The 144179-nt window shown below is 32.4% G+C and overlaps 6 protein-coding genes across 9 annotated transcripts; 4 read left to right on the forward strand and 2 right to left on the reverse strand.

The window, feature by feature from the left end:
- The first annotated feature begins 582 nt into the window (after nt 1-582).
- Nucleotides 583-19979, forward strand: LOC140040533 (uncharacterized). The gene is made up of 4 exons (XM_072086541.1): nt 583-633; nt 17607-17789; nt 18507-19048; nt 19446-19979. Exons 2-4 carry the CDS (start codon nt 17615-17617, stop codon nt 19779-19781), a joined length of 1053 nt encoding a protein of 350 aa, XP_071942642.1. The 5' UTR covers nt 583-633; nt 17607-17614; the 3' UTR covers nt 19782-19979.
- Nucleotides 19980-24923: 4944 nt separating this feature from the next.
- Nucleotides 24924-67024, reverse strand: LOC140039308 (uncharacterized). Its single transcript, XM_072084912.1, has 17 exons — nt 61534-67024; nt 61155-61412; nt 60736-61026; nt 60430-60542; nt 59727-59880; nt 59111-59380; nt 58804-58922; nt 58315-58398; nt 57740-57796; nt 57281-57446; nt 55944-56054; nt 55476-55666; nt 53318-53446; nt 52165-52276; nt 36999-37095; nt 28158-28260; nt 24924-25717 (listed from the first exon to the last, which is right to left on the reverse strand). Exons 1-17 carry the CDS (start codon nt 67022-67024, stop codon nt 25679-25681), a joined length of 7785 nt encoding a protein of 2594 aa, XP_071941013.1. The 3' UTR covers nt 24924-25678.
- A 2744-nt stretch (nt 67025-69768) lies between these two features.
- On the reverse strand, nt 69769-77281 carry LOC140040534 (SIN3-HDAC complex-associated factor-like). Its single transcript, XM_072086542.1, has 6 exons — nt 77143-77281; nt 75925-76036; nt 74749-74894; nt 74357-74534; nt 73968-74139; nt 69769-73754 (listed from the first exon to the last, which is right to left on the reverse strand). Exons 2-6 carry the CDS (start codon nt 76010-76012, stop codon nt 73484-73486), a joined length of 855 nt encoding a protein of 284 aa, XP_071942643.1. The 5' UTR covers nt 76013-76036; nt 77143-77281; the 3' UTR covers nt 69769-73483.
- An 8538-nt stretch (nt 77282-85819) lies between these two features.
- Nucleotides 85820-105391, forward strand: LOC140040535 (serine/threonine-protein phosphatase 6 regulatory subunit 3-like). 3 transcript variants are annotated; one of them, XM_072086546.1, is made up of 22 exons: nt 85820-86156; nt 88219-88299; nt 89468-89547; nt 90089-90248; nt 92152-92403; nt 93086-93264; nt 93578-93691; nt 93993-94143; nt 94993-95145; nt 95626-95754; nt 96109-96292; nt 96600-96688; nt 98920-99009; nt 100140-100186; nt 101693-101750; nt 102038-102168; nt 102409-102690; nt 102942-103045; nt 103444-103534; nt 104104-104643; nt 104926-105015; nt 105252-105391. In XM_072086546.1, exons 2-22 carry the CDS (start codon nt 88240-88242, stop codon nt 105313-105315), a joined length of 3048 nt encoding a protein of 1015 aa, XP_071942647.1. In that variant the 5' UTR covers nt 85820-86156; nt 88219-88239; the 3' UTR covers nt 105316-105391. The 3 variants fall into 3 exon arrangements, with proteins under 3 accessions (XP_071942647.1, XP_071942644.1, XP_071942645.1); XM_072086543.1 differs by having other exon boundaries at nt 85821-86156; nt 100089-100186; XM_072086544.1 differs by having other exon boundaries at nt 85821-86156; nt 94017-94143; nt 100089-100186.
- Nucleotides 105392-108505: 3114 nt separating this feature from the next.
- LOC140040536 (heparan sulfate glucosamine 3-O-sulfotransferase 5-like) lies at nt 108506-116176 on the forward strand. The gene is made up of 2 exons (XM_072086547.1): nt 108506-108966; nt 113234-116176. The coding sequence occupies exon 2, from the start codon at nt 113335-113337 to the stop codon at nt 114472-114474; it is 1140 nt and encodes a 379-aa protein (XP_071942648.1). The 5' UTR covers nt 108506-108966; nt 113234-113334; the 3' UTR covers nt 114475-116176.
- Nucleotides 116177-116718: 542 nt separating this feature from the next.
- Nucleotides 116719-139205, forward strand: LOC140040537 (probable diacyglycerol O-acyltransferase tgs1). Of its 2 annotated transcripts, XM_072086549.1 has the most exons (6): nt 116719-116848; nt 119917-120080; nt 130436-130507; nt 132644-134289; nt 134583-134666; nt 134880-139205. In XM_072086549.1, exons 2-6 carry the CDS (start codon nt 120062-120064, stop codon nt 135102-135104), a joined length of 2046 nt encoding a protein of 681 aa, XP_071942650.1. In that variant the 5' UTR covers nt 116719-116848; nt 119917-120061; the 3' UTR covers nt 135105-139205. The 2 variants fall into 2 exon arrangements, with proteins under 2 accessions (XP_071942650.1, XP_071942649.1); XM_072086548.1 differs by lacking the exons at nt 116719-116848; nt 119917-120080 and adding an exon at nt 126061-126549.
- Nucleotides 139206-144179: the final 4974 nt, after the last annotated feature.

Here is a 144179-nt window from a genome sequence, read left to right on the forward strand (position 1 = left end):
ATGAACTTATTCACAAGTAACTGCATCTCACTACAAACCCCTAATCCGGAACACCCCTATTTAAGGGACACTCTGTTGGGTCCCGAAAGTGTCTCTGCAGTAATCACTTCGGTCTAATCCATGAAAGCTAATCCCCTTGCTAAACTCTTGTATATCCCGTAACCACGTGATATAAATAAGGCAATTATTTTCCTGATATCCATTTGTAAGGAGATAATTAGCCAATTGTTTGTTTCCTAAAATCCTCTTGCTAAACAAGATTACTACGTGTAAACAAGAGATTGCCCAATATCGATAGATTAAAATTCATGAAATAGCGTTGAGTTATGTAATTTTACAGTTTACAATGACTCATAGGTCCTCGTAATATTCCAATAGTTTTTAATATAATAATAATAGTTTTCAATCGAGTGTAATTTGTTTATAGATTATTAAACCCTTTAACAGCTTGTGTGATATGCCCGCGGGTCGGAGGATCATAATTAACCCACTGTGAGATATGAATTAAGTAGGCCTCCTAAACAAGCCGACAACCAGAGAAGGCCTGTCACTGCTAACTCGGTGTTGTTGCAACAGGACCTACCTCAGTCTGACGTGCCTAATGTTCGCTTTGCAATATAATCTGCGGTAAAAGTAAGTACCCACTAATTACGTAGTTAAGAGTTTTTTCAGTTATTTATCGAAACACTTATCCGCGTATCACTTAAGTAATTTTATTAAGTTAAGTTGTTGTTTTTACGTGGTAAACAGAAGTTTTGCTTCAATTTTCTTCTTTGTTCTTCATAGCCTACCTGGGGCACACAGAGCGTGAGATCTTCGTGTATTAACATGTGTAGGCAATGAGTTGACAGTGAGAGGTACTTAAAAATAGGTTCTTATTTCCGAAATCTAGTCTGTTTTTGTTTTCATATTCTCAATTAAAGTTAATTTGTAAATCAAATACTAGGGCCTATATAGGTCTATAGAGATTTTACAGAATACTGCAGTTAATTTTAATCAGAAACGTAGTTTATTTGTCGTATGATATTGCGTAGTAATTTAATATTATAATTACTCAAATTGTAGGTATCCCTACTAGTCACAGTATCCAAAAGATTGTTGAGCACGACGTCAGATTGACGGGGTAAAAGAATACATAACCGAATCTTTTACCGGTTGTACAGATTGGAACTATACAGTATGAATCATGTTTAAGAAAAACTATAATGTTCATAAGAGGCTGCTGTGTTGTGAACTTACAAATTAGATTGTGTGTGTTATTGTTTTACGTCGGTCGGACGAAATTGTATTCAATGTTCACGCCGACTTCTCTTCACGCGATGTCTGAATAACCAATTACGTCAACAATTGCTGTATTCATTCGCGCTTAATTTTTATCTACTGTTGTATAAATATTGTATTATTACATTTTTATTGATCCCAAGTGCTGTATAAACTAGAACCCCATGATGATTGATATTCATTAGTAAATGTGTGTTGTAATAACTCTGCTTTACTCAATATAAATACTACTTAATTCAGACAACTATTCTTAGAACTGAATCACCTTTGTGTCAAAAATGAATATCGTAAAAATAAAAACTCACTAAAACATTGTCGAAGGACAGTATGCAACTAAATTCAGGTAACTATTCTTAGAACTGAATTACCTTGTATCAAAATAAATATCGCAAAGTGTTACGAAAATAGTTTATTGACCGTAAATAAAACAAAACTGATAGACACGTCGTTGTTATATTCTTCTCTAACGAATGGCTTGAAGCTCTTTATATTCTATTTATAGAACATTTGTTTTTTTTTCTCTTTCGTTCGCCATTATACAATGAATGTCAAGGTATATAACTACTAGCCCACCTTCACCTTATACTTAAAAGACCGTTTTCAAATTTGTTTTAATTTAGAATTACAAGTATACCACCGTATTTGAGTTTTCTATTTTGTTTCGAAAAAAATGACCTTTAAAACCTTTCAATTAATATTACCGATACTGGGCGGACGGTTATAGGCCTATTTATTTGTATTTATTTTATGTTCAATCTTTCTACATAACCACAATAAGGTAAAAGGGGTACGGTATTATGAAAAGTTTTCCTCATTTTGTCGTAGGCGTTACAAACAATACTAAAATACGTATATAAATTCGTTTTCATATTGAACAGTCCGTATTGAGATATTTCAAATATGAGGCTATTAGTAGTATTACTACGTTACTCGGAATGGAACGGAAGTTGAAAATGAGAAATTATGATGTAATAGTAAAGGTCATGAATGGATTTAATATGATTCAACATAAAAAACTAACATTAATCGGGTAGAATTATGTTCATGTCAATGGCAATGATAAAAATGTAATATCAATCATGAGAATCTGATATTGAAAAAGACAAATCCAGATTGAAAAATATACAAAAAGACATCTAATAATGAAAGTATGCATAGGCTAAGTTGAAATAGTCCATAATTATTCCGAAATCTGTTTAAAACCATGTAAATGAAACGAGATTTGGATCGATTGTCAGTGTGAGAGTGTCAGTGTGAGAGTGTCAGTCAGTGTTTGATATAAAAATGATGTTAAATGAAACATAAGATCTACCTACTTATACTGTACACCCGTGTATTTTTAATACCAGCAAAAGTACAATCTGTCGCAAATAATGTTGATGCCTATCTTATTTTATGAAAAACATTAGGATGATGTCTTGTTTATCGATCGCCTGTAGCAATGACAAAACATTAATATCTGATCATAACTTCAATATAGTGTCGCTGCGTCCAATTTTATTTTAATTACCCAATAAAACATTCCATAATTTTTGGGTATCGCGATTGATATCATTCACAAAATATAATCTGTGATAACAGGACAATGCTTTAGGATACAAGTGATTTTTTAACGAATTTAATGATACTTGTATCGCACCGAACATTATGCCGTGAGTTGCAAGAAGACAGCGGGCGGCAGGACAAATACGTTCCATATGGATCAGTCTTATCAACATTGGGTATCGTATTCCAATTGAATTTTAAGAATATATTTAGCATTTATTAAAACAATAAGGTTTATTTTTGGCATATTATATTGATTCCTGTATAAAGGACTACCCGCAACGTCAACATGTTTCAAATTACTTACAATATCTATTTTTTGTTTCTATTCAAACCTTTTAAAAAGTAATGAGATGTTTATACCATAGTGTTAGTTTTACTACGTGTGTGGTTACAGGATGGACAAGGACCAACTTATGGTTGGATTCGTTAAGGATTTTAACATTGTTGGAAGTGTCCGTTTTAATTCACCACAAAGCCAAATGGTCAAATAATTATGAACAATTATTTAACAAGGAATTTTTATGGATTGAGAGCACAAAAAAAGATCTATAACTATAAACATATTCAATGTAATTATTTGAATTGAATTTATTTATATCAAAAATAATTAGGCCTAAATAATATAAACAATGCGGTTTCCGGGCTAATTAGGACTTAGTTCAGATAATGTTAATTTAGTACATTTTGAAAAAATGATTGTTAATTGTGTTATATTATACTATTATGAACCTAGCGTGGGTGGTTGTAACTGCCAGCTGAATTGATAGACTTGCCATTCTACTCACAGTCTGTATTGAATTTAATTTCCCTGTTGGACACATTTCAAAATCTTCCTAATTTTGTATGTACTTGATCATATTATTAATTCAATACAACTAAACATTTATTCTTTCAATTTCAATACAGAAAAAAAGATAAATATAGACATAATTGAAAGTTAGAACAGAAAAGCACAATACAAAATATCTACATATATTTATAAACCCAAAGGCAAATAACTGACAAAATGACGATGACGATATCAGTGGAGATACATAATAAAATAACCAAAGAGCTGCATCAAAACGATCAAGTAAAACAGGCAGAAAAAGAAGCAGAGCTTTCGCGCAACACCAGCCCTTCAAGTGAAAGTGTTCGGATTTTTTTGGGGGAAATTGAGAATACATGAAGCAGACAAGCGCTGCATGGGTGGACTAGATTAAAAGAAATAAAAACAAAGGAGGCACATATATACAGTCTCGGTTGGGGCGACTTTTTCTCATTCTCCCAGATTTCCTCATCTTTATCGTTTCAAAAATTAATTAAATCATTTTCAGTGTATCACCGGGCGGTTTGGAATTTATTTCTATGCCTGTTGTGTTTATATATATGTATATATATATAAACACATCAGGCAAAGAACATTAATTCTAAACCGCCCGGTGATATACTGAAATTTAATTAATTAATTTGAAACGATATATATAAATAAAATAACAGCAGAAAACTTGGTTATTTCATTGTTTTAATCACTACAAATTTGTTTTATATATATATATATATAAATATATTATTAGAACGATATTATTATTTTAGAAAATATTATCTCATTACGACAGTATTTACGCCAGTCGGCCAACTAGAAAAAGGCGATATGACGTTACTGTATTGAATACCGTGTCATTATCCAAATTAGAACTTGTTAGACTTCTGCAGACCGTCCTCATGGTCGCGTGTCAAGTTAATTAAAGGTCTGTTTGTGACGTATAATGCATTCTAAAGTCAAAAGGATTCTATCTTATTGCAACTACTCTCTTATTGTAAACGAGTGAAAACGTCACTCGTTGTGGGGAGTGAAACTGTTTTCACTCTAAAAGAGCGATTTTTCACTCCCCGAGAGTGGTTAAAATCGTCTAAAATAATACGAATAGCTGAAAGCAGTTCGCTCCTCGAGAGTGAAAAAAGAGTGACCGCGTGAACCAATCAGAGACGCGTATGCAATTTTGGCGCAATTTTTGTGCTTGATGGGGAGACATTTTGTTTTCACCACCATCGCGTGACATCGTCATCATGGAGGAGTTTCTTCAGAAATTTAGCATTAAAATGAGACAATTAAACTGATTGAAGGTAAGAATATTGAATAAGATGATTATTTACAATACTGATAATATAGAGACATATTATATTTGAGAGGCGAGGAAGAAACATCAGTAACAAATTTACTGTACACTTTGAAATAATAATCCTTCTAGCCTGAAGGCAGGGCGCGGTCGACCGGTCGCATCCTGTTACCCTTTACTCGCACGTACTCGTACGGAGACCGGTCCGGCTGCAGGAGGAGGAATAAACGCAAATAGCATGACAACTTAAGGCCGCACTAGAGCTAGGCCTAGGCCTAGTTAGAAATTGTCAAAATGCCTACTACTTATAATAGGCATAGGCCTAGCATAGGCTTGTCTATTCTCCTTATGTTATGATGATATTAATTATTTAATAATATTTATTTAATATTAATTAATAATTAATATTATTTGTTTTAGGGCCTAAATAAATTAATTGGCCACATTTTTTTATTGGCCTACTACTAGCCTGTACTACTAGCCTGGCTAAACCTAGCATAGGAAGGAAGGCCTAGCTAGCGATTTTAATTATTATATGCACGATCATGTTAGACCTTTAAATTAGTACTATTTTAAGTAAGTAGGTCTAGACCTAGGCCAAAAGTGATATGATAACAAAGCCTAGCCTTATAGATAGGCTAGGCTCTAGGCTAGATAGAGTAGTATAAGTATATATTTGTACCTCATTTAACAAATTTTATAATTATAATTAGTGTTTTCACACAAATGTTCATGCATGATTGCCAATGATGCTGCTCTGTTGCCATTGGCTGTAATGATAATATAGAAACCAACTGTACTGTAGTTGGAACTTTTAAATACAGTATTCATTGTTTCACTGAGAATGAAATAAAGTTTTAAACAACTATACTAGGCCTAGTTAAGTTAGACTACACAAATGAGTGTGTGGCAGAAGAAAAATGCTTACAAACTATTTTAGGTCTATATTAGTACTATAGTACAGTATAACACCTTTGATCTTTAAGAATGACAGGTTGGGTTATTTATAACTCACTTTGTAAAGACTAAAGAATTTAGAGATCATCTTAATTTACCACACTGTTGATATTACTACTAGTCTTTCTCTCTGCACCTCTTTAAGGTGATCCCTTAGCTAAGTGTGTACCATATTTGGTAGTGGTCTAAACTGATAAAATGATTATACTCTAGTATAAAGAAAAGATCAACTTGGTATAAATACCTTGAAAGCAGTTCTTATTTCCTTTTTGTCAAATACCGTATTAAATTGTTTTAATTTTGTTTTCTTAAATATAAATATTTTTTATTTAAGATTGAATGGATGAAGTATCACCCAGCTAACCGTGAAAATACTGTGCAGATAAGGACATATTTTAAGGAGACAGCCACCATGAGGTCAACGATCATTAAAACAAAAAATCCAACAATAACAAAAGTGCTTGAAATGTTTCCACGAATAAAGGACATGCCATGATTGGTAAGATATTTACAATGACAATTTAAGTGTATGTATACTGGACCTATGATTTAGTCCTTATCCGAGAAGACTTGTTCTTCCACCAGAACAATGAAGTGACTGAGCCTTGCCAATGTTATGGCTGTGGTTTGTGGCGCCCCTGCCTTACTGCTTGGCCCCTATACACCTCTCGATATTTGATATGTAACTTAGCACAATGAAATTATTCACATATTTCCACAGATAAATCTTGATTTTAAGATCACATATGGAGATGACATTTCAGATGGATTTTTATCTAGATGGAACGTTTTTCTTTTACTGTAAGTATGCTGGCGTGCACAGCCTAGGCGTAGTACACAGTATTACATTTTAAAAAGACGATTCTTTATCTAAATATTTACAATACCTATTCACAAGTCAAATGGCTTAAATTGAAAAGTTAGGTATATAAACTAAAAACATAGTACTGATATCTTGTATGTTTATTTACAGGTGACATATGTGCCATAAAGGTTTTAGCCCTGATGCTGCCATCTTCAAATGCACATTGTACAAAGAAAGGCAAAGGAAAATCAAAAGGAGCCAGTAGGGAAGAGTCACTTGACTACCTTATCCAACATCAACCAGTAAGTAACAAAATAGAAGGTCTTGTTTAAATAATTCTTGATTCACAAGCAGTAACAATAATTGAGTCATCTTTTGTGCCTAAATAAATTTGCTGTTAACAAGTTTTGTTTCATTCACACATACAGTACATTTGTCAAATGTCCTATTATTAATGTCCTATTATGTTTCATCAATTGCGTAGTTTCATTTTTATTTTATGTACCTGGTTTATCAATTATTGACATAAAGTACACAAAAATAAATGTACTTTTTATTCTCTTATTTTGATTAAACAAATAAGAACAACGATATTTCTTCTTATTTTTACAGATTGGCACCAGTGTAGACACGTTTTCCAAAAACAAGAGTGACAAGTTCACTCAACCATTTTTGTTAGCCCTTGGTCCTTCCACAAATCCGGAACAATATTTTCTTGTCTGTGACCATTGTGCTACCGAAGCTGGTTCGGCAGTAGTGTTAGCTTTTGATTTAGTTTTTAAGTCATTTTATACTTTTAATGTTTTTTTTCCTGGCTGCCTTTACTCTTTTTATAGGATCATATATTATTTATTTTTACATAAAATGTAGTCTGTGACCTTAAATTAGGTCGAAAAAACGTAGAGAATGCAACTTTAAATATTACAGCCATTTAACGCAAAGGTAAAATACGTACGTAATACATTTTTTAACTTTTGTTTTACTATTGCTTGTTTGGTGTTGTGTATAAAGTCAAAGATTGCCTTACATTTATTCCAAATTTGTATTAATCTTTGTATGCTTTAATTAAAAAATTGTCTTTCTTAATATACTTTTCTCTTGATTTTGGTTAATTTTTAAGCACTTAGTTGCCCAACATATTGTGCTATATTACATTGAACTTTATTATTAATTAATAAATGCTACTATTTTAGTGAAATTAAAGTTTTTTCTATTTCATTTATCCTGTGTGCGTAATCTGTCATCTACAGCAGTAGTAGTAACAATTTTGCACTATGATAACAAATTAATATTTGATTTTATAATCCATCTTTGGTCGTGTTATTGTTAGAGATATTTTATACATTGAACCAGCAGATTTAAAGTACTTTTTAAGATTTCACTACAGTACTGCATTTCAAAGAAGTAAAAATACTATAAAAGAGTGAGCTCCCACTCCTTTTAAAGAGTGACTATCACTCTTTATCAAAAGAGTGACAATATTATTTCACTCTTTTTCCACTCTTTTCCCACTCTTTCAAAGAGTGAATAGTTCCACTTATTTCAAAGAGTGGTTTTCACTCTTTGAAGAGTGGTCCTTAATACCACTCCTCAAAAGAGTGAAAATTCACTCGAAAAGAGTGGATTTTCACTCTTTTACATTAAGAGAGTATACGATTATTCATATTAAAACAGTAGACTTATATATACCAGTTTTGTTTGTAATTGAGTTTAATATAATTATTATATCGTCGGTGCACCGCGGTTATTCCGGTGTAATTAGGCTAGCCTATAATTGATTTATATATTGTTTATTAATGTATCAGAACCATAATCAATAACGATACATTTTGACGTTTTAAAATAAAATAGATTCGAAACATCAACGCAAAGAGTACTGATTTTTTTTCTCATTTATGGTTCACTGGATTCAAAATGTTGACTTAACATTTTGTGACATAATGACCTGAATAGAACAAAATTAGGTCATGTTTTCAATTCAATTACTAATTTTTTAATGTCTGAGTTTACCATTCGGTCAATATCTATATGGAATTACTAAATATTGTAGGTATTATAAACAATTTTAATTAATTAATTAATGTCTGAATAACAAATTAGAATAATAGGTTAGAATGTTGATTTTGTTACAAATTGTGTGCTGGTTGTGTTTTGATCAATCTTCAATTCGTATCTCAATTGTCCTGTTTTCCCGCGTAAAGCAGCGGTACAAGCACATTTGCAGAAAAATCAATTAATTTAAATGAAGTATAGGCCTACTTTAAGTGTTACATGAACTATTGTGTACATGTTTACATTTTCAGAAGATCATTGCTAATTGATTGACATCATGTGATTACAGTGTGTTCAGTAAAAATAGGATTAAGGCATCGCCTCCTCAAGCCAAGTCGATTAAAAAGAGACGGACAATTAGCCATCATTAAAACTACCACAAAAACAACTTTGTTATTTTGTTCTCACCTTTTCACGCTAAAAACAAGAACACAACACAAACCATAGTAAAGTACAGTTAGGCTTATTTGAGTGACGCTTTTCGGATCTTTTAAGACATTTTAAGTTTGATGTTCACGTAATATACCAAGGAGAACATTTTTAAAAGGTTTACGACCATTTGTGGTACTTCTAAAACCATGGATCTATAAATGAGATATAAAATAATAGTATTCAGTCTGAACATTAGAATGGGATCATGCGGTCAGTATTACAAAAATAGTTTTATTTGGTACTGTAGGGGTTAGTTCTATAATTATTCTACAAACACAGAAATTTAGGATTTAAGTTTATGTATCGTACCTTAATTGATTAATTTAAGGAAACACTAATAAACGGTGGGGAACTGAAACTCTCGCATATCAAGACATTCCTCGCACATCTTGTCGTCTGGAGAGCGCCCTCTGTTTAGATCTGAGCTATATGCCCAATTCCTTTTAACGTACAAATTTCAAAATTATTTTGCTTGTTTCTTCTGAATATTATAAAATTGTGAACTTAAACCTACAACTAGTGGACTTTCTATTAGCCTTTGGATCAGAATTTGACAGGTTAGAACGCCGGATGAAGTTGCGGTGTAATTACGCGACAAACAAATAAAAAATATACCACATAAAACGACTTTAGTGGTTGTATTTGGCAAGGGTTTTTACATATTTTGAATAATACTTTTTCGAATGAGAATACTTTCAGGTGTAATGATTTGGGGTGTACGTGTACATTTAAAGTGCCCAATACGGGTGGCCTCTTTGATCAAGTGACTTAAAACCTAAAACCTAAAACGGAAATAAAATCTATAAGCGGAATATAAAGACAGTTGTATCATACTTATAACAAAATAAATCTGTAGTCGACAAATAAATCAACAATCATTCTTTGTTGTCAGAAAAAGCTCCGTGATCTGAAACGACTTCTTTAATACCTGGAATCGATATTGTTCCGTAAATTCCGCAAATCAGTTTATACCTAGTGCAACGTACATGGCCTACACATTTGTGTTTCTATTTTATTTCCAAATTCTATTTTTTAAACAATGGAGGATTCGAACTCGTCATTCTCCAAAATAATGTCAGAATTAATATGCGCTAGTGTAAACTAAATTCTACACTGAGTACCAATTGAACCGAACTACGGAACTTGTTATTTATTATTTCTAATTAATTTGGCAAAAAAACCTGTTCTCAAATGTCATTGGAAGATACCCATTGCCACGCCCACCCCCTTGCTGACCAATATCTATTTTAATTGTTGAGACTCTCTCAATCTTTTCGAATTCTTCACAAATCAGATTTGACGTTTCAATGAATAGAGGTTAGTGTTAGTTTTCTCATTTTTAATAGTTTAGAAAAAGAAGTAGTACCAAACTGTGTTTTAAACTATGAAGCTTGCATACAGACCAACAATTTATTTTTAGTATAGTGATTTATATAATAGGTGAGAGCTTTAGGTTGTTATACTATATATTAAACAATTACCGTACAGTTTATACTGGATTATTTAATCCATGCTCACTACTTATATTTTCGGAGATGTTTTAATGAGTGGACCCGCACCCCCCGAGTGTCATTGCCCTTCGTGGTTTTATCTATAACACTGTATCATGAGTGTCCATATAAATACTCGATCCCATTTATATATTCAAAGGGTTTAAGTTTTAGTTTTTACTCACTGCTAAACTTCTATTTAAAATGGTTATGTTTGGACTCAGTGTTCACCGCTGAATCATTTGCCTAGTCATCCCTTGTCAAGAATATAAAGCCGTAAGACTCATTATACCGTATTGATCGATACTCAAACTGCAAACGTCGTGTACAGAGATCCTGAAATCATCTTATCAGGGAGTGAGATTATGATACATAATATCCAAATTAGTAAAAGCCAACATTAGACATCTTTTTAATTGTAATAATGTACCACATGAACATTATCAAAGAGGTAACGTTTAAAAAGTAACAAGAATTCGTGTTATATAAAGAGCCTTTTTTACACAATCTGTATCATGACTTGTTTACACGTTTTACAAAGTAGGGTCTACTTGTTTTTATGTAATAATGAAGGAATTCCATTGATTGGATAGATAATTGGCAATCGAAATTGACCATGTATTGTTCGTTTGTTCGTTTTATCTTCCACGGTATTTATATGGAACAATGGTATTTGTTCTGTTTTCGTATTTTGTAACTATCTATTTCTAATGCCATGGTTTAATTGGCATGTTGTCGCGTATGTCTTATAACACTTGACCATTACCCTTTTAATTTCGAAATATACACTGAATTTTGGTAACTGTTTCCCAATGAACAATAACAAATAACATTTAATTGAAGTCGATTTAGCATGTGATAGGCCTAATAGTTTTGGAAACAGGCATGTCAGCTTTGTGTTGTAAAAGTATCATGTTCTAAGAATTTCAAAACTGTATACTAATGTACTGAAAAGTTGAATTGATGTAGACTTTATCCTAACATTTACATCGACATTAATAACGATTTACATTACTTAACCTTAGTCTATGTCAGTGACAGCAATCGTTTGTGATTAAAAGTTTAAAATTCATACTACTTTCTTGGTCTAGACTGCACTTCTATAGAGTGATAGTGATGGATACATTTTAGATAAAAGAGGGGGAAACTTTCATATAGCCTATTGCTTCTAAAGTCTAAAAGACTACGGACGTGAAGCTTGGTCTAGGGTTCGACGGGGGTTCGATGTTACTGGTACTGTAGGCCCAGATGAACGTCAACAAAAAAAAGCTTTGACACAAATATGTTTTTATAATACGGATCTTATAAATATTATTATGGTTTTTTTTTTCATTTTAAAATTTAGAATTTGCATTCATAGATTGAATTTTGAAAATTTTCTTTTTGTAATTTAAATTCGGACACGCAAACGGCATTAATACGTAGACTAATATTGTATATTAAATCATGAATAACCCATGGATTATATAAACGTGATGCAAAGAATTAATTGATATAGTTGCTAATGACCCACTAATTACTAAGTCGTCCCCAGAAATATAAATGCTGCAGCAAGGATAGTGCCGATGGGAACGCCAGACATATTCATTAGAGTACTTGGACACAATTACGATGACCAACTCGCGTACGTACCTTGCCTAGAGGCGCTTCCTTGAACCACCAGGATAGCATGATGAGTTCAGAACACCCAAGATAAAAAGATTATGTTGTCAATAACAAATTCAAAGTCTGCAGCAGTATGACTTTAGCCTTTGAACTCATTGTCTTAGAAATACCAGGGATGCTGCTGTTTGTAAAGTAGGTGTGTAGGTGAGATGAAATTACCCCCAGGATATTTAGACTATTAGCTTTCATAACTTGAACTTGAATTGAATCATAAACCAAAATGGATAGCAGAAAAAGAGACGAATGTCTACAAACAGGTTCACTTTTAGGTTAAAGTGTAATATAGTTAATAAACCTCCTACCTATCTCTTCGGGCCCTTTAAGGCTGCACATTTTTAATTTAAATGGTTAATATATAAAATATTATTATAGGTGAAGTATAACGATACCATGTCTTTTTTTAACCGATTTACGGCAGCGTAATATACATTGTAATGGAAACAAAACATGCAATCGTCATCGATGTCTCCATTAATACAGTCACTTTCATCATTATCATTGTTCATCGTCATTGTCGTCATCATTCAATAGTATTGATATTAGGAATATAATTTGCTATGTTCTACATAATTTGATTTTCTCGAATTTAACTTTTAGATAAGTAAATGTTAAATGTTAATGTACCACTTTCATTGGGTTTCCCATCATATCTCGTAAACCAAACGCCTATCTGGCAATATTTGTCCGGTAATATTTCACACTTTAACAACTAATTGCAACCACAACAGGGCCATTCATAAGTTGAATTTAGGAGAACTGTTGAAACACTTGTTGGCCATTCGACAACATTGCACAAATCAATTGACATGGGACGTCTACTGAGTAACCAGTCAAAGGTGAACTGTTTCACATGTTTTAACACTTGAGACAACGCCTTCACGTGCTTACACAAATTACGTCTGTCATGTATAACATTATTATACCATTTTATATTTGTGTAAGTAAATCAAATATTTTCTTTGAATATAAAAGTGTAAATGGCCAACATAGTATAATTATTAATTCAATTTTCATTTTTGACGTCTGTCATCACAATCATTAACATAAAAATACATCATCGACAGCTTAGTTAAACCATGGAAGAACGATTTAAGTTAAGTTTAATATCATGATGTCTCGCCCAGCTCCTTGTCCGGGCCACCTCTACTACTATAACAACATTTAACTCTCAAAAGTATACTTTTTGTCAAAATAAGCCTTGTGAAGAATGTAACATTTGCAAGGGAAACGTAATAATATAATAACACATTGATATTAAGATAAACATCACTCTATTATTAGGGCTACATTAGTATACACGTAGATGAACTTTAAACTAAATATATATTTTAGTTTTGGAACGGTATGTAAGCGTAATGGTTTAATGTGTGCTCTGTGAATAGCAGGAAATGGGAGTTTAGAATGGTATTATTAAGGCAATGTGCTACTCACCAAGTTAACTTGCACATTACTCGAGGATTTCCTTAAACTGACATAAATTGGGAATAAAGAGTGATGATTCAAGTTTTAAATAAGTCATCGTACTGTTTCATTTTGAAAACAAAAAATTAAGATATACCTTAAATGGCGAACATGTAAAATTTAAGAAGAGATTACGCTTTAGTAGTAAGCACGTCAACAAAATACAAAACTGTTTATTGAACCTTATAGCCTTATACAGGCGTCATATGTGATACAATGAGACACTGTATTACCTAATCTATGATACTGTACGGTACCGAGAACCCGCTATGTTAGTACTGTTTGAATATCCAAAACTTAAAAATTAATATTATGCAATTTATAAATGATTGCGCACGAAAATTGCTGGAGTATACATTCCTCACTTTACGCTCCATTCTCAACAACATGCTGTAACAATTCAATCGGGGGAAAGCCAGTTTACCACCAATACTTGATAAATTAATTTGTGTCGGTTAGACGAAATGCCGATGAAATACCAACAGATCCCATGTGCCCTATTTAACCTGACTCTAAAATACATAACAAACATTGACTCAAAACGGAAAATATTTGTTTCCTGAATAATTAATTTTAATAATTACTGCCCTATTAGCTTTTGTAGTTCATTAATAAAGTCCTAACTAAAGCATAGTTTCCACATACAGCTGTATATTATTGTGGTTTAATAATAATGTAATGACTACATTAAATTGAGAAGTATTCCTTCAACCTTTATGTAATAGGTCCATGCATCTTAATAAACAATTAGATATTTGTAAGCGTTTGTTTTCGCTGTTTAAAGAATTTAAAGAGGAAAAAACTTTACTACCGCATTCGGTTCGTTCATTATTTTTTTTAAGAAAGAAAAAATGTTTAATGGCTTGCCCCTCTTTATCTGTCGCATGCATTAGGCCCTGTATATATATATTTTAAGTGTAGTTGGAGGAATATCTAGGGCGAAGATTGCTTCTCTACCGCGTTGAACTATTTCGATGAATTAATTGTTTTAATTGGTTTATTTCAAGCCCAGACTGGTTTAAATTAAACAGCTGTAGGCTACTAAGGAAATACACCAGTTAAGAACTTTTTAACTTCTGTTGAATAAAGAAAGATAAGGTTTTCTTATGCAGCTTTTTGTTATATTGTCTATACTAATGATTTTAAAAATGGGAAGTTCCAAATGGGCTTTACTTAAGAGTTTTTTCTCTATCGTTAAGCCTAAAATCAATAGTGAGTTACGGGTGAATTATTTTCGGAAACATAATACCACTCACCCGTACATTGCAAACTTTCAACATTTGGACAACATGTCTAGAGAGAAATTGTTTGGATAGATGCTTGATTAAAAAAGGTTTTAGCTATAATTATTACAATATTTAGGACTCTAATAACAAAGTTACAACTTAAAAATATATCTATAAGAAATAATGCAAAATTGGAATACCTTGCAAACTATGTAGACCCAATAAATATTCGTTTGATGCATTCAGACCTGGAATTCTAGGAAACTTTTATTACATTCATGTTCAACTACTACCTATATATTAATTGACACTATGACATTAAATTATTATCATTTGTGATGGTCGTAATACCAAGGTGTATCTTCTTATTGACTCCAATTTGTTATTCAACAGGTTTTTTGGCAATCTGACATTTGCGTTTGATTTCTAAGGTCTATAATCACAGTTTTTGCAGACCCTATCATTCGGTAGGTTATTGCACTGCAGACCTGCTACCTACGACTTATCGTATGCCCCCTATTCTTGATGAATGTTTCTACGAAATATGCGTATCTACTCAGGTACCGTACTGAGACCAAACGAATATATATAGAATCACTTTATGGGTGATCAACATATGGGAATAATATTATCACATAAGCCAACATGAGTTATACAAACACTTTTCTTAGAATTAGTTATTTGATACGGTAGAAACTATAAAATCATTTCATATTTTAATTATAACGAGATATATAACCCTGGTGCCTGTTTGAGTCATAATAAACAACCTGCATATGCTCAATTACCTACCCTAAAATTTTAAAAATAATTTTCCCTTTTAGCTATGAAATGTATTTAAACATTTTAAATTATTTCTCTTTTTCAGTCAAACCTATAATTAAAGTATAAAGTTATTGTGTGGTTTATCAAAGGTACAAACGGAATAGTGCATTATGATGGGTATGTGACCCATAACTGCTTAACCCAGCGAATATTTTCCATGGAGCTCATATTCCAAAAAAACAATTTCTTATCGTATCAAATATTATTATAATTAAACATTGTTGCAATTGCGACAGATGTGGGAGTCGCCGGTGAAAAGTGACCCAATTCCATTCGTTGGAAATTAATGATAATTAACGACATTGGTAAACGGCTGTAGATCAACCGGTGTATGTTATAAGTTACCTCTAAATTAGATCGAAACATCGAAAACCATACTTTGTGTTTACATTAAGATTAATATTTTTGTTAATTATAACAAATGCTATTTTTTCCAAACAACCTCTTTAACGGTACTTTTTAGGCCTGCTTTTTATATCGTGATTGTACTTCCATTTACATACCTCAGCCAAAATATAAACAAGCTGTTGTTAGATATGCGTATAATTAATTACATTAAAGTATAGGCCTATATAAATTAGATTCAATCGTTCAACGAAATAATAATTTCCTTTCTTTATTGAGTTGATAATTCGAGATAAAACCTTGAGGGAGACAAACAATTAACAATTGCTGTGCCGATAATATTAGTACGATAACAAGTATAATATCGCTCGGTAACACTCCATCCAACATGTACAGTTATGTACCGTGCTCTCCAGAAACACGTTTGGGAATTACAGATTTGTCCACTGTTATGTGATATAAAGACCACTAAATGAAAAATTTCCAAAATCAAAAGAGTGTTCAAAGTTTTTTTAAACAATTATTAATCGAAGGATACCGTAACCACTGTGCGTTTCCCATACAGTTGAGTTAATATAAATCATTAAAAAGTATTTGTTGTAGTAGCTAGAACAGTTAAAGGTTAGCTTCTATTCAATAAACTTTTCATATATTTTAATACATGTATCCATGATAAAAACAATGATAATTAATATTTAAAACAAGAGTGTATTGGCCTATTTCTTTAAATGTTCACTTTTGATTGTTATTTATAATAATTATCTATAACAATATTATATTGTTAAAGATTATTATAGTATCAATATTATAATTGTCTATATCACCGGTTTGATGTTATAAGTTAAAAAAAATGTATATATATACATATATTAATTATACATTTTCGAGAAAAAAAAAGAAGAATAGTATGCCTACATAGCCTCAAATATTAATGTTATGAACGCTTGCCATCACTTTTTAAAAAACAATATGACATACTGTACATTGAAACTGTTTGATTTATCTATGTGGAAGGTAAGACCTACTACGGCGGTGAGAAAGACGCGACATTTTATGCGGTGTATCTTTGAGGTTAATTATTTTATATAAAACATTCCTAATCGTTCAAAATCAAATTATGATACAATTCAATGGATTGAAAACAATTGGTACTTGACGAGAGAAAAATGCCTAAGAATTGTGTCACGTTAAAAAAAAAATGTCTTGAGAAATTTTCAGATACTCACGCGAGCCTCTGACCAATCAAATCACTCAGCCAATCACGTCCCTAAGCTGTGCATGCTTATTTGGTACTTCCCCTTTTGTTAGCTATATAAATGAAAAACTTGTATTTGAATTAATTATTTTGTAACAAGACTTATGTGGGCACACCGGTGAATGTTATTGCATTATTAGTGGTATTATTTATTTCGAATTACAGATATTAGCATGGGATTACTTACATACTTAGCTATTTTTGTGGTGCTGATTTGTGGAGTACACTTACGAAGTGTCGATTCTAGTCCAAAATATGCTCGTTACTGCGGACCAGATCTTGCAAGTGAACTACAGAGGAGATGTCGGTCGCAGGGCTACAACGGTCCACAACAAAACTCACCTTTGTGTAAGTAGACATATATTATACTTTAATATCATTTTTTACGTCTCAGAATGTTATATCGTTTCTTAACAAATGTATTGTCTGTAAATAACTGGGAAAACAGGTTGTGTTGTGTGTTAATCAGTAAAATGTATTCTAATTTTTGTACCAAACTAAACAATTACAGATGGCTTATTTCTTATTATGTCAATAAATTTCCACTCCTTTTTAAATATATATCGTTGGGTATTAGCCAAGACCTTTGGCACCGATATTACTAACTAGTACTAGACCTACTATTTATCTTACGTGCAGTTGTTTCTAAGGGTGGGTCGAGAGCTAAGGATTGTTTTTAACGTCGAAACAATTTTTAGAATTTATTATATCATATGTTAGAATTTTTATAAAGAAGGAAAAGGAGAAATAATACAACCTGGAGAAAATGTATTTGTCCTATAAACCCGTTATCACGTCGCGTACTCTTACATTAAAATATAGAAATTCAAACCTAGTTTCTATGGTATTATGCCTATAAGACATTCATACTATATTTCCAAGGGCATAGTTTTTAGTGATATCTCTTGCACTGGTTTACCTGACTAAAAGTTGCTACATTCATTTCTTGTTAACGATCCGTACCGAAGGATAAGTTTTTTCTTTTGTAGGTATTACCACCTTTTATTAATACCATTTCCATAATATTGTATGAGTGTATTTAATTTACTCTTTTCTTATCACCAGTATTTCAAGACAAAAAACCTCAAATTAGTGCGTCGATACGTTCAAAGGATAGAGACATTATAGAAGCATGCTGTCATTCTCGCTGTACCGAGGCTTTTCTTGACAGCTTCTGCTTATCTTCAAATCCCGAAGATGACATTACTGTAGAGAGCGAAACTATAGAAACAACTACTATTGTTGGTAGTAAAAAACAACTAAAAACTAAAAAACCTAAGACGACTCGAAAGTCAGGAAAGTCCGAGAAAAACAGGGACGATGAGAGCCAAACAGAAAATCCACGAAAGGATAGACAAAAAGAGAAGAACAAAAATAAAGACAAAAACAAAAAAAATAGAGAAGAAAGAAACAAATGTGATAAGAAGACATTGAAAGATAAAAATGGAAAACCGTGTGTAAGAAAATCAAAAGAAAGGAAGGAGAAAGAGAGAAGTAGAAAAACAAGGAAAAGGAATAAGAAAAATAAACCAACAAGAAGACCAAAGAGATGGGATTCTGAAACAACTACTCTCAGCGACTTTCTGTTGAGCCAGAAATTGTTACAGGTAATTAAATTATTTTATTCATCAAATCAAATTAATTGCAACTGTAAAATTAAAAGTGAACTTTTTAAACATCTCATAGTGTCGCTTTTCAAATGAAATGTACATTTAATAATTGCATATGAAAACAATTTTGTAGAACGTAATTTTAACAAAATTATATATAACACATAAAACGTAATTTGAATAAAAAATAACGATACATTTTAAACTATAAATCTAAAAGTTATGACAAATTTATGATAAATGGCTTCTTACCAAACCCTAATACACGTCCAAGGTAGCAATTAACACATTTACATGATATATTTCCAGTTAAGCTTGAGGACCAGAATAAATAACTTTTCATTAAAAAGTCAATGTTATGTTAAGTAAAAATTGTTTTTTTTTTATATTAAAGGAAATATACGATTCTGATATCGATGATCGAAGTATAGACGATATCACAACCCAATTTGACGCTTTACCAGAAGATGATTTAAGTTCATCCTTAAGTCAAGAAGAATCGAGTAGCAATGAGGTGATACAAGAGGCACAGAGAACCGAACAATTTAGACCGCCTTTTAAACCTGTACCAGCAGATACAAGTGAGGACGCGTATAATAATAATATGTATGTGAGTACAGGTAACACGAGAAATGAACAGCCGCCTTTAGACGACGATCCTGTAGAAAAATTAAAAGAGCTAAGACATATATTTGCAGAGCTTGAGGGTGATTCAACGAGCTCATCGTAAGCATAAGATATTACGTTGATTATTTATTAAACTCTATAATTTATCGACACCAAGTCGGTTCTCGAATATTTGTTTATTATATTCTTTTTATAACACAATTCATACGCGCATTCACATACATTATTAATTGTATATTTAAAAAAATGTGTATAGCAAATCTAGATTTCCTATGTGAAAGCTTCGTATGAACGTATATTATAAATACATACATTATGTAATTTTGTCTTATACCATGTTTATTTATTCATATGAATAATTTGTTTATAGTCATACATATTTTGACTGATAATATGTATATATAACTAAATGAATGTGTGTATATGTGGGTGTTGATTATATATTATGAACATATTCACGTATAATTTATAAGTCACCGAGGGTCGTCGCATTGAACGCTTTCATACTTTACTCGAAAATGTGACTCTCAAAATGTAAATGTATTTCGTGTAACTATAATAATAATAATTGTTTGTCTCTTAACTTAAACAATTCCTCTGATTGAGGAGAATGAGTGCAATATTTACAGTGGTCGTAGATTACCACTGGGGTGTCATAGATACCCGGCCAGGCCTGTACCCGGCTGTGTATTAACATGTTAGAGTGTTACCACTGGGGTGTCATAGATACCCGGCCAGGCCTGTACCCGGCTGTGTATTAACATGTTAGAGTGTTACCACTGGGGTGTCATAGATACCCGGCCAGGCATTTACCCGGCTGTGTATGAACATGTTAGAGTGTTAAATACAGTTTTTATAGTAATTATAATTTGGAATACTTAAAAAAACGGACCATTTTGTGAGACGGAATTTACTTTAAAAATTGTAAACGTCGTCTGTAACAGATGCTAAAAGTAATTATGTTTATTTTATCATTATAAAAATAATTGTGAAATTATATAGTGTACGTGTTAACTACATCTTTGACTGTTAAATCGTTCATTCCAGTCTTCGAGAAGATGGTAATTAATTATGTTAATTTATGATTTTAAGACATTGCTTTTAATATAATTATGTGTGATATTTACGATTTTCGAATAATTTTATACCGTTTAAACTTTTGTCTTTAATGACTTTATAAAATGTTTATCGTATAAGACGTATTAATAACCATACTAGTTCATCTATATTATTTTCTATTAAAAGCTATTAATGGACAAAATATTATTACAATATTTATGAAGAATTACAATTTTGTTTGGCTTAATTTATAATTTGATATTCTTAGTGAACGCGTGTGCCAAATGTTGTGTTTCTTATTGATAGTAATGTTGTGCTTAACACTGAATATCTTGTATGTATCTATTTTGCATGGTTAAAATGACACCCTTTCCTTTTTTACCCATTTACTATACAGTATATCACCATATCCTGTGACAACCATGCATTCCAACGCTAAGCCATATAAATGGACTAGTTTACAGTATTTTTTAAATTAAAAAAAAATTAATTACAAATTATTATTCAGCAATATAGAATAAAGTTATCTGTTAACAAATAACTGGTAATAATGTTTGTTGTTGTTTTCATGAGATTGACGTCTGTGAAATGAATCCTGCAGAGATTTTATATCCAACAATGGTGTGGACAGAAGTGGTATATCCGATAACCTCTTTTCATTTGTTGAGAGTAATTTATCACGTGTTCTTAGTACAGTAAACCATGGGGCAACTTCTCCATCGTTTTTTTTTATTTATCCTCATGATATCGTTATGAGAAAAATGGTTTTGCTATAAATCTCTATCTCAACAAGTGATAACATTGATGAATGCTTACACCCCGAAACATCAGTCATGTAAACATATTGTTGATACATAAATATAACTTGAAAGCAACATTATTAAACACTATATATCACATTTCTTCGAAACTTCAAAGCAGATGTGTTGTATGGTAGCCAATCACAGATGGACGATATTGAAATACAAATTCCACAAGTCTTTTGATATGTAAATATATTATTCAAAGTCAGCAACGTCTTGACAAAGATATGAACAAAATAACGTTTCACCGTGTCGTCATAACGGATTGTTTCTTTTCTCTTTGGTTTAAAAATGGTAAGTGTTCTTTGTACTGTATATCCCACCAGTAGATTATACAGTAGATTGGATTTATACCAAACCCCATAATAACCAACCACAGATAGGCCCATTACTACCCCTTAGTAATATTGGTTAGGCCTAAACACATTTCAGGCTACATATTCGTAGAACGTCAGACGTTGATTACTGATGAATTACGGTACTGTACTAAACGATGTCAATTATAGAACAGCTAGATTGATACTTGATTGATGTTAATGGGTCGGTTAAAGCTAAATAGCTTATTATGACCCTTCCTTTTCTTTCTTCTTATTCACTACTACAATTATTGTATAGACGTTTGGGGAGCCGGGCACGAACAATGCTTGTTTATAATACTGTAGGCCCTATATTGAAAATAAAACTGTAAGGACAATATTTGAGTTTGGATATTAAAGATGATGTGTTTATAAGTGTGAAAAAAGTAAATTTGCAATCAAGAGTCTTCGAATGATAATTAAGCAATGACTTGTTGAATTGATTTAGTCTTGGAGCTTTTACAACATTTACTTTTTTATTTTTATTTCTATTTCTTTATTTCAAGCCAACAGTGTAAAACCAATAACAGGTTGAAAATAAAATAACTAAACTATAAAATATAAGCCAATATAAATATGTACAAAAATGTAAATAAGATTATTTAAATAATTTCATTAATAATACATTTAAATTGAGAGAAATTACAGTTAAAGATATCTAAAGAATAATTTTTTAAAAGACATGAATTGTACAATGACGAGATCTACAGAAAATACAATTTTTACAAACATTGACACGAGAATATTTAACATGAAGAAAGGGTTTACTACGAAGATTACGAACAGAAACATTAAAATAAAACAACGAAACAAGATTACAATCAAACTTAGAAGTAAGACATTTATACAGGAAGTGCAAATCCTGTCTTGCTCTCCTAGATGTCGGGGAAACAATAGGAGGCAGGTTGGCTGCTGGGCCGACAAAGCGCAAGAACCTGTTATGGGTCCGATCTATTCTGGAGGCTTGGGAAGGTAGGCTATTGACAGCAATGACATTTGGTTTATTTACCTTCTCATCTCTCCAATGTGAGTATTGACGTACTTATTCCAACCAGATAATCATTAACATTACATTGTACATTACACTGCAATTATATCATGTACAAAATATACCTGAAAGATGGAAAATCGCCATTATGACAAGCTTATACAATGTAATCAATCAATCAATCAAATACATATATACTGTCTGTACAGTAAACACCTGTTGTCTAATGGTTAAAACCTGTTGTATATATGTCGTCCAGGGAGTTAATGAGTGAAGGGGGTAGCATTATTATTATTCTATCAGCAACGTCGCATTTTGTTTATCCTCCATTGAATGACCTCCACACCTCTCGAAACGCATCAGCTCCGGATTTATGAAGTACCCTTTCTTTAACATAGCCCAACCCTACTTAGCTTAATCTAGGGCAAGTATACAATAATATGAGACTGGTTTATTTGACAGGTGATATTTTTTATTTTTGTGTATGGCTTTAAACAAACAGAAGATATGTTATCCTTTTGTAAGGAGCTACAGAGATGTGAAGAACACAAAAATAACCTGGTGATATAATTTTATGCAAAAAAATAAGAAAAAAAAAGATTTGGAATATTTGGATATTGAGTTTACAGCATTTGTTAAAATCATTAATCGTGATACAGCAAATTAACATCTTGTATCAATTTGTGGTTCAACATACCGGTACATAGTATTAATATTGAAGACATAGTGCTCAATAATAAATTAAGTAGCAATTGTGTTTAGAAATAAAGATAACCACAATATTGTTGGATACAAATATATTGCCAAGTCATCAGATGAATTCCTGTTAAAAGTCCATCAAAATAACCAATTTTTATCTAATTTAACTTGTCAAACTTTCCAATTTTTGTTCCTTCAAAGGTGTAACTCATTTCAGGATTAACCACGTTTGTCTATTTTCTATGAACAACGAACAATCTTTACGGAAACTTCAGTCAGAAAGCCCAGCAATCCATTAAAGAACTTGAACTGGATAATTGGGTACAACCGCATATCGACATACATAAAACGGGATTTTACATTTTTAAAATATTTTTGAGAGAGGGATACGTCTAGACAATCTGCCATGCCTTTTGCTATAAAGCTATAGCAATAATATTAACGGTTCATTTACGAGTGTTATGCGTCGCGACAATATTATTATAGTTTTCTTGTAACTCTTTGATTGATGATGATAATAATAGGCCCTTCTTGTTTTTGTGGTTCCCATGTGTGTTGATGAGAAAAGGGCTAGGCATATTAAATGTGGAGGGAGAGCAAGCAAGTAGGCCCGTGCTATGGGAATGTTTTATCTATACCGTAGGTCCTACAGTAGCAGTAGTAAGAAAGCCGAACATTTAGAATATTGAAACAGTCAATAAATGAAATATTATAGGGATGAGAACTATACTATATACATATGATAGGCCTATTGATTCCATAAAGTATTAAACAATCACACGTGTGATCTGTTTCCATAATGTAAAATCGTTCTTACCCCAAACTGAAAAACATACATCTTAAAAGTCTCTGAAGAAGATTTATATTCTTATCAATTAAATCAGTTAACTTTTTTAGAAATATAAATTAGGCCTACACCAAAGCTCTCCTTGTTTGGAGATATTATGTAAACTATGCAAGGTTGAGGAAATTATGATTTTGTGCCGTAATTTATAATAATTCTTGCAAATTCACATATAGAACTGGCTATGTCTGTACAACAAATACTAAAATGTACAGATGCCTTTTTTTTCATTTTCTGTTAACACATTATTTTTTTTCTTCAGATATTTTCCAAATTTTGATTTATGCAGTGATCATGTTTCAAATCTGAACAAACTTACATAATTGCACATAAAATGTTTCTATTCTAATTGAGTCTGAATCTAATGGAAAATACAATCACAACAGATTATGATGTATCATTTATATATTATATATTTTGTACCTTAAACAATAAACGAGTTAAACACTACAAACTTTTGGTTTATTTTTAGAATATTAAATTAATTTATCACACGAATATCAAGATTTCCGTAATTAAAGTTAAAAGTTCTTTATTATTAATGTAATTTTTAAAAACTTCTGGTATGTAATTTCAAATCAATTAAAAGCAAACATTGAATATTAAATAACAGCCGATCAACGACCGGACATTAATTTAAAGAATCAAGTTAAAATACAGTACATATCCACTGTTAACATTTTACATACTAACCCTAATTTTGATACAATTACAGGTTTCTTGAATTTTTTCCTACGAAAATTAACCTGTCTAATAAAATCATCAAATATCTGGAAGTTAGCAAAGATGTTGGAAAGTGCTTATCACTGGTTTCCACACGAAATTTGTTCCAGAATATAACTGGTTTAACGATGATTCACCCTCTTGTAATTTTAGAAAACCAAAACAAGATCCCAAAACTAAGGTAAGAACAAGAAAAACATATTTTCTATATTAAAGTCTCAATTTGGCACTATCACACAGTCTCAATTTGGCACTATCAGAATGTACTGTGCGTGTACGGTTTTATTACCGGTACCGTATTCATACCTGTTTTAGTCAACAATCGTAAATTTGTTGTTATATATACAGTAACATAATTATATTGTAACACTTATATTTAACAATAATTGTATCATTAATTCTAGTATTATTAACTAATTCATGCATGGTTGAACTTTCATACAGATCTATTTAATTTTGAATAAGGGTGCATATCCATTTTATAAATCTTCAATACAGGTTGCTATCACACGCTTGACTGCGAATGTCCTAAACAAGGTGGTCACTGCCATCAAATGTTATGTAGTCCTAGAAAATAAACATAAGGATGAATACAAATGAAAGAAAAGAGTAGGTAAACGTTATAGTTTATGAACAGAAAAGTCGACAAAAGTATGTCACACCGGAGATAGGTGCCTAAACCAAAAACAGGTCATGTGTAATGAATAATAATGACATAGTACGTAAACCAATAACATTAAGTGTATTCAGTTGCACTCGCATGGTTTTTAAATACGTTAATGTGTGTTTTTTTTTAAAGATATCTACAAACTATAAATTTACAAAAACAAAATTTACAAAAACATATGCACGGTGATATTAATAGTAACGATAAAGGTCGAATGAAAAATAAACATTATTTTATCAGAATTAGCTTTAATGTACTGATTTATTCTAAAGATAGAACATACAGTAACTCATTAAATATAGCCAAACAAAAAATATGTGTCAACAAACGTAAATAATAAAGAAGAAAAAGGTTAAATGTTAATTCAATATATAAACCAATAATATTAAACTTTAGAGTTATAGCTTTTAATAATATACCTGAACTTGTTGAAACAGCAATTTAATTTACTTCTTTAAAGCCTAGGGCTGAATTACTGTAACCCTTCAGATAAATGACGTTTAGATAATATTTAACGAGCCAAAGTAGGCTATTTTTCTCTGATAAATTTGATGTACCCGTGGGATGAAATATTTTGAAACCTACAGTATTGATCCTAAACAGTATCTTGTCTGTTGAAAATGAGCGAGTAAATCATCAGTTTTTGACCAGATGTTGACCGCTTCTTCGATACTTTGTACAAATCCAATTAATAAGCAGAAGTAGAGTGAGTTTACAAACCCTTGTGAATTCTTTCCATGATTAATACAAACGACGGGCTCATAGCCCTACTTTTATTTTCTCTTCGTTTAATTTTATCTTCTGTATGGCATAACGTACTAAAACAAGAAGACCAGATGTAGACGCTAATAACATAATTAAAGAAATTAAATAATTTGCCTGTTGCTCATTCAAACATGAATTTGAATGAGTTTCTATGGATTTTTTTTTTAAATCATGTTGTTTAACTACATTATAGTTCCAAACGTGTGTTTTTAATTTGATACTGTAATTTCACTGTAATGTAAATAGCTTGATCTTTCGAGCATTGAATTACATCTAAAATTAATCTGAATCTGAATGTCATTTGACATGATGTTGTGAACTATCAATGTTACAAACATAAATATACATTTCTATTATGTTTTTTTTTGTGACAAATGAGCCTAAATTAAACCGTGGCAACCTTAATACATCAGGCTGAACCTGTTCAAATGTAAGTCGAGAATTATCAATTCACCGTAACAAGACAGTCAAAATATGCCTACCTCATCATACATCGACACAGTTTTTATATACCTCGTGTCAAAAAAAATGGCAATATTCAACCCAGTTAAGCCAACACAAGTCGACGGTAACTGCCATATCTAGCCCGCAACACGTTCCCAGGATACGCGGATTACTATTCGTTCTTTCTACATGATATTAACGCAAAAGATATGCGCAGCTCCCGTGTCTCTTGGGACGTGGTTTCTTTTCGCGTCACTCCTTTTCCCTTGTTTGCAGCCCCTTCCATGTTCAAACATTCGATTTGATGTTTACACGTTGATTCTATTTAATCCTCAATATGAAAGGAATACGTTTGTAGTTTGTGAGTGGATCACTTTGTGTACGCTGTGGGACGTGTAAGAAATTATTCAATAAATTTGGACACGGCTAGGCGTGTTTCTTGGCCTTAATAACATGTGTAGGGCAGTATCTAATATACTACTTTGCCTGCATATGAAATGATAACACGTCTGCGGTTTTTTTCTCTATTCATACAAAATTAATATTAAAATAAAAGTTATGAATTGTCCCATTTAAAGAGTGATTAATTAGTATTTAAAATAACGTTTTTAAAGAGGATACGTTTATTGGAAGAAATTATCTCTTTTTATCCAAACGTGCTACTGACCATTCATTATGACGTAATTGTATTTCAATGACGTCATTTAAGTCATGCACGTAATACTTTATTCATGTGTGCTATAGTGCATGCATGCTAGTATGGTTTGGATTGTGATTAAGCACATTTAATGACGTATAGTTGTTGATTTTACTCTATTTATAAATAATGTCTTGACATTCAATGGATTTCCAAAGTAATTATTCTTGAATAAAGATAGCCTCGATCAGTGCGTAGGCCTTTAACGTATTTGTATTGTAATGTTTTATCGTGCGCGAATCCAAGCGTGTCTGATATCGTGTGTTCGCGGATCCCGAGCGCTCATTCGTTGCCCGAGTACAGTCTCAATTAATTTAAAACGTATTGAAAACGTGATATGGCGTGATATAAGCATATAAAAAATACACATTGATAAAAATTGGCCATAGCAGAAGGAACTCAAATATATCGACATAATGAATTATAAATATTACCGAATCCGAGTCTGTTAAAAGTCTGTCTAACAATCTAAATATGGTCAAGAAAGTTGGTCTTCTCTCTAGTCTTTGTTCCCAGCATTTTAACATTACGTCATATCTGCAAACAAAACAAAAGTATACCATAAGCATGACAAAACTCAATAGGTACGAACAAATTACAACAAAATAATAATCTTGTTATAAAAATAGTGGATGCAGACTTCTCACGTAGGAGAATTGCGTAACAATATTATTTATATTATCTGATAATCATAAAAGTACCCATATTGTTTACTTGTTTGGATCAACAACAATGTCAAACTATAACTGTAGGAGATTACGGTTAGCGTAATTAAAATAGGTATATGGTTAGTTGAAACATTAGGCTGACATTTGGGGGTCATATTAATTTAGGTCCTCAATTTCCAAGATAGGAAATAGGAAAGTGGTCATGGGGCCGACATTCATTAAGAGCATGCAACATCGGTACTTTCTCTCCATTGCTCGTATGTGGGTATAGCATAGACGTAATATCAAAGGCAAGAGTTGAGAGAGATGGTAAACGAGTTACATTAGTTTGATCATAATATTTAGGCTTAATAAAGTAGAACTGACGCTATCCTAATTAAATAGAAAATTTGTTGAGAGGTGTTGGTTTTCAGGCAGTGCTCATGTGATGATTTAAAATGCGTGGGCTTGGCATATCTGCCTCTTAGACACAAATTGTTTTAATTGCATGAAACTAAAATTATAACATTTTAAGAGTAATATTAACACACTCACTTCAACCACTTGTGTTTCTGAAGCCAATAACACGAGTAATTTGATGGCGGCGGTGCTGTAGAAATGGGCTTTTAACATTTGTATAACTTGGGTCAATTTAGTTTTATATTAGTTAGTTTGTTCAAATAATAATAATAATGGATTTATAAAGCGCATAATGTTGTGAAACCTCAACATATTATTACCCCGCACATTTTTTTTATCAAACACGTAAAGTTGTGTCTTGACCTTCCTGGTACCCATTTGTACACCTGGGTGGAAAGGTACAGTAAATTATCTTGCCTAGGATACCAGCAATGTGCCTTGCGTTGGATTCGAACCCACCATCAGTAGTCCAACGCCCAACACACTACGCCCTAAATTGTGTTCTATCTCAGTGCCATGTAAACTGTAGGTCGATATATTCTGTCCTTAACGTACCATTGTATTTATGTTCAACAAATTTATTACATATACTATACAGTAGGCCTACTGGTCAAACATGTAAAATATCGTCTGGTAGTAACTAATTGCATAATGAAATTGTTTAGATTAAGATGATAGTGGAGCATCTCATTTCCGTTGGGGTGGCCTACTGCGCTTGCGCGCACTCACATTAACCTGGGGTTAATTTAACATGTATCTTTAATTTATTTCGACCCTATGGATCATAACTGTCTGTTTCTGTACGGTGTGATAGCATATTTAAGTGACAACTTTCGTTTCCAATTTATATAATTATATACAATGATTGGCCCAAGTCATCTTTTCCTGTATTGAATGTAATATGTTTTAACATACCGCTGAAGAAGTGCAGATTTCAATTATTTCATTTCAAATACGTCATTTGAAGTGTGTTTTAGCACTCTGAAGTGTGTTCCATTGAAAACTGTCTATAATAAGAAATCAAGGGATTTAGCACAAAATGTCAAGATGCGCCTGTGTCTTTACTGATAGTGATTATTGGCTTTCTCTATTAAAACATATTACCATTATTATATTTATTCGTACAGAATAATGAAGTAAATACTGAGGCCAATAATGTTTTTGTATATCCATAGAAACAGTACAGTGATGCTCCAGAAATTCATTGCTTCTATAGCCCAAAAATATTGATAATGCATTTTTTGACTAATTCAGATGCATTATCATTATATTTCATCCTTTGCGTAGAGAAACAAAAAATATTACTACTCAAGCAACACATTGATTACCAATAAAATTGTTAAGATTTATTGTAATAATAATATAGATATTTGTCTAGGAGAAAAAAAGTGAGTGTGTGTTGAATGTGAGTTAAAAGTAGGAAAAAAGGGACGAATATTAGTTAAAACAAGAGCCAAGAGATTATGAGCATTGAAGATTTGAAAAATCCTTTTATCCTCCCTCTTGAAATCATCACGAATGTGAAATTCTTAAATAATAAATGACTAATAAATTAAGAGAACACGCATTTAAGCCAATTTAAAATGTCGCAACTTATATTAAAGAGCACTGGAAAGTGTCTCACTAAATAACTGCGACATTAATACGTAAAATGCCTCATCTTTAGATTTAAAAACCTTAAACTACACACATTATTACGGATATTAGTTAAGGGCGACTTATCTTTCCGTTATGAGGCATTCATTTAAAAATCAAACCATTTAGTTTTTAATAAAGTGATATGACCTTGTCAGAAAATGTTAACATCTAGGTTTGATAATTAAAATATATATTACAGTAGCATAATCAATCCTAGTCAATAACCGATAATTTTCAATAATCAATCCTGGTCAATTATACTAAATCTCTCTATAATCATTCTTTGTCAATATTCAATTGTTTTCAATAATCAATTCTTAAGCTATCGTCGTCAATAATCAATTCTTGTTGATATTCAATTCCGGTCAATAATCGATTCTTTTGAATAAATTATCCTTGCCAATAATCGATCCTTGTCAATAATCAATTCTTGTCAATATTCAATCCTTGTTAATAAGTAAACAGTAGACATTGTGTGTTCTATTATCAATATACATACAGTAATTAGTAACACGTATGCTGTGCTGCTCCATAAATAGCAATCAGATTACGTGTCAATCTTGAATCTAAATGTGTGCATTGCATGATGTCTTATGAATGTCAAAAATAACAACTTTTTCATGAACGAACATTTAAATAAACTACTGTATATTAAAAAATCTGTTATTACCGCCTATTATTTTTTTGATTGATTCATTCATTATTGAATGTTGATGTGGACAAAAAACAAAATTATGAACAAAAAAAGATTATAATTATTGAATTAAAGAATCAGATAAAATGTATTTTTTAATTTGAAATGCGATAGAACCGAATACAGAACTTGGACCGTAATTTAAAGTATAATAACTAGGCCAATATTAACATGATTATACCCGAGTTGATACTCGGGTTGATATCCGGTCCAGACGTTTGTTACCGTATGTGTTTTTATTAAATTAAATTAAGATCATGTTTCTAATTTATATCAATATTAAATGTGCCTTATAATTCAAGACACAATATTTATCTATCTGCTAAAAAAACATAAAGTAAAAAGAAAAGTCATCCTCAATTTAATGCATGGAACATTAAAATGAGTTGAATAAATTAAAATATGTTTGCCATGATTAGAATCACTTACATATATGACTGTAAAGTTTACAGAAGTCATTCACTCTTATTGGTGTTTATCTTACCCTTAATAAAGTAAAGTGAACTCGAGGGACGAGTGAAGTTGATTACCCTAAATATAGTGTACTCGAGGGACGGGGTGAAGTATTATACTAGTGTGTTCTCGGCCGATTGGATGGTGACTGTTAAATCCTCTTGATTACACCGATTTCCCGTTGTAACTGTTTTCAATTCCTTCTGATTAACTGTATTAATTCGTAGTGACACCCTGGTCATGTTAGGGGGTTTCTGTCAATTGTTAGATAGATAAAATATTACAATAATGAATTAGGAATTTGAAGAATAGGAATGTAGACCTACTACGAGTAGTAGTAGAAAGTCAGACAATATAGTAAAGTAGGTCATGCAATAACTAAAAGTTATTATTGAACTTAATTATAAAAATCTTTATACTTTTAATGCGTTTCCACCCGCGTTTACTTCTTGCTTCGCGTTTAAACGATAATAATGTATACGACTTTTGAATGATGCACGCATTAGTTATTAATATTACTATATTAAATTTCTGTTCCAGATCATATCGCTTGACATTTCATAAATTTTAAAATGGTATTAGTGCATCTTATTGCTTTAATTAGTACACTGTATGTATATCAAATAGATATCTGATTGTCGATAATCATAAAGCTATCAAATCCAATACTCAATCGACACAATATCAACATTGAGAAATAACTTTCATTTTGAAGATGCATTGACTTTTTCTAGATAAAAAAATCTCTTATTTAAGTCTGCTTAGGCCTATTTACATGTAGTAGGGCTCCTCCTTTCAGACACGATAAAAAGGGGCAATATCGTGTTTTAACACAATAATCAAAAACACCTTATGATTAAGACGAAACTGTTTTGGGTCCCGAAGGTGGGATTATAATAATTGTACACAAGAAACCGTGATTTTAAAAACTTACAAACATAACTTCCACATTTATGTTTCATAAATTTTTTTAAATATCATATCATGATAAGAAGCCCTTTAAACGTATTGTAAATCAACAAGTGCAATTAATTTGCAAACGTTGTTAGCAATTGCTCACTTAATACGTTGAAAGGTACCGGTACAAGATCTTGCGGTAACCACCCAGGGTCCAGAATTACTTCGTTGATTTAAGGAGCCAGATGCCGATTTAAAGAAAAATACTGTAGGACCAGTGTTTTTAATCATCATGATTATAATATATATGTTTTATACATTTATTAAATGATATTGACAGAAGATTTTACAGTATTTTATGCAAGGTAATTAACGTGTGTTGTTTACCTACCGGACATAATTAGCATTGTTGCTGTACTTTGCGATGGAAATAAAAACGTTACCAACAAGTCATGTTCTTATGTCAATATTGTAATTACGCCAATATTGTAATTACGCCAATATTGTAATTACGCCAGACTATCATTAAACAATATACCAATTAATATTATTTGCGTTGTAACTAAAGTGTTTCTCGACTGTCTACTTTCCCTTTAAACGCTAACGAGGCAATTATCAGCTAAATTCGTAATCCGGGGTGGTACTTTTCTAATTATTTCAGTTTAAATAGAGGACGCACTGGCAATTAAAGGCATTTCGGATTAATTTAACTTCAAACCACCGGGTAGAAGGGTTATTTTCCTACCATAGTATATCTAATTTAGTCACAATTTATATTATTATTTCATAATACTACAGTCCTTGATCAGCTAATGAGTATTGAATGTTCTAATTGGTCGTGAGTGGGGAGGGGTGTCAGACAAGGATCCAAGTTGGTATATCATGCTCAATCTGCTGCAGTATTCAATCTGTAGGCCTACTGTGATATTGTAAGAAATAGAAAACAAGTTATACCGTACCCTACAACAATTACAGTTCATAATGTTGTATGACATAATGTAACATATACAACATCGACACAATGTCATTGGGCTATCAATTCACCATCAATTAGTGCGGAATACAGTAGTAGCGGAAATAACCAACAAGAGAATTGGAATTTAAAAAAATACGAGTGGGCGATCTGAAGTGATCGTTTGGGTTTATCTCTGTGCTTGTAATTTGGCTATTTGAAATAATATACCGTGATGTTAAAATATATATATATATATTAAATTAAATAATTTAATTCAACAATACAAACATGTATATAATGTTAGTTTTATATATTATATATAGACCTAATGCATAATGGTTGATTAACTCAAACACTTTCAAATCTTAAGACTACTGTTGGTGACAGAATTAAAGGAAATGTTATTTCCTATTAAGAAAATATCATCTGCGACTTCTATCAACTTTATCACCAGAAAACAGTAAATAACACTTAAACGATTCCAGCAAGTAGAATTTCATTAGTAGGTTCTTTGTTTTCATTAAGATTGTATACAAGAACAATGTACTTGTTTAAATTGTTTTTAATTTACTAACTCTACCATGTCCCGGTTTATGAGCCAAAGTAATGGAAAGGGGTTAAGTATTATTTCAAATGGAAGCAATTGATCTATCTCTTAAATTACAACTGTAAACACTTTTATTTTTTTAATTTCCCAATAAAGAAACAAACGCGAAAATAAGGTGACGCGAAAATAAAAGCGTTTAAAACAGATAAACTATCAATTATTTATCGTGGAAATTAATAGTCGCGAAATATTTAAATTTGAAATTAGAACGACGGTAAAGGAAAATAATTGAATAAAATGTTATACACTTTGTTTGGAGTCTAAACATTGAGATATCTTCTTCAATCGATTAAGTTTGTACAAAATATATCTGTCTATTTTTTTCTGTAATGAAAACAAGTTAGTGTACTGAATTAGGAGGGAAAGTAAATGTACTTAGCCGCGAATTTTTAATATCTAACATAAATGGTTCAACGTTTATTTATAAACGAACGATTGAGTTGACGTTTCGATTCGCATCAATGAACGTGATGACAAACCTACCCAATCTTAAAACACTTAATTAAGTAATTTAGTCTACGAGGAGTATTTAATAGATTGCATTAGACAACGCCTGAATTCAGAAACTTTGTACAATTTTCGACAGCAGGGTTATAAAAGAACGTTTACATTCTTAGAGCATGCTGCAGACATTCTCTGCCATGGGCCATCACATGGATGAGAACTGAGATTAAGATTTCTGATGATAGACGAGTGACCAGATGACCAATGGTCTTTTGGTGATTGCCACCACGAAATAAGCACTTTTTTAGTCTATTGAAAATGGACACACTATCTATAGGCCTAGGTATTTATGTGAAAATACGAAAAATTATGTGAAATGATGTTACAAACAAACATCCAATACAATTTTACTTAGACTATCTTTACTTTATAGTGTTGGTTATTGTCCTCCTGAAAAATTTATTTATAAACAAATGTTGTTGAATAGGCCATTTTATAGCTAAATAATATTTAATTGACCAAAGAATGAATTAAGAAAATATTTTATCTTTATTTCTGTATGTTTTGAGCGACAATAAATCATTATTGATTAATGATCATGGCATACGAGGAGTGAGTTACCAGAATTGAATTTCTAGAATGATCGATTACATCATTTTGAATCAGTTATTTCTACAATTAAATAGCTTAACTTTCTTTTGATGAACACGTGTTTCATTGATTCCTAATGATTACCGAATTTGTTTTGTGAATTTGCTTTCGTCATTCCTTATAAAGATCAAAGAGGTTAAACGGGGGTCAATTTAAGGTAACATACCTTTAATGGTGGGGAAACAGAATAATGAAATGGCCGCCAAGGTTAAGAGATGGTTTATTGATTTGGAAAAATGGGCCACCATCTAAATTAACATCTTTTTAAAGAGGTTGATTAAATACGTGAGTGTAATTTGATTAAATATACATTTTTCAATTAGTTTACTTTGATAGAAATCTAATGAAATCATGATTTCAATATAAATAGTTGAGTAGGTCATACGGTTGTATTTACCACTAAATAAGGTATAATACTATTATACACTTGTTGGTTCCATTTCAACGTACTATAGGCCTACTATACCGAACTTACACTTGGCATCATTCATTCAAAATTATTATACACATATTTAAATTTACACAGACACAATGTATTATTACTGTATGGTATTATTGTTAATCAATGTCAGAGCAATTGAAGCTTCCCTGTTTAACTCGGTGTTTCTCCAAGTTAAATTGAGTGAATTAGCATGGGTTAATATTAACGATTCAATGTCTGTATTGTGAGCATATTTCAAATTTCCTGGGCGTTTTGTTCGTTACTTTAAAGTTCAATAGCTTGAATTAAATATTTCCTGGCATAGGAATCATTTAGTTCGATTAATTCTGTCGAGAAATTAGCTCATAGTTTACTCAAGAGGATTCAAAGTAATAACTATGTTTGGACAAATAATAGGCCTACAAAAGTTTGAAAGAAGTAGCAGGATACGTAGACATTAGGGAGCACGTAAGACAAAATTCGACAACTTGTTTTCTGATCTTTTTGCCTTGTAAGCAGTTTATCTTGAATTATATTTAACTTGATGTGACATTACAAGAATTGAAAAATAGAAAAATATTTCGTATTGCGCTTGAGAAATCATAAATATTTATTTCGATGGCGTTTATGTGACCTGATTTGGGCCTATGCTCTTTATTTCGGATACTTTACAAAATTTACTCGAAAACTGTTTATTTTTAGCTTTAAAAGAATTGAATAGATAGGCCTCTTTAAGCTATATCGACACGCCTACCCCTTACTATTATGATAGCTGGGACTGTGCACTGCAACGAGGAACTTCTTCATTAACAGTATAATCCCCATAACATATACACTTTAGTAGAACACCTGACTGATTGTAGTCTTCATTATAGAATTTAATATTCATTAATATTAAAACCGCTTTACCATATTAACGCCTACGATTTTGTTATATGACCGTGTGGGATTGTTTAATAAAACATACAATCGCAATGTGAATAATTGTCTTTCTCTATAAAGCACGTTTTTATTTTATAGACTCGGCTACTGCATGCTTTTAGTCATGTTAATTTCGTTCTTTTTACAAATACCACGCGTCATGGGAACATCAAATGCGTTTCCAAAATAATAATAAAAAGACAATGAATTAGTAAAGTTACAATATTGTTTAGTACATTAAACCCCACACAGTTAGGAGAATGGATGTCATTTTAAAAAGTGAGTTAAGAGTAATGATAATGATACCTTAACCAGCACATAAAACTCAACACAGAAAGTAGGAATATCCCATTTTCCCCCCTGACTGCACAGTTATTTCCCCAGGACAAGCCCCTCTCGGACGGCATCATGTTTGGAGCTGGGAATAACTGCAGTAACTGCAGCTTTTCCTGTCTGTTAGCTATCTGTACAACCCTTTCTCCCCTGACTGACATGACACCGTACGAGAAACGTCTGGGCAAACTTACAGTTCTCTGCTACAGGTTTGAGGCCTCTTCATTCTGTATCCTTTCTGTAAAAAGTTTAACAAGTCGTTTGCCTTCTTTCCGGCATATGGATTCTCACCTAATAAAAAATAAAGAACAATACATTAATCAATTAGTACTTACTTCAGAAAATTAATGGTCCATTAAATGGAATTCATCGACCCGAGATTACATTTAAACATTTTCGTTCTAATTTATATCAACACCATTCATTGATGGTTTGTTTGCTATTTTCATGGTTTTGCTTTTAATGAGTTCGACCATTATGTCCATTGTAGGACCACATGTTTCCTCAAAACACATTTCTTCCATAAATTGCAATTTCACCACATTTGGCTGAAACACAAAATATTTACAAACTAGTGTACTTTTTCATTTGGTATCATCATTTCAATTTTAAGAAAGTAGGTCTAATGTTGCGGGTTAGCTTAATGTATTCAAAGATAAAAATAGGTATTTTACTATTTTTAAACTTGAATTTGGAAAGTCGGTGTCTCATATGAAGCAATCAAAACTTTGATCAGAAAATAATTTATTAATATTAATTTATATACATTTATTATACCGAATACATCAATACTTGACAAATAAAAGGGTTTTCATTTAAAAATGTGGGTGTCGTATTATTGACTTGCACTTTCAGAGCTTTCATTGGAAAATACTACATCATTAAAAGTTGAATTAAAAGAACATAAAAAGATCAATCAACCTAGTAATAAAATAACCTAAATACCATGTATCGTATGTCGATCAACTTGCAGTCAATAAAATCTAAATTATGTGCGGATTTTAGGTTTATCGTTGGTGGCTATAGAAATAGTCGTAACCCGTAGTTAACCCGATTGTTGTTCTCTCCACCCAACCTTATCGCACCCCCACGGTTGCCTAATTCGATAGGATAAGCTATTATATGTCGAATAGTAACGGTAAGCCTATTAAACTTGACAGTATTTAATGAGAAATAACGAGAGAATAGATCAAATTTTAGTATTATACGATCATCAATTAACATATTAGTTTGCGGGAAATATTCTTAATTGATATATCTTTGCCCGTCGTTTTACCGCAACCGTTTACGTCTTGTAGTTAGCTACTGACTTTATAGACATTTCTTTACACATAAGCTCTATAGGCCTATATCTAAATAACATGACAAGAATAAGGACCCAATTGGAAAATAATCCTATAGGCCTATAAAGGATTAATTGGGTCATCCTGAACTTTTGGTTTTTTTCTTGTTTTGGTAATTTCTTTTTTTGTTGTTGTTACATGTAATGTTATATTCGAAATAAAAACAGCAACATTAACCAATTCGTCATAGCAGGCTCTAAGAAGCGGTACTTAAACTTGCCCCAATGTATGTAGGCCTATATATTTTTGTAGTTTATATTATGCCTATCTTTATTGATAGGCTTACATGTAATTATACCTATAAAGAATACACGCAATCATGATACTGGCCACTTTATATGGGTAGGTGTGGCTGGGCATGTACAGTACCCGTTAAAAAGGATAGAAATATCGCGCCGCTACCTGGATAAAACAGGACCATTACACCAACGTCATTATTCAAGTATTGGTGTGGAACAGGCGTGCACTTGGGCGCGGTACTAGTACCCCGACATTTACACGTAACACTCGTCAGACTTAACTTCCGGTATAGTCATGTTGTTATCAGTCAACGAACTGTAACGTGACAAAACACACATGGAACACATAACACACGCTCGCCAACACAAGTCCAGTTTACACGATTATAAAAAATGTCCAAAACACTCAACTTTTCTTCAATCAGCATGAAACCTAGAAACAGATGATATAAATTCGCGATTGGATATCAGATAAAGAGAACGGCTATTCGTTATAAATAATTAAAACAATCTAGGATATTGTCAATTAATGTTTTGTCCACACAAAAAGATGAGCAACACGATAACTCCTAACAGACGATGTACCAACGATTGGCGCGAACTTTATGTGTACTTTTAACAAACATACGCAGGTTTATTTAATGAAAGTTGACTGCTTGTGATATTTTTATCAATAAGTAAAGAACTTGGAACGAAATTTACGCGGTTACGTCTATACATCTGGTATTTATTTCATAATCTGGCATCGATACAAATAAGTTTACAATTCATTGATCAACTTTTCATATTTCCATTTTCTTTTCTTATTTTACTAATTATACCAAGAAAAGTCTTGTCCAGACCTTGAAGATACATTGTCTTGTTTGACTTGATGATAGAGATTTTTAATCGCGTGCATCACGACTCTACAGCTTACTATGTCGGTCGGTTGGTCGGATGGTCTGTCTGTCGGTGGATCGGTCGATAAACACTAACTCAAATTTGAGCACGCGACTGCAGCCATGTGTATGGCCTTGTTACCAAACAAATAGAATAAGAAAACACATTTTTTTGACAATAACAATAGGCCTATTAGACAGGTTCCATTTCTCAAAAAACGGCCTAGAAAACGAATCAAGAAGCATTTTTGGGTAGAAGCTGGGATCCACTTGATTTAGGATATTTCGACCTCGCTGATTACGAATATGGCGGATCCCAAGCGAAATTCGGCCATCTAAGCCCTTAATTTGCATAATTAAAAATGGCGGCCATTTTTTATAATTACCCTATATCTCGAGAACCACTAGTCACAGATAATTAATTTTGGTGTCAAAATGTTTTAAATATATGTTTTTATATTCACTTTAATGACACATTTTTTCAAAAAATTGATGCAAGTCGTATTTCTGACATTTTGACCTTTGACCTTGATTTATCGTATCTCAGTAACAAATAATCGGAGAGACACGAAATATGGCTCAAATTGTTCAGAAACTATACATTCATATTTATTATAATGAAATGTTTTTACAAAAAATGACCGTTTCTACAACTATTGACCTTTGAACTATTAGTCAAATATAATAATATAATAATAATATAACTTTTAAAATTGTGGTCTTATGCATTTTTTTTTCTTTTTAAATTGTTTAAAACATGTGTGTTTCTATCCAGTCTAATGGAATATTTTGTACAAGAATGGCCGATAGTATATTTATTGACCTTTTAACTACAGCATAGGCCTACTGTATACTAAATATAATATAATTGCATAACTGAAATTATTTGTACACAATAATAATTAGTAGAATTATAAAATTCACTGCCATCAAATATGATGTGTTATGATTTATATAGATTTAAAAAGGAATTTGAATACGCAAGTTACATTTTTTTGAAATTTGAAATTAGAAATTACCTGCCATCAATATGATGGAGTGTGCTTATAGATTTTCTAAAATGTGAACATGTCAGCTACATTTGGAAATTACCTGCCATCAATATGATGGATTATGATTATAGATTTAAAAAAGAATTTTTGAACATGTAAGCTACATTAGAAAATTACCTGCCATCAATATGATGGATTATGATTATAGATTTAAAAAAGAATTTGAACACGTCAGCTACATTTGGAAATTTGGAAATTACCTGCCATCAATATGATGGATTATGATTGTATAGTACCTGCCATCAATATGATGGATTATGATTATAGAATTAAAAAAGAATTTGAACACGTCAGCTACATTTGGAAATTGGGAAATTACCTGCCATCAATATGATGGATTATGATTATAGATTTTAAAAAGAATTTGAACACGTAAGCTACATTTGAAAATTACCTGCCATCAATATGATGGATTATGATTGTATAGATTTAAAAAAGAATTTGAACACGTCAGCTACATTTGGAAATTTGGAAATTATCTGCCATCAATATGATGGATTATGATTGTATAGTACCTGCCATCAATATGATGGATTATGATTGTATAGTACCTGCCATCAATATGATGGATTATGATTATAGATTTAAAAAAGAATTTGAACACGTAAGCTACATTTGGAAATTACTTGCGATCAATATGATGGATTATGATTGTATAGATTTAAAAGAAAATGTGAACACGTACGTAAGCTACATTTGGAATGAACATGTTAAGGGCATCAGTTAAGATCATTCATGCAAAGGTTTCCGTCATCTTTAGCGTTGTTACAGCGGCATAAAGCTGTACATGGTAGTTTTGACTTCTTGCACCTACATCTATTGGTTATGCATCCTGTCTTGCATCCACAATAAATCATCTCTAACGAAGCAGTAGGAATAGCTTCATTTTTCAGAAGCACTGGTTGAAGTTTACCATTAGATAGCTCCCAACCAAAATATGTTGGTGATGGCAAATGCTGGATTGGCGATACAGCTTTTTTCCATACGAGTGCTTGGAAGTGTGCTCTTTTTATATGTTGGTGCACTGCATCGCTTGTTGGAGGTAATGTCCCTTTTTTTTAAAGCCTAACTTTATTGGTACTTTTAACTTGACCAACACCGTAAACGTAGCAAATGAATCTTTCCGATTTCATAATAACTTGGTCACTGATAGGTTTTCTCCCAGGTCTTTAATTAGTTCATACCTTTTATTAATACTTCCCATGCCGATGCCTTTGAGTGACCACTTAGATATGAGCAGTGAAGAGTTAAATTACTGTATGTATGTATGTATTAATGTAATTTAACTCTTCCCTGGATATGAGTAGTATCGCATCCACTAATAGTGTGGAATGGAATCAGTGCTTTTGCAGAACCCTCGGGCAAGGCTTGAAAAATGTCTTTTATAGATACTTTCTTTTTTTGGATGTCCCTGTCATCATCCATTTGGATACCATGCTTTGGTAGTGAGACACTAGAATCACTAGTACGTCTGTATCCCTAGAAGCAACTACAACTGTGTCGTATCGGACATTGGCAGCATGACAAGTCTCGTGTCCGATTCTTCATGGTCTGACCAGAGACAACGTATTCGTGTAGAATTTTGATGATTTAACAACTTCTTTCATAAATCCACCAGCTGTGACAATTTCTTTGTCTATAGGAGCTTGACGAATCAACTCCTCTGATAGAAATCGTGTCAGATCTGCATTATTATCTTGTAATGCCAACAAGTTTGAACAGCAATTTGGCAGCGGTATTTCACCACTTTCTATAATTCGACGAATTGGTCTCTGTGTTTTGGTTCATCTTTGTCTGGTGGTGTCCTTTATCGACAGTTTTAAGTTAGGCATGCCATGTTAAAAAAAAAACAAAACCAGAGGCATTACCTCCCAACAAGCGATGCAGTGCACCAGCATATAAAAAGAGCACACTTCCAAGCACTCGTATTGAAAAAAGCTGTATCGCCAATCCAGCATTTGCCATCACCAACATATTTTGGTTGGGAGCTATCTAATGGTAAACTTCAACCAGTGCTTCTGAAAAATGAAGCTATTCCTACTGCTTCGTTAGAGATGATTTATTTTGGATGCAAGACACGATGCATAACCATATAGATGTAGGTGCAAAAAGTCAAAACTACCATGTAGGCTACAGCTTTAATATGCTACTGTAACAACGCTAAAGATGACGGAAACCTTTGCATGAATGATCAAAACTGATGCCCTTTACATGTTCATTCCAAATGTAGCTTACGTGTTCACTTTTCTTTCAAACCTATACAATCATAATCCATCATATTGATGGCAGGTAATTTCCAAATTTCCAAATGTAGCTGACGTGTTCAAATTCTTTTTTAATTCTATAATCATAATCCATCATATTGATGGCAGGTACTATACAATCATAATCCATCATATTGATGGCAGGTAATTTCCAAATTTCCAAATGTAGCTGACGTGTTCAAATCCTTTTTTAAATCTATAATCATAATCCATCATATTGATGGCAGGTAATTTTCAAATGTAGCTTATGTGTTCAAATTCTTTTTTAAATCTATAATCATAATCCATCATATTGATGGCAGGTAATTTCCAAATGTAGCTGACATGTTCACATTTAAAAAAATCTATAATCATACTCCATCATATTGATGGCAGGTAATTTCAAATTTCAACAAATGTAACTTGCGTGTTCAATTTTTTTTTAAATCTATATAAATCATAACACATCATATTTGATGGCAGTGAATTTTATCATTTTACTAATTATTATTGAGTATAAATAATTTCATAGTTATGCAATTATATTATATTAGTATATATATATATATAGTATACAGTAGGCCTATGCTGTAGTTTAAAGGTCAATAACCATACTATCGGCCATTCTTGTACAAAATGTGCCATTAGACTGGATAGAAACACACATGTTTTAAACAATTTAAAAAGAAAAAAAAATTCATAAGACCACAATTTTCAAAGTTATATTATTATTATATTATTATATTTGACTAATAGTTCAAAGGTCAATAATTGTAGAATCGGCCATTTTTTGTAAAAACATTTCATTATAATAAATAAGAATGTATAGTTTCTGAACAATTTGAGCCCTATTTCGTGTCTCTCCGATTATTGGTTACTGAGATACGATAAATCAAGGTCAAAGGTCAAAATGTCAGAAATAAGACTTGCATCCATTTTTTGAGAAAATGTGTCATTAAAGTGAATATAAAAACATATATTTAAACATTTTGACACCAAAATTAATTATCTGTGACTAGTGGTTCTCGAGATATAGGGTAATTATAAAAAATGGCCGCCATTTTTAATTATACAAATTAAGGGCTTAGATGGCCGTATTTCGCTTGGGATCCGCCATATTCGTAATCAGCGAGGTCGAAATATCCTAAATCAAGTGGATCCCAGCTTCTACCCAAAAATGCTTCTTACATCATATTTCAGAGGAAATAGAACTTGTCTATATACTTATGATGTTCTTTGACATGAGTAATATTGTTATTTTTTGAGAGAGACAGTGTATAGAAATGTAAAACATTGTAATATTTGTAGTATAAAGTTTACTGAAGGACAGAGTAAATCATTCGAAATTGTTTAACAAATATATTATCAACACCCGAAATGATTGATGCATTTGTTTTCATTTTGAATAACTCTCAGACGCTAATATGGCGCTTTTAAAACATTTTAAATATTCTAATTGAACATATTCTAAAATTCTTAAAATACAATGCTTTTGTCGGCCTATCACCAGTTGAACCTTTGTTTAACTATCTGATTTATTTGTCGATGCATTGGTGGATATTATATATTTTTATGAAGATTTTTGTCACAATTTTAATTTATTTTATTTATTTAAACCTAAACTTTAACCATGTAATTATAATTGTTTTAAAAAAACTATACAATTTGTACAAGAATGTTTAAATTATAATATTATTAACATTTGTATAATATATTTGATTTAAATATAGGCCTACTTTAGAATTTTTTAAATGTTTAAATAGTTGTCACGCCGGTGTTGCCCAGTTCACCTTCAGATTACATGGACGTGTTTAGCCACGTTTATTTACCCCCGTTTATTTACCCCATTTCCCTTACTACGCAGTATTTAAATTGTCACGCCGGTGTTGCCCAGTTCACCTTCAGATTACATGAACGTGTTTAGCCACGTTTATTTAATCTATTTCCTATACTACGCAGTATTTAAATTGTTCTTGTTCTATATTGAATAAAACATTGATTGATTTTTTTTCTTTGCAAATCCCAATTTTTATTATTATAAAAATTGATTCAAATTGTTTCCTAAAAAGTATTTATTTGATATGGTCTCGTAGTAATTCATCAAGAATATTTTCTTGACAAGATTTCAAACTTTGCTCAATGTTTTGTTCCATAAAATTAGATAATTGCATTTTTGTATTTGTAGTCATTAATTAGAAATTAACTGTTACGAAATATTTTAATATAATAAATATTTTAATATAATAAATAACCAAGAAACAATGTGGAATCAAATCAAACAAATACTTTGAACAATGCTTGAAGTTTGCTACTCAAAATACAATTTTTTAGATTAAGAATGACTGAACACACTTTAAATGGTCCACGAAGATGGAATAAACTTGATGACAGTTTAAAACCGCTAAATCAATATTTTTCTTTAGAAAAAATTAAAAGGTTTTAATTATAAATTACTATTAACACTTAGGCCTATTCGTACTTTAAAATAAGTTGTAAGCATTTTTTTCTCAAAACTGTTTGTTGTTTTGTTGTTGTTATCTTTGGGATTCTGAAGTAAATGTGACAAGAAACTTGTTTCTTTTAATACCGTACAGGATAATAATGGTCCTTAAAATGTCTTAATTATATCATATGTATTGTTATTTTCTATTATTGAAATTAATAAATATTCTTGCAATATAAACATCACACGATATTCCTGAAAATTCCACTCTGCTATTCACACGTATGAAATATAATCTTAGTGATTAATTCATTTTACTTAAGTGTTTGCTTTGATTGATTGATTGATTATAAAAAAGATCTTAACCAATTATTTACTGGATATCATTCAATCATATTCAGGAAATTATTCCACTTTAATAGCCAAGTGCTAATTGCCTCATAGGCCTACACATTTTCTACAACTTTTGAATAATTGCAATTCTTTTAGTTCGCTAATTATTTTCTCATTATTCAATGATTTTATAAATATTGGAATATCGTTTTACTTTTTTAACCTTTAGTACAAATTCTGATGAAATTCAATGCAAAAGTTCGCGCCTTTGTTTTTACTTATTCATTTTTTGAAATAACAGAGGTTTTTTTTATATTAAAGCAGCTCATTGGTCCATCATTTTTTTAGGCACGGCGTAGCAACTCATGATTGAATAGAGTTTTTGGTAGAAATCTATATATATAATTTATTATATATACTTGTTGAATTATTTTTTTCTGGTGGAACTAGCCTTAGAGCCCTTTGGACTTATTTATGTTTCTCCAGCATAAGTGCATTCTACGTAGAAAAAAAACCTGTCATATTATTTCACTATGATGTATCTTATGAAAATAAAATTGAATTGAATTGAATAGTGTTTTTGGTAGAAAAAACTTGGAATTTATTTAATTTAGCTGCTTAAACACCAACTTTGAATTGAACCGGGTTAGCACAAAGATTGTGCTTTCAAATTAGGCCTAAATTCAAATATTTTGTATTGCATAGTCGTACGGTAGTTTATTGCCCAAGAAGAACAAAAAATAATCAGAAACTCTACTAAACTTACTTAACTTAATAAGTTGCAAATATAAACCAGTGACCTGTATGTTAAAGATTACAGACCATGTATAAACAACACAGCGTGACCTTACATGGTCCCACGCTTGGGAGAAGAACACACATTTTCACAAGTGGACCAGAAAAACGAGTTAAAGTCGTCTAGGCCAGGACCACCCCTGATATACCAACGGGAAAATCTATACCTTAGAAAAGTGCACATGGGTTAATGTGCCGCATTAAAATGGATACATTTAACAATAGAACTTACAGACTCAAAGTGCCGACAGTGTTTCTGGGTTTTTTGGGGGCAAATCAAAATGTGACCTTATTTCGAAACCATCTTTACTGACAAGTTCTCCTGTATATTATTAATATAATAATACATTAAACGACTTTAAGTATTGAATAAGGAATTAGGTTTCATTTACTAAAATGTGTTGGTAGGCAAGGTGGTTGTTGCTGTTATTTTCGTTGACTTCATAGCCTCTTCAATAACTACAACTCGACCTCAACCTACGCCTACATTTTTAAACGTACTACCTGATCATATGCAGCAGACATTACGAAAGAAAATACGAATACATGACTTGAACCATTTGCTCTCTTGCGTACGCAGCGGATAAGCAACAAACATATGCGTGAAACATCTGTTGATGCAGGCCATCGTATGGACACTGTGCGCCATTTGTGTGTCCTCAACAACTGACTCATGTGAACTCATGTGAAAATAAAGTTGATTAACGTTGACACGACATTCCATTACAGTTAGAACTTTTACTTTTACGGCATGGACAGTGGAAGCACAAAATATTTACATATAAATATGAAATGTCGTTAATGAGTTATATTTTATTTTTCTCAATTACATTATTATAACTCTCGTCTAATACGCAGGCGTATATTTGTATTTAAAACACTGACGAGAAAGACAGTATTAAACAAAATATATTTTTGAATTAAACGTAGGTCTACTAGGTAGTTTACAGACAATGATAAACGGGGGTGTGACCCACTGTTGAGTGATTGCATTACAAGAATATTCTGCTTGGTTATAATTAAAATCAAATATGTTTTCAAACGTCATTAGCCTACGGCACGCTACCAAACTTTAATAAAAGTTTATGATTTTTTAGTGCAGTGTCTACCAGTTTATAGTAATATTTATTATTTAGAAAAATATTCACATTTAGTCACTACAAATAATACCATAACCAACATAAACTGTTTTCAATTATATGCAACAACCGGGTATAAATAGAGGTCACATTTAACTATATGAATTTGTGACCTTATTACAATTCGAACTTTTATGACATTTTGCTCTAAAAATAGTACATTTTTTCTTTTAAATGTTTATCGATTCATCAGAACAACGGGAAACATTTATAGAACTGTTTATTTCAAACTTCATTCATTTAATTATTAGGTCACGTTCGCGTTTTTTTTTAATGTAAGAAAATGTTGATAATTCAATATTAATTTACAAAATATAGGCTAATTTGTAATTACTTTATTTGAAATTATATGTCTTGATGTGTAAGATGATTGTGATAAAAAACATTGCATGTGACAGGGTAGCGTACTTCTACATCATGGGTTAAGTAATTCCCTAATGACTTAACCGTTGGGGCTCAAAATATGTAATATCCGTACGAAGAACATAAAACGTTTTTATTTGTTTGATATTGATTATAAAATTCCAATGATTTATACAAAAACATGTCCATATCTGATGTGTGTTTAAATTACCCATAACATTAAGCCGTGAATACTTTGGCTTACAAATAATGAAAAATAACCGATAATATTCAGTATTTTTCCACTCATAATAATAACCAATATACAAACCAGACCAATTATACATTTTGGAGACGGCAAGTATTTAGGCCTACTTATATTTGAACTACTGATCAACCATTTAAATTGGAAGATAGCCAAAAAGCAACAAACTTCACGATTCAATTCATTTTATTAAATTTATAATTGACTTTAACTGTTTTACGTAGGGTAAAAATCTATCCAATTTGAAATGAAATAATTAGGGCTCAGTTATGTATATGTTATAATTTTATCTGATAAATACTACCTTTTACCTAATAATAATAAATGTAAATAATGAAAATATATATTTTGGTAGTGAATTATACGAAATAATGGTTACATTAAAATTTAGATGTCACTATTAAAATAGTTGTATACCGTATAACCGTGATTATAAAAACCAAAAAAGTTATTCGTTTCTGAGGGCGCACTCGATTTAGGCCAACATGAATAATACTGTTGACAGAAACGGCAATTTGAGTCATGATAATGTGTTTGCAACAATTGCATATTGTTGTCTTTTTTTCCAGATACAAACTAAATAGGCCTACATAAACCAAACACATTTTGATTTGTAAACGTAAGTGATTAGGCATACAATAATGCAACAAAAAACTGTGAAAACTTAGCGGATAGTTTTCCAAACAAAGACTTATGGATTGAACATGCTAAGTCATTGTAATACTTAAAAGAAACTGTTGAAGGGGCAGAGCAGCAACATCTAGGGCCGGCCTTTACTAATTTGACAGGATTTTCGTTCGACACGAACGGGACAGATTGTTGGATACGTCAACTTTTGTTTTGCAATAACAACATTATTCAGACAAGGTTTTTTTTTAACATCGTTGTGATTTGTCTGCGGTGGCGTAAATTAACAGCTTTTGTTTTATTCAGAATCACTTGTAAAGCATGGCTCACATTATACAGTAGTCTTTATTATTTATCAAATTGAAATATATCAATTCATAAAATGTCACTAGCACGCAGATAGAAAGATGACTCTCTCAACGATTCTTTGAAATACCGTACATCGGAGACTAATGTTATAGGTCTATTATAGTGTGCCGGTTAAAATTGTGTTAAAATTTATTTGTAAGACAGTTAATATAAATATTTAGAAGTAGATAGGCCTAATATCCATTTTACTAGAAAACCGGCTCAGCTCTAATAAAAATGTGCACACTGGGTCCAGTAGGCCTACTCAATTTGAGAACCTCACTTGGGTGGACATTAAATGTGATGTTCGTTGACACATGAGGGTGTGGCCATTATTACATAATGATCATTTTGAAACAAACAAAACAAAATTTACTGCGGACATTTTTAAGTGGCATTTTGAGATTAATGGGAATCCCATAAGAGTCACAAATGTTGAATAATATAACGTGACTGCACTTGCAATAAACCTATTTTTATATGAAACAATAGCTATTTAGAATACACAACAAATTCTGGATAAAAAATGTGTGTCCCCTGAATTGGGGTTGTTTTTATAATATTAACACGTTATATTAATAATTATATTGACACTTGGTCTGTTTCCATTTAATAGCATGGTCCTGAATATGGGTGTTCAAAATAAAAGGTTCTACTGAAATACTAGGCCGAAATCGTGCTGAATTTCCTTTTTTGCATTTGTCATGAGCTCTCTAACGCGTTTTCGTACCCCTTGTTCCCATTTATACACCTGCTCATGAACATGTCACGTGATAATGCGTTAAAATTACGTTTTATTAACCAGCTATGGTTTCATATTTACATTTTACACCGGGGGTTCAGAACGATTCGTGAATACAATGCGAATGTAAATCTGTCGATACCAGGTAGAAAGTCTGAAACGGGGACACGATAAAACCGTAAAGGTTTTCAAAACAATCATTATGTCATTAAAGCAGTAGTGAATGATTTACAACCGTAACCATAAATAACGTCTTTCCTTAAAAAAAAAAAAACAACCGGAATGTATGTACAGGAATGTTGTGCAAACTGGGACACCTCCGGAAACCCCAGAACGTGAATCAGTGTTCGGAAGTGGTCAGGGGTGTCCTGGGAACCATAAATACTCGCGTTAAAAGAAGTACCTGTGATCCTATTGTCAAAGATTGCGGTCATGCGACTTAGATTGCCATGCTTCAGTGATCTGACAATTAGAATTTAATTACGGTAAACGTCGTGGAATGACAGTTGACAGTTTTTTTTTTTTAAAGTATAACACCAATTATGCGAAACAAAATATAAATAGGACTCAACTACCTTACAAGTCAATAGGCCTTGTGTTGGTGTGTCTTTTAAAAAAAATATAGGTATATAGTTGAAATTCGCGTACTTGTCTGCCAATATAATGAAAGTATGATAAAATATTATAAGGTAGATAACGTCGGGTCAATAAAATCAAGAAAATGCCTAATTTACTGTGGAAAGGCCGCAAAATATACTCATACATTTCTCAATATATTTTTTGGGTGAAAGTGTGAACGAAATTTCCACAAAAAAAATCAATTGACACATTTCCCTTTTTCAATTATTAGGCCACCCAGCACTTTCTGAACCGGTATCGGGTATTCGCGGTGTTTTTTTTTTATCGACACAACACCGACAATCACCCATTGGAGACGGGTACCTGTCAAAGGTTTAGGCCGTGGTATGACCTGATACGAAAGTGGGAGGAAAATACAGTGGTTACTGTATCCTACAAGTATTTTGAGAACGGAATGCCCAAAATAAGTACAAGCAGCCGCCAAGAGGACGACACAAGACAAACAAATCAGTAGATAAATGTTCATCTACAAGTGCAATGATCTTTGTAGGCCCTATGCCTACCTATTCATTTTGCTGATGGCGATTCCGCCAGCACTTTATTCCCACCTCAAGAATTTTGTTGTTTTGTTCGAATGCTAGAAGTCAAGGATGTTCAGTGAAACCGGCTCAGTCATTTGATATTTCTAATATCAACATAAAGCAATACACAAAATATGTTATTAATAGAATATAGGTGTGTAGTTGATGTTGGTTAGCTTATTGCCGAAAACTCAAATATGACAAGGTCGTAAATTAACTTATTCCTACTATATTTACTTTTACGAATCTTTGGACGTCGACTAAAAATATGTTACCACATTATAAAACGCAACCAATGCACATAGTCCATTGAGGGTAATACAAAAAAATGTAAGCAGCAGTTGCAATGATATAATAGACCCTATATCAATAACGTAACGTCTTGAATAGACCGTGTATATAATGTTAATGATTCTGTACTTTACGAGGTAGGTAATGATTGGTGTTATATTAATTGTTTAAATAAAATAGTGAGGATATTAATATTATTAACACAGATGACACAGATGATGTGATAATTCATCGAATGGGAAATTCAGACGAAATGTTTGAGGTGCGTCCTATGAACAGTCGCCTTTCCTTGTGTGACTTCAAAAGGCCCGTTCCAACTCCTGATTTATTGTGCATCGACCATACAATTGTATCAATTTTCACAAAACCGACAACAGAGAATATCCTAGATCATTTTTCGCTTAGGCCTAGTCTAAGCTTACATAACTTTTGGGGTGTATAATTAATGAAATGTTGTCCGGAAGTCAGTCAAACCGTATGAAGCAAGTTGGATAATGAACAAGTGAAAAACAAACCATGCCAATCTGTCCGCCCTAGTCTTTTGCTAAAATGAAACTGTTTTAATTAAAAACATAGACATTATTTAAACCATTAAGTGCCGGAGAAACACATTACTGTGGTGGTGTCCACGGCCCGTCCGTCGACTTAGTCATGACGTCATTAGTATGTCTACTAGTAAGAAATCATATTGTGATATTGAGTGTGAACAAAATACATTCAACATTAACACAAAATGAAAGTGCTGCAATAGGGCATCATGAATGACGTCAATATTATGCTTTTTTTACAGCGCTTCGAAAAATTAAAACGACTGTTTTGTTCATTAACAATAATATCTTTTACTTGCCTATTCTTATTATAATAGGCTTAATTTAACTTGAGAAAAACGAACTTTTACTTACTTCACAAAACGTCATTTCTCAAAAAAGTATTAACTTTTACCAACAGGTAATTGATTAACGTTATGATAGAAATATTGTTTGTGCAGTATAAACTTGAATTTGACCGGATGTTAATGAAATTGTGTTTTGTTGTAAAGAACGTTTCATAAGAAATTCAAAGTTCACTTGAGAAAGAAAGCTTTTATTGTAAGGAAAATGTGTTTTTGTATTTTACTTACCTCGAGTAGCAATTTCCCACAGTAAAACACCAAAAGACCAGACGTCACTTTTAGACGTGTATAAACCTTCGAATAAAGATTCGTACGCCATCCACCGAATTGGCAGTCGGGCCTAAAAAAAATAACATTATATAATAATATTAAAATATATTGATAATATTGATTAATGCCATTACGTCTATTGGTTTTACTTATATATACACTTTAGGCCCACGGAGTATGACACATATTGAGTGAGTTACCACTGTAGGATCCAGGATATAATATATTTAGCAACGGCACGTATGGTGTGCTACTTGCTTAAAGTCAAATTAAAATCCTATTAACATATCAGACTAAAGATGGCCAGCCAATACTACAGTATATTGTTATTGTACTTTCTTTTTTTTTTCTTATATTGTCAATTGTTGAAGGCGATTTCGTTTAAACAACAGTCAACATGGATTTGACAGCAGCCACCATGTCTCAATTCGGATACGCTCAGTTCCGGTTTATGAAATATTATATGAACTATAAGAGAATACATTGTAATGAAAATAATAATGGTCATTTATCTATGGTTAGTTCACTCAATAACGAACAGTTGTATTGCTTTCTAAATTTAGAATTTTATTTTTATTCATAGCTTGATGGTTTTATCTCTTTATATCGATTTTGTCAAAGCAAAAGGAGGATCTCAATTCTTATTCTCATTTTATTGAATAAAAATCAAACATCAGCCCACTACAGTCGATTTTCAAGGAATAATATATATGTATATATATATATATATATATATAAATGAATGTTTGGTTCAATGTAACCGTCTAGAAAGTGCTCAATACGGTAAAGTAGAGCTAAAATATACGTTAAGTCTGGAAAAGAAGTAAAAACTACAGTTTGGTCTCTACAGGCTTGTTTCGTGAGTCGTGCAACTCACTCATCAGGAGACTATAATGAGAAGAATCAATTACAACGCTGCTTATAAGCACCTTTACTTGTATGTATATATATATATACACACACAAGAGGCAAAGAACATTAATGTATATATATATATATATATATATATATATATATATATATATATATATATATTGGAATAGACTGAACCAAAAATCGTCATAGGTTTTAATAGTAGAGTATTTCTTTAATTAACACTAATGAGCCTCACCCTTTTCTCTGACTTGACGTATGTATCTGTAAACTCACACGTCTGGCGAGAAAGACCAAAATCTGAAATCTTACAGACATGGTTTTCGTCTACTAGTATATTCCTTGCTGCCAAATCCCTATGGATGATCTGTAGAGGGAAAAAAGAAAATAAGAGGTAACAAACGCGACAAATCCCACTGGAAGATGGATGCCAATCAGGGAAACAGTTTTTTCCTTCCACATCGATCATCGTTTTATTACAGATGTCATAATTTTAATCTGTCAAAACGAAATGTGTTTCGCATATCCTCACATCATTCATAATTACAATTATTGGAATTTAAAATACATTTGTTTTTAAACGACTGCCGTATTTATAACATACCGCATAATAGTACGCTGTAACACGTGACCTATAACAATTGCAAGTGTACTTTTTTAATACTTTTCATAGAACGTTTCTATATTAACACTATGTATTCAAAATATCCCTATAACAAGGAATTACCGTATATGATACAATTGCACGGAAAGTTCACACTTTGGCTAGATATAGGTCTAACCAGAAATACAATGTTTAAGAAAAATTAAAATGACCTCTAAAGCCTCAACTACATTCCGACTGTGGTTCCGTGGTTTGTCATTATGAATCGTATAAATTAAAAATAGTCAATGTTGTTACCGCCATTATACCATCAATACGTCATGATACTTTGAAATTAGCAAACTAAAAATAGTAGTTTTAATAGTGAAATTACTAAAAGGATATGATATATAAATTCTTCTTGAATATTTGGTAAAAATCCAGAATTGAGCCATGAAATTTAGAAACATAACTCGAACCATGTTAATGAATCACACTACCATTGGCAACATATAGTACGTCCATTGATATGACATACAGTTGTCAAAACTGGAGTGTTACCAAGTGGAATTGCTGAGCGTGAACGAACTCCACTCATTTTTTTTATAATTTAAATAAAATGATAATAAGTTACATAGGCCTAATATCAGTAAGTAAGTATAGGCATGCATTTTCCATGTATTTTAATGCATGAGACATTTGCCAAGCATGTTTTAGACTCTCTATGGAAAATACTATAGAAGAGCTACAGATAAAAAGAAACCAATTACATAATAATTTAATAAATAGTAATTTCAGTGAATCGTCAATAGCAATTTTGTGTTTTAACAATAATGTATGACAGATAGTGAGGATTGTCCACCTTAAGGAACGTATTCTTAATCACCACCTGTTTACTTACGCAAATTAATCAGACGACACATAAAGCAGACAAGATATGGATAGGTAGTGTCCGAAGACAGGTGTGACTTCATTTTCGTTTATATTTCATTTTCAACATTCAAATTATCAATTTCATTTATATAAATTAAATAATGTTAATGTGGAAACTGCAGATGTTTTTATTATTCATTTTTTAAATATTAGAAGCAAAACATTATCAAAGTAATGTAAGGTTAGAAAGCCAAATATACCCTAGAGCGACGGATGTCAATGTTTTACCTGTGTGAGTGCATTTATAGAAAATAATTTTAGCATCGTGTTATCGATTGAATATTTGCAGAATATTCCTTTCATAAACATTATAAAAAGTATAGTTTGTTCGATTATTAGCGAGGATATGGTTGATAATCTATTTGTATTTTTTATGGTAGATGATAATAAACCCAACATCACTTTTAAATCCAAAAACTTGTACAAGTTCTTTTACTGTACGTTACTAACTTTTGTGAATTAACTAATCAAAATTAGATTATTATTCGTAAGTTGCAAAGCTACACTGACTGTCAGCTTAGTTAAAGAGATTCAATAAAGGACTGTATTACATGCACTTTTGTCTAGTTAAACAAACTATAACATTCTATTTTCATTATGTTTGGAATGTATAATTTGTTACTTAACTAATTCTGATGTGTCACGTCACGTTTTGCGACAATCATGCAACACACAAAAAACCCACGGAAATTGGCAAGAACTCACCCTGAATGGAAAACGACACCAAGTGGAAGTAGAGAATCTCTTGGGAACAAAATGTAAATGAAATGGGAAGATGAATTTGAGAATGAACTCTCGGGTTATAATGATCGGTTTCCACTCTTAAAATTGTTCCTCTCATTTTACGTGATGAGTTTTCATGTAATTATGGAAAACTTACATTTAGTGATGAAATATAGATCATTCCCTTGACAACTTGTAGGGCCATTCGGATAAGGTCTGAGGTTGATAAAATAGAAGTATTCTTTTTAATATTACAGTAATCACCCTCTTCCATTAATACACGGCTTGTCCTCAAGTATGACAGTAATGAACCGTAGTTGGCGTACTCCAAGATTATAACTTCTCCACCTAACAAACATTACAAATATTTAAATTTTCATAATTTTACAAATTATATTTTGTTTGACACTTTGATGCACACGGATAAATATCTATACGCGACGTCAATAAAATGTTACTGGCAAAACCAGTTAATGGGCCGAGTTTAATAAACACTGTAAAATAAAATTATACACAAACATAGTTCTGAAATAATTAGGTAGGCAGTAGTTGTTTTATCAGGCAATGTCTTTTATCATAGATTCATTGTACTATATTGATAATTAAAAAAAAAAATGTCGCATACCAATGCGCGTACATGCCCCAAGAAGACGGATCACATTGGGATGAGGGGGCATCTTCTTCATCAAAGAGAGTTCATTTCTAAAGTCTTGCTTATCAACTTCACTAGCACCCTCTGAAAAGAAAGACAGTCTATCAGACGCGACAAGGATAAATTAACTAAAAACGAGGTCGTTATACGCATTCTCTGCCCGTGACCTAATGTCTTGCCGCTGGTAATGTTTCGCTACATCACTACGTCTATGAACTCTTGAATGTTCACATTAATTAGGGCCAACGTTATACCTACACTGTATCATTATGTTTTGACTACAACCTCGTCCCCTGAGGACACGGTCAATACCTAGCCACCCGAAAACGGGAGGTCGGTCACCGAACAAATTTAGAATACTGTACATATAACTGAACATCCTCGGGCAAACAAAACCTCCACCGGCAAACAAACAAAAACTTGTAATTATATTTATTTTAAACACTGCCTGACCGATAATTAAATGTTTAAAATATGTGACCTTTAAAAGAAATCAGGATACAATGTATCAGTTCATATCGTACGCATCTTTTAACGACCTGTTTGGTTTTATTATTCTCTCTCCACATGAGCACTAATTATTATTTGTCTTGTTATTGTTGGGTTATTCATGGATATTTGTTTTCTCTCACGAGTTAAATATACCAATTGAATAGTATCACTAATAACAGAGAAATTCGGATGAGAATTGTTCATAGAATGTCATTTACATACTGCCAGTTGGACCCGATCAAATTTATAGACAAATTAAATATCTTAATCAACTGCTGTTCCATATTGTTACAATTCAATACAGATTTCTTAATATTAAACTTCAGTATTTTAATATTATGGAAATATATAGGACAGTATAGACACTTTTTTACGGGAATAGCAGGAGATAAATAAAGAAATTTAAACGACTCCGCCCCTTGACATCCTCATAGAGGGTAAAATCAAAAGGCGTTTCCCCTTTTTTATCTGAAAACAAGGAGAGGGCGCTATATTTGTAAATACTGATGGTATTAAATGAAGTTTTCGCGCTGCTCCTTTAGGCAGTTATATTCAAGAGAACGGAAGCATTAGAAAACAGTTATCATGCAGTACGGCAGCTTATAGTTTACTGCGGCTGAAAAAAATGAGAAAACTCGGACTGGGCATGCGCACAACCCAAATCACGTCTGGGAAAAGAGAGTCTATGAAAACATTTGCTGATAAAATATTGAGATGCATGTAGACGGTAGTTATGGTGAAATCACTACCATTACCACTACCATTACCACTACCACTACCACTAAAATAATCGATTTGGTACCTCTCAGTCAACCAACCTTGTAAAGCCTTCACTGCAACGACAGTAACGCCCATTTTTCCGGCAATATTATTAGCGTGTGCTTTATAAACTTTCCCGAATGCCCCCTTTCCGAGCTCTTCTAAAAATTGCAATTTTTCGAACGTGAATTCGTACACATCGTCTGTAATCACTTCATATTCATCCTTAAAGAAAAAAAAAACATTACAATTTCTGCTAAAAAGGAAATAGTTTTGGAGAAGGTCCCTCAATAAAACAATATGGCACATTAGCTTAAAAGTTGTTTTTACTTTTTGCTTTTTTTATTAATTTTTAAGTTAATTGACAATAAATTGGCTTATTCAAATTTGATTTTATTGATCTCTATTTTTTAGACCAGAATACCCATAGTGTTTTCGTTATGTAACGATGTATGTACTGTAACAACAACATTATTACATAAACAATTTAGCATTTAAAACAACGTTACAAGACATGCCTGTTGAAAAGCCGACAACTGGTCATCATATTTAAGATATTCGTGAACTTCGGTCAGCTGTAAAGATAGATAAACACCTGTTAAAGGTTTGAAGGCATAATTGAATTCTATTGACTACACGTGTAAAGCATAAATGTATGCCTCATTTATACTGTCGGCCTGGGAACAAACAAGTGTATCGTACAGTTCTCACCCAGACTGACATTACTGGCTCATGCGTGCGTGAGTATTGGTGAAACAGCGCATAAAATCATAGGAATTATAATATACAAAATGCGTCTAACATAACATTTTAGAACCAAATATGGTGAAGATTTTAGTAACGTATTCGTAATTACATAGATAAAAAAGATAGCATATTTGCAAATTATTCTGCTTAATTTACTTTGTAATATTAAATTACATTTTTTTTTTTGGAGAATGCCAATCAAAACTGTCACCCCAACCTACATTTCGCAAACATTCTATATCATAATTTATATTTCTGTAACTTTGTATATTAGCTGATAATTACTTTTACTATTTTTATAACATTTAACCGGAACGTTTAATAATATAATATTTAAGCAGTTTACCACAATAGTTTCAGACTCAGCAATATATAAAGGGTTTGTTGCCGGTGTCTTCGTATACCTTGCTGCAGGAACCGATTTTTTTTTCTAAACAAAATTGTTGTTGAACGATTAGTATCTTAAAATAATTACGTTACGATTTGCTTTCATGTAGGCCTATTCAATACGGTACCTTTTCACAACTTTGACATTTCTAAATTTTGGTTTTCTCTTTCGTGGGAGCAACCCACTTTTATTTCACACTGTACATCTTTCAACAACAATTAAAACGACATTTTCAATAACTATAATATTTGTATAAAACTGTATTATAATCCTGTATGCTTTTCATATTTATTATTGAAGTTTTATTCCATTTTAACTTAATTAATTTTTAATTTTTATTGTATATTATTGTTAATTTGTTAAATGAATGAATAAGTTAACAATTGAATTAACACGGCATTAGGTGCATCTGTTTTACTTTATTTATTTTATTTCTTAGCTACTAACCTTTGGTCGTTTCTTGCATTCATAAATAACGACACATATTAATATTAAGATAAGCAGAAAACACACTGCCCCTACGACTAAAGCAATAATAGTTGTAGCACTGTCGTTGGTTGCCATTGCTGAAACAACAAATATAACTGTAATATTCACAAAAACATTTACTTTCCTGTGATTTTTTTTTCAAATAAATTATCTACCTACTACTTAATCAAACATCAAGTAGGTTTAGTAAGTTATACAGTAAGCAATAAACAGTATGATGAGATTGTAGTTGTCTGTCCAAAACATCTTATACATTACTTTATACCTGTTTTGATGGTTATAGATGAAGCTGGCGCACTGCGTTTGCTATTGCTAACAGATATGACATAAATGGTATAAATGTTTTCTTTCATTGGCAGATCTCTGCAAGAAGCTCTCAGTGACGAGGAGTCGTCAACAGAAATCTTTGGATTCTCTACTACACCATCGCTGCATCGGACCTCAAAGTAATCTACTTCACCAGCAGGTAAATCCCATTCACATGTTATTGAAGATGTAGTACTTGAAACTTTTCGAAGTTCTACGCCAAAAGGCACTAGATGATAATAACAACAAAGTACGAATTATATTTGAAACGTCTTTGGTTTGAGTAATACGATGTTTATGACTATTTTGGTTTCTATTTTAAAGAAAGAAGAAACGTTTATATTTCTCTCTTCCACCCCTCTCTCCCCATAATTATATAGTTATATTTACATTGTATTGATTTTGAGGTAGACAAGCCATTGATTTTACCAAATGTAAAATGCTTATGTCGGTCTAGATTTTAACACTGGTCTAGATAATCGTTATATATCAATCGATCTATTTGAATTTTTTAATTTGTGTAGATTTTGGTGCTTGAAACATAAGCCTAATTTAATTGAGAATCATTAGCCTACATGTTGTTAAAAGAAATGGCAGCGATGTTTCTATTGGTAAGCCTCCATTGATAACAGTCACTGTCATGCTGTACACAGATCCCGGAGTAGGCAGATCAACACAGCTAGCTTTTGGCAAGGCCAATTTTCCAACTTCAGATGGAGAAGCAATACCCTACAATTATATCAAAAGCGTTAAATATTCACATTATATTTTGTACTGAAGGCAATTTGTCAACTCTAAATACATTGTAAATCATACATTACTACAGTATAATTTTAGTATAATAACTATAATATGCTATTATTAATCTATTCTGGAACGGTACTAATGTTCAGTTTGATAGACTTTTTTCTTTGGTAGAATTTTAAACCCTAACCTTGCTTTAACTGTTTTCTAGAGGGCAGCATGTAGATAATTATTGTCATCATCAATAAGTTATAGTTCTACAAAAATATATCGTCATGTTTTATTATAAATCCTAGTTTTGCATTTTAAAAATGTGTACCGTTTGCGAGCCACATGCACGGACATTACGCCTACCATGTTTGATAAGACGATTTGTGTGTCTCTTTTTTTTTTAAAAGGCAAGACAAATACTAAATAAAAATCATTATCTCATTAAAAAAAATCTGTTTTCGTCAAATGAGTTCCAAGCTTGTGTTCATCTATTGTTAATATTATATGACTGAGTGTACAACCATAAAATAAATTACATAGTACCTGTGAACAAGATATCTTGTACAAGTCCACCATATTACTTCCAAATCGTTCCCATGACGCGCTCACTGTAGACGTTGTCGAACCACCCTCAACCAGCTGAAAACTAAGCCGTTCTAATAAAACAAATACGTTCCTATTTTTAAAAAAAATAGGTGAATAACATAACATTAAGAAAACTACTTTAAAAAAAATGTATTTCTACATTAAAACGTGTATATTAGTATTTCTCAACTTTAAGTACTCGATATTAAACCACTAGCTTTTTTATGATGTTAGGCCTCGGGCTTTATCATAATACATGAATACCTGTTGAAATCGCAATTATTGCCATTGAACTTCGCAGTCCATTACTGTGACTATACACGCCTAATAAGTAACTTTTCCCTGGAACTGAAAGATTGATACAGGACGCCCTCAAATGATTCTCATTATCACCATCAGCAAAAATTACTGCAGCGCCGTCGTTTGTTAATAGTACTTCGCCCTCATCGACACATACTACCGAATAATATTCCACTCGCCCTGGGGCTGGAGCCCAGCTTGCTGTTATAGAATTAATCGTTGATGATGACATTTTTAATGATACTTCAGCTGGAACTAAAAAAAAATCTTAGTTTAGTTAGTTTCATAAACTGAATTTAGTTTTAGTTTGATCCATTGCGCAATTTTTGCACTGTACCGGTTATCATCCACAATTATCAATGACGTAAAATATCGTAGCTTACCTGTTGTTATCAATATCGAACTTGTTTCTCCGTGTTTTATGCCACTCACAGAAGTTACATTTATTTCTATAATACTTCCAGAGTCAACATCCGCACAAGTCACCATTTGGTCTTCACTAAGCATGACTCTTGAAGTTGATGGTATTCCTAAGGAGGAGCAAGTAATTTCAAAATAGTCTGCACATCCATCTGAGGTCCAACTTGCAGTAACATTGTTTGTACTTGCAGCTATTTCAGATAAGTTAACCTGGTTTGGGGCTTGAAAAATAAAAGAGTTAAGACAATCAAATTGACAACAAAAACATGAATGTAACCTAGCTACGTTGTAAAGTTGAATTATACTTAGTTTGAACATCAACAAATAAAATGTTTTACTCACCACACCGGACATTCATTGTAGTCTCCTTAACAACATTCGTCATTGTCGTAATATGTTCTGTTTTAACATTATTGTCTGTAGGCCTAAGTGATGTGACCAATTCGGCTGTCGATTGTGCTTTATGTGCACTAATCGTGTATATTCCATCATTTATATACTCGTATTTAGTTGTCAAACTTGGTGCTGGTGTTGAATGCATGCCCACCAAAGACGTGTTGTTTTCATCAGAATCGTCTGTATGCATTGGTGCTAGTTTTGTTCTTATTTCAATATCAGATACAGTAGAAGGTATAGTAACTGAACTATGAAAAGATTCAGTAGACTCTTCAGAAATAGCAAACATTTCTGTTGTTGTTTTTTCGTTGAACGAAGGTATTTGATCGTCGTCTTCCGTATTCAAATTGATATCCGTGTTGGTGACAATTTTGATAGCATCCATTATCGTGGTGCCAGCCTCTGTAATGTCTATATTTGGTGAAGAAGCTCTGCTGTTAATGTCGGTATGAATATCAGTGTATGTATCAACCATTTCTTTATGTGAATCAAAATAAGTAACAGGTTCGTTTGTTAAGCCCTCTGTTGCAAACTCTGTTTCATCAGTGATTATATCAACTTCAGTTGTAAAGAGGTATTTCTGGCGTGTAGTAACAAGGGTATCTTCTTTTACTGGTATCTCTTTTTTAGTCTCAGTTACCGATTCATAATTTTCATCAGCCGAGTTAGAGCTGGTGACTGCGTCGCTCGTCATTGTACCAATTTGTTCTATGGTCGTATCGACATTGGGAATGTCGTAATATGTTATTGTATTTATGGTATTTGTGTTGGTGGTTGTATCGGTAACTGTATCAGTAATTGTGTCGGTAATAGTCTCGGTAACTGTGTCGGTAACTGAGTTGGTAACTGTGTTGGTATATGTGTCGATATCTGCTTCAGTATTTGTAACCGTAACTTCGTTGTTAACCGTGACTTTAATTATTCTGTCGGTAACTGAATCAGTAACTGTGTCGATAACAGTATTTGTATCGGTAACTTTGTCGGTGCCTGTGTTAGTAACAGTGTCAGTAATCTCGGTAACTAAGTCGGCAACCATAATGCCGGTAGCTTTGTCGCTATCTGTATAAGTGAATGTGTCGGTAACTGTATCAGTAAATATGTAGGTCATTGTGTCGGTAACTGTATCAGTAAATATGTGGGAAATTGTGTCGGTATTTGTGTTGGTGGTTGCATCGGTAACTGTGTCGGTAATTATTTCTGTAAATGTATTGCTAACTGTGTTGGTATCTGTGTCGATATCTGCTTCAGTATATGTAACGGTAACTATGTCGTTAACCATGTCGGTAACTGTGTTGGTAACTGTGTCGGTAGCTATATCAGTATCGGTGTTGCTAACTGTATCCGTAACTATATAAGTTACTGTGTCCGTAACTATCTCGGTAACTGAGTCGGTAACCATAATGTCGGTATCTTTGTCGTTACCTGTATCAGTGAATGTGTCGGTAACTATATCAGTAAATATGTGGGAAATTGTGTTGGAAACTGTATCAGTAATTGTGTCGGTATTTGTATTGGTAGTTGCATCGGCAACTGTGTCGGTAATTGTTTCGGTAACTTTGTTGCTAACTGTGTTGGTATCTGTGTCAATATCTTCTTCAGTATTTGTAACGGTAACTATGTCGTTAACCATGTGGTTAACTGTGTTGTTGGTAACTGTGTTGGTAACTGTGTCGGTAACTATATTAGTATCTGTGTTGCCAAATGTATCAGTAACTATATAAGTTACTGTGTCCGTAACTATGTCGGTAACTGAGTCGGTAACCATAATGTCGGTAGCTATGTCGTCACCTGTATCAGTGAATGTTTCGGTAACTGTATCAGTAAATATGTGGGAAATTGTGTTGGAAACTGTATCAGTAATTGTGTCGGTATTTGTGTTGGTGGTTGCATCGGTAACTGTGTCGGTAATTATTTCTGTAACTGTGTTGCTAACTGTGTCGTTAACCATGTCGGTAACTGTGTCGGTAACTGAATCAGTAACTGTGTCGATAACAGTATTTGTATCGGTAACTTTGTCGGTGCCTGTGTTAGTAACAGTGTCAGTAATCTCGGTAACTGAGTCGGCAACCATAATGCCGGTAGCTGTGTCGCTACCTGTATAAGTGAATGTGTCGGTAACTGTATCAGTAAATATGTGGGTCATTGTGTCGGTAACTGTATCAGTAAATATGTGGGTAATTGTGTCGGTATTTGTGTTGGTGGTTGCATCGGTAACTGTGTCGGTAATTATTTCAGTAAATGTATTGCTAACTGTGTTGGTATCTGTGTCGATATCTGCTTCAGTATATGTAACGGTAACTATGTCGTTAACCATGTCGGTAACTGTGTTGGTAACTGTGTTGGTAGCTATATCAGTATCGGTGTTGCTAACTGTATCCGTAACTATATAAGTTACTGTGTCCGTAACTATGTCGGTAACTGAGTCGGTAACCATAATGTCGGTATCTTTGTCGTTACCTGTATCAGTGAATGTGTCGGTAACTATATCAGTAAATATGTGGGAAATTGTGTTGGAAACTGTATCAGTAATTGTGTCGGTATTTGTGTCGGTAACTGTTTCGGTAACTTTGTTGCTAACTGTGTTGGTATCTGTGTCAATATCTTCTTCAGTATTTGTAACGGTAACTATGTCGTTAACCATGTCGTTAACTGTGTTGGTAACTGTGTTGGTAACTGTGTCGGTAACTATATTAGTATCTGTGTTGCCAAATGTATCAGTAACTATATAAGTTACTGTGTCCGTAACTATGTCGGTAACTGAGTCGGTAACCATAATGTCGGTAGCTATGTAGTCACCTGTATCAGTGAATGTGTTGGTAACTGTATCAGTAAATATGTAAGAAATTGTGTTGGAAACTGTATCAGTAATTGTGTCGGTATTTGTGTTGGTGGTTGCATCGGTAACTGTGTCGGTAATTATTTCTGTAACTGTGTTGCTAACTGTGTTGGTATCTGTGTCGATATCTGCTTCAGTATATGTAACGGTAACTATGTCGTTAACCATGTCGGTAACTGTGTTGGTAACTGTGTCGGTAGCTATATCAGTATCGGTATTGCTAACTGTATCCGTAACTATATAAGTTACTGTGTCCGTAACTATCTCGGTAACTGAGTCGGTAACCATCATTTCGGTAGTTGTGTCGTTACCTGTATTAGTGAATGTGTCGGTAACTATATCAGTAAATATGTGGGAAATTGTGTTGAAAACTGTATCCGTAATTGTGTCTGTATTTGTGTTGGTGGTTGCATCGGTAACTGTGTCGGTAACTGTTTCGGTAACTGTGTTGCTAACTGTGTTGGTATCTGTGTCGATATCTTCTTCAGTATTTGTAACGGTAACTATGTCGTTAACCATGTCGTTAACTGTGTTGGTAACTGTGTCGGTAGCTATATCAGTATCTGTGTTGCTAACTGTATCAGTAACTATATAAGTTACTATGTCCTTAACTACTTCGGTAAATTTGTTGGTAAGTTTTTCTTTAGTACCGTAAGTTATTACATCAATAACAGTCGTTGATGGAACGCTACTTGTGACATAATCCCTTTCCGTTGTCGGGGCAATACCTTCTATGTCTAAGCCATCATTATCTGCACTCTTTCTTTCTGTTATAACTTCTGTGTGAACATCAGTTATAGTTTCTGTGATTGGAATATCGTATTGTTTTTGTTTGTCTTTAACGAAGACCAATACATCATCAGTAGGCCTAAATATTTCAGGGAGACTACTGTTAGTTTCTCTTGTTGATATTTCTACTGGTGGAATCGAAGATTGTGGAATAACAGAACTTAGCACAGGCTGAAAATCTTCTCCAATAAAAGTATTAACATTAGTAAATGTTTCATATAATATGTCTAAAGTTGTATCCATTTCTATAGTAGTCGTTATTGGAACGTCGATAGGGACATTCATATTTCCAACACTCATATCAATAATATCTTTTTCTGAATCATTAGGTATAATATATTGAATATTGTTTTCAGTAGTATTTAGAATTTCAGTAAACATTTCTGTAACTGTTTCCGTAACATAAAGTTCATTTTTTGTGATTGAAGAATAATCGTTTAATGTTTCAGTAAAAACACTCATGGTTGTAACTATATTCATTTGATCTGTTCCTAAATTTTCTATTGATCTTGATAATTGAGGACGACTTGTCTCAAAATAAGGCCCGTCATATTCGTCATCAATCATAATATTAGTGTATTTTTTAGTGTTTTCCATTTCGTTTTTTGTAGGAATATCTGTCAGCATATGGTCAGTAATATCTTTCAGTCTTGGTTCAAATTTATGTTCGGTTGTTGGAAAAGAAATTGCTGCATTCGTTACATCTTCATCAGTAAAATATTCTGTGGCTATCTCCGTTATAATATCAAATTCAGTTATGTCGACGATTGCCTTGTCCGTAAATATGTCATTTTCAAAGGCAGGCACCGTTTCTGGATGGTGATAGATGTCTGAAATATCATCTTGAATAGGTGTCAAAACATGGATGTTAGAAGGTGTATAAACTGCACTAACTTGTTTATCCTCAACATATTCATCAGTATCTACATTTAATCGGGGCTCTGTAAACACATCTATAACAATATTACTGGTATGTTGAGCGCCTTCTGAAGGTGTTGGATTTAAGTGATCACTGTTAGAACGTGTTGTTTGGGGAATTCCGAGGTTTTCTAATGTGGTTTTGCTAGAATAGGTCACTGTAACATAGCCTGGGGTTTCTGTAACATACTTTTCCGATTCATACTGAATGTTGTATGTTAACGTATAAATAGATTCATTGTTATTTTCCTCTTCGTTCAGATCATGCGGTGACGTATTTGGCTTATTGGTTTCAATGAAGGTTTTCGTATTTTCTGGAATAGTTGTGTAATTATCATTATAACTGATAACAGTAACAATTTCTGTTTGAAGCACGTTAATTTCTGATTCTGCTGGTTTACCTTGATTTTCAGTGACATATTTCGTGAAATAAGTTAACAAGTTATCTGTATCCCTACTACGAATTGATTTACCACCTAATACCTCCCGTTTCCAATCTAACCAAGATACAGTCCCTGTTGCAATGTTGCTACTTGTTTCATACTTTATAATGTCTGTTTTGCCTGCATTAACTGTTGCAATAATTATGGAATCTTGTAAATGTCCTGATTCAGATGTAGAATCCGTTGGTAAAGACATGGCTGTATAAGTTGTTAGAATTGCATCTTCCCGGTATATTTCTGAATTGATTGATATATTGCTATTTAATAAATTATTGCATAATGTATCTAATGTTGTATTCGACTCGCTAATATTATAATTACATGTTTGATTTATCAGTCTTAAGAGCGTACTTCTTGGAATGTTTGTTGTTGGTGTTTGGACTGATGTGTTTTCGCTTTTTGAATTGCTGGTTCCATTGGCTGATGTTAACACTTGTAAACTATTAGCCATTAGTAATAAAGGAACCTGAAATAAAATGGGCAGTTACTTCAAGTAAGATATGAAAAATAACATGTACAATTTTATAGCAAAAATTTAATTTTAAAAGAAGACACTTTCTAAACCACTGGTGCTCCTCAATTTGACGTTTACTTTTATCTACTGTGTGAAATGTCACTCTTCCCTGGTTATATTTCAAACCTTTCAACTTTTCATATTGTATACTTTTTCTGTTCCTAGAAAAGGTACGTGTCCATTTTGAAGTTACCTTTTATGTTATGATAGTCACAACCAATAACCTATGATTTTGCTAGCACCGGGTGATATTTCAGACTCAGGCATTAATCCCAGCTGGAAGTCAGGCGTAATATAATTTCTACAATACTCATCATGATAACATTTCATAAAGTTGTCCAAAATATGAAATAATTAGCCACCTATCTCTTGTGCATTGCTGGAAAGTACATAATTATCACTTTGATGGAAATCATCTGCTTAAATAAAATAGGGCACTAGATGTTCTTGGGTTGATTATGACGCAGTTCTGTAAAACTGTAAAGTTAGGCTTACAATACCAAGTTACCTTTATACGCCAATTTTGCCTATTTCAGTTGGCGACGATTGCATTACAATTATGATATTTAATTTTTGAGTAAATCTTGTCAAACTGATCTAACATTGTTGACATATATGTGTTTGTGATGTACGCAAACACAAGAACACACGAATTAGGTGATAGCGTTCTTGATTCTATATGGAACCAAAATGAAAGCAACAATTCCCGACTATGAAATTAATTCAACAGCAAATTATAACTTCCTACGTTGTTCCAAATTTTAGAGTAAGTATTCAGAGATATTGTTATAAAATTATAATAAAAAATGCTAACGTAAAACATGTACTTACCAACAGCTTCAGTAGTGTTGTTCTCCAATATAACCAAGCCATGGGTAGGCTACAATATTGTCACCCACCTGTCATAGAGTCAGTTACCGATAATGTTATATTCCATCAGTCAGTCTACAGCTTATCGTACAATACATCAATTACATTAAGTAAACTCTTTAGTAATTAATTTTGTCAGAGCCGCTATGTCTACTTATTTTAACATAATCCTCAAAAATGATCGAAAGTGCGAAGTTTGTGGTTTACCCTATTATCCTAATTCAATAAAAAATCAAAGAACAGTTTTACAGGTTCCATGCTGATTCTAGCATCACGTTCATGGCACGACAATCTAAGTTACAATCATCGGAGTCATACGGTATATTACCGGTATATCTTGGCGTCTTTGGCCGAGATTTTGTTTTTAAATTAGAGGAAGAATTGTTGTTCCGAGTTGAACTGCAAACTTTAGCTATTTATGCCTGTGGCAAACATTTTAACAGGATACCAATATTTATATTTTCCATTGCTGATTCGATCCGAGACAATTTTTAAATGACGTCACCACTTTGATGATTAATTTACGAAAGTTATTATGATTGTAGTTGTTGCAATATAATTTGGGTTTATCACAGTCATCATTTTGGTCATTATCTGAATAATGATAATAATATCTTATCATTCATTAAAGATATATTGTCTCCCTAAAAAAAAATAATTGTTTAACATTTTTGTGTTGAATTTGCCATTTAATGTCACATAATGGTTATTCACTTTGACCAAAAACTTGACCGAAAAAAAAAATTATTTTCCTAAACAAAATGCAATTTAAAGTAAACAATTCCTAAATTGTCTTTCAGACAAAGGTTTTTGGTTAAAATTACCCATTTATTTTGTCTTTTTATAAGTGAAGTAATTTGTTGATTATTTTTATTATATAAACACAGCAGGCAAAGAACATTAATTCTAAACCACCCGGTGATATACTGAAATTTAATTAATTAATTTGAAACGATAAAGATGAGGAAATCTGTGAGAATGAGAAAAAGTCGCCCCAACCGAGACTCGAACTCGGACCGTCTGCTTGATATGCAGTTGCCCTAACCATTAGACCACTGGGGCTTTCATGGTATTGTTCAAACTCGATTGGATAGCGACTTTTTAACATTCTCGGCGTGGTACGGCGGAACAGCACTAGTCCTCAGTTGTACGCACGCGCAACAGAGATCAAATTGATACCCCCTCATCTTTCAGTATTTTTATTCACGAGGCGGGATCTCCAAGGAGATACTTTTTATATATATAAACACAGCAGGCAAAGAACATTAATTCTAAACCACCCGGTGATATACTGAAATTTAATTAATTAATTTGAAACGATAAAGATGAGGAAATCTGTGAGAATGAGAAAAAGTCGCCCCAACCGAGACTCGAACTCGGACCGTCTGCTTGATATGCAGTTGCCCTAACGATTATTTTTATTATATATATGAATAACTTTATTAAAACTGCAAAATGTTTTATTCAAAATCTGATTTTATTAATATTTATTTTTTATTATTTTATTTATATTTTTTTGGTGCAATACATCTTTAAATATCGCTATTGCTTTATTTATTAGAAGACTTCTATTTTTAAGATGTTGTGATTGTTTTCTAATGTAACGCCTTCTATGCTTGAATGAATTGTTCCTTTTCCTTCTCGAGAAAGATTAAGTTTGTAACACTTCATTATTAGCATCGCATAATCTGCTAATCGTTATTTATAATAATTCCCTACATCATGACAAGGCCTTTATGAAATATAACATTGTAATAATATTCGTACAAATGAAGCTACAGCAGTCAAAATAAAAGAAACGAAGCATGACGTTAAGGTATTTTGTATTTAATTTATAAAATAACAAACAGCACACACACCGGGCGGTACAAAATCTGGTCATCATCTTAGGATGATCAACCGATAAAATTACAAGCTTTTAAAAATGCATCAACATGCAAGAAAATATACTCAGAAAGAAATCAAAGTGACAATATAAGTGTACCATCAATATAACGGTACTTTATAAGCTAGTTATTCAAGTGATCATTCATGTCAAGTGAATATTATCTAAAGACGGAGGCAGTGTAACGCTGGCTTTAAACTTGTCACTGACGTCACCACTTGTAAAAACACTAAATGTGAACGTGATAGATAAATAAATAGATAGACGTAAACTTACAGTATTGATTTCTCTTAAATACTAACTGTAGAAATAAATAACTTTATATAATATAAAAGAAATACAATAGCTTTAAATTTACCAAAATTATTTAGTGCTTACAACATTTTTTTGATATGCAACTACACGTTTAGATAGAAGTATAAAGAACACTCAATCGCAAGACGAACAACATTTCATTACACAAATTTATACACGTCTAGTGTGGACAAAGCGAACATTACATTTAGTTTTTATTTTATGCGGCTCTCTCGATACGTGCCTAGGAGGTCACAAGCATTGCATTAGACGTCTGGCCTGCAGGTTGCAATCAGATTTCTCAGGCCTAGGCCAAGATTAAAAATAATCATCTGAGGATAGTTTCAATAATAATCTGAAAGAACCTTAATTTTTTTTTGTTTATATAACTTTTTTTAAATAATTTTAAAGATCAAAAGTAGGCCTACATTACGATAACAATAATTGATGTCGTTGTAGGTAGACAATAAGTTCAATTAATTAATTACAAAAATTCAACTACTGATTGGAGAACACTAATCGCGTGTTCAGTAGTTCGCTAATACGTTTTTTTTTATTAGAGCAGCTTCATGTTGACTTAATAGCTTTAAAAACAAATTTATGTCATGTTAGTCTTGTTAATAATCTAAAGGTGTGTTAGTGCAAGTAACTTGAAAGTATAATTATTAAGTGGTTTTCAACTCTTTAATTATACACCAAAAATGCAAGGTATTTAATGCTTAAATTTACTAAGTACTAACTACCATAATCTTTTGTGGTCTCAATCCCATCAAATATTAATATCGTATCTGTTGATGTATCACAAAAACAGAAAGAAGACAAACACAGTTGATTGTGTTGTAAGAAATCATTGTCATAACTGATATGTCCGCCATAACTAGACCGTTTATGATTACGATAGTTAGTAGTGCAAGGTGCAGTTACGTTCATTTTTGAACGACTTTTATTAAACTTTACAGATTATCATGATACCTAAAAGCCTAAGCGTTATGTGATGTTAGTACTATTCTAATTGTATTAGTAGGCCTATAAATATTTTTAATTTGCAATTAGCGGTGCATTTATGTTAGCAAAGCATTAGGCGTAAGTATAACTATAGCTAAGGTTAGTAAATATGTTATGTTACCTGGTGCACCGTTGTGTACATATACTGTGCAAGTGGTGTTAGTTTTACATAATTTTTGTTAGTAGATTTTAACATAGAACAGCATGTTAAGAATTTAATCCAAAGTGGTGTGTTACTACGATTTTAGTTTCTGTAGGTGTTATTGTGGGTTGTATTAACTGCATAGATACAAGTGCTTCCTTAATGAAAATAATTGATATCATTTTCGTTAGTTTTTGCTATAGGTGAGTATTATAACCATTGTACAATATTAGTTAATTTGCTTTTATTTAGCAAGTGCATAGATCAATGATATATTATGCAACATTTCCAAAATTGTTCCCATTGTATTGTTGTATTAAGCGATTGACTATAATTTTTTGATGAATTTCCAAAATAGTATAAACTTCAAAAGTGTGATGGTAAGTTGTGATGAAATATATTTCTGTTAGTGCATGTTAAGGTGCCTTGTTAACTATTTTGATATTTTTTTATTCACAAAACGTGTATAGTAAAATTATCAAAACGTTATGTTAGAAAAAAGCGAACGCAGTTATATAACAAGTTAATTTGATTGTTTTGCGCATCTTGAGCGAGTTCAAGAAATCTGATCTCTATCCGTCACATATAGAATAGTATGCAGCATTCGTAGTGGTACACGTTTACTATTATTGCAGAATACATTTATATAAAAACATATATATCAAAATATTAAATATTCATAAATAATACTTTTTTTTTCATTCTAAATACCAAGCGTAGCGAATTAAATATGTTATAAATATTAGTATTGCTCTAATTCTATAATTACTAGTTATATTAAAACATTTATGATTATAATAAGTTAGGAAAGAAACACCAGTCTCGCAGATTTTGTTGCAGACAACTCTGATATTGGAAACTTTCAGGACAACCATTTACTTTTCGAAAATGTAATTGATTTATTGTTCAATGTGTTACCTTCATCGTGAAGCACACTGTTGTTTGGTACTGTAAGAAAGATTCTATATCTAGTCGTCTGCAATCCGCGTGTGACCGGTGGGTTTAATAAGACAAAAAAGTGAAACAACACAGGACGCGATGCACTGACAAGGTTAGACAAAGATGTGTGCATGTACAAGTTGTGCTGTGCAAAATTAGTGACTTTAAACTGCAACCTAAGTTGCAAGCTACCGCCACCAACGACATTAGTTTTCTGCCACCATTGCTAGTCTACCGCCACCAACGTTTTAATATTTAAAAAAAACAATGCACATTAAATACGACACTGTATAAAAAAATATAATATTAAATAAGTTTAAGTTAGTGTCCCATTGTCTATTATTGGATTAGCACCCATAAACTACCATTATTCAAATTTGATAGGCCTACCCAAAACCACCTTTAAATTATTATTACAAAAAATATGGAAATTAGTTTAAAACAACCTAGCCGATTAAACCGCCGTACTGTAAACATAGTTTGTTATAAAATTTAAATATACTAATATAGAACTGACAGTACATGCATTTGATGCAATATAGAGTAAATAAACAGGACGGAGTGACGCAATCGACATAAATGTACACATAATTACAAAACAATATTAATACTCATTTACAGTTTGTTAATAAATTTGGCTATTAGAAAATTATAAATATGATACTGATATTACTGATGTTATTTAAGCTTCGGACCCTTCTTGTTTTAGCTAGGATTATATATTAGTCTTGAAGACTGCTTATTTGTTTCTGATGGTGATATCACATATTACTGGAGAAGAATTGCGGTTATTTCTAAAGAGGTGTTCCCTCGTAAGGAGAAAACACTGAGCGTCAATAATTTGGCAAACATTGTTTTGTTCATAAAGAGAGAGAGAGAGAGAACTTTGGTTCATTCTAACTTTGGTTACTGTTACGGAGTCTGGAATGTTTGTGCCTATAATCTTCTATGTTTGATTAGAAGTAATAGTTGCATAGACCCTTTGCAACAGTATCATGGCGATCCCTCCCATGTTAGAAACAAATAGCAGATTTTACTACATAATATAAAACATGCAATCAAAATGTTACATAAAAATAAGTTAAATCAACACTAAATATGATTTAGAGTATCTAACAAAAATGAGTTGTATTCAAAGAACTATTATCTTTCCTAAATGGAAAGGGTAAATGTTATAAAAAGATATACACACCAAGACGATTAGCTCACTGAAGCGGTTAGAAGCGGCAGGTCAGACGGCATAAGTAATTTGTTAGTTTTGTTATAAGGAGCAAGAAAGTTTTGACACGTGACGTTCATGGAAGTCCATGACATGTTGTGTATCTTTATTCCAGTCCACGACATCCTCCTTCTTCCATTCCTGGTCGGCATGTTCGCTGTTTGGTACAATCTGGTCACTATTCGTCGGCCTGGAAGCCGTTGATGAGTATTGAGGTTTGAATATTGCGCACCGACATGGTTTCAAAAGATGAGGATCTACTAGAACCTCCCCTCTGGGTCCTTTGAATATCGTTCCACAGCAGATCTTTTCCCTAAATAGTATTGAAAAGGTCATAATTTTACACCATTTCAACAACACAAAAATAAACTCTTCAGATACACAAAAGGCAAAAACATATCTCAGAAGACACCAGAAACAAATCTGGAGCGAAATTCACAAAAGGAGCATACTACGTATGATTCTAATTATTTTCTTATTGTTTCCACAATACAACTTGACGATTGAAAAGAAAGAAAATACTTACATTCTCCAGCAATTGATGTCTAAGAAATCCCTTACAGAAGGTGGGAAATCGTGATCCGGATCGACGTTTCCTTCCTCGAGGTTTGAGCCATCTTGTCCATCATCAGAGAGATCACTTGGTGTTGGACTTGGTGGACAATTACCAATTCTGCTTTTATGTCGTACTGCATTTCCTAAACAATTCACGTATATCAATATAGAATTAAAAACAAAATTGAGAACTACCCCAAAGGGAATTGAACAATGGTTGTAGTGATGATACATTGTCCACAACATTACTTCAGAAGACTGTCGTTACAACCTCTTTGTATAATTTTTAGTTAATATTCATTATTACCTATATTTGGCCAGTATCATTAAAAATTCAAACAGAATGGAATTTGTCTTTACCTTCACTTTCCATAGTTAACGTATCCATCAATCTCATCTTTCGTATCCTAACCGGTTGTCTGCTAGGCCTGTGCTTTCTACTGGTTGGAGATCCGTTACTTTCAGTTGCCTGCGCTTTAGTCTTCATTCTATTCTTTAACATTGCTTTGTTCCCCGGCCCGGCGCGTGCATCAACCACCTGCCAATCAAACAAGAGAATTAACAGATTGAGAATCGGTAATTTCCAAGTATAATGTTAACAGTAATTTCAAGTTCAAGATATTGTTGTTATTTTTATATGATAAGTAAAGTCTTCATTTGGAAAATAGTTTACTTCAAACTCACAGTGTTCTTTTAAATAATATTTGCATTATTAGCATTTTGTAAGTAAAGATTTGCCAAATTTGACTTACATGGTTCCAGTTTCGTTCTGTTCCTTTTGGCAGCTTCTTCCATCGTTTTATGAGCAGTACGCATGCGTTACAGATCTCACCAGATCTCTTCTGATCTCGACCAAGTTTGAAACACGGGTTAAAATCCACTTCGTATTTCTTTGAATCTATAGGTAGAGATACAAACAAAATATTTTATTTAGAATGGTAAAATTAATGATAATCAATTCGTTAAAATCATTATCGTCATCATCAGTTTTGTCAATTTTATCGATACGATTTCAACGTTATCAACAATATAGTTCGATACCACAGACCACCATACTTTAGTTGGCAATAATATTATGAACAACAACTAATAATATAATATTTCTGTTCCTTACAGGTGCCAAAACATATTTTTACAAATATTGGCAAAAATTAGAAATTATATTAGAGTAGAGGGTAATGTATGCCAATACTATCAGAAGTATGTAATATACGGACACCATTTTTATTTTAAAACGACAACGCTCAACATCATCACACCGTTCTCCTTTCTATGAGTAATACATTTTAATGTGGGAATGAGTAACGTGATGGAAAATCCCGTTTCACGTACAGTTACGAATGGGTCAGAAACGGATGATGACGATGATAATAATTAACAGTAATATACATGTGATTATTTTTTAGCATATATTTGCTGAGTACAATTGATATTATTATTAAGTGAACCTTATGAATGTGGATTGATGAATTAACCACGCCCATATACATTGTTTGCCCATTGAGGAAACATTTTACAGGGACAAAGGCATATTCTAAAGGGCTTTAAAATGTTGAACTATGATTATTTGATTATCAGATATATAGGGAATGTTTATAGATAGAATGTTGTACGGTATCTTATTACAATAATCAAAAAGATTGTTGGTAAATAAAAAGAAGGATTACCGTATTGCATACAGGAAATTTGTCTATAATGATCAATTAAATTGGAAGTATCTTTATTAATTATTTGAATGGTATTGAAAATATTTGTCAACTTCGAGATGGGGGAGATTTCAATCTTTCAATGTAACAACGGCGAGACAAATACAGTGAGGTAAATATATACGACGGTTTAATTATTAAAAAAAAAGATACATTTGCAATCTGTGCAGTGTAACATCCATATTACTAAAACGAGAGAAGAGGTAATGAGCTGCTACCTACCCGTGAACCGAGAGCTCGATGACTTTGCCCGACAAATGCAACATCCCTGTATACTCCTATATATCTTAGGCTTATGGAACGCAAACATTATTGCACATACCCAGATGCCTCTCTGAAACAACAACAAATAAATAAAGAATAATTATAAAATTAACTACAAGAAAACCTTATACAACTTGATATATTTTTTGCTACGCTGTTATTTTTCTTGATGAGTGTATAAATCGTATACATTCGATAATCGTGAATGTTCTAAATGTTGTAGTCTGTGTTGAGTTGTGTAATTCTACATGTGTTTAAGTTTTATTGCCTTTTCCGTTTCACCACCCTCACTGCATAATTTCAATTGCAAATTTACAATAAACAAATATTAAAGTACCGATTTTTACTCCATGCTTTAAATCAATAACTTTCATTGCGCGTTACAAAAATGCTCTTTGAAATCAAAAATAAATATTAAGTGTCTTTATATAAAAATTATTTACCTAATTTATTATGTTATTTTTGGTACAAGAAATTATAGCACTTTTCCCACGGTTGAATTTAAGCTCGATTAAACTTGAACTTAGAGCCAAAATTGCTTCAGTTAGTACAATAAGGATTAACTTCCGTAATGAATATGCTTTGTTATACTTAAGTTTGCCACTCATTACAAAGATGGCATGTTTCCGGAATCGTACCCCCAAATCCTGTTTTCGATATGCCTTGAAATTAATAGCATCCTACGGGAAGTGTTTTTGGGAAATTCTGTAACGGTCCTTTGTTCTTACGAAACCAAAGTAGACTTAAACGTTATACAATTTTATGTATGTTTTTTTGTATTTTTTTAAAGAATTATTATAAAATGACAACAATTAAAATACCTTGCAAATTATTGTTTAGAGAATACGAGATAACATTATGCTAATTTGTTAAATTCGTTTCTGGTTTAAAATCCTAAAATTCAGTGTTTTTCTATGAGGCCTCTGTCCATGGTTTACTCTACTACAAACCATATTTTGGATTTAGGACATTTGTTTTTACCGGCTACCGTAAAATCGGAAATATAAACCAGGTAATGTAATTCCTCTTGGCGTCAAGTTCAGAAGGAGGAGAACGCATCTTTCGGGATGGTGAAACTCGCACGCCTTTGTTCTACGAATGCAGCTATATGTACATTAATACAAAATCATCATTTAATTTGCAATGTCTAGTCAAAAGTCACAATTGTAAACTTACCTATGATGTTTAAGATGAGGTAGGCAGGCTATTGACCATTACGGGCCAGGTGAAAGAAGGGGTGCGAACCGGGTTACACTCATGACATGATGTTCTCGGCAGTAGTGCAGGACAGCAGATGTCAAATGTAGCGTTCTTTGTGATATTTATATCTGAAATGCTCTCAAACCAAACAAAGAGTATTAAAAATTGCTTTGTCTGGGCACCGTGTTTCCTCAGGATTGTCCCATTATTTGAGAGGGTATATGTAGAAAAAATTAAAAAACAAAGACATTGAACAAAGGACGGGAAAGAAACAATCTGCTGTGTAAAATGTATTTATTGACAAAGAAATCTGTATTTGATGTACTTTTGAATGGAATATACTCTGTTCTTTAGATTTCTGGAAAATAAAATTGAAGTATAATCACAATAACTAAGACAAGACTACGCGATCTTCTTGACTACGTATAATATATACTTTTTTTGTCTTAGGCTTATAAATAGCCTATCAAATTTTATCATCTGTTACCATTATTTTTTACGGTATATTGCCATCTTCATCCTATAAAATTAATATATATTACATACTAAATAACATCACATACTCACATTAATTATCATTATTATCATGAATATTTATTAAGTTTACAATTTAAAAGTTAAAATGTACATGTTTTCGGTCGCCGTATTTTGCATTGTTTTTTTAAATTTAATATTGTATTATTTAAAATTGTTTGTAAAGATCTCATCAGGGAAAAGTTAACTCTTCCCTGATTTCATGTTATATGGCTGTTTTCATTTGATTTCATTAGTGTTTAACAGGACCTAGGTCCACGGTGTAAAAATGTCAAATATTATTTTGTTCTCTATATTATTTCTCTATGTTTATATCCATAGGCCTATAATTGTTGAAACATTGAAGTTATGATTCCTAAAAAGTAACGGAATATAGGCCTAAAGTTCATGAGCCAAATGTGCTATTTTTACTTCAATTATACTAGGAAATTATAACGGAGACTACGAGTAAATCTGTTATTATTGTTATAAGCGTGTATATTTATTTAATACTTATTACCAAACAATACAAGTGAAAAAACAGCAATTTTGCCTAACGGCCCCCTAACGGCGGATGAGGCCGTAGTCTGTTATGGCTTATACTAAAGAGACCCACCTTTAAATTACACAGAGCACCCTTTAATAATTCTCGTTTAACTTTATATTATTTCCTTTTATTACAACGCATAGAGATAGTTATTGTTGCAACGTACTTATTTTTAATCCTGCGTGATACTTAAATGTACTTTTTTAGTACACCCCTATATTGGAAATGGAACGTTCTGGAGTTTTAATATCAAAGAGCAATGAATGACAAAGGGTATACTATACCATTGGTTTAACCCTGTGTCGCGTGGCTCTTTGTTTACTATTTATCGACAGCACACTTATTTAAGACGATTGTCAATTAAAACAATAATAAGAAATTCGAAGGCTCGGGAGTTGAATGGTAAATTGAATCGCTTTTTGTCTTGAGGAACTGTAGGTATTGGTAAACAAAGCAATTGTAGGGCCACTTCACAGCTGTTTAGGTCCGGTTCTCTGCTGCTACCCTGAATGGGTAGCCTATAGCCTATAAAGCAATATAATGTTGGATTACGCACAGCTGATATACACTTGAAATAAATACAAATCACTTCCATTTACAATGGTTTTACATTGAATCTAGTATTGATAACAGTAATTGATCTATTGATCATTATAACTTTAGATTTGATGATGGTCAAGACGCGTGGCAGATGGAGGTGCATTGAATCACCCAGGTGACAAAACAAAAGGTGAAAAAACAAAGTTACCTAACTTGGATGTGACCACTTACGTGCCACTGAGTGTTAACAATAATTGTTTGTCTTGTTCAAAACATATTTTGGATCGGAGCAGATGGTTTCCCGATGCACTGCAACACATCCACTTCCAGTTGTTAATTACACTTTTTCCTAGGCAGTTAATATATAAAATTTAATAAAATAATACTGGTAGTGATTATAATAAATAATAAACTTACTGATATTTATTGTATGAAAATGAGCTTTAAGCCATGAAAACCCATTACAAAAAATATTCATAACTTTTCCAATTTCCTAAGTGTACGGTATGATAGGCTAATTGCTTGAATTAAGCATACCACTGTGTACCATATACAACCAGCAAAACAAAAACTTATAAAATATTAATTAATGGTTAATTTTACGGTCCTTATGGTCATATTATGTCCTGCTGGTATCTAGTGAGAGTAACGGGTATATCATTTTTATGGGCTTGCCACGGGTCCCGAACGAAAACGTGTAGTACCGGTATATTTTATATAGAGTGAACGAATGTTGATAATAAATAATCAACATTCGTTTACTACTAGGCCTATATAAAATACTACAAAACACTACTAATTAAATAAAATAATTTTAAAAATCAACATTTTTTATTAGTCTGTCTTGACATGGAGTATTTACTCCATGGTCTTGATAACAAATGTTTAAAACTTAAATTTTCCGACCCACTGTCATTTTACAGACTGATTCATTGTAAATTCCTAAAAAAAAACCTTTAATGGCGACTGCTATATTGTCGATAATAATACATATTGTATTACTATACTATTATTAGGCCTATATTTCTTGTCATATGTGTAACTTTATACTGTACAGGCCACCATCCTCTGCTGGAATACTCCCCTTTGGCCTCCCTCTGGCTCAGGCTTATTTGTGTAGTGAAAATAGGATCCCGTAAAAATAGTCTACCAACGGTGTACGTGTGCACTCATCGACAGATTGGCATACGCTTAAAAAAAAGTAGGCCCCACGTAATAAAAAAAAGATAGACATCTCGAATAGGAAAGGTTAAAAAAAGCATAAAATAGTTTAGTACACGCGGCCCTGCCATTTCTATCGCGTGTTGATCTTAAAAGCCTTTTTGGCACAAAAGTAATGGAGAAAGTATTATATAACATGGAAACATGAATGAATTACGGTCTATATACACTTACTAAGGAAGGAGCATTAAATGTAATCTAATATTTTTACATTGCGCCATCTAGTGGTCATTTTATGGCCTACCGATGCATCCCAAAGGACTCATTTAGTGCATTGTTATAAATCTTTTATTGTGTCTTAACATAGAGATCTCTATGGTCTTAAGGAACAAAAAGGATGATTACTCTGTGACGTCGGTATAGAGGAATTATCCACTATAATTTAATTGACGCATCCGCTAAAGTAAACATATATCAATACTCTAGGAAATTAGTGTAGATTTCACAGGATTTTATGAATTTTAGTTAATTGTATATTATTGATTACACTGACAAACAATAGATTATTATTTTATTAGGCATTATTACTTCTACTTTCAAATATGTTTGTGTATTTTCTTCTTCTGTTATTTGTTATTGTTATTATATATTCTTAATACTGTTATAGCCTCTTAAGTCAAAGACTCAAATATAGAACAATGAGTTTGTGACCGTGGCTGTGTGTGAACTATATACCACCGAGGTAACCCCTACTCGTCTCGAAAGATGTACTAGGTACTAGTAGTATGACATGAACCAGATGTGTACACATGACCTACTGTTTATAGTACTGTACTTTACAAGAAGACTCGTTTACCACCAGAACCATGGAGCGAGTGAGCATTGAACCCTTGTAGTCCGGTGGCAGGAGGGGGATATCACCACCCGAAAGGGTACAAATAGCCATCCAACTTTTCTAGACCAGAATTTTCCGTAGATTACGAATATGGAAGGTAATCGATCAGGATAGGAAGCGTTTTCGAGATATAAGGGGTCAAAGTTCAAAATTGACCAATTACAACAATATACTGTATTGTGTATATGTATTATAACAAATTTATTGAAGCACAATTTAGTCTTTTATTACATTTTCAAGATTATAGGTCTCTATTTAAAGATGTATTGTCCCTTTGTCAAATTAAAAAAAAAAAAAAAAAAAAATTCGAAAAAAAGTGGGTCATTTTGAAGTATCATAAAAGTTATTAATTTTCACCAAAAATGAGTCGAAAAAAAAAATCATTTAACTGAAATACAGACGTTTTTTGGTTCAAAAATTAACTTTGACTTCCAGTCAAAGTTTTCTATCAAAACATATCTCATAGTGCAACGCGCTTGTTTGGCTACTATGTATGCATAATCATAAAACTTCCTCACGATCTGTGTGAGAACACCTTCTCATCCGTGACGAGTTGTAAACAATCCTAATTAGCATCATGCATAATGTATACTCATGGTTTGAAATCTTTGTTTACTTTCGCTTGGGACGATTATCCAGACGAAATGTAATCAAATTAATTTAGCTGTTAATTACGTAAAATTGTTGTTTTCGACTTAAGGTGAATAACTTTAATATTACTTTGATATGGCCAATTTAAATTTAGAGTATTTTGACCTTCATTTTTTTGTTTTTTAAGGGACAATACATCTTTAATCACCTTATGAAAAAAAAATCCGTTTGTGATTAAGGGTCAAATGTCAATATTGACCAATCATAGAACGTACCTATAGTCCGGCAGCCAAGGCGTTTAACCTTGCAATGTTTTCTATAGTTTTTTTTTTATGGATTTTGATTCTCGATACCATCAGAATAAAGATTTTTTTACTGGACGGCTGTCAGCATTAAGCAATTTGCATAATTAGCATAAACAAAATGGCCGCTATTTTTTTTATATAACATGCTATATCGCTGGAAATACTGGACGTAATGAGATAATTTTGGTGTCAAATTGTTCACAATGTATTAAGCAATTTGCATAATTAGCATAAACAAAATGGCCGCTATTTTTTTTATATAACATGCTATATCTCTGGAAATACTGGACGTAATGAGATAATTTTGGTGACAAATTGTTCACAATGTATATATTTATATTAGCTCTAACATAACTTTCTTTGTAAAATTGACCGGAAACCCCATTTTTAGCAATTTTGACCTTTGACCTCTATTTGCTATATCTAAGTAACTGCAGGTCGGAGAGAATTAAAAATAGGAGCACATTGTTCCCAAGATATACATTTATATTCAGTGTAACAGATGATATTGCTTGAAAATGACCGGAAGTGTGGTTATTGACCTTTGACATAATTGAATAAGGTTATAATAACATAAATTAATAAATATTTGTCTTTGGGAGCCAATTTTTGTGTCAAATTATTCACAATATATATGTTTATACTTGCCATAAAGCAACATTTTTTTCAAAAAGTGACTGAAACACCTATTTTTCTGTAATTTTAACCTTTGACCTGTTTTTCTCATCTAAATAACAACATGGCATAGAGATTTCTAACGTTTATAATAGATATTTTTATTCAATCTAATAGATTAACTGTTTGAAAAATACAAGTGTGATTGTTGCTTTGAAATCCTGTACATAAGAGCCTATCGGGGCGGATTTAATTCAAAGACGTGTGGAATCGGAAGGGGAATACTACTACTACTACTATACAGTACAATGTCTTTGAGATATGTCATTCAGGTATCCATGTATCTCTAATTTAATGGAATGTACGGCTCATAGAGAATCCAGAAGTTACCCTTGGTTCATTTTGGCAAATCCATATGGGTTCCTTTTAAAAGGATTGAGGGTGCACAGAGACAGGCTTTTCCCATGGCTTAATCTTGGAACCCACAGTTTTAGTTACCCGATATATTTCTAACAAAGTAACTTAAATGTAGCCAAATGCATTGATCCGATGCAGGAACCAGTAGAACCACAGAAGGGTCTAAATAGATGACCTGTTGTTTCATTTTAGGCAAGATCCATATGGGTTCCTTAAGGATCGAGAGTGCACAGGCAGCTTTATTCCATGTGCCTGTCTATATAAACCCACATTGTCACCCCTTATATTTCCATTATGGGGCTTAATGTCCATGGAGGACCGGCCCTTGGGGGTTATTTTGGGCAAATCCATAAGTGTTCCTTAAGAATCGAGAGTGCACAGGCAGCTTTATTCCATGGGCCCTTCCTGTCTATATATGAACCCACAGTGTCACCCATTATATTTCCATTATGGGGCTTAATGTCCATCCATGGAGGACCGGGCCTTGGCTTAATTTGGAAAAATCCATAAATTTTCCTTAAGGATCGAGAGTTTACAGGCAGCTTTATTCCATGACCCGCGCCTGTCTATATGAACTCACAGTGTCACCCCTTATATTTCCATTATGGGGCTTAATGTCCATCCATGGAGGATGACCGGCCCTTTGGTTAATTTGAGCAAATCCATAGATGTTCCTTATGCATGATCGAGAGTGCACAGGGATATTTATTATATCTCTATGATTCCACATACAGTATTTCCAATAATATAGGGTCTCTTGTAGCCTCACATAGAGAACCACAAAAGGTCCTTGAAGGTCGGCCCTTGGGTTCATTTGGGCAAATCCATAAATGTTATTTAAAGATTGAGGGTGCACATTTAGTTTTATTCTATAGTTCATCTATGAACTATTTACCCCATATTAATTTATAATACACGGCCTTATGTAGCACACCACCAGGGAAGGGGTAAGTATATATAGAGTTTCCAAAAGGGTCCTGGGTTTATTCGGACAAATCCATATTGGTTATTTTAGAATCCTTTGTGTACAGGCAACTTTTTCCTGTATGGGCCAAACTATCTGTGGCTATATAAAAATTGTGGTCTGTCTGTGTAGTGAGTTGTGGATTGAGTTTGGCCACCTGGATCTGCCTATGCCCATCCTGTGGACGAATTGGTATTCTTTGGTTCTGATGAATAGTACTTTATTTTCCAAAAACGAATATTGTAGCCCTAATAAATGCAACTGTGTAGTGGCAAATCATTGAAGGTCAGCGTAACAATTTTTAAACAATATTATGATGATAAAACATCATAATATTTTAACCGTCATAATATTAATTTTATTATTTATTTTACAGTATTATAATACATTAAAAATAATGCGCACTAGAAAAAATACCATAACTTCACTGATCAAATAACGATCGATCTCATAGTTTGAATAACTTTGCATTATTTAGTATTATCACTTGTTCAAATGTTGACCTTTGACCTATGTCAACTGGTGTAATGATGAATGTGCTCCGTTGATTGTGTATGATTGATGTCTTAACAGAATGATAAACATAACATTTTGTCTTAAATTTTAGTTTTTATTTGGTTTTTTATGCAAATTTTGCGATTGGTCAATATTGACATTTGACCTTTAATTGCAAAGTATTTGTTTTATAAGGCGACTGAATAGATATCTATAACCATACAAATGTATTAAACGACCAAATTGAACTTCAATAATTTGGTTATAATACATATGTATATAATACATTGTTATAATTGGTCAATTTTGAACTTTGACCCCCTATCTCTTCCTATTCGCTTCCTATCATGATCGAAGTCTGATTTGAGTAAATACAGTATTATAATTATATTAATCAAAATTATAATGAAATAACATATCTTTACTGATCAAATAATTTGATTAGGATACTTGTAAAACCATCAATATCATAGTTTGGACTACTTTGCATTTATTTGTTAACTAATACGCGTATTAAAATGTTGACCTTTGACCTTATGTCAACTGATGAAATTGACCTTATGTCAACTGATGAAATGATGTATTCACTCTTTTACATTGCGTATGATTAACAGGATGAGAAAACATCCAATTTTTATTAAATATTATTTTTTATTTGGTTTTATAGTATAATCACAAAGGGATTTTTTTTTCATAAGGTGATTGAATAGACACTTATAATCATAAAAATGTAATAAAAGACCAAATTGTGCTTCAATAAATTATATTGTTGTAATTGGTCAATTTTGAACTTTGACCCCTTATATCTCGAAAACGCTTCCTATCCTGATGATCGATTACCTTCCATATTCGTAATCTACGGAAAATTCTGGTCTAGAAAAGTTGGATGACAATTTGTCCCCTTTCGGGTGGTGATTCCCCCCTCCTGCCACCGGATTATTGCCGATGTTTGTAAGATGCACTATTGATGTGACGTGCCACCGATAAAATAAATAAATAATTACTTAATGTATTAGGCGTTCCATAACGTTCAAATGAAGTTAGTTAAAATATTTTGAAAACTCCGACAAAGCATCAAAAGCGGGACCTTCCCGCCGAGATTTGAACCGTTGGAACCTATGTACTACTGGCCATTAGTTTATATTAGGACATTCCAAAATCAATATTTGAAAAAAAAAAAAATTGAAAAAAAAAATGTTTTGAGAATATCAGTTTATAGATTGATGTCCTGATTTCTAGTCTAAATCTCTGTAGAATAATAAAATATACAATTGGGTTTTACTATTTTATTAATTCATTTATGTGATAATTATTGCAGAATACTGTATAGTAGGCCTACTTATATCCAATACGTAGATGTATTGTCCTCCAAAAACATGAACAATGAAGACTAATAAAAACAAATAGGTAATCAATTCCAAAAAAAAAAATGTTTTCACGGTTAAATTTAACCAATTAATTTTTACTTTAAATTACAGTTTTTTTCAGGTAAATAATTTTGTTACGATCCAATTTTTTTTTCAGGGGACAAAACCTGATTTTGTTTCCTCATCAGAAAACGATGTAAGCAAGAGAGGGCGATATTCAGATGACAAAATTGTTATTATGGGATATTCTAGCAATTTCATGTACGCCATTTTGAAATATGGACGTTAATGTTTCCCGCCTTACCTCTGTAAATTAATTGAAACTAGCAACTTTTAAGTAACTTTTAGGACGGTCTCGTGAGCATAAATACAAGAAGGGTATTTTAAGATTTGGGAGAGATTAACTTTATTATGTAATAGCAGTCGAGTAATTGGTAATCGACATTTAAAAGCTGAACTATCAACCTCGTTTGAGGGGTGTGATTTGAATAACGTTGGTAGACCCACACGGAAAACGCAAACATTCTAACTGTTGTTTTTGTACATCTGGAAACACAATCTAAACTCGATTTTACCCATTGTAAGTGATGATTGTTAATATGTGTTGTATGTGTTATCCTGTCCAAATAAATGGTGTAGGCATGGGTATAATAATAAGCTAGAGAGAGAGTAGGTACATAATAGGTAGACTAGCAAGAAGGGCTATAATTATTTTTCCGAGAATGTCAATTTATTATAGGCTAGGCCTAGCCTAAAGGGAAAGAGGAGAGCGCGTGCCGTGTGTAGCCTTTTAGAGGAGGCAGCGCATATAATATAAGCCTAGCTAGTAAGTAGGATCTATGCATACCTCCTAGGCCTAGCTAGTAGCAGGGTTACCTGCTTGGTTGGTTAGCCTGCTGCAGCAGTACAGTAGTGTGGAAGGCAAGTAGCCTAGCTAGCTAGGCCGGGCCTAGCTAGATACTCTAGGCTAGCCTGGTTAGGTATAGGTAGGCTGTATGTGTAGTGAGTAATTAGATTAGTAGTATAAGTAGGCCTAGGTAGTAGTAGGAAAGGGACTACAGTAGAAGAAACAAATAGAAGGTTTACATTTACAACAATCAATTGTACTATTAGTTTGGGTAATGTCTGTATCATTTGCATTTCAGAATGGATAAACTTTTAAAATTTTGGTTGTGATAATGATAAACAACTTTTATTTTGTATGGACCGCTGCTACTAGTTAAAGAATGTATTTACCTGTACTAATAATACTTCAACATGTCAAATATAAGAAGATGAACGATTTTATTTGTCACTGGTTACTTTGTATGTGCTGTGCCTTCCTACTGTAGGCTATGTTAGCTGCTGTAGGTAGGCCAGAATTTGCCTAGGACTAAGTAGGAAAACCACTATTTCTATTATCTTGCTTTTTATTTTGTGAATTACCTTTTGAATATGGTGAATGATGGTGAACTTCAATGTTTATATGCTCGACTTTATGATCCTTTCCTTCTAACCTATAGTAACAAGCTCTAAACTACAGTATGTGATGGTACGGGTATATAATGCTAATAGTATATAATGCTAATAGTATATAATGTTAATAGTATGACATTCTGAATACATTACATGTACACAATTGAATGGTTATTGTTGCACCAAATATAGATTACTGTAACAGATGTACTGTACATACATACTTTAGTATGGTAAGGTACAGTTTGTTCCTAAGTAGTACTGTATGAATTACATGGTCATGAAAAGGAAGGGGATGCAGTGTGCATCAGGAGTTTGTCTCACAACCAATAAGGAATCAACAATTGTTGCATGATCCGCTGGACTGAAAAATAGCTGTATCTCATTAGAATAGATAGAATTACCATGAGGGTACTACTATACAGGACATGAAAGATATGAGTTACTGACATAGTGTTTAATGTAACTTTATGCTAACAACAAACTTTCACAGCAGAATGTACAGTATTAGTTCCCTGTACAGTAATTGATGTAACCTTTGAACTCCTCACTTAGTAAAGTAATATTATCCTGATCATATAGAAGTTTATTGTGTATCTTAAACTGATTAATCGGTGTAAATTTTATTTTTATTAATACCTTATCTTTATAATGATATTTACTTACCTAATATTTGGCAACTTGTACTATTGTTGTACTGTTATGCACTGTTACTGGCAGCATTTAGTAGTTCATACAGTAGTTCATAGATCAGGCCTGACAATCCATTTTTTAAATGTACATTTGCTGTTCTCTAGTCTTAGTTATAACTAAATTAATAGTGATCTAATAAAACTGTTAAGATGCATTTTATTTAAAAAAAAAATTATATTATTTTCTGTTGCTTTATACTTTTTATAAACGTACAGTATATTTCCAAACATATTGATATAGATCACAAGCATTAGTCATTGAAACTGTACTAGAGGAAAGAATATTGGATTTCAAATATGAAGGGGAAATCCCTTTACAGTAGACGATATTTATGTACATACAGTAACCATCCTCGGCCAACTCAACATCTTTAAAATGATTCAGACGTTGAGCATACAGTAGTTACACAAATCTCTACTGTAGATGATATTTAGCAAATAATTCCATTGGGTACTGTAAATGTGTTTTAATGATTAAGAATGTTTTCTTCACAGCATGTTGTGATTGCAAAGGACATGTTTTGGAAATTTGAAGTACACAGTACATCCCATGTGGATACGCTATTGGAGAAAGAGGTTAGTGGAATAAATTTAAAGCTTTTACTGGTGGTGGCATCGTGCTACAGTCATTTTAATATTGAAAACCGAAAGATAATTGTTTGTGTCATGCAGAACATGTTTGTAAAGTCAAAATAGTGTAAATAAAATACTACAAATAGCAATGGTTACTTTACAGTTAATGCAAGTATGCATACTGTACAGTGGGTATACTGACATTGTGTTATATAGTAAGCACAGTACCCCCTACATGGAGAGTGTTTAATTCATTAATAATGTATACAATACTGTACATAGTATAGTAGACAAACCCATAGTATAGTAGACAAACCCATAGTATAGTAGACAAACCCATAGTATAGTAGACAAACCCATAGTATAGTAGACAAACCCATAGTATAGTAGACAAACCCATAGTATAGTAGACAAACCCATAGTATAGTAGACAAACCCATAGTATAGTAGACAAACCCATAGTATAGTAGACAAACCCATAGTATAGTAGACAAACCCATAGTATAGTAGACAAACCCATAGTATAGTAGACAAACCCATAGTATAGTAGACCAACCCATAGTATAGTAGACAAACCCATAATTAGCAATCATCAAAACTTGACCTCAAGATTTAGGGCCTACAGTAATAAATATATACTAGTAATGCTACATTTTCATTTTTCTTGGGCATAAATTATTATTTATAATCATGATTCCTTGACTGCTTTAATACTAACTGTACTGCAAATAACTTGACTTCCTATTCATGGATGAGTCACTATTATAAAACCCCTATGCAGGCTTTGCTGTTGACGTACATGTATTGTACAATGAATTTATGTTATTGATTAATACTCAGGAAGACTTTGTCATAAAAGAAATTTAATGTACTGTATAAAATGGGAAAAAATGATTGCATAATAAAAATATTAATGTAATATTTGTAGTGTTATTTCACAATAATATGGTAATGATTATTAGCATTACTGTATACTGTACTGTACAGTAGTAAGTTTGTATTCTGAACAGCCTATTTAAAATGTAATTATTATATTTAATGATATTTGCTGTGAATGATGTATTCCTTTTGACTTAAGTCCATTTTGTGTTTTGTTGACTAGGACTCAATTGGTGTGTTCCATTTTGGCCATGTTTTAAACTAAATGAATCATATATTATTTCCTATGTAGCATGTGACCTTAGCTGAACTACTAGATGAAGATGATGTTTTGCAAGAATGTAAAGCACAGAATAGGAAGCTCATTGAATTGTAAGTGACCAGGATAGACATTATTCTATCCCCAAGAATAATTTCCATAAATAGAATTTATACTTTTTCAACATGTTATTGTTACAGTAGAGTGATAATAAAAAATTGATTCTCCATATGCAACACGATTTGAAACTACACCAAATGAACTGTTCAATGTATTAAGGTTTTATGCAAATTACTATACCATCATGAGTTATTTCATTTATTTATTTGACATCATGTCCTGTGACCCCAAAAGCAACAGAGGCACCATAACATGATATGTATGGGGGGCCCCAGAAATTATGTTTTCCATTAAGATTCATGGTAGGATATGGTTACAGTACCCGTGGCCGTGGTTAATCTATAAGTCATTATAATGAACTGCAACAATTTGTTTAGTAAATTGCCTATTCTCCATGCATAGTACCACATGCTAGACAGACAAACTAAATTTTTTGTATACAGTGTGTACCCTATTAGTATTTGTGTGGTAAATCTGGTTAATGTGTATTATTGTCACTTTAAGCAAATATTAAATAAAATTTAAATCTTTTAGTCTTACAAGAACAGATATTATGCAGGAGATGTTAACTATGGTTACAGAAGAACCAGAAGAAGATGTTGAAGAAAAGCTACGCTACAAACATCCAAATATGGCATGTGAGCTTTTATCATCTGATGTGTATCAAATAGTAGATAAATTGGCAGATACAGAGGTGAGATTTTCCCAAACCATAACATTCATATTTTCTATCTTTGTTTTGTTTGTTATACAACATTCATCCCGAAATTAGCAAATTTGGTTTAGGCCCACCAAACCATGCAGCGGAGTCCAGCAGGGTAACTCATGACTCTTCCAAATGTGACTCTGTTCTCCAACCTTATCCTAGAAGTTCCACCACCAGAACAATGGTCTAGGAAAGCCTTGAACCAGTTTCGATTTAATATCTTTATTTTGTGTTGCCCTGCCTTAACCCACTTGGCCATTGGACTCAATCATTGTTCAATCTTGGTCATTGTTGATATTGAAATTGCAACAATCTGCCAACCACACTAATGGGTTTATTGTCTTCATTCTACTAGATAAGAGTGGATGTCCTAAGTGTTGAGTGTGTAATATGACATTTTATTTACAATTCATTTTCATCCATTGTTATCTGTCATTAACTCCTTGTAATATTAACTAAGCAACTCTTTGATCTGTCAATATGATAATTGCTATTTCATGTTGCGTACTATTATTGACCCAGAAACTTATTAAACCTAGATTTCCTAATTACCTGAAAGATCCCATTTGTGTATGTATAATATGCATTGATCTTTCATCAAGGCAAACAACCTCTAGTGCACAATTAGACTTCAAGCCATTCTTATTCAAAACATGTATTTGGAACATAAAGAATCGATTATCAAATACAGAAATACGCAATTACTGTATGTTCTGTATAACTGATATAAATATATATATATTATTCTTTTGTAAAATAAAAATGATTTAAAGTGTGCGTATAAAATTATTTTATTTCTATCACATGTTTTTTAGTCAATGAAACAAATTCATCCAAATGTTCTAGTTTGCAACAAAAAAATGTAGGTTATCCACAGTACAGTAGTATAATGCGATTTATTGAATAACACTTGAGTAACAGTATTTCATACTTGCAATAAGTACATGTTGTCTTAATGCTAAGTTGGTAAAGGTACGCATGTATTTGCAGTAGGTGCTATAGCAAGTTTTACTCAATATTCAATTTGGAAACCATTGATGCTTGATTGTAATATAGACGATTGGTGCATTGACTTGTTAGAGAGGAAGTGGGTAGTTTACTAGTAAGAGCTATGAGTCATCTGGCTGGTAACTACCCTAAGTAATCCACTACAACTTGTTAAAGCTTGCATTGCAAACAGTTAGTTTGAACTATTCTGGTTCTCTACTGACATTTAAAATTGTGAAATGTGTTCATTTTGATAATTATAATGCAATTTTAAGAGGATTCTAAATGTGTAATAACTGTTAAAAGGATCCACAGTACACTATACAATGAATACTGTATAACATAAACATGACTATTTTAAACCCAACACCAACTGACATATCAGGTGCTGTATATGGAGCTGGGGTCCCTTTAGGCATTTGAAATCAGCAATGCTGACTCTTTCTTATGGCAGCCCCTGCATCTAGTATCTGCCTCAGATGTATTGGCCCATGCCTTTCTTCTGGTCAAGGTGGGCACTGGACGAGAGAAGCCCTTGATCAATGTTGGGACCAATCAAGGTGCTTTAAACAGTCCTGGCTTTGTTTGTATCAAACCTGTTAGTGGCGGTAATTATCGCTGTTGGTTTCGATTGAATAAAATGAAAAAATTGAGGCCTGGGATAAAATTGTATTGACATATGTGCAGTTTCTTCATCCATTTCACACGTAATGTACTGTATGTGTCGTAAATGATATAGTGTTGTTCACTTAACAAATATGCTTATGAAAATGCATTTCAATTATTCAACTTCTTAGCTAAGCATAACAAGTTTTATACAGCATGTACTGGACATTCATTGCACTTGACTTATTTGATTATAACAAATTACTTAATTTTATATTTATAATTTTATATTTTTCAGTCTCTGTCAAATCAACTGTGGAGTTTCCTTGACAAAGAATCACCCTTGAATCCACTTTTAGCAAGTTTCTTTAGCAAAGTTATCTCAATCCTAATTACAAGGCGGCCCGAGACGGTTGTGGAAAAAATTAAAAACAAGGAAAACTGTATTGGCGTTTTTCTGAAGCATTTTGGTACGTCTGCAATTATGGACCTTCTACTAAGGCTTGTCACTTGCATAGAAGTTCCAGAACTTAGGAATGACTTTTTAGAAGTAAGTGAACTACTCTATTATCAATATTGTTTTACCATTTTTGGCACCCACTCTAGGAGTGCATTCAGGCTTATTTACCTGTGTAAATTGGTGACTTAATTTATCCATGAGGCCACCATAAAGCCATTGTTAAATGCATAAAGATACCAAAAATAAAACAATAATATTTAATTACCAGACATTTCTACAGTCTTCTTGATATATCTGTAATACAAAAATGATTAATTATTTCCTGAGCATTTTTTCCTTGTTTCACTTACCATGGGCTAAAAATAAACTGTTTTATGAATATTGTAAATCTTAAAATCCTTTTGTATGGCATTGTTGGATTCTACCGGACTTAAAATAATCTTTGGTTTTATGGAATATGCCGTATTCAGAGCGAAAACATTGTTATTTTTTGTAATTTAGTTTCATCACTAATAATATGTAAACAAAAATAAATTATCTGAATGTTACCATGAATGTTAAATAGAGGTTTCAAATTGCAAGTGTTCTCAATGTACTTAGTATAAAGTACAAAATTATGTCAGAGTAGGTCAAACAACTGATTGATTACTCAAATCTCTTATGCAAAGCTACTCCACAGTAGTTAAATACAATTATCATTATACATATTTTTAAAATGTTGGCTTTGCCTTTTGTTGTACTGTGTTTTAAAAATGTTATGCTTTTCATTTAGTGGTTAACGAATCAGAAACTTATACAACGTCTGGTAGATCAAGTGGATCCAGAAGAAGATGATAATAAACACAGCAACGCATCACAAGCTATTGTCGATATCATTCGCCTTACAAGAGAACACATGTCCCAATTACAGGAAAGCGCTGAGGTGGATCCTTTATTGAGTACAATAGAAAAGTAAGATTTTATAGGATATTTTAAAACTTCTAGAGAGTCAACTAAGCGAAAATGAAGTTAACTGGGCAGGGACTCCACCTTAAAATGGCCATTTTATTTAATAAAATTAATCTATAATAATGTGAAGAACCACAAAAAATAAAAATAATTTTTTTATATTATATATACATTATATTGTAATTAATAACATGAATAATGTCTTGGTAAAAATCTTAAAGTATGTGTTTCTACAGCTATGTAGTTGTGTCCTGCGATGTGAAAACCCTATTCTCTCAGAGCCATCTTCTAACATTTTCAATGTTTGCGTTTTCAGGGAAGAAACTGTAGCAGAACTTCTTGAACATATGTTTCATGAAAAGAAGTCAGAATCTGCTTTAACTAATGGTGTTACAATTTTATTGGCACTCTTGGAATTCAGAAAGTCAGGGTGAGTTATGAAATTCTGGAAGCTGAAATTACTCTTTACCTAAATGTGACTTTTCATTGAATCATTGAAAATAAATCTGAAATTCATCAATTTACAAATGACTAATTACAGTACATTTTGTAATATTGGGACTTGCTGTGATCTCGTTATTATATAATTAATAATTATATAATTAATCTAATTTTAATTTACTTAAAATTATATACATTTTAGTTAATGTAAATAATTTTCTTGAATAGTTTATAAAAAGTCCATATTTGTATTATTTTGCCCATTTTAAAATGATTACTAACAGTAGTAGGCCTTCTTATGTGGACTTTTACAGCCCGGATGGGCAAGAGCAAATGACGCAACTAGATGCGGAGCGACTGGCCAAAGGTATTAGCGGTGTCTTGAAGGGATTATTACCAAAGCTCTGCCAAATCCATGATATTTTAGTAGATCCACCAAAGGTAGGTGATAATCTTATTAATCCTCCTTAAAGGCCCTTTCGTGTCTGTTTAGTTTTCAGTTATATTTACAATTTGTATTTTTTTTTTACGAATCTACTTTGCATATTGGCTATGCCAACATCACACATTAGTCAGCCACTGATCATTTGTATCTTTTACTTATTGACTACAAGCAGGTGCAGTGGAGGTTATACACTGGTCAATTATAATATTCAATATCAATAAAGTTATGCATTAATTAATGAAGTAGCTATTTATTTAATGAGAGCAATTTCCATCTAAACTATCTTTTTAGATACTAGGTGTGAATGGCCACTAGTTAATGGATATTAAAATAATGGAAAATTATTTATATTACCAATTTATGTGGAAAAACTTGCAACTCTCAAGGTGTACTATGTAATGAAGAATAAATACTGTTTTTAAATCAATAGATCACTGTTTATAAAGCAATGTATTAACATTAATTGCAATAAATTAGGCTGATATTGTGCATCCTAAAGTAGAATTTAGTACTAAGGATCAATTTAAAAAGTTAAACAGCTATCCTCAAGCTGCAACATTATTTATAGTTTTATATTTGTGTTTGAAAATGCAGAATTCCAAACTAGCACGGTGTAAATAAACATTATCTGGACAAATCATTAATATTTGATCATGTTTACCTTGTATTTTTACATTTGATAGCGCAATTAATTGTGGGAAAAAAGATTTTGGCCAATTGGAAATTTATGATTCTTCAAAATAAACACTAAAAATATTATCATTATTTAGTAAATTGTGAAAAACAATAGATTTATGATACATAATTGTAGATTCAAGATTTAGTTTAATTTGCCTTTATTGCAGCATCCACCAATGCCTACAACTACGGGCCAGTTAGATCCACCATTTGGAAATTCAAGGCTACAAGTCTCAAAGCTTATAGCATCGTTACTGGTAACCAACTCACCATTAATAAACAGTGAACTTAGCAGGTTGGGAACAATGAAAGTTTTATTGGTAAGTTTTAATATAAATATAGTTTCGAAATTAAAGAAACAAACATCGGCTTCCCAGAATATGTACATTGTACAGTTTCTGGATGGCCTGCTTGTCTTTTTCTAGGTGGGCTGGTCTGGATGTCCAGTTTCTGGATAGGCTGGCCTGTATGTCTTGTTCTAGGTGTTTAAGTCTGGATGGCCTGGTCTCTTGGCTGGTCTGGATGTCTTTTTCTAGGTGGGCTGGTCTAAATGTCTTTTTATAGATGGGCTGGTCTGGATGTCCAGTTTCTGGATGGCCTGGTCTCTTGGCTAGTCTGGATGTCTTTTTCTAGGTGGGCTGGTCTGAATGTATTTTTATAGATGGGCTGGTCTGGATGTCCAGTTTCTAGGTGGTCTGGATGTCCAGGTTCTAGGTGGACTGGCCTACAAGTCCACTTTCTGAATGTCTGGTTTTGAAGGAGTTGACAGCTATCATTAATTATTTTCTTTTTCTTTGTAGGACCTATTCTTTCAGTATTTGTGGAATAACTTTTTACATTTAGAAGTTGAAAAGTGTATAACAACAATACTCAGCAATAACCCTGTTGAAACAGATGGAGAAAAACCTCAACATCCTCTATTAGTTCAGGTATGTGAAATGTTCCATCATTTGCTTAAATCAATCATTTACTGCCTATTGCTACTAGCATTTTGTCTTAAATTATAATATCCCTATTTTAAGTAATGTGTGCAGAAATCATGTTATAGAAATTCCCCATTGAGAAAAAAAATATTTAACATATATAAAATACAGGAAAATACATATTCCATTCCACTACTTTCACAGGGATCACCTCAGATGTCGCATTGTCACATTTAAGAAAAGGTGACATAATATATTTGTGGTCTTGTATTTGTTTGTAACAAGCTTAAGTATTCACATTTTAAGTGCATAGTGTTGCTAAGTTACTCATTTTATCATGACCATGATTTGTCTTGACAGTTATTCACAGATTGTAGGCTAGTTCAACGAATACTAGACGCGTGGGAAGAGAATACACAAATACAATCACAACCTGGGGGTAACAGGCGGGGGTATATGGGTCATCTGACTAGAATTGTTAATGCACTTGTTGAAAACAAGGAAAAGGGAAACAATAGTGAACAAATTCAACAGCTTATACAAGGTTAGTAGTATTTTCATGGTTTCAATCAGTTTCTTCTACCCAGCCTATTTGTTAATGTCTCTTAAAAATACGTTTTGCAATTTGTATTAAAAGTGCTTCTTATTCAAAACCAAATTAGCTTAGACTAAGTAAACAATTGTTTCAAAAATGATATATAAATAATACGAATAACTCAACATAGTGCTTAATAAGTGCTTATTTAAAATTATATTAAGTATACTACTGTCAAATCTTCAAGCCCAACACCCACCCACCCCCAGTTCTGCAGTAATTGACTACATATGATTATATGCTTTTTCCCCTTTAGAGCAAGTACCTGAAGAATACAGAGAAAAGTGGGATAATTTTATAGCTAATCAACTAGCAGATACAAATAAACGAAATACTGTCGATTTGGTAAGTTTGGATCTATGCAAGTCCCCGTTATCAGTGACTATAATTAATGAAGGAATTGTTTTTAAACATGTCCTACAGTCAGTTACAGTACCGGACAGAATTATTGCAGATTTTGAACGCATTCAACGCATTGTTAAAGTGTTGACAACGCGTTGAAACTGCGTTGTCCGTTGGCGTTGAAAGTGTTGAGTTCGTTGAACTGTTTATTCAACCAACACAATGTGTTGCGTTGAGTTTGCGTTGAAATAACGAACAATCGGATTCGTATGGTATTTACAGATTGCCAGTGTGTATTAGTAGTAGTAGTAATAGTATAAAATACAGTATTACAAATATTTAAGAAAACAAACAAAATGTGTATTTTTCCGCGGAAACCTAGCTTAATATATTACACTAGGCTAGGCCTACTACTAACGAGTAGGCCCCGTGTGTATATGAGCCGCGTCTGCCATCGCAGTTAAAAGTAGTGGTCATGTCCTTAATTACTGTGTGCCTATATTAACTGGAGTATTAAATACCAAAGTTAAGGCGGCGGTGAATCTTGGAGGCTAGGTCACATCGTAATTAATTATTTCCAAACTAAAAACTTCGCAGTACTGTACTACATTTTTCTCGATAAAAACAACGTAGCCTACACCCGCCGCCATGGAAGGCAACAATACATCACCAACATAACGATCCAGCATGGTCGTCGTCTTTTTCACGCATGCTTTTCGTGACGTGAGGGACGAACTGATCGAAAGGTGAAGAGTTCATTCATTATGAAATAACGCGTAATTAAAAGGGAAAAAAATCGTTTAGTTTTATTATTATCCATAAATATATCATTATCATGTATTATATTATAAATTAATTATTGTGATGCCTAACGTAACCCATGCAGAGAAAAGCGTTAAATATAATAACCAAGAAATAGGAATGACCAATTTGATGACAATAGGCAATTTTAGGCGTTTTCTTTAAAATCAAAACCTGTGCCATACCATATTATTCACGCCAAGGTGTAACCCACAAATATTTGAATAACCAAACAATTCAGAATAAAGAACCACTTTATTCTGATGCAAGACAATATATTATTACAGGCGAGGTTTAGGCGTTTTCTCTTTAACATACTATTGTTTTGTTTCTTAATATAATTATATTGGCCTCCTCCTGAAACTGTATGAATGGGATGGGAGTTGCGAGAATATGCGAGCGAACAGCCAACATTTTAATCAGTTTACAGTGTGATGCTTTTCAAAACGCGCAACGTTTTCAACGCGTTCAACGCTATGGGATTCAATTGTTTAACGTCGTCAATGAACGGTCAACGGGTTCAACACATTCAACACGCTCTATTGTTAACGTATTCAAAACGCTTTTTGTACTTAAAAATGTAATGTTGTTCGATTTATAAAGATTTAAATTGGTTCATGGGTGTCGGACACGTCAAATTTTTTAGTTCTTTCAAATTACATTACAACAAACAATGGGACAATTATAAAATAAAAACCAAAATAGAGAAACAATATTTTAACTTTATCTCTTGAATCTCGAACAGCTAAAAAATGTAGGCCTAAATAAAATTAATTACTTCGTCGTCATTAACGATCGTTAAATACGTCATAACACACGTGGTGTTTTTCTTGAGGAAACCAGGGTGGCGGCCTCGTGTGTTGATGTCAGTAATTTCCACGTTGTTTGATTTTACGACGTGAGATTGTGTTTTCCCCCGGAAGGCCTACAGTACAGTGTTAACTGTTAGACTTGGCATCGACCTTATTATTCTATGTTTTCCTTCACTAAACACTGGGAAATATCACTGTGTGTTTTATTTGGTGACTGTCCGTTCAATACTTAAAAATATATCTAAGCTTCATATATATTCTTTATTTATATTAAAATATCTGGTAGTGACTGCCGATAGGTATTTTGCCTGTTGTTGTTACTGATCGTTCAGGCGTGCAATCGGCCAGTCTAGAGTGCTGCAGCAGCTAGCGTTGAAATAACTAATTGTTTACTTGACATGCTGATAACGACTTTCGTTGAATAAACAACTAAACGTTGAAAGCCGTTCAACGCAACGCAAACACAACGCAACGACAACGTGTTGAATGCGTTGGGATTTTTGCAATAATTCTGTCCTGTACTGTAAGAAAACGCACAACAGGATATGCTGTATCAAACCACAACATAGTATAGGACATTAATGATATCAGTAACAAATGTTGTAATTATACCATTGACAGGTTGGAAGCCATCCATTGCATTCATCAAGTGAAGATGATGACTCAGATTTTAAAGATATTCATTTTGGTCAAGAGACTACAATGCAACAGGTAGGTAGAAATAAATGTACTATAAAAATGTACTGTATTTATTATGTTATCCAAAGACAGTTGAATATTTTCATGCATATACAAAATCAGCATCGTCCGCAAAACAAATGACTTGAACAAAAAATTTATTAATAAAATATAATATAATATTAAAACACCCAAATTGTATAAAACTATAACAATAATTAATAGTAGAAAAAAGGTACTATTTAAATAGTGCGTACTATTGCACACAGTGTGACCCACAATCATCCAATCAAATGACAGGAATTTATTTAGGTGTTATATAATATGAACTAATCATCGCTTTGAATAGTCATGCAATCAAATTGAACTGTCTAGTCTTACAAATAAAAATAAATACACAGTAAATAATATTTTATTTACACTGTATGAAGCAGTATAAACAGAAATTGTAAACCAAACAAATGTAGAATAAATATATTTTGAAGTTATCTTTAAATTGAATGTGCATTTGCTGTTGGTTAGCAAAGCAAGAAAGTACATCAACGATCTGGCCTTGTGTCTCACTAGCCACATGATTCATTTTAATTGGCTGTAGTTATTTCAGTTTTACAAAAATATCTCTTCCTGTCAAAACGCCTCATACTAATGATTCACTTCCCTGCTTTTAAATATTTATCAAATATTGTCTGCCAATAATAAAACTTGCATTATATTGAATCAACTAATTTTTTATGTAAATGTTAATGTAATTGTTTGTAATTTTGATAAATTACCTTATCATAACTTAAAATTAATTAATTTAAACATGTTGATATTAATTTACTTAATTACATAAATAATGATTTTATTATATTAAAGTTGTCTGTCATCATAGAGCTCAATAGAGTAGATAGACTGTTATTACTTGAAAAGGTTATATGAATACTATCGCATAATGTACATGCCGAACTGCAATTTATGACCACATATAAAACAATTTAGTGCCAGTGATTACCAAAATTATTGTACATACCCTGGGCTTACAGTGTTTTAATGAAGCCCACAAATAAGACCAGTAGTGTAATGAGTAGCTCCTTATTACGTACAAAATGACTTTTGGTCTGCTACGTCAGGCCTTCTCCGATTATCAGATGCAACAAATGACGTCCCATTTTATTGACCAGTTCGGCTTCAATGATGAAGAGTTTGCAGAGCAAGATGAGAATGTCAAGTAAGTAAATTCATTAATATTTTTTCCCCATTTCTTTTTTATATTGTGGTATTTTTTGTTTTAGACTAGAATTCATGCATTAATAATTTATTTCCATTTCAAAGCACCCTACCATTTAAAATAATCAATTGCTAACAACACTTTGCAAGTTCAACATTTTCATATTTACAAATGGAATAAAACAAATCAAATATTACATCTGATATCTGTATACTTATATATAAATATATATTTATTTTCCAACTGAAAGATTAAAAAAAAATAAAGAATCAGAATGCATTTACTACAAATTACAATTATGGTGTAGCAATCTATTTCTTCTATTCCTTTAATGGGTGGGTTTTTTTGTACACTTTTTTAAAATTATATTTGGCTATAGATTGATTGTCATATTGTCTTTGCCCTCTTCTGTCTTTGTTATCTACTTATGAACTATATCTCATTAGTGTCACTTACATTATTTTATCGTGATTATCATAATTCAGTTATATATATATATATATATTGCACTGATGAAGGGCTAGTGTTACCCGAAAGCTCTGCTAACTTTTCTGGCTGTTTACTTTATCGTTTTGATTTAGCTTTTCGCTTTTTATTTTTGTATCTCCATTGAGATCCAGCCACTGATACCCACAGCATTGTCATTTTTTTCAGTAATTTGCCTTTGGATTTATATATATATATATATATATATATATATATATATATATATATATATATATAAATATGTTTGTTTTGTTTATTATTGATCACAGTACCTTATTTCTTTCATTTAAACTGTTATGCACCTGTTTTGTATTCAGTGTGTGTTTTGTATATATTGTCATTGATAACTGTATTTAGGAACCACTAACATCCACTAACTTGCTTCTTCTGACAATAATATTTTGAGTATTTGTTTAGTTTCCTTGTCTGTTACTGTATCCTTCAGATAAACATTTTTTACCTTTGTTGACTACTTGTTTGGTCTAAAAAATAACAATTTAAATATAGTTTTAATGTAACAAAGTTATACTTTAATGGTTATTTGCCATTTAATAAGACGACCTGGAAACAAGTTTGGTTATGCCAATTGATGCAGGGAAGTTGGTACGCATTCTCTACACCGTTTTGGCACCTACAAGTGGTTTGTTATTGTAGGTCTAGACGATGACCAAAGTCACATCAATCAGTGTAGTAGGTCCTGGGTTGTTAGTCATCAAATCTTCCATTATGTTTTTGAGAAACAACATCTTTTTCCATTTTATTAGAGAATCTAAATAATCATTTAATTTAATAGTGTGGGATGGTAATTGATTTACCCTATTCGTTTATTCAATAAATATTTTCCACACATATTAAAAATACATAATAATAATTTTCATGAGTTCTTAGAAATAGCATAATATATATGTTTTTGAATGTGGAGAATATTTCATTTGCCTTTCAACTTAAAAAATATTCTTACCATCCAACCCATAAGCATTCATTATTTATATACTAATATCTATCTCTTTAATACTACAGTAATCCATTTGATAGAATTGCTGAGGTGAAATTTTCGATACCAGCTAATGAAAATAATGTAAGTACTTTTCCATCACCATGTACAATGTAGAAATGTTTACAATGATGTATTACGCACATTTATGATCAATAAACTGGAAAAGATTCAGGATAGTTTTTATATAATGGAATTGTTACCGTTATGTATTAATTCCAGTAAAAATTACTAATTCATAGTCATAGTCATATATACTTTATTGTCCATTTAAAAAAACAAAAATGTGATTTGAAAACTGGCAAAATACAAAAATATAAATGTTCTATATAATAACAGTATGTTGTAAACCTGATTAATTTGTATTACAGCCCAACTCTGCTTTGTTTGATGCATGTTGTAATGAAAAGATCCAAGAATTTAACGACAGTAGCGATGAAGAAGACGATATGTTTGAAGTTAGGGAGATGAGGTATCCTGCTAATGTGGATTCCAGAGAGAGGTAATAGCGCTTGATTGAACTCTAGCTTTGGGAACTGTATCTAGCATTGTCATTGAGCCCTGTGGACTAAAGCCTTGTCTACACTATAAAACTTTATGACAAAAAAATGTGATGTGCCCATATATGATGTCATATTACTACCAAACTTGTCAAACTAGTTTGATAGTGTAGACAGAGCTTAATAAAAAATAATCTTTTCTAGCATCAAAATACTTAGATAATTTATGTTATTGATATTAGTGACGCGGCTTTAAGAAACATAGGCAATGACAGTGACAACAGTACAGATAGTGAAGATGAGACAAAAGAGGAAGGCTTTGATGCCCCAAAAACGATACGGCAAAGTGAGGAGCACCGGATGGACATCGAGTCAACGGCTGGTTGGACTGCAAATTTCAACTCGGCTGAATCTGCGGTCGCAATGGATACAACACCTGTAGGCTGGAACGACCCAACATCAACCACAGAAGATACCGGTTGGGCTAACTTTGCAGATTTTGATAGAGGATTTAGATCTGATAGGTTTGTGTTATTTACGTATTCTCATTGTTCAATGAACTCTGTTGCCCGTGCCGTTGTATAAAAACCACTCCTGGTTAGCTGAATTGCCCAGTGAAACATGAGATAAATGCTTGATCAAAATATAAATATTTCTTGCAAATGTAAATAATCGTTGCTTTGTGTTGCACATTTGTACTGGTACATTATACTGAGTATTTCTAAAAAAGCTATTGGAAAAGTCCATAGTTAATTATTATTTCAATTGTTTATAGTGTTGGCCAATCAGCACCAAGGAGCAGTTCCCCTGTTGCCATGGATAGTGAATCAGCAGACGACGCCACACCAGAAGCAGACAGACAAGCTGGAGTGCCTTACAGTAAATTGAGTTTTATTACAATTTTAACTATTATAATAATTATAACTGTTAAATTACTATATTGTTTGTCAACATTCCCTTGCTGAGAATGCATGTTATCCTCAAGTAATCCTGGAAACTGGAAAAAAAAGAGACCTATTTTTTGTATGAACGATTTGTATTAATGTATGTATATCATATATTTCATGTGTGCTGAAGGTATTTCATAACTGCCTAAACATAAAGTATAATAATAATGTCAATTCACCAAATACTTGGACAGACAGAAAGTGTTTCCTGACAACTGAGGTTTTCCATAGGACGTTTGAACTGAAAAGGAATGTTTATGGAAGAATTTAATTCTAATTTAAATGTTTCTTTTTTAATCTGAAATAAAATGTTACCATTATTCTATTTAGTGGTCACAGAAGGAAGCCCTCCTGAGACAGAAGAACCCTCAAAAGGAACACCATCACCTTCTGCTGCTCCACAAGATGCATTGCCAGAAAGGTATTTGTTCATCAGTTGTACACCAATACAAATGTAATGGCAAACACTGCAGCATTGAATTGGAGTGATTTGATTACTGGACTGTATACAGTCACAGATTGATGTAGACACTTGATGATAAGAAGCTAGTCAATTGAATTATCATGTCGTCAGATTATTTTATTGGAAAATTCTAACTTTCATAAAGCCGATTTTCCACTGAGCGTATTTGTTTACACCAATCAAAAGCGTCGACTTACACGCATGCGTATTTACGTTTCCATCTTCCAAATCCCTCTCTACGCATGCGTGTAAGCCTACGCTTTCGAATTGGCGAGAACAAATTTGCCTAGTGGAAAATAGGCTTTAGAAAGTTTGACAAAAAATGTGTAATGTTCCCAAATAAGGTAGTAATATGATATCATCATTACCATATATGGGCACATCACATTTTTTTGTCACATAAAGTTTTATAATGTAGACAGAGCTTAATCACAGTTTTTTAATAATTTATGAATGCATTGACCATATTATGGTTAATAAAAATTTTAGAATTGTAGTTAATCATAATGATTTTGTTTGGTTTTCAGTGAAAGTGTGGAACCTATGCAGGTAAATGAGGAAGTGACAGGAGCTGCTGAAGGGCAAGAAATGCAGGAAATGAAGCTAGTAGACGATTTAAAAAATAGTAAACCAGAAGATGACCAAGAGGTATCATCACCTGAACCTAGAGACAATATTGCATCCCCCTCTGCTAAAGTAGTTGGAAAAGTAGTAAGCAATGTACAATGTGCAGCTGTTGAGGCAGATACAAAGCCTGATAATGAAATGGACACGGAGGAAGAAATTGAAAGTGGTAAAACCCCACCAATTGCTAACGCAGAACTGAATGACCAACAAAACGACAAGTTATCGTCGTCACCCGAGGCTGTAACTGAAAATTTAGAAAATTTACAAGATGAAATCAGAACTGAATCTGATAGTAAAGATATTGAAATAGAAACTAAAGATGAGGTGTGTGTTGATGTAAATGATGAACTAAAATCACCAATTATAGAAAATGAAAAATGTAAAGAAAATTTAGACCCTGCAGAAGAAAAAGATGATGATGATCTAAATGATAATTTTGAGTAAGTTGTTTTTAATTACTAAACAAAAAAAAATGTCTTTTCAACCAAGCATTAATTTAAAAACATTTACATTATGCATTTATTCTTTATGAATATATATGAAAAAACCTTTAAAAGAAGGTGCCAATCTGAATATTCAATTGTTATTTTCATGTCATTTTATAGTAGTAGAGTGTCTTAACTGCTTGACATTGGACAGAGACATTTCACGATTGAATAATAAGATACAAGTAGAACTGCTAATGCTTGCCATATTATGATATGTGCTTTTGTTTGTTACAGCTTTCTTGCAACAAGTGGTTTAATGAAATCTCCAGAACAAGTCAAGACCAATGCAGATAGTTTAGATAACGAAAAGCTGGAGAAAGCGAGGTTAGTTTATTTACTATCATGTTAATTGCTGTATTAGTTTTTTAAGTTGGTTTTACATTTTACAATAGATTAAGAATGCAAGTAAGTGCTTGTATTTTCATCATTTTCAAAATGTCTGACCATGTTATGAATCCGTTTCCCATGAAATACAGTGACCACACACTAACCCCTAGTTTGTGTAGAATATGTTGTATGTGCTATTGAAGTGCTAAATATATTTGTATTTCTATCAATAGGGCTGAAGCTAGACAAGCTCTGGAAACATTTGCCACAGAAACGAAACAAAACGGACCGATTTGATGAAGCTTGTCTGGCCTCAAGATAAGGGAGTCATTATTATCTGTCTGTACACACATGCTGTAAATCAAGAATTATTGGAATAAATGAATTAAACAATATGTGAACTCAAGAAGGAACATGTTACACAAGTGATCAGAGATTATTCGTAACCCCACAGCCAAGCCCCATCCCTGTGATGTTCATATATAATTAAAATCTGAGGTTTTATGTGTAAACTGGAGATGTTTTAATGATTATATAATTTAAAGAAATGCAGTTTACTGGTTAGACCAAATTTATTTCTGAATAATACTGTAAATACAATTTAAAAGATATTTCTAGGTTTCGTGAGTGATCAAACTTGCTAACAAACTAGCAAGGGTTTATAGATCGCCGTTAGAAGTCTATGCAGGTGTTTGAAAGAAAGTTTTAAAACTAGTGATGTTATACAATATGGTGAACACACAACATGTACTTTGAATTGCTTTAGGAATTCTAAAGTATGTGTGCAAATATTTAAGAGCCCTTTCACTTATATTTACTGGTTAATAGTGATACCTTTTCATTATTTTTGTTATTTTTTAAAATTTTGTTTTGGCTACAGTGAAAGAATCAACACACGTAGTATGGCTAGAAACTAAGACCATCATTAGTACACCACCAGCAGGCATGTTACTAGTCATAAATGATACATGTATACTTTAAAAAACCAAGATTGATAAAATATTTTTGCTATAGATATGCAATTATACATCTCTATAAATTTCTGAAATAAATTGACGACTTAAATATTTTTGAACTTGACCCCATAAAGCAATATTTTATGCAGTAAAAATTGTTTGAAATGTAATTATGTTTAGTTGATGTGATAAGCCTAGAACCAAATAAGAATGTGACCACTACAAATGAATATGCATCTGCACTTTTTCTTGTCCTGGCTTTGTTTAGAATCGTTACAGAATCCGAGAGTATTAAACAAATCTAAAACACTGTGATTAAAGCAGTCAATGTCACATGATAAAGCTTATAGATTATTACTTTACACACCGACTTAACTAAATTCTAATACTGTATCTTAGTACTCATTTTATTCTTTAAATGTTTTTAATATTGTATTTTATTTTGTGTGATTTCATTTGTAATGCAAATTACAAGCTATGTACAGTTGTGAAGATGAATTAATATTTGAAAGAATGTATTAATTTAAGATAATATATAACAATTTATGTGTATCTATTTTAGATTATTTCATCTCCAACAGACAATAAATTTAATGCTGTATTTACAATAGGATGCTGTAAACATCAATTCTCAGTCTTCCATGTATTCTTTACCATCATGCTTCAAGTGGCTATGTTATACTGAATGATAAAGTATAACAGTGTTATTTGTACTGCATTATACAAGTTTTAATGTAAGTAGTGCAATCGGCAACAAAAATGACTATTTGTATTCTAGTTTATTCCATTTACACCAATCAAGTACATTATTGCCTTGTGGTTGTTAATATATGTACGTTTTCAATAAATAGTTTTTTTTATCAATACAGTAACTCTAAGGGTGGGGAATAGTACGTTCAGTATATGCAGTACCAACATTTACACTTCTGCTTCAACAGGTAACTGTAGGGACTTTAGTCATGTTTTATGTTGCAATAAATAAAAATTAAAGTAAAATTATTCTTATTTATGATTGTATGACATAGTTATGGTCCTGGATAAGCTCCCATTGTGAGTCTACTGTACAATTATTGTGAATACACCACCAATTTGGTATACCATTTAGTGCTCTATTTGCGCTACTAGTTCTAAAATGATTTAGCCATAAATTGATATTCTACACATCCCAGAAGATCGGAGATAAATAGTATTTTACTCCTTTCGTATCTATTATAGTAAAACTTTGCATATTTCTTTTTAATTATCACTTGTAAATTCTACAGATAAGGAATTGAATTACTCAAATGTTTCTAGTGCCTACTGTGAGCCTTGATAGTTCAAATCAGCATTCCAACTTACTGCTCAATCTCATAGTAAATTAAATTTTGTACATATATTAGAATCACAGTTCTGTGAATTAATACTTGCTCCAGCATCTTATTTTTTAATTGTGTAAAACACCACTTCTAAGAGGTCAATGAACTTAATTCTGGGTTTGTTGAAAGTACACAGCTTCTTTTAACATTTTCTTCCTCCATTATTTCTGGGCTGGTCCCTTGTTGCCATGGCAATGTCATTCAGTTTGTGTACTAAGCGAACAAATCAATGTTTTATTTTAATCGGAAGTTTCAAATATTACAAATTTGAAACCTGTCACCATGAACATTAATAATATTTTGTAATATATTGATTTTAATTTTTAACCTCCATCAATTAGATAGAAAGATGTTGAATGGAATGGTTGTCATCTACCCATGATTTACTTTGATTCTCTGGTGTTCAGATTCATAAATATGTAGATATTTATATAACTAAACATTCAACATTTTCTATAGTATACTGGAATACCAATAATATGTTTTGAATAGGTCATTTTTTATTTCAATTATTTCTCTCATTTTATTTTATACTATACTGTGTTCTATAGAAACTCTCCTGAATATAATTAGCTTGGAAAACATTTATTTTCCCTTTATTTCTGTTATGTATTCTCCTTACGTGTAAAGTTCAGTAACCAATATTATGAATATAGATCTTGATCGTTATTTTTATTGTTATAATAGAGAGGTTTAATAAACTGAGAATTTTATTAAAGTCCTCAGTTTCATTGCAGGAGTACATAGTCAGAATTCAGTCATTTTCTGTTTTTTATATTATCTAACTTGACATTTTAGTTACACGTACAGTACATTTATTACAATGGTTTTTCTCAAAACAAAGCATCTTGATGACGGAGTTTAGAAACATGGCTGATTTGAATTGATTATATTGATGTGGTTGAGCGAATATAAAGAAATGGAAGAGTTTGTAATGCTGATATACAAAATAATACTGTACTACACATTCACAAAAATTGAAAATAGCATTTTACAGTGCCAGAAATATGTTTATGCATATCAAGAAAGTGCCTTCCTGCAAGCATGAATTATTTAAAAATGCCACGATATTATTAGGATATGGTCATAGTATATAATTTTAAATTTAGTTTATTAATTTTGGAAAACAAATGGCTATTGTTGTGTCAGAAGACTAGCAAGAGACCATGCGGCTGACAAAGTCAGAGCAGAAAGAGTGAATGGTCAGACTCGGAGCATAGATTTAAAAAAAATTTTTTAACAAGTTCTCATTTTCGTAATAAAATAACATACAGTTTATTTATTATGATTTACACATAAAATAATAATACGTTGCTGACGAGGTAAATGCAGTGTTCATAAAAACTATAGTACTGTAAAATAGGAAAAAAAACATGACCTATTTTTAACTAAATTCTACACACCGCCGTAAGAGGGCCGACTCCATGTGTTGTTGTTGATCGATGATGATCGATGATATGTCGCGCGTGAAATGCATCGACGGCCGATCAGAGACGGACGGGGAAGAAGATGTCCAGTAGTCTGGTGCTGCTGTGTTGTTAGTTGAGCCTAGCTGTGTTTGAAAAACATTTATTAACGGAATTTGTGAATGAAAATGCATATTTTAGATGTTTGATGGCATAAAATGTTATATTTGTGTAAGTAGTTGTTTCTGTGTGTAGTGATGATTAATAATAAGCAAGGAAACTTTGTTTAAAGAAAGGTGGTTTCTTCGCGTTTCTTTGTGAAGCTATTCCGCCGCCGGCTAGGAGTTCAGGAGCATGCAGCAGCAGCTAACCTGACCTTGATGATCGAACTATCACTGGCAACTCTCTGAAGAAAGGAGGCCAGTTTGTTTAGCCTGGCTAGCTAGATAGTAGGCCAAACTCCTTACTTTTTGTGTTCTTTATAAAATAGTCTAGGTATAAAAAGAATTAGAATATCAGCAATCTTTTGGTAATTACAAATCAAATCCATTGTCTTTGTGTGAAAAATTTGTAAATAAAATTGAATTGTGCAAAAAAAACAGCTACATTTTTCTTTGAAAAATTTTAAAATGAAATAATAAAGGAGCATCCATAGTAAATATGCCTAGAGGCCTCTATAGTATAAATGATCAAATACTACTACAGGAAAGCCTAGATAACTGTGATGAATGATACATGAAATAACCTTCACTAGTAGGCCTAGTTCACTGTTATCAACTGTCGGAGAGAATGACTGCCAGATCAGTGTCTACTGTCAAATAAATGTAGTTATTATAAAATAAGCCTAGGTCTTTGATTTGAAGTTCCGTCAAAAACTTCTCATCCTGTCTCTGTGACTAATAAAAACAACATAATTTTTGTATTAGTAAATGTATTACTTTACATGATATACTGTCTGTAGTGTACAGTTATATATAATATTATTTTATTATCGCATACGTAATTATCACATCACAACTAAGTACTGTATATTCCTCCAATCTTGACCTAGCCAAGACCTATTGCCTGCCTAGGATGTTATGACCTAGTAAACTAACAATTTTCTATTTTGAGAAGATTCAGATCTGTTTAGGTTGATTCGATCCTACTGTATTTAACATTATTTTGTTTATACAGTAATTTATATGATTTGTATGACAAACAGTTTACTGTACGGAACTTCTATCTATCAGTCTGCATTTGGAAGTAAAGTTTAGTGTGTAGTTTTATTAGTACTCAATTCCAGTCTTTTCATTTTGTACAACTTTACAACATTTTTATTGTATAATTTGGTCATTACTCTACAGTACAAATTCACATGACTTCAGTATTATTTGATAAGAGCTAGGTAAATATGTATTTAGAAATACAGGTAGTTTTTGTGAAATTTAATGTATGTCAATGTCATTGTCATGACAAGTTTACAGTATGGTTATTCTATTGTTACGAATGTGCCTAGTGGTGCAAGACCGTAACAATAGTGAGATTTTAAAAATCAGAGAACAATAATGAACATAGATTTAACTCCACACACACACTACCGGTTTTTAACAAATTATCAAATCAATACATGCACCATTAAGCATCAAGTCAAAAGATAGACGTGTGAAATTTGTTAACATCATGTAACTAATTGAGAAGACTGCAATACTGGAGAATTGGTTAGAAGGTCAGGTCTAAAATATTTATACTTTTTAATTCAGCGCCATATTATTATTTAACTGTGGGCAACAAAGCAAGCAATTTGCCTTTTATATTTTCCAAAAATATCAATCATCCTAGATAATAGATTTTAAAATTCATAACCTTGCAAACTATGTATTAATTGGGCCATCATAAGTACATTCAGCTTTGCAAAGCTACAGTACTTACATTTTTATTTCCAGACAAAGGAAGTTCAGTGTTATGTCTGGTTGTTTAGTTTCCTGTTTTGTAACCTTTGAAAATGTATTGAATCTTATTTATTTTAGTAATTTTTACTTAATTTGTACCATACCGGTAATTAAATTTGTTGTTGTTTGTTTTATACATTGTTTCTTATTGTCTGAAAATAGAATAAATAAAATCCTAATTTCTCTTAATTTTTGTTTTGATGTTTTAAAACACAAAAAAATAACTAACATAGCGTAATATCACATGTATTATTGTTAAATTAAATAACTCAGCATGTTTTAGTTGAACATAATTTTCAATTCATACTCCGTATGAAAGTTAAGAATAGAATATCTCATAATAATTGGAAGGCACTATGCTAGCTATAACAAATAGATAATATTTGCCATGGTATTTGCTGGTTGTCACTGTTGTACCCTGACCCTGGTTCCAATTTAGGTTACAGCTAATGGATTGTGACAATAAGCTAGGCCCTGCTATGGTTAGAGGTGCATCCACCCGCTGTGTAACATTTTTGAAATGATTTTGTTGTTTTCATATGTTTTCATCAGGCTCAATTTATAGACAAAAATATTATAATATAAAGCATAAATACAATATGAGAAGTCCAAAATATATTGAATATTTAGCCAAACATAAGAAATATGTTACTCCAAATAAACATGACATTTAAAGGTTTCTTTTACCTATGTTGCATCTTCATCATGTATAAACTAAAAATACTGTGCTGCCACATTCCATCTCAATAGGGGTGCATTGTTGGGTTCTTCAGTGAATAACCTTCTGTGGAAAATGCATTATGCTCCGATTGCACTTTAAAATGCCATATGTTAGCATGCATACCAAGATCTTTGAAATTTTATTTTTATTTATTTACTTTAGATGCTCACTTGCAATTTCTTATTGACCAACCATATTGACCAACCATTGACTTATTTGTGAGATACCTACTTTATAAATATTATTTATCAGCTGTTAACAATGAAATGCTTGGACATGCCATGCTTGATCACCCCCTAGTTATTTCAAATTGATCTTAGTTAAACTGATGGGTGAGAAACATCTTGGTGCACACATAGCATCGTCAATGTACTGTATGCAGCAGCATTTTGCAGCAGCATTTTCACAAGAAGACCCTGTCTATTATTGATTGATTGAAAATTTAACATTTTACAAATTTTAATTTTACAACCCACTCTCAACCTGGCCAACTAACTCCAACCTGCCCTAAATTTAGCCTTGTTCGCACTGTACTTGAAAATGGTAAATTTAACCATGGTAAACTTTACCCAGTAATTTTGACTATGATTGACTCCCATGGGAAGTCATGTGTTTGCATGTTTGGATTGGACTTTTTACCCAGCTTGTTTAGTTTTACCATAAGACCATGGCAAGTTCTACTGGTCAGACTGTGGTCAGTAAAAGTAACAAGTGGTTAATCACGGAGGTATAATTTATACTGTACGTCCATGATTTGACCATGACAGAATTGTAACCAGTGTTCGGATTGGACTTTTTACCCAGCTTGTTTAGTTTTACCATAAGACAATGGCAAGTTCTACTGGTCAGACTGTGGTCAGTAAAAGTAACAAGTGGTTAATCACGGAGGTATAATTTATACTGTACCTCCATGATTTGACCATGACAGAATTGTAACCAGTGTTCGGATTGGACTTTATTGGTAATTTATTTTTTGTCTTATATAGCGCCTAATACAATGTTTCTTTACAAACAAAAATGATCCATAAAATATTCTAAAATAACCAAAAAAAAGGAAGCATTTTCACCGCTCCGTTCTCCAGCTCTTTGAAGCTCCCATGGGAGCTCGCTGGAACAGTATTCACAGGATCTTAATTGAAATAGCATCTGTCTATCCTATCCTACTGTACCAAAATTTGAAGATTATGTCTATTGTGATTTTATCATCATTATTGAACACAGTAGCAACTAATTCAATTGCATTGTTATTAGCATCAAACAATTTGTGCAATCTCCAAATATACATTACTATATGGTGTGGTGATAGTAATACTTCCTTCTGTAATGCCTATAAACACTATAGCTTGCCAACTGTATAATAATAATAATTTACCCAGTGATGATACTGTACTATACACTTCACCATTAGACCAGTGGGATCTTTGATAGTACAGTAGGTTCAAATCTGATAAAATTCAATTCATTTTAATTATGTAAAAAAAAAGTGACTCGACAGTTACTTCTGTTTACCAGCTACATTAGGCTTACAAAAGCAAGCTAGGTTAGGCCGTCCACGAGAGGACATTCAACTCGAGCTACTTAGGTAGTGCATTGTTTCTCTCTTTTAATCATAATTCACCATAACATGTACATTTAAGACAAGGAATGACCTGGATTAATATTATTTTAAAAGTAATGTATGCAATTATTTGTACAAAACGTCCAATATTGTAGGGAATACAGTAGGTCTTTAACAAAATGTAATAATATTACAGTATTAATTATTATCCTACTCTTTTTCGTTGCTTTGTTAATGTTACACAGTACAGTGAATAAATAATGAATGATTATTGTTTTGTCTTTACAGGTAAATGAGATGACTTTGATTATGATCAGCATTTAATAAGGAAATCTTCAATAATAACAACAAACTAAAATCTATCTGCTTTTGTTCTCACTATTGTAAAAATGGCGCTTCCAAAAGCGAGTGTTTTGTTGGTGCTTTTTGCAGCTACTGCACTACTGTACATAGGAATCATTTACATTGATCAACCCGTGTCTAATATACATTATGGTGTAGAAGTTGCAGAAGGACAATATGGTGTTATCTGTAAAGATTGTAATAAATACTGTTATACGTCGCCATACAATAAGAAGATGGTACCACTTCCTGAAGAGGAGTTGCATCAAATTGGTTGCGAAAAAAGATTACCACAAGCTTTGGTAATCGGTGTAAAAAAATCTGGTACAACAGCGCTCAAACATTTTCTCAGTTTTCATCCGCAGTTAGCTTCCCCTGTTGATGAGGTGCATTACTTTGATAATCGTTATTTCATGGGAATTGATTGGTATATATCGCAGATGCCGTATGCTTTAAGGAATCAAACGGTGTTAGAAAAAACGCCGCGCTACTTTGTGTGGGCTGATGCACCCGAACGGGCGAGCAGGGACTTGTCGTCAGATTTACGCATGATTGTGGTTTTACGAGATCCTATTCCACGTGCTGTGTCCGACTTTGTTCACATAAAATTTAAAGATAACTTGAAAAAGATCGCGGAAAATGGTGGAAAACCTGTGAAACAGATAGTTTTACCATTAACTGCAGAATTAAAGAAAGTGAGAGATAAGCAGAAAGTGTCCGATGACGTTCACAATAAAGCTATTGGCAGCTCATTTTATGATGTTGTTGAATCTTTTGAAGAATCTGTGATAGACCCTGACGGAAATGTAAAAGGACACAATGCTTTAGTGGATACCGGAATATATGTGAAATATTTAAGACGGTGGTATGAAAAATTCCCACGCGATCAAATACTTGTAATGGATGGACTAGACTTGATTAAAAACCCATATAAAGCAATGAAGTCTGTAGAAGAATTTTTAGGCCTAAATTCTCATTTTACTGAAAAACATTTTTATTTTGATGAGGAGAAACATTTTTTTTGTTTAGCTCTTCCAATAAAAGCATGCATGAGTGCTTCAAAAGGTCGAACACATCCTGAGGTTTCAGAAGAAGTCATGGCTAAATTACGAGAATTTTACAAACCATATGATCAAGAACTTGAAGAGCTAACAGGACAGACCTTCTCATGGGTTCAGAGGGATTAGTGAATTATTGATTAATTATACTAATCTATAAAGTAAATAATAAAATTTATAAAGCATGTTTTTTTTTTAAAATTATGAATAAAGGTAGAAAAAGTTGTTCAATTTTAGTTTAAAGCTGTACTGTCCCCCAAAAACAATTGTTGTTAGACCATTTTTTTAAAGACATTTGATTTGGCTTATACAAAAATTGTTGTTTTTTGCTGAATCAAATTATTTTCTGTTGCTTTATATCGTGCAAAAGTAAAAAGAATGCTGTCTTTCATTTTATTTGACACTTCCTGGTTTTCATGGACATAGCCGGCTCATTAGTTTGCACAAAGGAAATGAAATGCATTATTATTATAAATTATCTATACAGTACGGTAGATTTAGTACTCCTAGATAAAATGGACATGGAATTTTACTTAAAATACAGGGTGGAAACAAGATTGTATTATGGGTGGCTTAGCCAACTCTGCCCAGAAGCAAAGCTAAACTAATTGCAATAATACTGTAGCAATTGGTATACCACGTGGTACTTTTAATAAATTATTGGTATTTATTAAAAAATAAGATTAAAAATTGAGTTAATATTGAATAGAAATAAATAGTCCAATTTAAAGATAAAAATGCTACCATAATTATTATGCAAAACAGGCTAAAACATTAATGTTTTATCTATAAAAGGCAATTTATGCATTAATTTCAGTATTACAATTTATCAAATAAATGATGACAAATATTTAAGAGTAAAAATTATGATATGCAACTATTAATACCAATTGTGCATGCAAATATTGTATGGCTATATATCTGTGGACTAAAATTAAGCAATGAGAAAGTTTTTTATTTTATATCTTTTATAATATTTAAACTTAATATTTGAATATTAAATACACATTGAATTTAGTGTTTATTATTCTTTTCTGCAAAGCTTGCCATGCTGTAAAAATAACAAATAAAAGTTTAGGTTTAGTTTTGGTATAAAAAAGTGATTGTTAGAGGCAGACTCCAATGCAGTGTCACAGTTCAAAAAGGGATTCTTTATAAGACTGTGTACAGTACAATGCCTAGCGCCCTCTAGACAATATTTTCTAACAGATCACTACAGTACATTTTTTTTGTACAACATTTTGTAAAAATAATTAAACTGTACTGTATGTAATACTTTCCTAGTTAGGCCTATTAATGTTCTTATTATTCTCTGATTTGTCTTGAATATCTTTTTAACTTTATACTTTTTATAATGTGATAGAAATGATTGTACTTATGTTTGCTTTGTATTTTGCAAAAACCCAGAATTTAACGACGACCACTTAAATCTAAATTTGTATTGCTGTAAACTATTTGGATTGTTTTGTATAAACCAAAGAGCTACTATTATAATATTTAATTAATGATATTGAAAGAACCCCAGTTCATTATTCGAGAAGAGTAGGGGTTACCCCGGTGAACTGGCACACAAAATAGCCCCTGTATCAGGGGGATTATCACCTATCTGAGAGGACAGTGATTAATTTACTATTGGTATCCTTGGCCACATTGCCTAAAGACTATTGTATAAAAACTAGGCCAAATATCTACTGTATTTCTTGTACTTATATCATTTCCAATATCTGTAGTGGTACTGAAGTTTCAAATAATGTATGATGCATGCACAATTAAATTTTTTAGCAATTTTTGTCTAATAGATGTTGAAGTTTGTAAATAAAATTATATATATGCTGGAATGTAAAATATTTAGTTATGCTAGTTTTATTTTATGCATTATATTATTAAATACGGTATCTCATGTAACACCCCACACACACTAATTAAATATTACTGTCCCACCCCCTCTATACACTCCCCCTCCCTTCCATACTCGCACATATTAAATACGGCAGTTGAACTGATAATACTATTATAGCTGTGCCTCGTTAGTTGGCCGAAATGACGTCACTTTAGAATTTCTGCATATTAAAACTCTCTCGGCGGCGCGTATATTTTCGAGTATTTCAAATCCCTTTTTCTAAGCAAATATTTTATTTACAAAATAGCGGTAAATAGTAAATTTCTATGTTATTTAATTACTTTATATACACATTTTTTTTAAAAGGTTGACATATCATCTACTTTTTGTACTGAACACCATCACAAACATACTACACACCTGCTGCAGCTCTTGTCGTGCTTATAACTTGAGGTCGCTGGTCATGTGTCAGATCGGTTCTTGGAATGAAGAGATCGACCCCAGAGAGAGAGAGAGAGTAGCAGCAAAGATAGAAGTGTAGCAGTGAATATTTGGCTTCGCTAATGAATGGTCTTTTTAAGTTGAAAGACTGCTTCATGCAACTGTCAACAAGACGTTATCTAAGGTTTAGTCTGATCAAATGTGTTTGAGTTAAAGAAAGGGGTGAGTGAGTGTATTTTTTTTAGAGCTAGGCTAGGCTAGTCTTAGTTAAAACTGTCAGTGTTTAGGCTCTGATCCTACAATCTAGCTAGGTAGGCCTAGGCCTAGGTAGGGGCCTGCTAGGCCTATCTATTAGTAGTAGAAGGCCTAGGCTAGGCCTAGCCTCTCTGCTGTAGGCGCGCCAGGCCTAATCTAGGGCTAGAGTATTATTACTAAGCCTGCTTATTGCTACAGTAGCCAGGCCTAGGCAGACCTCCCAACTCGCACGCTAAATTAAAATGCATTTTCTCTCCTAATATTTCGGATAAACCAAAAAGTCTCCCGATGCGATATGTAGGCCCACCTTTCCTTTACAGATTTTGATAAGAGAATAAAGTTTATCGCAAATAGCGTGCGCGACACGCAAACATGACAATGCATACAGGGCCTAGGCCTATGTGATTTGTTGTTTGTACCTGTGCGTTGTTCCCAAACCCTTCGCCATCATGTATTGTGCAATGCCGCATGTGATATTTTAAAATTTGAACAAATGAATATAATTTCAAACCATGTAATATATTTTACTGTGTTTGAACATGAATAAATGAAATCAAAATGAAATGAGATACATCTTATTTATTAATAATAATAATATATTTATTTATTTCAACAATATTTCACGAGAGTGGTCCATCCAGCCGAAGCTGATATATATACAACATGACGAGACATAAACATGTAGCAACTAGAGGGTACTCCGAGAGTACAAACCTCCGCCTACTGTAAAATTCCCCTACATAAAATTCCCCCACATAAAATTCCCCCTGAATATTTTTTTTTTACATTTTTTTTTATTAGTTCTAAGTGTTGTAAATATGTTAACTGCACACTACAAAGTTGTGGGTGACAGTGTGGTGTAATGGTTATGTATCCAGCCTCTCACAGTTGAGATCGCTGGTTCAAGTCCCACTGAGGTTTTTTTTTTTTTGATTATTTTTTTATTTCTTTTTTTTAAATTTTTTGTGGACCTTGATCTTTGACCCTGACCCTTCAAAATTTAACCACAATTATATGATGTGTTATTGATCATTGTGGCTAAGTTTGGTGAGAATCGGATAAAAACTGTGGTCTCTAGGCAGTAAAATAGTTTTTGTTAGTTGTGACCTTGACCTATGACCTTTTCCCCTCAAATTCGAACTCGTCCAAGCTTTTGGGGCATAGATCATTGTTGCCAAATTTGGTGAGAATCGGATAAAAACTGTGGCCTCCAGGCTGTTCACAGACACACACACACAAACATACAGGGGTGAAAATATAACCTCCTTGGCGGAGGTAATAAAAATAAATATAATTATAGATACAAAAAAAAAACACAAAAAAATTAGAATAAAAAATAAATTCATATTCAATTGACTATCTCAGAAGATAGGAAAAGGAAGCAACTAAACAAGAAGATGGTTCTTGGGCAAACATTTGAAGGAAAACTGTGATATAGAAAACATGCCGTATATATAATCCATTTGAATTGATTTGGCACGCATTATAGATCATGATGGCAATATTATCAGATTTTCATAGCGCCCTCTATAGTTTATAAAACCTCGATATTTCATTCTTCCAAGATGGGAAGTCTTTAGAGGCCACGTCACAAAACTTAACTAGACGAGGCCCTCTACTTTAAGCCTCTTAGCTATTTATTAGACTACTACTATGAAAGACAGCTGGTCGCTTTTTGGTCCCGCGTAGCCAGTTTGAAAAACTTCGACATCCACTGTTTATTGGTTGGTTTTAAAGAAAAGCTGGTACAAATAATTCTCTTTAGTAATTAATCATTAAAGTATTACCGTATACATTGGCCCAATGTTATTGTTTTTACATCAAAATATATCAAGTATAAAAAACAAAAATAGAATTTTCACGGGATTTCAGGACACCATGTTAATTAAACATCGTACCTCCTGAACGGAGAATAATGTACTGTAATCCATCGAAAACGCTAGGTTATTTTTGTTCTTTATGCTCGGCTCGTTACCACCGTTTGTCACCTCTGCAAGATGGCTTCCGTAGCACGAAAATCGTCTTTTGATAAAATGGTTTATGATAGATGTGCAAACAAAGAGGCATACTGCAGTGTTAATTGTTATAAATATTACCGGTTAAAAACGATGGAAACACAAAAAGAATGATTCACGTAAAACTGTTCTTTTCAAGGTATTGATTTTCATTAACACTACCTTATGGACACAATTCAACAAAAGTGAAAGGGTGACTGAAACACTAATGAACACTTAATTGGACATGTCTTGAACAATCAATACTGTGTTCATCTTTTATTAAATATTATGAAATTTTGAAATATAATAATGAAACACTTGATGGTTATTAAATGCATAATTGTAATTCAGAGTTTCTATGTTAAAGAAGCATTTTTGATGGTGCGGATAAATATTATTTTGTTGACATTTTATGTTAATATTGTATACAAAATATATACGATAAACTTCATAATTTTATTGTTGTAATACTGATATTAAATATAATTTTAATAATTGAAGTCTCCTAAAATCCCCATTTTATTGTGAATTTGGTAACAAAATTGTTGTAATTCCGTAGTTAATTTGAACTACTATTTTATAATGTAAATTGTTGTTTTATCAATTTAATAATTCTGTTTTTTATCATTAATAAATGATAAATTTTAAATATTGAAATTCCACAATTTTTACTCTCAAAGGATTTTATTTCTTGCATGCATGGTTAAACAGTCATACAGTACTGCTCTATAATTTAAACCTTCATATTAATGGCGTTTTTACACTTAGTACACAGCATATGAAGTAAATTGTGTGGAAAATGATACATTATGGATTTTTTCATAAGAAGGGAACTCTATTTTAATTTATTATGATGATTATCAATGTTATATTTTTTTTCTTTTGAACTATGACCTAAAGTATGCTAATATTATATTATCATTTGTTGCATTCAATTTACAGTAGATCAACACATGAAGGAGGTTTAATTTAAATTCATGCTTTAATTAGACTCTACAAAATTGTTTTCAGTATTGTTATTGTTTTTTTACTACACAGGTGACACTTTGACAATGTCTGTTTTATCTGCTGTCATATGCAACATCATTTACATTCTGCTGGTTTAATTAGTGTTAAAACCATCAAAAAAGAACTTGTACTTCGCAAATAAATAATCGAAAAGGAATGACAGGAGAGAAATCTTATGTTCCAGCACCTACTTGGTTAGTAAAACCACTTTTTATTGATAAAAATGTAATATATAGTAGATAGAACCTCTCCGTTAAAACATCCCTACCGATTCATGTGAAATCCTATTAAGAGGACATCAATTTGTCATCTAAGGGTATGTTCAGACCCACGGAGTTATGGTGGAGTTATTTACGCAAGACGTACGGTAATCCGTGGCGTTAAAAGCCAAGGTGTTGAGACACAACGACCAACATTCCAATGCCATGCGTTTAAAATACTCTGATCAGGTCAAAACAGATAGAACTATATGTATACATTCATGGAAATTCATGAAAGTTAACATCGTTTACATTGTAACTGTACTGTACTGGATCAATTTCTATGTTTTTCTTCTTTCTTTCCTCCACTTTTTTGTGGCTCCTGTATCTCTAAAATGTGTTAACATAACATTTCATAACTTTGTCAACATATGAACATTTATATGAAGTTGTGCAGCATGTATTTTTTAAATACGTCAGAGTTGCGCAACATAACTTACTTGCGATTTTATGAATTTCAATGATTGATCATATTAAAAACCAAGCATAATTTTTTTTTTACACTTTGTGAAAATTTAAGTCACATCAAGGGCAAACTTTTTGTGGATTAAAAATGGCATGTTTTACAAGAAGTTACGCGCGCACGCGCATTTAAAATTTCAAGATGCGCAAAATTTATTTCTAATCAACTTTGTACGCGTTTCATGTCATTTTAAGCATGTCAAAAATTCCCACGGATGCGCAAATTTTGCGCGCGCGGTGTACACAAAGCGTGAAATACGTCAATGTTTTACGTAAATCATATTTTTCCAGCCTTTTATAGTAATTTTACCAAATATGGAACCATTTCGACTTAAAATTATGTCAATATGAGCATGTCGAATTGGACAATTTGCGCATGTTTTTGATGAAAAAGTTCAAAAATTCGTCAAAATCATGCCCTTTTTTAAACAGTCGTAGTTTCTAAACTAAACGGTGAAAGTTATTTTTATTACATATTCTGGAAGTTGATGAGTTGTAGATATCGGTTCATGCTTTAATATGGCTAACCGGACATTGTGACGTCATCGTATGGCCACGCGAATATAAAATATAGGATTTTTGTATCTTTCGTCATAGCTCATCACATTTAATAGAGTGCATCTCCACTTATCTGTTTTTCATTTTCATCCCGATTTTTATATTTTCTAGGTCAATCAACTATCTTTCGCATGAGTTAAAAATATTTTAATTTTTATGACGTCATGATGTCTAAAAATGTAAATAACCTGGGTCACTTATTTTCATCTTTACAGTAAATTTTAATCTGTTATAGCTCGTCAGAATAAAACGTGATAATCATGATTAAAACATTTTCAGGAAGGTATTGGATTGTAGATACGAATTCATGTGAACATTTTGCCAATTAGATGTTGTGACATCATCATATGGCCAGTTAAATAAAAAAAGTCGTATTTTCATCTTTTGCATTACATTTAAAAGAGCGCGCATCAATATTTCACATATTCAAATTTCTTAAACACGTTAATATGTTGTTGCTGAGATAATTTCCTTCCGAAATTGCTACCTTAGTTTTTCATTTTGAAACCGTCAACATTAAAAATTGGAATAAATAGCGGGTCCCGTAATTTCACCTATTCTACACTGTATGTGATATGTACTGTATACAGATTATACTGTGTATGGCCCCGTTTCTGCTGCCAAAAATATACCGTATATATACGGTATATTTTATATACGGTATATTTTTTGGCAGCAGAAATGGGTCTCATAAAAAATATACCGTATATATTTGCGGTATATATACTGCATAAATATCCCCATCGTTTGTGGATATTATACGGTATATTCCAAAATATACCGTATATTTCGTTCCCCGTTTCTGCTGCACTCAAAATATACCGTAAATGTGACCCGACTCATGACACGAGGTCAAAAACTAACAGAGCGCGACGCGTTTGTTTTGGTTTTTCTGCTGCATTGAAAGTTGAAAAACACGTGTAAAAGCAAGCAACAGATCAAAATGTCACTGTGGACCGAACAAATCACTATTTTTGCAATTCAATTGTGGGGGGAAGCGAAAGTTGGGGGGAGACTGCATGGCAACAGAAGAGATACCGAGATTTTAATTACAATAAATCGAATGTTCTTACACGACAACAACGTGATGTAAAATCATGGTAAAATACTGTATAATAGAAAATGGAAATTATAACGGCAATATAGGATAATATAGCATAATATAAACTCAATTTGAATAACAGAGTTTATTTATAGTGACATTTCTAGATGGTGCTTGTATGTGCAGTGTAAATTCGTTGCCACTTCTGCTCATTAGATTTAAAATAGAAAGCAATGCTACGACGTTTTGAGAAACCATCATTGTTTTTGTCAGCATGTACCGGTAGGTAAAAACCTCACTACACGAGGTCAATCCATACTTCCGTCTCACGAAATGCATTTTGGGTAATGAAAGCCAACTTTTTTACAACCCACCCACGAAGTATGTGCAGCGGAAACGGTGCACGAATTTCATATACGGTATATATACGGTATATTTATACGGTATATTTATACGGTATATTTATACGGTATATTTTGGGTTGGCAGCAGAAACGGGCCCTATGACACAAAATAACAGAATTCAGCAATAACAACATATCATATTCTTCAGTTCAGGTCATAATGCCATAATCTTTTTCTGTGTGCAATATTCCAACGTATGACGTGCACGTGGCGTTTGTCGTGCGGATAACTAACTCGTCAAAGTGACGAGTTTCATGTCTAGTTTGTTTTTTTTATTTATATAATGTTTACCTTCAAATATACTGATTTGTTCTTACTACTTGTAGAATTGCATTTTAATTCAAAATAATTTAAAACGGACAATTATCTGATTAATTGATTTAATTTATGAAAATATCATATCACTGACGCTAACTTTACTGTTCTTTAAAATATGAACCTGAAAATACATTTGACATAGCTATTTCGCTGTCGTATCATAGGGTACGGGTATGTAGTTGCTGTCTGCTAATCGTGGTCGTGTATTTTTATTGGTTAAGGTTAAAATCACTGATGCATCACTGGATTAGGGTTATGAAATCTACCCTCTTCCGCTAGAGTTATTAACGCCACTGGCGCGGAGTAACAACTTCCTAACGCTAATCCGCGGCATGGTTCAGACACAAAAATATGTACGCCGCTTGCTTAACTCCACCATAACTTCTTGAGTCTGAACATACCCTAAGTGTACAGTCAGATACTAAGTTCAAGGCTTGGTGAGATATAATACAACATTTTTTGTTGCTAATATCCTCCTCATGAGGACGATCAAAGTTCATCGACACTTGAGAAACTTAACAGTTCTTTTCAGAACTGAATATACATGGTGCACCGCAACATTTATATCAAATATTTGAATCCAGGAATTTTGACAAGAAATAGTTACATTCATCATTTTAATTGTTTAGTAAGTCTGTATTTTAACAACCTTTAGTAAATGAAGTCCTGCAACATCTTTTTTTTTTAGCATTTTAGATTTCTTGGTTTAATATCTCATTAGTAGAAAGTACCATATTACACATTGTCATGCAAAAATTAATCCATCTCTCACAAAAACAATTTAACTGATCAAATTTTCAATAATTCATCTATTATCTTTAATAAGGCCCTATGCATGTTGATGGTACAGACTGTCAAGACGTGCAAATGCGATTAGTATACTGCTTTATCTATTCTGTTCTGATAAGTTAAAAAGTTATCAGAATATAAGCATCTCAATGCACGATTTCAAAGAATCCGACATAGATCTGCAAAATAAAGTAAACATTGTATTATTTATATTATTATCATTTGTCCACTAAGCTGTCTTTCACTATAATTATATAAATTATTATATCGTTTTGTGGCATCTTTTTCTTGACATGTGTAAGGCAGACAAGCATTCAAATATTTAGGCACTAGAGACTGATAATACAAGCTTTTTTTACAATTTTGTATTTTACACCTTCCTTACATTTTAATTGGTTAGTAATAGTATGAATATGATTAAAAAGTGCTCATTAACTACATGCTTTTAATTTAGTATTTCTTACAGTGATTAATATCCTATAAATTATAGTAACCTGTATTTTAACTGTACTGTAGTAAGCTGCCGTATTTAGGTACTTAATGAAATTCTGCAATTTTTTTTCTCAAGGCTAATGAGTAATTTATAATTTCAGAGAACGATAATACTCGATAGATACATTCTTTGATGCAATTGGCTACTGCTGCTACTTCTACTACACTAGTAAATGATACAAACCCAATTGCTTTTTGATCATACACAGCATGGTAACTGTGTTACATAGCGACTTATATGCTGTTAGGCCATTAAGCTAGGCATGAGACTGTCCTTCAGTACTATTAGTATTCTCAGACTGCTATCCAATAATATTGTATCATCATAACAATAATATATAGGAGGTGCCTTTTCTTGTACAACCGTACAATTCAAACAATAAGGTAAATTTTAATATACAAATTTTGTGATAATATTTTTATTTAGTTAAGTCCTTACAGTATATGGTATCTTATGAAAGAATATGACACTTGACTGTTGTCAATTAGTTTAAAGTACTGTACAGTACTTTATTTCTGTACACAATTTGTTCTTTAAAGTGCACACGGACAAACCCTGTACACTGGACCTACAGTTTATAGTCCTTCTCCGAGTACTATTCCACCACCAGAACTAGAGCGAGTCGGCCTCGAACCCATGCCGATATTGTTGGCTCTTTAGGTACGTTAAGCGGCGCCCCTGCCTTAACCACTCAACCATTTAACTACAAAATCCATATCAAGCTTGCTATATTTTCAGGTTTAATTTTCTCTTAATTTTCTTGATTGATTTTAGGTAGAGAATTTTTAAGTGTACAGGAACATGATTTACCAATGTTTATTGTGTAGATCTAACTAATTTGTTTACATACAATAAAACGCTACTGTAAATTACACTACTAATTTACTATTGAAACATTCACGCAAAAGAAATGTGATGTTCAATGCCTCTTTACCGAGTATCGGGTTTCTTTTTCATTATTTTTGAAAGCCTTGAAAAACCAAACTCTTAGTTATATGACAGAGATTCGTTTCAAAGATGTGATCAAACGTCATCTCAAACCCACAAATATCAATGTTGAAACCTGGGAGCCTAAATCAAACTGCAGGAAGGCTATTTCGCAAAAAAAGTACTTTCTATCAAGAAAAAAAACGAGAAGACACACAATATACTCAATACAATCAAAGATCATCTTTGTACACACTGCGAAAAAAAAAAGAAAGAAAGATCCTTCTGCGACAGAAGTGACTCTTGTACTAGAAGAAAAAGAATAATACTACTGCTGTACAATAGAATGTGTTTTTTTTTGGAATGCTTTACTGAAGGAATATTTTTATTATAAGTCTAGTAGAAATACTTAATGGTATCCGCTCATTATTGGGGGACTGTGTTTGATAGATTTCATTCATCCTTTATGAAAGCTTACTAAAACTACTAAACCAAAGACTTGACTGAGGCTACAAAATGAAAACGAAAATATTTCCAGATTTCTACTGTATTACCGGCATATCAGTGTAGTATCGAAGCATCAGTATGTACAGATAGATAATGAAAGAAGGTGATCTGCATAAAATTCTACTTTGGTAGTCTGTAGGCGTAGAGAACGTGTTAAAGAAAATTACTATAATTCTGTTCAAACTGCACACACAATCAATTTTCTTGAAACCATAATGCTGAATAATAATGCAAATATAAATATAATTGCATTGTGCTAGAGTACTATTGATGTTAGTATACAGTGTTTATAGGATTTTTATGAGGGATATTTTATCCAGAAAACAAAACTTTTTCATGGCATATTTTCTTCCAAAAAGGGCAAAAACCGGATTACACTCTTGGTTTTACCCCTTATCAATTGCAGTATATTGTACTGTCACTTTTCTATAATTATAAATAAATATTGGATACCATTGCCAAATTAAAAAATTCCATTATCAGAACCACAAATCTGTGAATATTTATTTATTAATGTAATTGCAAACAATGAAATTCACGAACTTATCTCAAGAGTCAACTTGATAAGGTTGCTGAGCAACACAGGGCATGATGGGAGTATTGAATCTGATTGCCCTGTTTGCTGATCACTGTGATATGCAGTGTCAACACATAAAACAAACCATTTAGATCATGTGACTAACAAACGGCGTGTATTTTGTAGTAGATCATATTTGGTTCTATATTGTTTGTAATGCTTGGTGTTTAAGTTGTTTTTTTATCCATACTAAACGGTAGATCATTTACCAGATATAAATTGTATATCTTACTCGATATGAGTTTAATGTATTAGTCGTACAAAACAAGCAATTTAGGTGGAATTCCAGATTTCAACCATGTCTTTTTTTGCAATCACAGCAAAGCGTAAGTGAACAAAGATGATTCTGTTCAATTTTTAGAGCTTGAAGGCTTTTTCTCTAGCCCTCTTTGGTTAATTATCAGTAGCTGTACGGTAGGTTTCATTAGACGATGTACCATTATCTAGGCTTAATTTGTTAGATGAGGCTGGTGGGGATGGCTGCTTATATTCACTAACCACCAGGCACAAAGAAATATCGGTTGAACAGCCCAAATTGATTGATGTTCTACCATATATCTGTATTTTTCAGCATTTAACAAGTTGTCATGCCCTTTATGTATTGCAGCAGTTTAAATGCAATGCCTGTTTTTCTCTTTAACCTTTAAAAGTTATGATGCTCTAGGCTGAATAATAGGTTCTGATTTTTAGTGTACCAAGTTTTTTTTCCATGCAAATGTGCCTTTTGCACAGGACCTTGTGGCCAAGTGTCCAAAAGATGAGCCTTCTCACACACCTACGTTCATTATTTAATTACCCATGATTTTACATTTTGCTGAGAATAAGATGGTCCTTTCACCATGGGCCATAGACGTTAGATTGTTATAAATAACATCATAATGCATTTAATAGATTTTAAATGTATGAGGATTATCCTGATCCATAGGAATGTGGTAGAGAGAGAGAGATAGATTAAAATACCTTCATAAATTTATCAAGATCTCAACAATCATCCAATGGCCCTTTGGCACATACTGAATACTGAACAGTCTATATATCAGCATATATTGCTATCATTCATAACTTGGTAATAATCTCTAGTATGTATTCACATTATGCAAAATCTAATAATCTGAATGAAATAGCCGGGGGCCACATATGAGGTCCATATTTTCATTCTACCTAGTCATTTCTGCTTTCTAGAAGTAAATGTGTATGCCTCTAGGCTGAGTTCAACCAAATAAACTTATTACTGTAGTACCTGAACCTTTTTTTTTCATAGCTTAAAAAGATTGGGCTATAAGTACAGTATATGAAGACAAATAAAAATATTTCAAATAAATCTTAAATTGTTTAGCTTCAAAATCTATAAATAGTTTTTGTGTCTGATAATTAAATTAAATTTTAAATTAAATTGACCAATACTGTTCAGATTATTTATAGAGTGCTTTCATAATTGTAAAGCAAGGTCAATATAATTATGTAATGGCATAACTTCATTAAAGACACTGAGAAGTGTCACAGATTACTTAACAAACAAAAGCTCAGTGTCCATAAGAAGTGGCTTTCACTAATCTTTTTAGTTCATACAATACAAAACCATAACTCAGTTTGTGCTGGGTTAAAATCTGATAGTGTAGTGACTCCTCCTTTCACTTTTCACTTGATGCGATACTGTACTGGTTTTTTTTTAATACTTTTTATGAATTTAAATTTTAATTTAAATAAAATATTAACTTTTGAAAACAGCTTTGGATCTGGCCCAAAAAAAGAGGTTGGGAGTTTCTGGTTTTCTTTGTGTTGTGGGAGACAATGTTGATTGACTAATGATGACCATCAAATCGTCAAACTTTTTTCATCTTTTTTTTAATCCCATATTTGCCACCTAAAAATAAATTATGCTCTTTTAAATACAGCAAAAAACTGTTCTTTTGTTAAACATGATTTTGTTTTCCATAAAAAAATGTGGAATAGATATTATTTTGACAATATTTATGGTCGTATATCTTTCTATTCTCATCACTTTCCATTAGTACTGTCTGATTTTGCATTAAAACAATGACAACATTTCTTTATATTGCTCTTAATTGCCATTTCTAATTTGGTTTAAATGCCAAGACAACTTGTGTATGATGTGTGTATTTTTAGGCTACTCGTCTTGTAATAAATGTACTGCCATCATAGAGCGTGCAATGTTATGACATTTTAACATGTAATTGCCATTGCTTCTCACAGATACACATTAATGTTTAAGCAATACAAGCATTTGACCCACTTCTTATCTTGTCAATAAAATCATGTACATTTCTATACAATATTCAGTTCAGTATATCCTGGCTTGTTATTAGCTTGAATAAACAATCCATTTTAAATCACAAAGTGTGGTATCGGCATCAGCAGCATGCAATATCATGATATTTTTAAAATAAATTCCCAGAGCGCTGTTTATTATTCATGGTTTTTGAGGGAGGTGTTTATTTTTTGGGTATAAAATGGTAACATACTGTAATTAACTTTAAAAATTGTATCAGTCAAGAAATTCTACTATAAATAGATATTTGTTATAATACAGTATTTTGTGTATATATGAATGTGACTGTATTTGGGCTAGTGTTGCCCGAAAGCTCTGCTAACTTTTCTGGCTGTTTACTTTATCGTTTTGATTTAGCTTTTCGCTTCTTTTTTTTTTTGTATCTCCATTGAGATCCAGCCACTGATACCCACAGCATTGTCATTTTTTTCAGTAATTTGCCTTTGGATTTATATATATGAATGTGACTGTATTCAATATACTGTATTCAAGTGGATTTTTTCAATGCGGGATGTTTACTTATTATTATAATGATTTTTTAGTATAATAATATAACTCCATTTTAAAAGTATTATACAATATTAAAACTTGATTTGACACTGTGACTTGTCTCATCCTGAGGATGTTTTATTTTGTAAGGCTACGTCCCCAATTGTTGAATAATAGTTTTTAGTATAGTACTGACATGGCCATTTTCACTTTTATATGTGATACTGTAAATTTTATTTAGTATCATTATTCTGTCATTCTTATTTTATTGCTTTAATTATAGTCTTTTTATTGTCATCGTACTGTAATTAAAAATTAAAAGCCAATTTAACATTTGCATGTGGAAACTTCCATAAATTATTTATTGGTTGCCAAACAAAACTGCACTGACTACTCTGCTTGTGAAAATAAATGTCATTGTGGTATTAATAAACAATAATACTGTGTTTAGTATGAGAAATGATACTGTACGCAGTGGCGTAACGCAGAGGCCTAAAGGCCAATTTACACAGACAAGTGGTAGCGGTAAGCGGATAATTATGTAGCTTGTCCCACATCGAGTCGGTATCTATCCTGAGCGGAAACCGCCCATCCCCTCCGCGTTGTGTGTAAAATGGTCATAAGGAATAAGATTCTATATTTTTATTACCGTTACTGCTCGTCTGTGTAAATTGGCCTTATGACCGCTGGAGGCCTCGGGTGTTTTTAGCCTTTTTTGACCTTTAATGCCTGTTTTTTCCTCTGTGCACTGCTCAGGGGCACCCATAAGATCCGGGGCCCCTGGGTTTAGCCAATGACTGTACGTTCAGTAACTGTACAATAAGATAGGTATTGGCACAATAGTGAAGGTTTAGCCAATGACTGTACGTTCAGTAACTGTACAATAAGATAGGTATTGGCACAATAGTGAATACACTAAACCAATCCTGCATTATATATTAAAGGTGATTAGAAAGGCTCAAATTAGAAAGGCTCAAATTTGATAAACTTGATTACTCAACCTGCGATATCCTGAATACTAATGAGTAAGATTGGAAATAGCTGAATTCCCAGGTGATCTTTATTAGCTTAGGAATATCGCCTTAATAGCCAAGAATCCAATTATCTTGATTTTACAGTGCAAATAATGTGTTCTACAGTAATTTGTAAATGCTTTAAACCTATAATAATATCAAATGAGATTATTGCTTATTTCAACATAGAAAAGAATGATTTCTTTATATGTAAATAAACTAGTTTGAGACTAAGATAAGAGAAGACAAGGATTTCTCTGAATTATAGCAAACGTTTTATAGTGTTGTTCTCAATTTTGATGAACTTCAATATTGGGACTGTAGACGTGGAGTCTCATAACTATCATATAATTGTATGTTGCATCTGTATCCATTTGCATTTTGTTTTAGTATTATAATTCTTTTTCTTTTTTATCATAGAAGAAGAAAATGAGGGGGAGACACAGCCCCATTCTGATGGCAGTAGTGGCATCTCTTCCTTATATAAGCATGGTAAGCAGTCATTCTTTAAATTTTTTATTTATTTGGTTGTTATCACGCAACTTGACAAATTTATTATGTCCAAACCTCATGCTACAAATTGAAACATGCGGATTTGTTTATGGAAGTTTTAAGACATCAAGTCATTATTTATCACAGCTTAGGGTATACGATAAAAATCCTTTCAAAAATCTACTTATTTTATAAATATATTAAAAATTTAAACCAAACACACCTTTAATACTATTTAATGTAGACAGATGTTAATATAGCATATTACTGCTCTTTTTACAGTAAATTAATGTCTCATTATAGATATTTTATGAATTGTAATTAATTTAATTTCCGTTACATTATTAACTTCATAAATGTCTTAAAAATTATATTGCTTTGTTGTATTATGTCAATGATTGATTTGTTTATGGAAAAATTACTATTAATAAATGTATTGAGGCTGCTCTTTTTGTAAAGTACGTACACAATATTATAATTACAAAGTCATTACACATACTCCATGCACACACTGTACTGTAATAATCAGAATTGACTGCATCAACCAAAATGTAGAGAATGTGAGAACAATTCTGGCAATTTATTATAATTATACCAAAGATAATAAAGAGTATTTCAAGAACACTAGTTTTACACTTTATATTACAAAATTTTTAATTTTAACACTACTTGGCTTAAGCAAGAGCAACGTATCAAACATCACAACCATCACACTACAGCATACCTTGTCTTTACATCTACTGTACCTAGAGAGAACATATGCAAATTCTATGTATTTGCCTAAAGAGTGAATGTGAGTGAAAGATATACAGTAGAGAAACATGTTAATGTTTTTTTCACATCAGCCTGGAAAACATTTTCTAATGTCATGTCTTCTTCACATACTGCTTTAAGGCAATAGCCATAATGTCATTATGCTAATGAACATTTTGAAACCTGTACCATGTTGATTTCTTTTGAGATAACATTTAAAGGTCATGTGAATAAATTAAATCTATAATTACTCTAAAATAAATTGGCAACTGTAAATTAATTTTTATAAACGAATTATTCATTACTAAGGAAATAACGTGCTCTCCATATAAAAATTAAATATAAGATTATATCATTTACAATATATTTCAGTTAAAATACCCAATTTATAAAAATGTCCATTTTAAATAGTTTGATATTGTTACTGTACAATACAATATTACTACATTGCTACAGTAAAGTGTTCTTTTTATACTGTAGGTACATCACTCTTAATGCAGCCACTTCTTGAAATCACATTAAAATCATCCTTAAAAGTATTATCACCTATCCATGTAAAGAGTACAATATAACTTTATTCATGGCCATAAATGAACATAAAGCCCATTAGAAAAGTATAGAATGTCATTTGCATTTCAATCACTTAAAGATGTATTGTCCCCCAAAATCATGAAAAATAAAGATTTTTAAAATCGGACTTTGAATAGGCAATTTTGCAGTTTTAATGAAGTTGTTCACTTCCATAAGAAAAAAAACGGGGGAAAAAATTATTTCACCTTTAAAAAGACAAAATAAACAGTTAAATTACCCAAAAACTCATTGTCTTCCAGACAATTTGACCATTTTTTGCTTTAAATTACATTTTTCTCAGGTAAATAAATTTTTTTCAGACCCAATTTTTTGTGAGAGTGAATAACTATAATGTGACATTAAAATAACATATTCAAAAAAAAAATTAAAAAAAATATTTTTTTAGGCGGACAATATATCTTTAATAATGCTAACATTGTTTTCAAAACATAAAATTCTTAGATTTCCCAAGATGAAATATTATCTGATAACGAACACAATTTACTTATTCCCCAGATCAATTACACTATTGCTAATAGACACACATTGTAGTGTGCTCATGTTCTCTTCAAAATCCTTGGGTTAAGGGCGGAGAAAATCAATTTTTTGTACTTTTTGGGATACTTCTAGGTATTTTAAATATTTAAAATATAGATAGCAAACACATAGATAGTTTGTATATGTTTGTATTCTAACCCTTCCTAACAAAATGTTATATGCAAATGGTTTTTCCCGCAAACAGGAAAGCTGTGGTCAGTAACATACCATTATATGCAAGAGACTTAACATAATGTGTCTTAATTTTGTCCACAGAAAACAGGAAGGCTGTGGTTGCTAACATACCATCAATAAAAAGTTTTGGTCATGCACCATCCGCTATCTCATTTATCACGATGGAGGATGGTGAACAGTACTGTGAATTTCAGTTCCAAGATGAAAACTGCACCGATATCAAAAACAAGAAACAAAAGGCGGAAAAACCAGATATGTATGCCCCTTGTCCTGGAAAACTTAAAAATCCACTCCAGAAAAATTTCCTATATACAGTAGCATCATTTATCGTATTTGTTAGTACTGCAACATTCCTATTGCTTCCAACATGTGTAATAATGTTAGTTTTGGTTCCAGTTGCATATATTATTAGAAAAATAATTCGCTGTTTTGCAAATACTTGTAATTGCTATGCACCATGTTGCTGTTATACAGCAAATTGGCTCACAGACGATGAGAAACACTGGCTAGATGATCCAAGTTTGGAAAAGCCTGTAGTTCAAGCGTTACTTGAGGTCGAAGGTCGTATGGAAACGTCAAGATTAAAATCATTAATTTTATCGCGTGTTGTATCAAAAGAAAACAAGCAAGGAAAGAAACAGTTTCAGCGTTTTACTCAAAAAATAGTTTGCCTTAAGTCTGGTAGTATTTGGGTTAATGATCTCAATTTTAATATTGACAATCACGTTTTTGACGCACCCCAAACTTTTAATAATATAGAAGATTTACAAGAATTTATTTCACAAATATCAACAAAACAACTACTATTTGGCAGACCACTGTGGGAAGTATGTGTATGTTATGTAGGAAAGGGAGAAAACATAAAGACATATCTCCTATTTCGGATTCATCCATGCATGACTGACGGTATTAGTCTTGTTGAAATTTTACGCAAGTTCTTAGCAGATGAACATGAAACTTCGGATTTTAAATCTAGGTATGGCCGTGAAGCACTCATGTTCAATAGCGTACAAGCATTTTGTGTCGGTCTTATTGTGTTTTTGTCTCATTTACTTGGAAAACGCGACGTTTTTATGCCATGTATAAAGCCTATGAACGGAGAGAAAAAATTATTATGGTCGGATCCAATCAGTCTTGCCTCAGTGAAACGTATAAAGCTTATAACACGAATGTCTCTAAACGATGTGTTGTTGTCAACAATATCCGGTAGTTTACGTGGCTATTTCAAATCGCAAGGTATTACAAACCCGTGCAATCTTCATGCTAACATTCCTGTTGATTTTCGCAGTTCTACGCAGCTGCTTGAACTCGGTAACCGTTACACGTTTGCACGTGCACCATTAACTACTAATATTGAGGGCACTATTCCACGTCTTTGGGAATTAAAACATCAAATGCTGGAAGTAAAAAACTCAGGTGACCCTATGGTTATATATAATGTAATGAAAGTAATAAGAGTTCTTTTCCCGCAATTTATTTCCAAAGGTGTTCTAGCTAGTCTTTATAACCGTAGCTTTTGTACAATAGCAAATTTACCAGGATCTGAAACAAAGTTGAGTCTGGGAGGTTTCAAGATACAGTCAATCGTCTACTGGATGCCTACAAGAGACAAGGTTGTTATGAGTTTCTCAGCGATAACATATGCAGATGAGCTACGTGTTGGATTACTTGTCGACAAAGCTGCAGTTCCTGATCCTCAAATAATTCTTTGCGAATTAAAAAAACAGGTTTGTTTAATGACATATATTTTATTATGTGTATTAAATTAGAGGCAATTTAGCTTGAAGAAACCTCATGGATACAAAGGCTTGATTTGAACCTAGATCTTGAGATTTGAGATTTTCATATTCTAGGAACATATTATTTTACCAGTTTGCAATCATTCATTTAAATATTTTTAATTAACATGTTTAAAAAATGTATTTGAAATTTTATGATTTTAAAACAAATGATATCCATTTATTATTATATTATAATCATAATATTTTATTATTATTTTAAATAAATTTGTTTATTTCAGTTTGCAGTGATAACTGACATTTTACAATACCGACGCATCCCTGGAGAGAAAAGGCCACGTACACTAGATGATAATGAATATGAGGTCAGTTTGTGTGAGCCCTAATGCCTATCTTGTGAACTAAGTTCCCATATATACCCTACACTACACTTTATTTGTTTCTTAAAACAAAGCAATGGTTCAACATATATTCTGGTTTTAAATACCAAAATGAATACTTAATTGAAACCCAATTTATATGTACTATTAATAGTGTATTAATTATTAAAAAAAGATAAAACATTTTATATATTTTAGGATGAAGATGACCCTCTAGATGAAGAAGTACGGCATCCAAAGCTGAAACAGCCATCGGAGCATGAGGCTCACACATCTCAAATGCGCCCTCTGTCGGGTCCGAACATTGCCTTATCAACAATTATTGCAAATACCCAGGTAGATTTAGAGGAATCTAAAGTAATTGAGAAAGTAAACAATGCTGAAAATCAAAACTTTTCACCATGCGTAGAGCGTAAATGTTAAAAGTAAACTTTGCTGTTGTGTGTACACTTTTAAACTTAGATTTTAAATTTTGTAATTTGTTTACATGCAATATTATCCACCTACAGTAGGATACCCAAAAAAACAACATAAAATGAACCGTTATAATAATTCCATTCCATACAATATTCCTTATTATATAACACCTAAATAAATTCCTGTCATTTGATTGGATGATTGTGAGTCACATGGCGTGCAATAGTACGCACTATTAAACGATCGTTTAATAGTACTTTTTGAAACATTTTTGTGTACGAAAAAAAAAAACGTCTCGCGGATGAAAAAAAATCTAGTACACAAATTATCTTATGATATGGCTCTGTACTGTGAAATACAACAGCGCCACCTGTCTTCTGGCCTCAGTTTCATTTGTAAACACCACCGCGAGATATGCAACAGCAGCAGATATTTGTGTACGATTTGGACATATATGTACTAATTTCATTCAAAAAGGCATTTAAATTAGCTTTAGATCGTTTTTAGGATTTTGATTAATTAATGGGGAAATCCCTACAATACGTGGAATTGTTGGAAAAACCATAATTAGCCTAGATAAGTTCCAATTTTCTAGGCGTTTTAACCTTGCTAGGCCTAAGGTTGTTTGGTCGTTTGTTGACATAATTAACACTAAAGTAGGTGTGTTTATAAAATCCATATAAATATAACATTTAATATAATATTAAAAACCAAATGATACTGTTTTTAATCAATGTGAATGAAATGTAGGCCTTTGGCTAGGGCTACCTTACCTTATTTGATTCAAATGACAGGAATCTACTTAGATGTTATATAAAACAAATAATGAATGTTTTATATTCGTGTAATGGTACAAGTGATGGCATTTGGTGAATGATGAAAGGTTAATATCAACTCGGCTGTCGCCTCGTTGATATACAGTATAACCTTTCATCATTCACCTCATGCCATTATTTGTACCATTACACTCATAAACATTCATTATTTGTATAATAACATATCCTGTTATTACTATTTCCTGCTATATATTATTATTATTATCTGTATATTGCTACAGAATAAAATAAAAGCCAGTTATCATTAACCACATTACAAGGGTAATCAAGCATTTAATACTAAGAAATATTTATTTTGGTATAAATTTGATGATGCTATTACTACATGACAAATTTATAAATATGGACATTGTAATTCACATATGTTGTCATACAAACTAGCCTAATGGTTTTAAAACAGTGTATCTGACATAGTATAATCCCTTAGGGTGGCAAATGTTTACCATATTTAGTATTAAAATTATGCAGTAGGATTACTCTTATCTCATATTAATACTCTTTTATTCTCTAACACTACACACATTATATTCACAATTTCACCAGAATTTATAAAATAAAAAAATAAAACAGGAACTGTTTTCATTACTAAATAATTGATTTATTCATCACATCTAAGATATTAGATTATTATTAACATAAATGAATAAAAATGTTGAAATCCAACAACATTTTGAGAGATACTGTAAATTGAAAAACACAAAATACAGATATATTAAATAAGGCTAAGGTCAAGTCATCAATATAATTAGAAATTATGATTGATCATGGAAAATAATATGATTAATAATTGAAAATAAAATATAAACATTTTAATTAATTAATTTAATTAATGTAAACTTGAGTATAATTTACAAATTTAATTTAGATTTCCAGGACGAATTGAAGTATTATTTACAATCTTAGATAGCATTGTAAATACATTTTATACTTTTCAGTGCAATCAAAACCATGTAAAATTTATATGTAATAATATTAGAAATACAGTAAGTAATATTGATTATTATGATTGCAGTATGATTCTGGACAATATGTATGTCAACTTCAAAGTAGAGACCATATTAAGGAGACACCTGGACCCAACAAAGTGTTTACTTAATAAATGTGTCCCTTGAATAGAGGTTGGTTATAGTGTACACGTTTCCACTTGTTTGTTTTACAAAAAAGTGTCTCCTGAATAGGGGTTCCCCTTAAATAGGGTTGCACCTGAATAGTGATTGTCACTTGAATAGTGGTTTCTTGTGAATAGGGTGGTTGCACCTGAATAGTGATTGTCACTTGAATAGTGGTTTCATGTGAATAGGGTGGTATCCTGTGAATAGGGTGGTCTCCCATGAATAGGGTGGTGTCCCTTGAATAGTGGTGTCCATCTGAATAAGTTTGAACAGTGGTTTCCTGTGAATTGAGTGGTATCCTGTGAATAGGGTGGTATCACTTGAATAGTGGTGTCCATCTGAATAAGTTTGAATAGTGGCTTCCTGTGAATTAGGCGTATCCTGTGAATAGGGTGTTCTACTGTCATTTTACAATCATCTGTGTTTCAGCTGCTTGGCAGTCTCTGGTGCGACTTTATCTAAGTACCATTTGTAAATGAATAATTTATTTAAAAACAATTACACAATAATTATGTTTAGATAATTGTTTTTCATGTTTGATAAATGTATGGCAAATATTTGTTGACAAATGTTTTCAATGTTTATGTTTTTTGTGATCGTAGAAATTTAAATTAATGTTTTAACATGAATGTACCGGACTCTGTAGTTGCCTTACTCATGGAGGTATTTTTTATACCTCCATGCAATACTTAAATCTTAATTTCTTATGTTGTAAGAAAAGCTTTGCCACAGGAATTAGACATACCATTTGCTTGTAACCTAAGACTTTGGGCACTGAATTGCCGTATGAAAGTTTTTTTATTTGTATTTTAAGTTCAAGGATTGAATAAAACATCCGTATAATTTATTCTTGTACTGTAGGACCGAGTTAAGGGCTTAATAATATAGGGCTTGGTGTTTAAGAGGATCCTTTACGGAGGCTGTTTCTTATACATGTTTTACCGATGTATATTAAATATAGTAAATACAGTAGGCCTAAATACCACAGTTATGTTGTTTACTTAAACAAAGTAGTTACGAAATTGTATATTCTATATGTACTTATGAATACATATAGATTATTGGTTGCATAATATTTAAGTGTTTTCTGTATTTGTATATATTTTGAATAATATCCGTACGTCTGTGCAATTACAATTGTAAATATTGTTAATTTATTTAAATTTGTATAAAAAATAGTATTCTCTAAAATTAACTGTGCAACCGGTCAATTATGTTTTTTAATTGTCTAGTGCACAACTTTGTAATTAAAGATATCTTGATAGAAATTAAAATTTAAATCTATGAAATTATATAATGAACATGATAATATTAACTACCATTAAGGAACAACTTGGTGGGCAGTAGAGCAAGACTCTTCTACTATTTACATATTTCTACATGTTATATGTAACTGATGGTTTGCCCCCTACTAAAAGTTCAACGATCATCTACAAAACATATATTCTTTTTATTGAAATACAATGTCGCAAATAGAAAAATCTAACCCATCCCATTTTTGTTTAAATAAGCAAATTCTTATATGCCTGTAGGCCTACTCTATGTAACAGTTTATTAGTCATAATATTTCTATCACCATGGAGAAATCCTAACTTATTTCTCCATGCTATTACAAAAACAATGCATTGTGCTTAATGAACAAGTATTTTAGTGAGGATATCTTTTTTTCGATTTTTCATTTTCTTCCAAAACCTGACTGCTTTTTATTGTATACTGGCCTGAATGTTTATCAATAAATAATCTGTACTTAGATCATGACACTGTTGAATTCAGTAAAACTGTTCTTATGTGTCTTTAGGTCTAAAAAATGCTCAGTTTTAAATAAAGCTATTATTGCATGTTGAAATTTTTACACAATTTCTGGCCCGGAGGGGCAAGTTTTACTACACCAAGTCTAAACTGCGAATACATAGGCCTATTACAAGTATTATTGGAAATCAATGTTTTATGGGTGGAGTTTTGGAAATTTCCAGACATCAAAGATAAGAATAATTCAGATGAGAAGTAAAATATGTTGTGTTTAATATTTGATGATTTTAATTAATAATTTACAGTTTGAAGATCGAGAGAGAAGTTATTGAAAAAAAAAATTAGAGATTATGTATTAGGACTAGGGACCTGTATTTTTAGACTTTAATTAGTATTACCTGCAAAAGGAAATGTTAAAGGGTACAGAAGGCTATCAGTCAGTTGTAATTTTTCATTAGTCCTTCTTCTCTACAGATCATCGTACTGTAAATCATTGACTAAACTAAGTAAGTAAATATTACATTATGTTACTTATCATCCAATTGGTTCAGTTTTATCTTATCATTTGCTTCTGGAAATTCCCAAATCCCATCATAAACAATAAAACTGAGTTGCTTTCGAATAATTAGTGCAAATATAGCTACATGTTAAAGATTGAATCGAACATTTTGGAATAATTTTGCAAGTGTGTTTTTTTTGTACGTAGTAAGCCATTAATTAAAGAGAATAGGTAAGCACAGTACCCATGTATTATGATTGCACGTAACACGAATGATGTAATAGGCCTATTGTAGATTATGCTTTTTTCGTACACCTTTGGAATGAAAAGGACTAAGTAGCGCAAACGCCTATATTATGGCAATTTTGCGATTTATAATAATCTATTTTATAATTTTTTTCCAGCATAAAATTATGTATGTATTAACATAACTCTATAGGGAGAGTTGGACCTACTGAACCTGCGTCTCCGCCACTCGTCTGATCTCTTTGATAAATTATTTGCATATCTGCAACTTCCTTTACTCCGATTTGCTTTGTACTTTATTCTTAGTTGAGGCTTGTATGTATGACAAGATAAATGTAAGAACATAACTTCATTTGTTAATGTATAGGCCTAATTTATTCTTATTAGATATCACCTGTACTTGTACAATATGACGTCATTAACAGACTTACAAAACCAGCTTCAGGGATTTCCCTGTCACTTTATTTGGGAACTTGAAAAGAAGTCGATCAAACAATTCGGATCTCTGGTGAAGCTTATTGACGAGCATATCAGCGATTCTCCTGCAATGGTAATTGAGGGATTGTTGTTCAAAAGCTACCTTTTCTTTTCGGAGTTCAGAGGAAATGCAGAAAAGAACAAAGCCGGAGCAATGGAATGTATCGAGGAAGTACGCCGTAAGATTCGAGAGGAAGATCCATCCAAACAGCCCAATAATAATGGTTATTTGGCAATCGCTATTGCTCTTGAAGCCTGGTTCAACCATCGTGACCAGGATAAGCTCGAAGCTAACATTCGGGAACTGCAGAGGCTTGAATCACTCTATGAGGATGGATCACCAGAACATAATATGTTTAAAGGAAGTATCCACGCAACAAAGGGGTTTGCTTTGACACGTGTTGGTATGAATCGGTATTCTGAGAGTATTCAAGAGTTTGAAACAGCATTGGAATTATGCCCAGGGGAAAAAGACTGGCTCTTTTCAGTCGGCCTTGTGAGGTGGAGATTAGCTAAAGCCGCAGTTGTTAATCGGAATGGATTATGTGATGGTATGGGAAAAGTAGAAAGTATTTTCAATGAGGTTATAAAATTGAATCCTCAGCACAGCTATGCAATGGTTTTGATTGCAGAAATAAAACGAAGAAAAAAAACATTTCCAAGAGCACAATACTATTTAAAATGTGCTTTAAAAGTAGAACCAGTACGTCATCATATATTAGGACAGGCAGCATCAGTGTACAGAAAGATGAAACAGTATGAAAACGCCCTGCGTGTTCTACATATCGCCGAGAAAATGGAAGGGTGTGGTTCTTTCATTTTTCACCAATTATACCTAGTGTATCGCGATATTTCATATAACGGTATTGCTGGATATAGTCCACCCAAGCTGGATTATCTCCAACTATCAATTGATTTGAATCCTTCAAATCTTGCTGCAAAAATTGATCGTGCCAATGAACTCTCGGCTACAGTACATGCTGAAGCTGCCGAAGAATACTTCAACCATATTCTAGACAACGTAGAAAACGACACAGAGTCAGTGATTGTCGTCACTTACCAGTTTGCTACGTTCTTCCAAAAACAAAATAAAAGCAACGAAGCAATTGGTCAGTTTCAAATAATTGTAGACCGAGCGTTAAATGAATGTAAAGAAGACGGTGGTCCGCCATTCACTTTCTTTAGAGAGATTAATTGGAGGGTAAAAAAGTCTATCGAAAGCATCATAGAACATCATGAAAATGTGCTTACAGACGATGCAATGGATATAAAGTCACGACTATTGCTAGCAGACTTAGAAAAGAAACTTGGTAACACAGAAACTGCTTACAAGCACTATCAACAAATACTTGACTTGGGATTGAACATTAACGAAGAACGCAAACGGACTATTCTACAATACTTGGCTTCCGCCAAAAATGAAAACGTTGGTGACGTTGATGGCATAATTGTAGCCATAAAACACTTGTAGACTCACTGTGCTGTATTTACAACAGGTGGTACAATGTTCTACAAATAAACACTGAACTAAATTAATTTTATTAGACCTAATTCTGTCAAAGTATAGATTTTATCCCATAAAAGCAATCAAAATACGTCCATTTAATACTTGAGAGATGGCGCTACATCTTCACTCCCCATGATCCATTGTTATATGCTGTATGATTCTTTTTCTGGTTTCGACCGGGATAAAATCCTCAAATTCGATTGATTGACTGACCTATTCATTGTGGAAATAGATATTTAAAATACATGGGACTCGGCTGTACGAGTCAAGACGGGTGTGGCCCAGTTTATAGTATTTAACACTCGGTGTGTGGCACGATCAGCCGTTGACATAACGTGTTTGAAAAAGAGACAATTGAGTGTCAGGAGACATAAACAGTAACCAATGTGAGAGTCAGCAGACATGAAACTGCCGGTATTATTGTCTCTTGACATGATGCCGTACTTGAGTTGGGTGTCGAAGCGATAATATTATAACTATATTATATAGAATTCGTAGAACTTTTCTTTTTAAAGAAAATAAATAATTACTAAAGATAGGATATTATAAATTTAATTTCATTGTTTAAAAGTATTATATTCTATACTGTAGCTATACTTTTATTTTGTGTATTATAGTCATAAATAAGTTACAGGTGAAACCAAAAGAAACTATCAACGTTTTCATCAAGAAAACAGTCTACACACAATTATTGATTTATAAATTTATAATGGATAAGGCCTATTATTTCATCCAAAACAAATTGTGTCTTTTTTGTTCTTCTAATATTAGAGAAATGGTTAATAAAATGTCATTTATTTACTTCCTTGTCCGATTGGTTAATACCATCACGTGACCCGTCGTTCGGGAAATTCCCACGTCACACCTATAAAATTGCTTTCGACACTACGATATACTGTCTTAAATGGTTGATTGAAATGGAAAGCGACGAAGACTAATTTCTATACAATGAGGTCGAAATAATATATATTCCAGTACTGTATACTGTACAGTATATACTGTACTTGTTAGGATTGTTGTTCTAACTTCACAGTCACATGGGAAGAGTAGGAAATGTAACTAGGAAGGGTAGGTAGGCCTATTTATTGTTTGTCGTAATGACGGATAGGCTGCAGATGATGTAGGCGTAGGCATATACATTTTTATACATACAGGATTTATTTGCATGTTACTCCCACTTGGCGGCAAGTAATCAATTTCTGATGGCTGTTTTATGTTAAAAAGTATTGTTACAAGTAAAAAATGGCTGCTTTCCACCGTCTACAAGTAAGATCGTTATCCTCTAAATAATCTTATAATTTTTTAGAAATAAATTTAAAATGAAAACAACTTAAAATTGACAAATTAAAATACTAGAATTCAAGTTTCAAGCACTATATTATTTGTATATATAAACATTAAAATATAACTTATTCAATTATAGCTGGTGTTTTAAGGTATGGCGTCATTAACAGACTTACAGAGCCAGCTTCGGGCATTTCCCTGTCACTTTATGTGGGAACTTGAAAAGAAGTCTATCAAACAATTCGGATCTCTCGTGAAGCTTATTGACGAGCATATCAGCGATTCTTCTGCTATGGTAATTGAAGGAAAATTGTTCAAAAGCTACCTTTTCTTTTCGGGGTTCAGAGGAAATGCTGAAAAGAACAAAGCCGGAGCAATGGAATGTATCGAGGAAGTACGCCGTAAGATTCAAGGGGAAGATCTATCCAAACAGCCCAGTAATAATGGTTATTTGGCAATCGCTATTGCTCTTGAAGCCTGGTTCGACCGTCGTGACCAGGATAAGCTCGAAGCTAACATTCGGGAACTGCAGAGGCTTGAATCACTCTATGAGGATGGATCACCAGAACATAATATGTTTAAAGGAAGTATCCACGCAACAAAGGGGTTTGCTTTGACACGTGTTGGTATGAATCGGTATTCTGAGAGTATTCAAGAGTTTGAAACAGCATTGGAATTATGCCCAGGGGAAAAAGACTGGCTCTTTTCAGTCGGCCTTGTGAGGTGGAGATTAGCTAAAGCCGCAGTTGTTAATCGGAATGGATTATGTGATGGTATGGGAAAAGTAGAAAGTATTTTCAATGAGGTTATAAAATTGAATCCTCAGCACAGCTATGCAATGGTTTTGATTGCAGAAATAAAACGAAGAAAAAAAACATTTCCAAGAGCACAATACTATTTAAAATGTGCTTTAAAAGTAGAACCAGTACGTCATCATATATTAGGACAGGCAGCATCAGTGTACAGAAAGATGAAACAGTATGAAAACGCCCTGCGTGTTCTACATATCGCCGAGAAAATGGAAGGGTGTGGTTCTTTCATTTTTCACCAATTATACCTAGTGTATCGCGATATTTCATATAACGGTATTGCTGGATATAGTCCACCCAAGCTGGATTATCTCCAACTATCAATTGATTTGAATCCTTCAAATCTTGCTGCAAAAATTGATCGTGCCAATGAACTCTCGGCTACAGTACATGCTGAAGCTGCCGAAGAATACTTCAACCATATTCTAGACAACGTAGAAAACGACACAGAGTCAGTGATTGTCGTCACTTACCAGTTTGCTACGTTCTTCCAAAAACAAAATAAAAGCAACGAAGCAATTGGTCAGTTTCAAATAATTGTAGACCGAGCGTTAAATGAATG

This window comes from Antedon mediterranea, chromosome 2 (assembly GCF_964355755.1).
Source record: "Antedon mediterranea chromosome 2, ecAntMedi1.1, whole genome shotgun sequence".
NCBI classification, from domain to species: domain Eukaryota; kingdom Metazoa; phylum Echinodermata; class Crinoidea; order Comatulida; family Antedonidae; genus Antedon; species Antedon mediterranea.

What these genes read in the sequence shown, in the direction of transcription:
- LOC140040533 (XM_072086541.1), top strand. Translation starts at nt 17,615, where the DNA reads ATGGGATTACTTACATACTTAGCTATTTTTGTGGTGCTGATTTGTGGA. An exon ending in ACAACAAAACTCACCTTTGT is followed by an intron (nt 17,790 to 18,506) that starts GTAAGTAGACAT and finishes TCTTATCACCAG; the next exon opens with TATTTCAAGACAAAAAACCT. An exon ending in TGAGCCAGAAATTGTTACAG is followed by an intron (nt 19,049 to 19,445) that starts GTAATTAAATTA and finishes TTTATATTAAAG; the next exon opens with GAAATATACGATTCTGATAT.
- LOC140039308 (XM_072084912.1), bottom strand. Translation starts at nt 67,024, where the DNA reads ATGGCTAATAGTTTACAAGTGTTAACATCAGCCAATGGAACCAGCAAT. An exon ending in GCCATTTCTTTTAACAACAT is followed by an intron (nt 59,381 to 59,726) that starts GTAGGCTAATGA and finishes ATTATCATCTAG; the next exon opens with TGCCTTTTGGCGTAGAACTT. An exon ending in AGTTGTCGGCTTTTCAACAG is followed by an intron (nt 57,447 to 57,739) that starts GCATGTCTTGTA and finishes TTTTTCTTTAAG; the next exon opens with GATGAATATGAAGTGATTAC.
- LOC140040534 (XM_072086542.1), bottom strand. Translation starts at nt 76,012, where the DNA reads ATGTTTGCGTTCCATAAGCCTAAGATATATAGGAGTATACAGGGATGT. An exon ending in ATCGAGCTCTCGGTTCACGG is followed by an intron (nt 74,895 to 75,924) that starts GTAGGTAGCAGC and finishes CTCTACCTATAG; the next exon opens with ATTCAAAGAAATACGAAGTG. An exon ending in CAGAACGAAACTGGAACCAT is followed by an intron (nt 74,535 to 74,748) that starts GTAAGTCAAATT and finishes TTTGATTGGCAG; the next exon opens with GTGGTTGATGCACGCGCCGG.
- LOC140040535 (XM_072086543.1), top strand. Translation starts at nt 88,240, where the DNA reads ATGTTTTGGAAATTTGAAGTACACAGTACATCCCATGTGGATACGCTA. An exon ending in AATTCAACAGCTTATACAAG is followed by an intron (nt 96,293 to 96,599) that starts GTTAGTAGTATT and finishes TTTCCCCTTTAG; the next exon opens with AGCAAGTACCTGAAGAATAC. An exon ending in TACCAGCTAATGAAAATAAT is followed by an intron (nt 101,751 to 102,037) that starts GTAAGTACTTTT and finishes TTTGTATTACAG; the next exon opens with CCCAACTCTGCTTTGTTTGA.
- LOC140040536 (XM_072086547.1), top strand. Translation starts at nt 113,335, where the DNA reads ATGGCGCTTCCAAAAGCGAGTGTTTTGTTGGTGCTTTTTGCAGCTACT.
- LOC140040537 (XM_072086548.1), top strand. Translation starts at nt 126,522, where the DNA reads ATGTCTTTTTTTGCAATCACAGCAAAGC. An exon ending in TTTTGCAATCACAGCAAAGC is followed by an intron (nt 126,550 to 130,435) that starts GTAAGTGAACAA and finishes TTTTTATCATAG; the next exon opens with AAGAAGAAAATGAGGGGGAG. An exon ending in TAGATGATAATGAATATGAG is followed by an intron (nt 134,667 to 134,879) that starts GTCAGTTTGTGT and finishes TATATATTTTAG; the next exon opens with GATGAAGATGACCCTCTAGA.